Source organism: Nycticebus coucang, chromosome 7, assembly GCF_027406575.1.
Source record: "Nycticebus coucang isolate mNycCou1 chromosome 7, mNycCou1.pri, whole genome shotgun sequence".
NCBI lineage: Eukaryota > Metazoa > Chordata > Mammalia > Primates > Lorisidae > Nycticebus > Nycticebus coucang.
Genome location: NC_069786.1, coordinates 104,713,474 through 104,857,652, shown reverse-complemented (window position 1 = coordinate 104,857,652; position 144,179 = coordinate 104,713,474). Strand labels below are relative to the sequence as shown.

General features: G+C 41.2%; 1 protein-coding gene across 3 annotated transcripts; it reads left to right on the top strand.

The window, feature by feature from the left end:
- Nucleotides 1-32,539: 32,539 nt before the first annotated feature.
- KLF7 (KLF transcription factor 7) lies at nucleotides 32,540-122,353 on the top strand. Of its 3 annotated transcripts, XM_053597609.1 has the most exons (5): nucleotides 32,540-32,803; nucleotides 33,009-33,248; nucleotides 73,260-73,893; nucleotides 109,203-109,326; nucleotides 116,159-122,353. In XM_053597609.1, the coding sequence occupies exons 2-5, from the start codon at nucleotides 33,147-33,149 to the stop codon at nucleotides 116,208-116,210; spliced, it is 912 nt and encodes a 303-aa protein (XP_053453584.1). In that variant the 5' UTR covers nucleotides 32,540-32,803; nucleotides 33,009-33,146; the 3' UTR covers nucleotides 116,211-122,353. The 3 variants fall into 3 exon arrangements, with proteins under 3 accessions (XP_053453584.1, XP_053453583.1, XP_053453585.1); XM_053597608.1 differs by having other exon boundaries at nucleotides 32,689-33,248; XM_053597610.1 differs by having other exon boundaries at nucleotides 32,724-33,248; nucleotides 73,260-73,890.
- Nucleotides 122,354-144,179: the final 21,826 nt, after the last annotated feature.

Here is a 144,179-nt window from a genome sequence, read left to right as displayed (position 1 = left end):
CAGCTTCCAATCAGTGAACTGTGCCAAGTGAGCACATTATTAGGAAATGTAAATGAAATAATGTATTGAAAGGGCTTAGCCCAAATGGAATTATATGTAGTCAAAGGTTAGCTTAAGGATATGAACTTTTAACAGAATTCTACCTAAAAAAATTCAAAATTGTAGCCTGTTTGTACTCTCACTTTAATATGAAATTAAAAAAAAATACTAACTAGTGAATAAACTTAACTTTAAACCCTACATTCTAATCCTCAAATGACTACATGTAGGGTATTATGTGTTATATGTATTTGTGGGAGAAAACATAAACAAAACCAAAAAAGCTATGTTCTGCGAAAGCCTACACCAAAAATAATAGTGCTTTTGGGGAAAATAATATCGAGTGAGACTAATTAACACTAAGGCAACACGGTAAATAGGGTATCAATGAAAACAAAAATTTTAATTAAATTCTAGTAGTTTAGAAATCAATTTCTCATTAAATGTATGCTCATAGTAAACATAAGACAAAAAAAATGAAGGTAGCTTGATAAAAGGGATGTTAAAAGAATTAACAGTTTATATCTGCAGATTATAGAGACAAGCCAAAATGCACAAGGATTGGGGAAAACTGTAAATAATCCCTTGTAAGACAGAGCAGAACAAATAGGGCCGTACTGTATTCCTCTGTGATTTGCTGCATTGAGCTGGGCTGATGTCCTTTGGATCCAGAGCTGTTACTAGATGACACAAAACATTAATGTGCTGGCACAAAACTCTATATGAGCCAGGGTTTTGTTTATGTCTTACTAACACAATTGTCTTACTTACCAGTTATAGATGAGCTAGTTCACATTCGGGAATAAGAAAGTTTGAATAAGAAAGGTCTATAGAATTATCCTTCTTTTCTACTCACTTGTTTTATACTGAAGCAGACCCCTGATGGCTTACAGAAGTCTTTGATGTGGCCTCTGCAGTATTTTTAAAGTTTCAAGGTTGGTGCATCCAACATTTAAAGTTCAGAGATTTTAAAGACAAATATACTATAGATTCGGGGCTCCTTATTCCTATGTGGCAATAATTTAGTGGCCTGGTAGTTGTCCCCCACTCAGCTGGTGACACTATTCATTTTTGTTACTTTCATGGTTCTGGGTATATGGGTTGGCAAGACTTTATACGTTTCCATTTAATTCTCCAGGGTTCTGTTCACATGTACATATATTCATAAGTTGGGTGTTTGTAACTTAGGGAATGCCTGCATTTTATTTATATCCACAATCCATCTGTGGCCTTCTCATTACCCCAAAATGCATACTCTTTAATTTAAAAGTGACCCAGATCCATACTAAACAGGTCACAGGTAAGTGAGATAAATGAATCCCAGAAATAGAAAAAGAAATAATGAGTTTTATGGGCAAATCAAACATTACCTTCCTAATTATCACAGCTAGATGCTTAAGGAAGATCTGTTGATCACCTTTGGGTAGTATTTTAATGCATTCTTTTAAATTTAATTTCATTTGATTGCTGTCATTCTTAAGAAAGGACAAGTGTATATAATGTCAATGTAATTTTATTAACTGCCTCCTACATAATTGCTTTAAAATAAGTTAATTCTTTATTGCTATACCTTGAGGTTCTGTTATTATTAACATAACAGAACATAAAATCTTTGTTTTATGTATGTCACAGTTACCTAATTATTATTTTTTCTATTGATCTTGTTATTGAGATAAAATCAATACACATTTACATACTTGGGTTTTATTTTTCAAACCATATGATAGATGTCTCTCTATATTAATCTAGTAAATCAAACTGGTACTAGGCTACTCCCCCATGTAATCTTACTCCTAAAACATATGATTCCTTCGTATCTGATTTCCAAAGCATGTAACCACCTCATCCCATCCAAAATGAGTCAATAATTAAGAGCCCTGCTCTTGTGTTGGATTATGGAAGGGTTTGTACCATGTTTAAGCTCTATCTCAGAGAGTTTATATGCCTTAACCTGCATTTGATGGATGTGCATTCACTGCTTCAAATTCACCCTGTCTTATTCCCACAATGATTGACGGTCTTGATTTAACACTAATAAATTAAAGGCTGATTGTTCTAAGAATGCCTACAATTCTGTATCAGAAAGAGAATGTCCTATAGAAGACATAAAATTCACAGCCTTAGTTATGACTTTTTAAAACAAAGAGTGGAAATAAATTATAAAAGTATACATATATAAAATGTCAATGTTATAGGTTTTTTTCTCTTTATGGTTTTTCTTGGTTAAAAAATTATTGACAAAAATTATGAGTAATCACCTAGCACAAGGTAATTTAGTGAATTATAACTGAATTTTAAAAGTCATTTTTAATTTAATACCCTATCAGACTTGGAAGCTCAACTTACTGTTGGTTTTGGTGTTGTTGCTAATTAGTTGTGTTTTCAGGGTAGGATTCAGTGCATTTTCCCCCTGTCCTTTCTATCACTCAATTGCTATGTATATGCTTTATAAAAAATGGGCTCTAGCTGTTGATTCTGTGGTCAGTCAAAAATCTTACAATTTTTCACATCATTGACTTTCAGATATCACAGTGTATTTCCATGGAAAGTAAAGTGTAACAGAAGATCAAGTGTATTTCCCAGAAAAGAGCATCCCTCACCTTCTAAACTTCATCCCCCACTGTACCTACTGCTGTTGCTATCAGAAACCATTCTTTACTAATGTTTCCTTCTTTCTTCTTCTTTTTTTTTTTTTTAGCTTGTATATACGGGTCTTAAAGTCAATACAAAACTATTTCACATAAATTTCCCTTCCTCCAAATAGACATTTATTTTACATTTTTAAAGCTCCACATCATAATGATTGCTAACGAGGATTTCTATTTTCAGTTTTGATAATTTTATTTATGACCACTAAATACTGTATTGAATAGATACATGAATTTTCTCTATGACCAGCAAAAAAATATTTTTAGAAGTTATTTTGAGGAATTTCCATGTAGGAAGACAGCCTGTGAGTTTGCACACAGAGTGCTGCTTTCTACTGTTGGTCTTCGAGGCCCCATGGACACAGCAGGTACCACCAGGGACAGAGTCCACAGGGCTTCAGCCACCCTGTTTTGGAAAGAGCATTGGATGGGAGTTAGGAGGGCGGTCCTGACCTTAAATGTGAATATTTAGTCCCCCATGTCTTACCATAAATGGTTTGAGACTACTTAAAATCACTGCAACAATAATAAAACCATAAAAAGAAGTCACAAGCCAGGACAAATGAAATGAGAACCAGAAATATGCCAAGCCCAGGAGCAACATAGTTGCTGTTGTTGAACTTCAGGTCAAGGACAAAATAACCACCCAAGCTCTGTCCCTAACATGCTGGTGACCATGAGCAAGACACTTTGTTTCTCTGGGCTGGCGTTTCTTCAGCTGGAAAGTGCAAGGATTGAATCAGTAGATGATTTCTGAGCTATTACCCAGCTTTAAAATCCCAAGTTTTTGTGATTTGGGGCTTTTGTAAATCATTCAACTAAATATAAAGAAAAATTGGTTTTAGGACTAAGGCATTATCTTGCAAGTCTATCCCATTATCTTGCAGATGGGGGTGCTGTCAACTGTGATGTAGACAGTGCAAGAGCGTGTGGGGATGTGTCACCTATCTCCACTTGACGGAGGGGTCGGGGATGTCAACTGACCACACCTGCATTTCCATAGGGACAGTATATATAGTCAACCCCCAAAGAACAGTATCTTCTGCTTTGTTCTCATCTGCAGTCTCCTCTCAACATTGGAAATAATCAATATTTCAGATTTATTTATACATTCACATAGATGTAAATATGTGACTTCTTTTTAAATACCCAATTCTTTTTAAAACTATAAATTGCTCTATAGCTTTTAATACTGTATGTATGTATATATGTGTGTACATACATTTATATTAAAAAGATACTTGAGGCTATACAAAAGAGTAAAGGAGAAAGTAGAAAAAAAAAAGAAGCAAACAAAAGCCACACTAAATCCCACAACCCAGAAATCATAATTATTGATCACTCAGGTAAAGCGATTTTAAGAGACATTAGGTAAATAGAAACTTTTCTATTATACTGGGCAATACTACACTTAGTATTTTAAACAATAAGAATTGATTTTAATTTAACTAAAATTTAATACAAAGAAAAATAAACTGGAGTAAATGAGAAGAAATGTCCAGGTTTAAAATAAGTGCTTGCTTCCAAATATCTGTTGTAGGGAAGAGACCTTTGCCTTAACTTATCCCACCTATTTATGTTCATTTACAAGGAGGAACAGAGACTAAACAATTTAAGGTTGAATTTACTCTTATTACTCTGTTATCCTCTTCTACTGTGATGTTTAAGTGCAACATATGACCATGCCTTTCAGTATAATACCAGTTAAACTTGAGTATTTGGACCAATGGTTGGTTCTGTGAGCATATGGACTGCCTTGCCAGGGAAGGGAAGGAAAGGGAGAAGGAGAGGAGAGAGAAGGAAGAGGGAGGGGAGGGAGGAAGGAGAAAGAGAGAGAAAGAAAGAAAGAAAAAGAGAAAGGAAAGGAGGGAGGGAGGGAAGGAAGGAAGGAAGGAAGGAAGGAAGGAAGGAAGGAAGGAAGGAAGGAAGGAAGGAAGGAAGGAAGGGGAAAGAGAGAGAGAGAAAGAAAAAGAAAGAGAGAGAGAGAAAGGAAGGGAGGGAAGGAGGGAGCGAGAAAGATACAAGTTCCTATGTTTATTTTTGATGTGTGATTCACAGGGAGTTTGTAGAGAGATGACATTGTGGCACCGAGTATAAACAGTATACACACACACAAAATGACTTACTTTTTTTTTTTTTTATTAGAGACAGAGTCTCACTTCATTGCCCTAGGTAGAGTTCAGTGGCATCACAGCTCACAGCAACCTCCAATTCCTGGGCTTAGGTGCTTCTCTTGCCTCAGTCTCCCAAGTAGCTGGGACTCCCAATGCCTGCCACAATGCCTGGCTATTTTTTTGTTGCAGTTCTGCCGGGGCTGAGTTCGGACCCACCACCCTCAGTACATGGGGCCAGTGTCCTACCCACTGAGCCACAGGCGCAGCCCTAATTTACTTTTTATTTTATTTTTTTCTGTGTTACTTATTTCTTTGTGTTTTTTTTTTTAAGTTTCAGATTAATATGAGGGTACAAATGATTTGGTTATATCTTTTGCATTTGCTAGGTAAAGTCCAAGTTGAGGTTGAGCCCTTCGCCCAGGAGGTTGCATTATGCCCATTAGTTGAGAGCAAACCAATCCCCCCTCCCCCGCTCCTTCTTTCTCCCTCCCCACGACTTGAATTTAATTGTTTTTCTCTTGTGTGGGTGTGTAGTTGTTCATCTACTGGTTTCATGTTAGCATTGAATACATTGGATACTTGCTTTTCCATTCTTATGCTTTACTAAGGAGAATGTTCTTCAACTCCATCCAAGTTAATTCAAAAGATGTAAAGTCTCCATATTTTTATGGCTGCATAGTACCCCATGGCATACATAAACCACACTTTATTAATCCATTCATGGGTTGATGGATACTTGGGTTGATTCCACATCTTGGCAATTGTGACTTGAGCTGCAGTAAACATTCTAGTGCAAATGTCCTCATGGTAAAATGATTTTTTTTTTCTTCTGGGTAGATACCTAGTAATGGGATTGCAGGATAAACAGAAGGTCTACTTTTAGCTCTTTGAGGATTCTCCATACTTCTTTCCAAAAAGGCTGTATTAGTTTGTCATCCCACCAGCAGTATAAAAGTTTTCCTTTCTCTCTACAACCACCCCAGCATCTGTAGCTTTGGGACGTCATGGTGTGGGCTATTCTTACTGGTGAGATCTCAAGGTGGTTTTGACTTGCATTTCTCTGATGATTAGGGATGATGAGCATTTTTTCATGTCTTTGTTGTTCATTTATCTGTCTTCTTCAGAGAAGGTTCTGTTCATGATTCTTGCCCAATGATAAATGGGATTATTTGTTCTTTTTTTTGTTGATTAATTTGAGTTCTCTGTAGATTCTGGTTATCAGCCCTTCCTGACTTACTTTTTTTTTTTTTTTGTAGAGACAGAGTCTCACTTTATGGTCCTTGGTAGACTGACTTACTTTTTTAAATGTGGAGAGAGGCAGGATGATCAAATAGATGTGTTCAAGGGAGCCCAAGGATCACCCATCACTCCCACACCCTATTCAATAATTCAGTGGTTTGGAAAGTAGATTACGTACATGGAAGACACAAGATAATACATGGGAGGAAAAGGAATTTTCAACTCCTTCTTACAAAATCTCTACTTTTGGTGTATGCTTTATATCTATAGTAGTGCAGTGGTACAAGTATAATCATTGACAAAGAATGGATACAAAGATGGACTGTGAGAGTGCATGCTCAAAATTTTCTTAGAGGTGGGAGTGCCCAGCCAAGACTTAAAGCCCCTGCATGAAACGGTGATGCATGGCCATCTGGGGACTTTGTGACTTCGGTTCTCTATTTGTAAACTTACGCTCTTCTCCCCTCTCTTTTGATCCCTTCTCATTCAGAGAAATTTGGAGGCCCAGAGAGAACACAGTTGCCCTAAGGAGCAAAAATTCCATAAACATTATGCATTAACTGGGATAATGTAATTCAGATTAAAAAATCATTTTCCAGCATTTATTTTACTTTCTATGTTAATGGTCTCCATCTCTTGTGTTTAATTCATGTTTGTGGGCATACTCCCAAATACATATTCTGAATTAAATTAAGAAGCCAGAAAAAAATGTCTAGGAGAGGCTTTTTGCTATACCTGACAGATTCCTATTCAATTCTCATACCTTAATATACGACTGAAGGGGAATAACATAAGTGGACTCTGAATTTCTCCCCTGTAGCTCATTTACAAGAGTACCTTGGCTTGCTGAGAATTTGCCTCTTGTTGGCCGTGAGAATGTTTATTAGAATATTTCTTCGTTATTAACACAGAGAGTGTGTCAGCCAGTGTGTGCATGCACTGAAAGAGATGTAGGTCTCCTGCTCCTTATTGTTGGGGCTAGATCGTAATGTGTTATGCACGGATTGAAAAATAACTGCATCCAAGAGCAGATTTAGTGATTCAGAAAAATAACTAAATGCAAGAGACTGAAGAGTGGAGAGAGGGCTGAGCGGTGGCAAGGGGGAGAAGTGGAGAGAGCTGCACTGCAAGACGTATCTGGGTTCTGTGCTTCAGAGACCCCGTTCCCCAGTGAATCCAGGCAGCAGGGCTCTTTACTCCTAACACTGTGGCTGCCAGTCCATTAATTTGCTAGGACTGCCATAACAAAGTACTACAGTCTGGGTGGCCAAAACAATAGAAATTCATTTTTTCATTGTTCTAGAGGCTGAAAGTCTGAGTTTGAGGTGTTGGCAGGGGGAGTGTCTTCCTAGGACTCTCTCCTGGGCTTCTAGACGGCTACATTCTTCCTGTGTCTTCTTCACCTGGTCTTCCCTCTGTAGTGTCTGTGTCCTGATCTCTTCTTCTTATAAGGACACCAGTCACATTGGATTAGGGCCCACCCTAATGACCTCATTTCAATATAATTATCTCTTTAAAGACCCTATCTCCAAATATGGTCTTATTGTGGAGTTAGGACTTCAACATAATGAATTTGGGGCAGTATCCAATTCAACCCATTAACAGTGGCATTCCCTGGGGTGATGGCTGTATAGCCATTCCAACAGCATTTTAGCTAGGCTATTGATAAATTCATGCTAGGTAGTAGGTTTCTTTGGCCTAGACTATATATACACTATTGTAAAATGCTTTGTTGTATAACTGTTAAATAAAGTTTGTTGCTTTCAATGACAGAGGTGGCTATATTCCAGAAATGAATCAAATGTTTCCCGTCCCTTTTATAATGAAGGAAGAAGAAAGAAGAAAATCAGGGATGTTAATAATGTCAACTACTATTATAAGATATTTAGGAGTACATGTTTTAATCCTATTTGTAGGTCTCATTTACATGGAAAATTTTGATTTACATATTAACATAAACTTAGGTTATTTTCCTCCTGATTCAATCCACCTGAAGGTAATTGAACTCTTTAGAATATAGAGAAAGGGTCAAAATACAATTGGTTTGCTAAGCTGTCATACAAGATTCTCTTGCTAGCATTTGCAGTATTTTTCTTGGCTGACCCAGCACTTTTCTGCCTGGAAAGTAAACAGAAAACAGCTGTCTATGAAATGGGTCAGAGCAAATATATTTGGTCAAGTGCAGGATAAATAGATCATAGATTGAATAAAGTAGTCCTGAACAAAAAATCTCTAAACCACACACTCAACCTGAAAGCTTTCAGAGCAGAAAGAATAAACCAAACAAAAGATCTATTGTATTTACAACTCATTCATAGTTTTACTAAAGATGTGTTTTCTAAAGCATTATCTTCATAACTCTAGATGACCAAATCACCCACCAACCTACCCCAAATCCTGACCCTAAAGAATTTTTACAAGCTATGAGAGCTCATCATATCATAAGGGGTGGCCTAGAGATTCTGGATGGTCTATGATTTTGAACTTTCAAAGTCATGGAGGACATAATGGAATAATTGCTGCCTCAAGATAGGAGGATAATGCAGTAGGTTGGTAACCCAATTTGGTATTCCAAATAATAAGGAATATTATTTTAATTCACCAAGAAATAATTGGGAAAAGGAAATTTGTGGACATAATGAGAAAAAAATCATTCAACCTGAAAAGGAAAAAGTACAAAACAAAAACAAAAGAAAAACACCTTTATCAAAAATGAAACAAAATAAATTTTCTTTTGTGTTTGTAAAGACAATGAGGCATTTAACTAGCACAGTAAATACCAACTTCCAAGGACCTTTGGAAGGTGGACCAAGGACCTTTACCTTTTTCCTGCACTATTTTAATTGTATCAGTCCCTCAGCAAAACCTAGTATTATTACAGTTGTCAACTGGGATCATAGAATTCCAGAGCTCTGTGGGGACTTAGAAATTTTTCTACCTTTGATGACATTGCTATATCTTGGCTTTCCCTCCACCTTTCCATGTGTCTTAGTCTTCTGTGCAGCCTCTTCTTTCTCTGCCCACCCTCAGATACTGGTGATTCAGTCCCTCAGGTTCTTCTACTCTTCCAGGGTGAGTGGATTCACTCCCGTGCCTTCAGCTGCCATCCTTGTGCTTGTCATTCCCCATGCACATCTTTCTTCTGAACCACAGCCCATGCATCTAGCTCTCCACTGTCCATCTCTACCTTGATACTATTTAACTCCTTTATATTCAGAAATTAACATCCCAAACTTGTTCCCAACAACTGTATAGCCAGTCCCCAAGATGATGTTTCCTGACCCCCGCCTCTGATATTCATGCACATTTCCCCCCACTGCTGATCAGTGTAACCAAAAAACATTGTAGAAATGACAAAGTATGTCTTCCATGACTGGGTTATAAAAGACACTGTGGCCTCTTTCCCCTTCTCTGTTGCACCATTTGCTCTAGGGGAAGCCTGCTGTTACATCATAAGGTACCTCGACAACCCTGTGCAGAGGATCAGGGAGCCTAAAATATGCCTCCTCCCAACAACCAACACCAACTGGCCAGGTGTGTGAACAAGCTAAGCCAAAAGCAGATCACCAGCCCCAATCAAGCCTTCAGATGATTGCAGCCTCAGCCAACGTCTCAACTAGAATCTCATGAAAGATCTTGAACCAGAACCATCTTTGCTAAGCCACTCTCAAAACATATGGCACAGGAACTGTGAAATAATAAATGTTTATTGTTACTTTGGGTCACTAAGTTTGGGGATAATTTGGCATGCAACAAATATATAACCACTACTCCAAGAAAAGCCGAACTGTGCTTTCTCCCTCAGTGGCCACCACTCACCTTCAGCAATTCATGCAAGAAATAACCATGCCCTTGTTTAAGGTGGTGTCAGGAAACAAATGAACTAAATAGACATTTTAAAAGTATTTGATGGATCTTGGTGACAGGAGGTGGGAGTGGTTAGGTAGTAGCAGGAGTTTAGGATAAGAGTAGTTCATTGGTCTCATGTTTTACTGAGCTCAATTCCAAAAATGAAGGAAAGAGGCCAAGTGCAGTGGCTCATGCCAGTAATCCTAGCACTCTGGGAGGCCAAGACAAATGGATTGCTTGAGCTCAGGAGTTTGAGACCAGCCTGAGCAAGAGTGAGACCCCATCTCTACTAAAAATGGAAAATGTAGCCAGGCATGGTAGTTCATGCCTGTAGTCTCTGCTACTCAGGAAGCTGAGGAAAGAGGATTTTTGAGTCCAAGAGTTTGAGGTTACTGTAAGCTCTGATACCACAGCACTCTAGCCTTGGGCAAAAAATGAGACACTGTTTCAAAAAACCTAAACAGAATGTAAAGGAAGGAAAGAAAAATCCAGCCAAATAATCTTTGATGAGTTAAGTCTTCTTGGATAAGTGAGTTTGCAAAATTTCTTCATAGGAATTAGATTTTAAAAATCATGGCTAAGGAGAAAAAAAGTATCAAGAGGAGGTTACCTTTGTGGCAGGGTGACAATAATCTTCCAAGCTTTCATATTTCTGTTTGTACTCTGGAAATTCCCTTTGTATACATTATCTTATTCTCTGTTAACAACAGTACTGTGCATTATTAGCTCAGCTAGTTTTTATGCAGATGCAAGCAGTGAGAAAAAATGAGTGCATTTGCTAACAGAGTTTTCATTGACGTTGTGAAAGAGGACGCAAACTGGCTTAGGATTTTTTTAACTTAAAGTACAGGAGTGGGTATACCTTTAGGTCAGAGTAATTTGGCCCTTGGCAAGGTTACCAGAGTGCATCTCTTGCTCTGCTCCTCTAGGAATGCCGGCTCATCCCTAAGTTCTATGCGGTGTGGCTTGGAGGGTTTAGACTCTAAGCGTGATGGCACCCAACTCTCGGATCAATGGGGCAAAAACAAGCCTCTTCGGGTAGCTTCTAGGAAAGTCCTACGATTCACACTGATTGGCTGTCCTCCCTGAATCAGCCCCATAATCCAGGGAAATTTGATGGGTCAGTTGATGGGTCAAGCGTAGGCTTCATGCCTCAACCTGTGATGGCATCTACTCTGTCCTGGAGCTCACAAGCTGTGACTACGAGAGACGTGGTTCTCAGAGGAAAATCAGAGTAGGATCACGAGTGCAGGCAATTAGAGGGTCAAAATTCATAAAATACTGTATGTGAAATCTGGGAGCATGGGCCTGATTACAGTCATTACAGTCATTACCACATCAAAAGTTGTTAGATTTCATAGTAGAAACTGAAGCAAAGAAAGTGCCTGAGCATTAGATTGATTAGTGTGACTCCTACCTGGCCACTGCTGAGGAGGGAGGTTAGCAATCTCTCAGGCAGCAGATGGTGAGTGGTTTCCCTCCCCTCTCTAGCCCCGTGCACCTCTCATTTCCTGGTGAAGCAGAATCATCCTGGATTCTAAATGCTGATGGTGGAGGTCATGGCCACGCCCATGTACTGTTGTCTTGGAGCCCCCAGTGACTGCAGATCCCTGAGAATTATGGAACAGACCTAAGTGGGAGGCAGGGAAGGTTTGGCTCTCGTGAATGAAGCAGCGACCTAGAGAGGAGGGGCACCCCTACCCTAGCAGCAGGTCTGAATGAATGGCAGGGTGATGGACACACCGCGCATCTTGCGTTAGCACTGAGACCTACTTCTGGCTTGAAGTCCCATGGAAGGGAAACAGCCCTGACCCCACCACTGGAGCAAAGTGCCAAGCAGGGACATTGCAGCAGTGTGGCAGCAAAGACTCCAAAGTAATCTAGGAAAAGATGTTTCTAAGGAAGGACTAAAGGGGGGCTCTTTGAGAAGAGGGCAGGAGAAGATGAATAAGAGATGGAAGAGGCAGTGAAGGCATCCTTCCTTAGTCATAGCATCATCCGAATTCTACTCAGCGCCCTTAAAAGGTCATCCCCAAAATGCCCTGGCTCAGGTGGGTCAACTTCAAAACGATCCAAAATACCCAGTCTTCTGTATTATGTGTAAAAACAGTTCAAAAATGGCGGGCGGCGCCTGTGGCTCAAGGATTAGGGCACTGGCCCCATATACACAGGGTTCAAGCCCGGCCCCGGCCAAAAAACTGCCGAAAAAGAGAGAGAGAGAGAGAGAGAGAGAGAGAGAGACATTTCAAAAAGAAGAACTCTAATTTGGAAATGTTTTCTGATGCTGCATCACTCTTTCAACTGAAAATTCTTTCTTACACAGTGTTACGCTCCATTTTCTGTCTTTAAGGTGAGCTAATTAATTCCAGCATAGGGAGTAGGTTAAAGGACTAATCTTCTACAACTCTGCAGTGGTGTTTGACCTCACATTATCTTGCCTTTCAGTGTCCTGATTTTTGTTTAACATCTCTAAATCAAAAATGATGAGTAACCTGCTTTATAGAAACACAATGAAGGTGAGGAGAAACATTCTAAAAATAGATTTGGAGCTGAGCCAGAGAGACAGAAATCACTATTTAAACCAGTGTGTTATAATCCTCACTATTACTAATGGTGACAGTTATAGTTGTAGTAATAAGTTTACGCAGAGAGAAGAGAATAGAGTGATTTCTAGTGTGGGCAAAGATATGCACCTGAATTAAAAAAAAGATGAATGTAACACTTAGCTAGCACTTGACTTTGCAATTGCTCTGAGGGAGCAATTGAGAATTTCTATCTTTTGGAGTGTGGGTGTGCATGTACGTGTGTAGTGTACAAAGAACAAGCATTATTGTGTATTTGAGGTCAAAACTGGAAATCAGGATGCCTTCAAATTTTGTTCATCACCTTTCACTCCTTTCTAACAATACTCCCAGATACATTAAAACTAATCTTTTAGCATCTAATTTGGGGACATTTTCTGGCATGGATGGTCACAAATCTTCAGAAGAGTATCGCCATCTTTTTAAGGATTATTGGTGATTTCTAGGTGGGAGTATGGAGTCATGTGTCACCCCCTCTAGCAGTATGTTTTTCCCAGCATAGATGCCCGATAGAAGGCTGGTGGCTTTAGTGGTTGCCAGCAATTTCACAGTTACTGTCCAAAGCAGAAAGGGCACATCATCAAATTCTTCCTTCCTATGCAATCCTGTCTTCCTAGAATTTTGTAATATTTTTCTAATATGCATAGGGAATATTTTTTGAGCGTGCACAGTCATGTTCAAGTAAATACCCTGGAGAAATACTTTCAATTAAAATTCAGAAGGTTTAAAAATCCAGGCTAGAAAGGATTCCCCTGACCTACAAAACCTAATAAGATTTTTCCTTTCCATTTTCTCCCTTCTCACCTCCCCCCCAACTGTATGGAGCTGTCCTGCTTTCCTACCTGGTGGCCCCATTTAGCTCTGCCCTCCAGACATTTCAGTCAGAAAATGGCTTGAAAACATGTTTTGAGGAAACTTGACATACTGATCTACTCTCAAACACAAGTATTTCTCTCCTCTTTCTTTCTCTCATCTCTTTCTTTCTTTCTTTCTTTCTTTCTTTCTTTCTTTCTTTCTTTCTTTCTTTCTTTCTTTCTTTCTTTCTTTCTTTCTCTCTCTCTTTCTCTTTCTTTCTCTCCCTCCCTCTCATTCCCTCCCACCTTCCCTGCCTCCTTTCCTTTCCTTTCCTTTCCTTCCCTTCCTTTTAGTGGAAAAGAGAAAAAAAAAAAAAAAAAAAAAAACACACAGCAAGGCAATGATAAAACTTTTTAGTCAAGTAAGAAAAATTTGACCAGGACATAAAGAGGTAGAGTTTGCTGCAATTAAGAAAGTCAATACATGAAAAGCTTAGAACAGCCAGGATTTTGGAAGCGGGACCCAGGAGCAAGTGCAAACCTATAGTGAGAATAACTCCTGTGAGAGGGTGGCCCTCCTTGTAGGGCCCAGGGACTGGCATTTCACCTCTCTTGGTCTCCTCCATAAAGTGAGGTCTGAATGCCTACATTTCAGAATTTCTTCATGAGTTATACACATATGTAACACAACTATGCAATTTGAGTACAGTGCCTCAAATATAGGTGCTCCATTATTTAGAGTTATCAATGTAAAAAAATGAAATGCCTGTGTATGAGGGAAAGAAAATGCTCTTCTTCTGTGAGTGTGTTCTTATTAGGATTATGGCTAAAAGAAGAGCTATTCAACTAAAATTAACTTAACCTTCTAGATTAGAACCAAGAAGCAGACATGTAGCAACTGAACTGAATGCAAGGGGATAATAGCGTTGATCACAGGTTATTCTTGCTTGGAGGCAAGGCTAGGATGGGGGAAGAGGTGGCAAGATGTGTCCAGGGTGAGCTCTTCCATGCCCTCAGCCACAGGTCCTGAGAGTATGCAACCCTTCTGTGCCACCCTAGTGCCTGTGCTGTTCTGGGGACCTCCTCCATGGAGCACCTGGCCCTGATCTGAGTACTTTCTTTTTCACAGTACCTGTAGACACAACAGCCATTGTTATCAGACTTCTTTGGCTTCCAAAGAACTCTAGAAGGAGATCATTACAGGACCTGATATGAGATGGGGCACAGAGGTACATTTAAGGCTATAAAATTTAACTGCAGAGTTGATTTCATGTCCAGTTGTCAAAGTACACAGAAGGACTTGCTAAAATTTCCACAGTTGAGAGTGGTAAGTCATGACCTCATTCTTTCTCACACCAGCCTTGGTATAAACGCTAAGAATAGCAAGCAGAGTCTTTTATGTTGGCTCAAGATCAACACTGGGGGCTGGAAGACACCAGTCATTTTCAAGAGCTAGCAACAAACGGAGTCTGATGGTGGTTGGTGGGTAGCCTCCAACATACACGTTTTTCTTAGACATTGTTTTCAAAAATGTCTGGAAAGGTCCAGCACTTTCATTACTCAATTAACTCAACCCCATTCTTATTCTAAATCATTTATAAGCATAACCTGATAATAACTAACACTTTTACTCAGTGTTAATTGGAATGATTTGATAAAATTATCCAAAGCCAGGTTTGTGAAAATAGCAATTTCTACATCAGGAATGTATTTGTCTGTACGTAACAGAAAGCCCAACTACAGTGACTATTACCACAGAGGTGTATCACTCCTCATGTAACAAGATATCCAGAGTCCGGTAGTTTCTGATGTGGGTTCAACTCCTTGGTGCTCTTGGTCTTTCCCTCACAGTCACAATCAGCTGCGTAGCTTCAACTCCCGAGGCTGTATGGAAGGCGGAGTGGGAGACGGACTCCTTGCTGTCCCCTTTACTGTCCCCACACTGCTCCCTTGGTATGGATTCAATTGTATCCCCTTCCAAAAAAGTTATTTCAAGGTCCCAACCCCCACTAGCCCTGAATCTTAACTTAATTTGGAGTTGGGTCTATCCAGAGGTGATTACATTAAAATGGGATTGTTGTAGTGGACCTTAACCCCATAGGACTGTTGTTCTTATTAAAAAGTGGAATTTAGATGTAGAGACATGCATCTTGGGGGAATCCCATGTGGATGGGAAACATCCATCTATAAGCCAGAGACGAGGACTGGAACAGATCTTTTCCTCACAGGCCTCAGAAGGAACCAATCTTACAGACACCTTGGTTTCAGACTGCTAGCCTCCAGGACCATGTTTGAAACACCCAGGTTGTTGTTACAACAAACTAATACATCCCAGAAGACTTTCTTTTATGTCTTATTAGCCAGAACCCTAATCCTGGTACCCCTACCTGTAAGATAACCTGGGAAATTTTGTATTTAGCTGAACATATTCCAACTAAAGAATTAGGGAGTCTGATAGTGAAGGGGAAAAAAGGGATAGGGGAAAAAATCAATAGCATTTTCCACCAGGGAGAAAATACTTGTGCTTAATGCATGGCCATAGGGTGGGTAACTCTCCCTCCAATGCCAGCGACAGGTTTGAAGTTACACAGTAGAGATAAACTTGTGCACTCACTTGGCCACTGCTTGCTGTGTAGTTCCACAAAAGTTGCCTTAGCCTTTGAGCCTTGGCTGTTTTATCTGACAAATGGGAATAATAATCTATGTTCTTAGCATTTAAATGCTAGCGACTCTATGAAGGTTTTGTGAGGACCAAATAAAATAGCAGCTACAAAAGTAGTTTTGAACATATAGTAGCCTGTTCAGCTGTAAAGGATAATTAAGGAGGAGATATTTCAGTTTCTATGTCTTGGGAATGAAGGAAGGTTGGAACAAAGGGGACTTCTCTTAGAAGTTAGAGCAAGTGGGGCAGTGCCTGTGACTCAAAGGAGTAGGGCGTTGGCCCCATATACCAGAGGTGGAGGGTTTAAACCCGGCCCTGGCCAAAAACTGCAAAAAAAAAAGAAGAACTTAGAGCAAATGAATAGGGGAACAGCTATTCCTCAAAATCTAATTCTTACCAACAGGAAGTACCATCAGATGATGCGGAAGGAAAGACAACTCTGTCCCCTCAGAATAAATAGTAGTCGGGCGGCTGGATGTGGCCAGATGGACTTGGCTCTAAGGTTCCGAAGGCCATTTACAAATTTAGAAAAAGATGGCTCACAACCCATGGCCTATAACAATGTTTCTCAAAGTTTATGTATTTTATTTTGAGATAAGTTCTTGCTTATCTCAAAGCAAGACTAACCCAGGTTAGTCTTGAACTCCTGGGCTCAAAGGATCCTCTTGCCTCCGTCTCCCAAGTAGCTGGGGCTAGAGGCACATGCCCACCTTGCCGCTCTAAGTTTAATGCGCACACTTGGAATTGCAAGGCCTGTGTCAGTGAAGGGGAAGCTGACCTGAGAGGACAGGAAGTTTTCAAGACTGAAATTATGATAACACAGAGGGGAATAACCCTACCAAGGATGATGTTAGGAACCAAAAGTTTCTGACCTATCTTGGGAGGTATGCTCAACACACTCAGTTTCCAAAAAAAAGTGTGAAGTTGGACAGGGAGACATGTAACTGAGGACAATTATAAACAAATGGTGTAGATGTGTATAGAAGGCATTAGACAGAGCAGGCTATGTTATCCAAAAATTAAAGAACAATGTTAAGAGTACTCAAGAGAGAGGCCCACAGCCAAGATTCTACTTTTCTTAGCACTATGACAATCTATTTGGAAGTTCATAAAAATCCTTTCTTGGGTCAGACTATATTTTGGTTCTTAACATTATTTCTTAGCAAAATTCTAGAATTAATTATTGTGAACTGATAGCTTATATGGGCTTAGCCACAATTTCCAGGAAACCTATGCCCCCCAGTTGGAGTCTGGCCATACAGTGCAATGGCCTTAAGAGGTAACCCAGCCATAGGCTAAGGGATTGTGCATGTGGTATATATAAGCAAAGCCATTGAAAGGCTTCCTGGTATCCTCATGCACAAGATAATGAGAAGGGTATAACAGAAACGCACTGAGGTTATAGGTACCCCTGCCTAAATATACTTTGAAGAAGTTCAACATGGAGGGAACTCGAACTTTTCAAAAGGATTCATCATGCTAGTGTTGTCTCAGATATTGTCTTCTGAGATTTGATGCAGCAAAACACAGGGTAGTGGCTACACATCCAGGCTTTGGAGTCAGCTCACCTGGCCCTGTCACTTAGGAGCTGGGGCCCTGGGTCAGTTACTTAACCTCTCTGTGCCCAAGTCTTTTTGTATAATATATGTGTAATAGGTATATAATTAGTAACTAATTCAGAATGTTGTTGTGAGCATGAACAAATATATGTCTAGTATTCGGAATGGTGGCCGACAGGTAAAAAGCTTGATACATGTTAGCTATTATCATAAGGCCTATCCAATTTATAGGTGACATGGAATTAAGAAAGATAACAAATGTGTTAGATTAAAAACAAGACTCAAAAAACATTTTGACAGAAAAAAAAAAAACTTGAGCTGAATTTAAAAATAAGAAGTTTAATAAGTACACATGAAAGTCTTGTCTTGGGGCAAACTGACCAGAAAAGAACGAGAGAGGCCTGTTTTTACATTAGCACATGTGATGAATGACTTACAGGTTTCTAGTTGATTGTAAGTTTAATGTTAGTTAACCATGAGATACACTTATAAAAAAAAAATTATGTTTAGGTTCCCTAAAGAGAAATAAGTGTTGAGAACCAAGAAAAATATAATCCAACTTTACCCTTGTTCTGGTTGGTCCATACTTGGAATAATAGATCCCATTCTCATCACAGTATTCCTCAGAGTGGCCATTGAAAAACAAGCACACATGATCAAACCAAAACACTAGAGGGACTGAACCCATATTTCTTTTCACTCCATTTACATCTTTTATTATTTTATTTCAGATTAACATGAGGTATATATGACTGGGTTGCATAGCTTGCTTCTGTAAGGTTAAAGTCCGAGTTGTAATTGCGTCCTTCACCCAGGAAGTGTGTAATGTATACCAAGGCCAGGTACCCGCTGGGTGGGAACTCACTCAACCCCACCCTCCCCTTCTCTCTACTTGAGTTTAATGGAGTTTTTCTCTCATGTGAACATGTAGTCGTTAATCTACTTGTTTCAGTTTAGTACTAAGTACATGTGATGCTTGCTTTTTTATTCTTGCAATTCACTTAGTTCTCCAAATGTGTCCATGTTGTTACAAAAGATACAAAATCTCTATCTTTTTATGGCTGAATTGTATTCCATGGTATACATATACCACAATTTATTAATCCATTCATGGGTTGAAAGGCACTTTTTTGGAAAGGAAAGTTTTTCCATCTTTGTGATTGTGAATTGTGCAGCTAAAAACGTTTGTGTACAGAGTTCTTATGATAAAATGTCCCTTTTTCTATTGAGTAGATACCTAGTAATGGGATTGCAGGATCAAATGATACATCTACTTTTAGTTCTTTGAGGATTCTCCATACTTCTTTCCATAGAATCCATACGAGTTTGTAGTCCTAACCATTAGCAGTGCATAGTGTTCCCTTTTCTCCACACCCATTCTAGTATCTATTGCTTTGGGTGGGACCTTGTGATGTGGGTCCTTCTCACTGGGGTTAGATGATATCTAGAAGTAGTTTTGATTTACATTTCTCTGATGAATAGGGATGATGAGCATTTTTACATGTGTTTGTTGGCCATTTGTCCTCATGAGAAAAGTTTCTTTTTATGTCTCTCATCCAGTTTTTGATGGAGTTGTTTGCTCTTTTCTTGTTGATTTCTTTGAGTTCTTTGTAGCTTCTGGTAATTAGCCTTTTATTGGATTTGTAGCATGCAAATATCTTCTCCAATTCTGAAGATTATCTCTTTGCTTCATTGATTCTGTCCTTAGCTGTGCAGAAACTCTGCAACTTGATCAAGTTTCACTTATTTTTGCTGCTGCTGTGATTGCCAGTGTGGTCTTCTTCACAATTCTTTCTCTAGGCTGATTAGATTAAGAGTTTTCCCCACACCTTTTTCTAGGTTTTTCTTAGTTTCATGCCTTAAATTTGAACCTTTTATCCATCATGAGTTAATTTTTGTAGTTTTTGAGATGTGTAGATCTGGTTTCAATCCATTACATGTGGCTAACCAGTTCTCTGAGCAACATTTATTGAATGAGATTCTTTTGTTTATGGTATGATTTTGTTTGCTTTCTCAAAGGTCAGATGGCAATATGATGCTAGATTCTCTATTCTGTCCATGGAACTATGACTTGATTTTTATGACAATACCATACTGTTTTGATCACTATAGACTTGTAATATAACCTAAAGTCTAGAAAAGTGATGCCTCCCGATTTGTTCTTATTTCATAGAATTGAGTTGGTTATTTGAGGGTTGTTTTTTTTTTTTTTGGTTCAGTATGAAATGTAGGACTATTTTTTTAAAGATACTCAAAGTATGACATTGGAATTTTAATGGAGATTACATTAAATCTGTAGATTGCTTTAGGTAGTATAGATATTTTCACAAAGATGATTTTTCTAAGCCATGAGTTCTTCCATATGTTAACCTCTGCTATTTCTTTTTTCAGTGTTTCAAGGTCTCTCGTAGAGATCCTTCACAATCTCTGTTAAATATATTCCAAAGTATTTCATTTTCTTTGATACTACTGTGAAGGGTATTGTGTCTTTGAGCTGATTCTTAGCTTGACTATTGTTGGTGTATATGAAGACTACTAATTCATGTACATTGATTTTATATCTTGAGATCTGCCAAAGATGTGATCAGTTCCAGGAGTCCTGTGCTCGAGTCCTTGGGGTTTTCTAGGTATAAGATTGTATCATCAGCAAAGAGCAATAGTTTGACCTCCTCCGTCCCTATTTGGATAGCCTTGATAGCCCTCTCTTGGGTAATTGCTTTGGCCAGGACTTCCAGCACTGTGCTGAAGAGCAGCAGCAATAGTGGACATGGTTCTATCATTCTAGTTCTAAGCAGCAATGCTTTCAGTTTGTCTGCATTCAATATGATGTTGGCTGTGAATTTGTCATAACTGGCTTCTATCCATTTAAGGAACGTCTCCTCTAGGCCAGTTTTCATAAATATTCTCATCAGAAAAGGATGCTAAGTTTTGTCAAATGGTTTTTCTGCATCTATTGAGAGGATCATATATATGGTCTTTGATTTTACTTCATTTATGTGGTGAATTATGTTTATAGATCAGTGAGTTTTCAACCAGTGTGCCATGGCACCTTGGTGTGCTGAGAGGATCTTAGGGGTGCCCAAGCACAATGTTGTGCCACAAAAATTTTGTAGACATGCTCTTGAAGTGCTTGCTTTTGCTTTTATTGTTAGTTTTAGTTAAGAAGTTAGGACTTTGAAATTTAAAATCCAGTCTCATTTGGTTCAAATCCAGGCTCTATTACTTCTGTGCTCTGTAATCTTGAGCAATTTACTTAACCTCTTAACAAAATAGGGATGATGACAATAATATCCATTCCTTGGTGGTGTTTGGAGGATTTAAATGGGAAAATCCATGTAAGAGATTTAGTGTAGCACTTGATGCTTAGTGAGCATTCAACTAATTATTCTAAACTAGCTTCATTCACTTTTACTATGTAGAAGAAGTATAAAAATGAGGGGAAAAGGGCGCATACATATATGCATACACACACGGAGGCCCTCACTCAAAACTAGTGTTGCTTTCAGATGCTCCCCTTTCCCCACCCCTCCACCGTCCTCCATCTTCCCTTCCTCCTCCACCTTCTGGGCATCCTCCCCCTCTTCCTGTCTCTGAAATTTTATATTTACATTTTTTTCAATAATTTATTATGAATGTTTTTAAACACATAGCAAAATTGGAAGACTTTTCTAGTGAATAACCATAAACAAATGAGATTCTGTGCTCTAGGGACATTGATTCATGCTAAGCAAATTTATAAGGAACTACTATTTAAATAACAACATCACTTGATCAGTGTTTCATGGGAGAAACAGCTAGAATGATAATGATTATCCGTTATTCTATCTTTCTTCTTCCCTTATTCCTTAGTATTTGAACTCTGTCTTTTACTTAATACTAACAGTTTTTGGATTAGAGTTTCTGGGTTTTATTGTATTTATTCATACTTCTTCTCCAGAAGCAGAAGAAATAATGTATGTAAATAAATGAAAGTGAATGCTCCATATTTACAAAGGGTAATCTCCTATACGTTAGTTCATTCGGAAGATGAAATCACAGATCAGAAGGCTGCTATGGGAAAGACAAATCACAAAGGAGAAATTCAAGGTTGTCAAATGCTTACTTTAAAGCCACCAAAATAGATCTATTTCCATCCTAAGTGATCTTAGAGGTCATGTAGGATGATGTTTATCCAAGGACAATGTAGAAAAAAGCTTGTTTTTAACCGATTCTTATTCTCTAGTTTTCCTTTTGCTGATGCTATTACTAGTTAACAGAAAAGTCTACTATTATGTTACTATGAAAGGTTACAATATTCAAGATTATAGTCTCTCTCAAAATGTAACAAATGTAGCAATATTTCCCTATAAACTGGGAAGTACCCATTTTCTTTTTTATTTCCTTCCTTCTTTCTTTTTTATGGTTAAGCAGGCACCGGGGCTGGGTTCAAACATGGTACCCCCAATGCATGGGGCCAGCACTCTAACCACTGAGCTACAGGTGCCCAGCCTAAAGTGCCTATTTTCTAAAAAGACTATTATCTCTAAAGCACTTTGTAAGGAACCTTCTCTGAAGAAGACAGATAAAGGGTCAACAAACATATGAAAAGATGCTCATTGTCCCCAATCATTAGAGAGATGCAAATCAAAACCACCCTGAGATATCACTTAACCCCAGTGAGAATGGCCCATATCACAAAGTCTCAAAGCTGCAGATGCTGGCATGGATGTGGAGAGAAGGGAACACTTTTATACTGTTGATTACAAATGAATACAGCCTCTTTGGAAAGAAGTATGGAGAATCCTCAAAGAACTCAAAATAGAACTTCCATTTGATCCTGCAATCCCATTACAAGGTATCTATCCAGAAGAAAAAACAATCTTTTTATCATAAGAACACTTGAACTAGATTGTTTGTTGCAGGATGTGGAACTAACCCAAGTGCCCATCAACCCATTAATAGATTAATAAATTGTGGTATATGTATACCATGGACTACTATTCAGCCATAAAGAAAGATGGAGATTTTATATCTTTTGTATTTACCTAGATAGAATTGGAGAATATTCTCTTTAGTATAAAGTATCACAAGAATGGAAAAGCAAGTATCCAACATAGTCAATACTGAATGAATCCAGTAGATGAACTAATACATGTCCACACAAGAGAAAAGCTCAATTTAATTCAAGATGGGGGAGGGGGATGGAGGAGGAGAAAGGGGAATTGGTGTGTTCTCACCTAGTGGGCACAATGGAAGGGTATATGGCACACCTCTTGGGTGAGGGGCCCAACTTCAACAGGGACCTTACTTAACAAATGCAAATGTTATAACCTAATCATGTGTACCTTCATATTAATCTGAAATAAATACACACTCGCGTGCATACACACACACAACCAAACAAAAACAGTACTCTGCGAAGTGGGTTCTTTTATGTGTCTCATATACTTTGTGTAGATTCTGGTAATTTTATTACAGAGATTTTTGCTAGAAGCGTAGAACTTTTATTCTCTTTCAAGCACATTTGATGTCATTTGAGCGAATACCATTTCTCCTGGTTAGGCCAATTTGACAGAAGACAGTGCAAACAATATTAGAGAAAGAGTAATATTTTTAAATGTTATTGAAAACATGTTGTATGTTCTTTAATTCATTCAAAAAAATTAGTTTGGTGAACCATTGCAGATAATAGATTCTCTATATGGTCATCAGCCAAATGCTAGGAATTTGTAATCTCAAAAGGCAGTCATGCACATGAACATCTAGAAAGGACCAAACAAGGGGGACTGATTTATCACATTCCTCAAAGATTGAAAATCGATACTGCAGAAAACCAAAGAATAGTTTGATTTGTGGCAGAGAGGGAGGGAGCCGGGAGGAATTCCACATTTGGACAAACTGGGTAGAGGCCCTGAGCTACTCTGAGTTGTCCTGCTTCTTGGCTGTCATCAAATGGAATTGCTCGAGTTCCCCAAATAACAAAAGCAGGCAAAGAGCATGCCATCCGTGATGTCTGGCACTGGGAAAAGCCAAAATGGAATGACTCTGTATAAATAGGACCACATTTGGTTAGAAAAATCACTGAGCATTGCAGAGCAGTAGAAAGAGAAAAAGGTTGGGAGAGAATGGCGAAGCATTCTAAGGCAGGCACTAATGCATTATTTCTTCCATTTAGATCCCACAAATGAACTGGCCTTAAAGCCTTTGACTAGCTTATTCCTAAGAAACACAGTGACCAGTATTAAAAAACTACAACTCAGCTGTCTTTTCTAATGGTTTAAACAACCATTCTTCTGGTAAAGAAAATCCAGTAGAATTCAAATGAGTCAGTCAGCAAAAGCTGCTGCCGACATTATTAATCTTCCAAACTACCCAGATCTATCATATACACAAAAACTCATCATTAGGCACTTGTAGAATGTGTATCCCTCACTTAAAGGAATGGTCATTGTCAGCAAAGTTTGCAGGACAGAGACTTTCTATCAAATCAATCTTATTCTCCCATTGATTTCCATTACAAAATCTGAGATGCATTCTGCTGTTAAATCCCATTAACTGCACACCAAATCCATTGGAAATGGCACTGTTAAAAGAAAAATGATAATATTCTGATAAAACGTTGACAGTGATATTTAATATATTAATAGTAACACAGTGTTGTATTCAACATGTCATAACAAAAAAATGCTCAAGTTGAAATGTAACACAGAATTACAAATGGTGCCTCACATACCACAAAGGGTAACAATCCCTGCAACATTAGTAACTTAATGTATCACTAACATCACAACTATGTGGGCATTCATTTCTATCATTATACAGGAAAAGTAATTCTTTCTATTATTTAAAAAAACTTCTTTCTCATTTGCTACTGGCCTGTTTCTCAAAATCTTTGTCCAGAAAACGTTGAATATTCTTAGATGGAGAAAATGAGCCAATTAGGTTCAATCATGAGGCCTATCCCTGTGCTTGCTGGGGGTTCTTCATCCCTGGAAGAATTGAGCATCTTCTAAAAGGAACATTGCAAAGGGCAACAGTGTATCTGATGAAGGTTAGATAGACACTTCAGATGCCTTTTTTAACTTCCAAGACAAGTTACTACCATCTCAGACACTGATCTTGATAATGTGTCTGTGTTTACCATTTTATTTTCAACCTAAGTGCTTTGCATAATATATGTTAAAGAAGGAATGCTTTACCTAATATATGTTGAACAACTGATTGAATTTAAATAATTTTGTTCTTCTTTAGAGGATAATGACACTTTTAAGTGTGGTAGCTCAAGCTAGAAAAGTGACTGCTGGTACCAATCTCCATAGGAATCTCATGACACAAGTCACAATGGCATTAAATGGCTAAACATTCTAAGGTCTGGGCAGGACATTCTTGACAGTGAACTTTGGCTGAATTCTTGAATTCTTTACCTTTGTCATTATTGTCAGTGAATTTCTGTTAAGCAGTAGAACCCCTGAGTTAGAGGAAAGAAGCAAATTGCCTCCCCAACCACGTGTCCACCACCCACAATGTACCAGGCTCTCCCTTTCCACTGCAATGCAAGATATAACATTCAGAGTTGGTTTGGCATTATACTTAAAAATAAATGTTTTATTTAACTATAACATACCCACAGAATTCTGGAAAGTTAATGGGAAGATTGGGATGTTTTCTGAAGGACAGAAGGCTGCCGGCCAAGAGTTCTTGGTTAATTCACCAAGACCATTGTTTTTAACCCCATCATGTCTAAAACCCTCACATGTTAGTGTCTCAGAACTGACCACACCCAGGGAGTCATACCCATGCTAATTCAACTCTCAAGGAACACACAAATAACTAAAATGTCTTTGTAATGCTTGACAACAGCTAGCACTATCACAGTGACCAGGCTCCTGTGGTTGTAACCGGACATTTCCACCCTGTGGGCAGAACAAGCGGGAAGCCAAACTATCAGCAGAAAGAAAGGATAGAGATAGAATGCCATCAAAGAGACTGTATGTTCCCAGAACATTTTATCCAGGATACAAGAAGCCTGAGGTAGCCACCATTTTTTTTTTCCTCAATCATGAAATAGCTGTCAAGTGATCATGGACATGTTCTTCCAAATTCAAGCCATGTCTCTTAGGCAGTCTTGTTTACTGCTCTCTACGTCTCCGACACTCTTGTTCAGACTTTCCTCCATTATAGTTAAGACTGTGAAGTGAAGCAAGTCTTAGTACATGAAAATGTTTATTAATGATGGGAACGCTTACTTAATTAGTCCCCCTTCAAATATCACTTCTTAATCTCAGTCTTCTCTCCTGCTCCCATGGTGGCAAACACTTACAATCCAATGCAAATACATTCAATGGTATTGAAAACTGAAATAAAAGACCCTGGAATAGGTATAAGGTTTTATGATGTCAGTGAAGGTGAGGTTGGTAAAGGCACTGACAAGTGACCATCTGCAGAGTTAAACTCACAAATGAAGGTAAAATCAATAGGAAAGATGATTTTATTGTTGCTTTGGAAGAGAATACTTTGAATACAAAGAATTAATTGAGGACCTTGGGAAAACTGGTAAATCCCTTTAACGTTTTTCCAAAATGATCCTCTTTTTGATTATGCTGTAAAATTCAAATATGAAATAAATCATGTTGTAAGGTATGATCCCAAGATTCATGGTAACATACCCACAACAACAGACAGATTAACAAGAGACAAACATAACAAATTTATTTAAAGTTTTAGAAATGAGGACATCCCCCCCACCCCCAAATCCAAGGAAAACTATATTTTCATGCTTAAGTTTGATGAAGAATGGACAGTCATGTCAAAGTACAATTGGAAAAAAGGGGGTAAAATCTCAAACTAGGGGGAAACTTAGCAAGGTTTGTTTGCTCAGATTCTCTTTGGCCTTCATGTAAGGGGCAGAAGACTTGTAACAAAAGGTTCTTCAGGGCAGAAAACAGAGATTGACCTTTTTAGGTTTTATGCCTTGCTTTGAAAGAGGGGAATTTTAGTGTCTATGACCTGTTTTAAGGAAGAAAAGGGGATCAAAGGAAGGTCTCCCAATCTCCTTCAGCTCAAAATGCTCAGTGTGCCATGGTACTGTATTTTGAGGTATAGTGATCTGAGCCCTACTTTACATTTTGTAGAAAATGATTAAGCCAACAATGATTTTCTTGATTTACTTAATTATTCTACAATTAGCACATAGTTGGATTTACAATGTAAATTTTGTTCAAGATAGGCATCCCTTGGAGAGATCGCAGAACTTGGTTCCAGCCCACAGCTATAAAGGGAATATTATAATAAAGCAAGTCATGTGACTTTTCTGATTTCCAGTGCATATAAAAGCTATGTTTACATTGTACTATAGTCTATCAAGTGTGCATTAGCACTCTGTCTAAGATTACTGCTAAAAACGCTAATGATCCTCTGAGCCTTGCATAAGTCATAACGTTTTTGCTGGTGGAAGGCCTTCCCTCAATATTGATGGCTGCTGACTGGTCAGGGTGGTCATTGCTGCAGGTTGAGCAGCTGTGGAAATTTCTTAAAATAAGACAACGATGAAGTTTGGTGCATCAGTTGACTCTTCTTGTCATTAAAGCTTTCTTTGTAGCATGCAATGATGTTTGATAGCACGTTATCCAAAGTACAACTTCTTTCAAAATTAGAGTCCATGTTTTCAAATGCTGCCACTATTTTATTGATAACATTTATGTAATATTTTAAAAAATATTTTATCATCATTTTAACGATGTTTCCAGCATGGTCACCAAGAGTAAATTCAAGAAATCACTTTCTTTGTTTATATATAAGAAGCAAATCCTTACCCATTTTATCATGAGATTGCATCCATTTAGTCACATCTTCAGATTTTACTTCTAATTCTAGTTCTTTTGCTATCTCCTCACATCTGCAGTTATATACTTTCTCCAGTGAAGTTCTGAACCCCCAACTCACCCATGAGGGTCAAAATCAACTTCTAAAGTCTTGTTAATGTTGGTATTTTCACTTCCTCCCATGAATCACAAATGTTCTTAATGGTATCTAGAATGATTAATTGTTTCCAGGTTTTCAATTTACTTTGTCCATATCCATCAGAAAATTACTATGTATTGAACTTACAGTCTTAAAAAATGTATTTCTTCAGTGCTAAGGCATAAAAGATCAATTACTCCTTGATCTATAGGCTGCTGAATAGATGTTGTGTTAGCAGTCATGAAAACAACATCTCCACGAGGGCTCTTGGGTGACTAGGTGCATTATCAGTAGCAGTAATATTTTGAAAAGGATCTTTTTTTTTTCTTTTCCCGAGATGTAGGTTTTAACAGCAAGCTTAAAATATTCAGTAAATCTTGTTATAAACAGATGTACTGTCATTCAGACTTCGTTTTCCATTTATAGGACACAGGCAGAATAGATTTAGTATTATTCTAAGGGCCCTAGGACTTTCAAAATTGGCTTCCACCTAAAGTCACCAGCTGTAATAGCCCCTTATGAGAAAGTTGGCCTGTCCTTTGAAGTTTTGAAGCCAGGTATCAACTTCTCTCTACCTATGAAATCCTAGAGGGCATCTTCTTTTAATAGGAGGCAGTTTCACGTACACTGATAACATCTTGTTTGGTATAGCCACCTTCATCCATTATCTTAGCTAGATCTTCTGCGTACTTACTGCAGTATCTACATCAGCACTTGTTACTTTACCTTGCATTTTTATGTTATGGAGACAGCTCCTTTCTTAGACCTCATGCACCAGCCTCTGCTACCTGCAAACTTTTCTTCTGCAGCCTCCTCCCCTCTCTCTGCCTTTATAAAATTGAAGAGAGAGAGGGCATTGCTCTGGATCTGGTTTTGGCTTAAGGAAACATTTGGTCTTTTACCCAGACCACTAAAACTTTCTCCATTTCAGCAATAAGACTATTTTGCTTTCTCCCCCCTCTTTAATCATTGTGTGTTCACTGGAGTAGCATTTTTAATTTCTTTCAGGGACTTTTCCTTTACATTCACAATTTGCCTAACTGGTGCAAGAGTCCTAGATTTTGGCCTCTCTCAGTTTTGGGCATGCCTTCTTCAGTAAGTTTAGTCATTTTTAGATTTTGATTTGAAGTGAGAGATGAATCACTCTCCTTTCACTTGAAATCTTAGAGGCCATTGTAGGATTATTAATTGGCCTCATTTTTTTTTTTTTTAAGAGACAGAGTCTTACTTTGTTGCCCTTGGTAGAGTGCCATGGCGACACAGCTCACAGCAACCTCCAGCTCTTGGGCTTAGGCGATTCTTTTGCCTCAGCCTCCCAAGTAGTTGGGACAATAGGTGCCTGCCACAATGCCCAGCTATCTTTTTGTTGCAGTTTGGCCAGGGCTGGGTTCAAACCCACCACCCTAGGTATATGGGGCCAGCGCCCTACCCACTGAACCACAGGCGCCACCCAATTGGCTTAATTTTGATATTGTTGTGTCTCAAGGTATAGGGAGGCCTGAAGAGGAGGAGAGAGATGGAGGACTAACAAGTTGGTGGAGCAGCCAGATTTACAAGCAACATTTAGTAAGTTCTCATGTCTTATTTGGGCACAGTTTGTGGTGTTCCCAAATAATTACAATAGAAACACTAGCTGTCACAGATCACCATAACAGATATGATAATAATGAAAATGTTTGAAATATTGAGAGAACTACCAAAATGGGACATACAGACATGAAGTGAGTACATGCTATTGGGAAAGAGCTCTGTTAGGTTTGACAGGTTTGCCACAAACCTTCCATTTGTAAAAAATGTAATTTATCTACAAAGCACAATAAAATGAAGTATGCTTGCAGAGGATGGCATAAATGTGTTTTAGTAACATTGCAATCCTTTCTTCACTAATTGCTCTGAAATTTGGTCCCTGTTTTAAGTGGATTTACTTTGAGGAGCTGTTACCTGTACTAATCACGCTGGGACAATAAGAACTTCCTGTGCTAATGAAGCAGAACTTTTCTGGTGGTAACAGTCTGATGCCTTGATTATGTTGATTTACATATTAAATTTATACTATTTTATTCTGAAAATATCTTCATTTATAAGTTGAGAAGGGGGCATATTCTTTATTCTTGTTGTTTTCTATAGGATTACTTCCAAAGGGTGGTATTATTAGAAAAATCATTGTTCCAAAGGCAATGCTTGTAAAGAAGATACATTTTGGAGTCAACTTAAAGGCAGACCTATATTTGAATCTGCTTTTACCACTTCACAGACGTATGGTAATGAGCAAATTAGGGGCTTTCTCTGAACTGCAGTATCTTCACCTGTAAAAATGGAGCACGAATAGCTCCCTCATTGGACTGCAAAGAAGATCAGATGCCAGCATGTGTAAAATGCCAGGTATGAAGAAAACACTGAATAAATGGTAGTTACAACAATGCTGTTTGCTTTTGGTTTGCTGAACTGCCAAAATTCCATTGTAATATTAATTTATTATTTTGCATATTTGGATACTTTGAATGCGTTTTGCAATGTGACCCTAGGGTCTCTAGGCTATAAAAAGTAGTCAAATATGACTTTTATTAAAAATGTACCTTTTGGAACATCTGGCTGCATAAATCTCTCAGAATGAATCTACAATATTCTATAAAGCTTTGAAAAAAGGTCATGAGATTTGCAAGATTTACTTTGTAAAATTTTGGCGGAATTATTTGTGAGTTGGATGGCTGAAATGGTAAAATCTCAATGGAAGTACTTCTAGCCCTACCCAAGCGATTTTTATAAACACATCTTGACTAAAATGCGAGAAACTCAGTCTTTCCCCTTTCAGATCCCAGAGCACAGCAATTTTAAGAAATACTCTTGGATTTGAACTCCTGCTTGGCCACTTCCTGGCTGTGTGACCTTGATCAACTTCCCTAGTACTTCTAAACCTGGATACCCTCATCCATGAAGTTGGGGGTAATAAAAATACCTACCTTGGGGCTGTCCTTAGGATGAAATGATACATTGCATATAAAATGTTTATATGTACATAAGGCACATTGTAAATGCTTGATGGTACCTATTGTTCAAATCTTCAAACTCAAAAGCTAACAGAAAACGTCATTTTGTTCAAAAGTAGTTATAGTAACACACACAAAAAATAAGTTCACTTGAATTGAATTTCAAACATCAAAGTATATGGTATGGTCTTGCCTTTTCCCTCTATAATTTCCTATGTTTCAGTTCTTTTCCTTCTCCTCTTACTCACGAACATGTTTTCTGCCCTAGCGTTTCTCAATGGCTTCAGTGCATCAGCCCCAACCCCAAGTGAAACAGCGTGGGGGAGGGCAGGGGAGAACAAAAACAGATTGGTAAGGGATTTCTACCCCCACTCTACCTCCATGATTCCAGGATATTCCCCTCTGGGTCCCATTAATTGAGACATCAGTTTACTGCGCTAAAGTCAGGAGATAATGATAGCTAACATTTTGTATTCAGCTCATAGTGCCAGATACTGGACCAGGTGATTTATAACCATTATTTTGACTTTTAACAACTAGGTAAGCAGACATCACTATTACTGTTTCAGAGATGTGTATGTAGGTAGAGGCTGTGACCCACTATTTTGCTCAAGGTCATGCAGCCAGGTAAGCGGCTGAATCCTTGCACATTCCAGGCATTTAGGTTATAGGATACACACAGAATTCCAGACACTAACAAGTAAATAAACCAGACTTTTCTCAATCTCAGTAATTCTCGTTTAATTTCCCCTGGCAAATACTGAATTTCAAGCTGTTCTTGTTTTATAATACCGAATCTTTCACTGTGATATCAAATCCCACATAGTCAAGGAGTGGGAAAGCAAGTAGGGCGACTAAGATGGATGCGTTTCTTCCATTACTGGTAGAATCAAGTTTCTCATGTCTGCACAAGTACGGGATTCTGCAGTCATTCCAAAAGTAGCAGCTCAGCTCGCAGGGCATTTTGGAGAAACTTGAACCACACTAACCATTTAAGGTCAAGTAAACAATCCACCAACCCTTGTTGGGGGTGCGGGGTCCCTTCTCAGCCTAAACATGTACAAGGTGCGGGCTTTTCATCGCAGAGGTAACAGACCTCTACAAAACAGCTCCCGGGTTCCTCTCCCACCATCGCAGCCCTGCACAGACGCCTCGCTGGAAGCCACATGGTGAGGCCCACGTAACGGATCCCCATCAAGCTGCCGGCTCCAGCCCGCGCCCCTGGACTTCCTGGGTTCCCTGTATTCTCTGTAACACACACTGGAGCGCTAGGCCCGGAGCAAGCTAGCCCAGCCGGGCGCCTGACCCGGGGCGGGCCCGCGCTCGGGGCGGCGGGTACGCGCTCGGCGGGGGGGAGGGGCAGCGCCGGCGGGGCGGGGCCTGGCGCGGCGCGGGGGCGGGCACGGGGCGCTCTTCGCGTCGCTCCCCTTTGTTCTCTCCCATTGTGTGGCACTTCCTCATCGGCCGCTTCCTCTCTGCACCCCGCCAGCCTGCGGAGAATTCGTGAAGGGGCTTTCGGTGCCTTTTTGTGGCTGTTCTGTTTACTATTTGTACGTGAGGACCTGCGCCTGGCCTCGCGCGCGGCTCCTGCCCCTGCCGAGGCGGGAGGCGGGAGGCGGAGTGGAGAGTGGCATTCCTACCCTGCCCCCGCCCCGGCCGCGTCTTCGCGGCTTCCCCGCGCCGTCTCTCCTCCAGGAGGCATCCTAACCCAGCGCCCTGGACCGTCACCTCCTGCCAGGCCGCGTCCACGCCACCGCGGCGACACGGAACCGTTCCCCTCTTAGGGGCGCGGGTTCCGGACGCGCCCGGCTTCTCCAGGCACCAAAGCCAGGGTCGGAGGCCGGCGCGCAACCCGAGCCCTGCTGCCCCGGCGTCTCGCGAGCCGGCGTGAGTGTGGCCGCGGCCCTCCCCGTCCCTCGCGCTCCCCAGCCGCCGCACGGCCGCCTCGGCCCCCTTATATAGCCCTCTAAAAATAGCTCGCCTCGCACCGCCTTGTAAGGCAGCAGGGAGATCCGCCGCGCACCAATCCTAGCCCGCTGTCAGGGCCCAGCCCCGCCCCTGGCCCAGCTCCGCGCTCCTGATTGGTCCTCAGTGACTTCATGAGCCCCCTGTTTACCTTACATGGTCACACGCGGCCTAATGGAAGCCCTCCTCCGAGATCCCACGGCTGCGCGGAGAGCCGGGCGGAGGGGGGCAGTTTGGGGAGGGGAAAGAGTAGGAGGAGGAGAAAAGGGGGGGACTACAAACTAGCAAGGATGGGGTGGGGGTGGGGAGGGAAGAGAAGGGGGGGAGAAGCGATCGCGAGAAAAAAAATGCAACCTCCCAAAATAAAGAGCAAAGATTGCATTAGGAGCGAACAGCGCTGCAGAAATAGATGGCAGCTTCGTGTCAGTGAGTTTGCATCCCCCTTCCTGATCCACGAGCTGGAGTGATTAGAGCCCTGGAAGGGAATTGTTACTCCCGTGGAGAAGTCCCCTTTTCCTGGCAGTCGTCTGCACTGTACACGCTGGATGCCTCTCTCCCTCCACCCCACTCACTCTCTCCTCTCTCACCTCCTCTGTCCCTCGCCTGCATTGATTTTTTTTTTCCTTTTTAGTTGACTGAAACAAAACAAAACAAAAGGGCCACTGGATGTCTGCCTTCTTGGGGGGTGAGCCAGACAGACTGACAAACAAACATACCCAACTGTGTTCGGGGGAGGGTTTCGCCTCCCGTTTTGCCCGGCAGCAGCAGCATGGACGTGTTGGCTAGTTATAGTATATTCCAGGAGCTACAACTTGTCCACGACACCGGCTACTTCTCAGCTTTGCCATCCCTGGAGGAGACCTGGCAGCAGGTGAACGATTTAAATTACTTGTGTAAATCGTGTGGTGGCGGCGGAGACGCAGGGGCTGCGTTGGTGTTGGGCTTTGGGTTGAATTTTTGTTTGTTTATTTGTTTGATCTCCCTCCCCCATTTTGGGCTGTATGTTTTTAAAAATGTTTTCTGAAACAGTCATATGCGCTTACCTTCCCACCCGCCCCTAACCTCTTAATGTGCTGAGCTGAGCAGCGGGTCCAGGTCCAAGCTGCCTGCCTTCCAGTCACCAACACACATCCTTGCGCACATGTTGTTGGGCTCACTGTCCCCCATCAGAGACCTGCCCAACTTCTGGGGTTCGGTGGAGCCGGGTGGGGAGATGGGTTGGTGCTTCTTTTTAAGCCATCGCTGACAGGATACCACGTTCCTACATGCATGAGCTTACCTGCTTAGTACCTTAAATCAGGTTCATCTGTTTCAACTGGTGCTTCCGTCAGATTGGGGGGAGGGTTAGGAGCAAAGTGGAGTGTTTTCTCTGTAATTAGTGAATGTCAGTAGAGAATAGAAGCCTGATTTTCAGATTAGGAGGTAGGCAAAAGGGAGAAGAGCCCAGTGACAAAAGATACTCAAGTAGGGCAGGAAGATACATCTATCTTAGGCTGACAATGCATTGTAGCTTTCCCCAGTGTAATGCCTCCAGAAAGAAAACACCCTGGTGTGTGTCCTTGTTTCTCTTTTTTGTTTGCGGTCCCTCTCCAGTTAGACAGCACAGTCTCGGACAAAGGATGTTGTGGGCTTCCCTGCCTCTAATTTTGTCTTAGGGGACTAGTTAAGAAACTCCTAGGATGCTGAAGGGCATGGATGTCAAGTTGGCCAGGGATCCCAGGGAGGATGGAGCCTGGCTGGTGACAAGTTTGCTGGGCTTTGTGAAGTGGAATAAAGAAAGTCCTGGTCCGTGGAAAGTGCTGGGTCTGCTGCGGAAACACTGTTTTTTTTCAGCAGCGATTAGGAGCTGCTGAGGGGACATTCTGCAGGAAAGATGGTGGGTGGGGGTGGGTGGACACGGGTATTTAAGAATCCTACAGCGTGCACCATGGAAAGTCCAAGAAGACAGTTCGGATTCGCACATGGGAATGATCTTGTGCAGTTGGTCCTGGAGAAATCTGCTTGCCCTTGGAGAGGGCTGTGAGAGCCTCTGTGTGTGGCTGCCGGTGGAACTTCTCTGTTCAGTGACAGGAGCTTGTTAAGGCTAATGAAGGGCTAAATTTCCTCTGCCGGGATCCAACGCAGGATTCGCCAGCTTGAGGCTGAGATGTATGCTGCTCTAGCAAGAGGGGTTTAACTTTTAGAATTAGGAGCCCAGTGGCAAAGCTGATCCTCTGACTGGACCATTGTTACTAGTTGTCCTCCCCTGATCAGAGCCTGTGAGTTTTCCTCCAGGTGTCAGTCTGTGTGTCCCTGCATGCATTCCTGTCCAAAGATGCTGGCAGATACTTTGGACTCTGTAAACACAGAGTTCACACATTTTTAACACAAGGCATTTCTTCACTGTATCCTTACCGGCCGTTCACAATACTGTACCTCGTGAAGGGTCTCACTAGATCTTTCTGCCTCCTTTTATCTCACATGTTCACATGCTAATTAACCCAAAATGTGGCCAGAATTTTATTTTCTGAAATAGCTTTCGTTTCACACTGTCAGCCCACTGGTGTAGAATCGGTTGCATATTAACAACTGTCTAGACAGGTTAGGGACGGGAATCTGTTGATTTAGTCAGCCTGCCCAAGGCAGCCCTTGTTTGTGACTAACTGTTAGTGTTGGAGGGAAGAAAGTTGGCTTTATTTGTTACAACGTTCTCTCCTGATGAATCACACAACTTTGTTTTGGTTCAAGTTTTCACAGTAGTAAAGACTGATTGGGGGAAGGCCTCTCCAGGGGAAACCTGCTTTTCTAGATCTGGCTAGACCATCCAGGAGAAACTCTGGATCTGCAAAGGAACATCATTGGTTTGACAATTAGAGGATGTTTTGGATCTATTGTTTCCTAAGAAGCCATTTCTGCTTTTCCTTCTCCCCTCCCCCCCTCCCCCTTCAAGGAACCTCCAGCTTAGTTTCTATTTGCAGGCAAAGGAGTTTTCACCCTTCAGAATCTCTTCATTTCTTGCCTTACCCCTCTCTAACCGCCAGCCATTCTCATGTTAAAACCCCTCACCAAGTTATTTCAGAGGCTTGCTTTTACAGAGGCATGACACAACTTGGGGAGAAGCACTTATAAACAAGATATCTCTTGGAAGAGCTTTATTCTCTGGACTTTGTAGTCATAACTGCTTTTCATAAAGGTGACTGAGACCCTATGTTGACAAAGTCTCTATCCCTTTCTTTCTGTCTCTCCCCGAACCCCCTTGCTGCTTCTGAGTATCAGGGATGGTGATGGTTATATGCGACTGTTAGTTCCAAATTAAACATCAGGTGATGACATTTTGAGACTTCCTTGCTTAAAACAGCTCAACAAGGTTGCTACAAAGAACCCTAGGCAGAAGGAAGTTTCCTGATGCCCTGGGGTAATAGGATTTTAGAGGTCAAATGAGGAGTAATTATTAGATGTTCTCTTAAAGTGAACAGTGTACCTGGCCTCGGGGAGATGAGCAAAATATGGAAATTCTGATAATCTGATTTAGTTTCTTGAGAAAGCATGTCTTGGATGATAAAGCCCAAAACATCTGTACATTTGAAAATTGAGGATGTTTGGGAATTTTATTTTAGATTTATGATATGGGATAATTGTCCTGACTAATAGTGAGCCTATGGCAAAGTCACTGACTGTGACAGGGCCACCTTCTGACATGGAGATCATCATTTTGACATTGGATTTTCAGACATTGATGCCTTGGCCACATAGCTCCAACTCTGAAAAATCATTGCTGGTATAATTTTAAAATCTAAATGGACACCCCACATTAACAGCTTTCCATTCCTGAGCTCTGACTGCATACTTAAGCACTTGGCCCAAGTAACATCGTCTCTGCCTGTCATATAACTGTAAATTACACTGTGCTTCTGTGGTCTGTTATTTTATGGAATTCAGCTGATGCTCAACTCTTAAGGCTACCAGCCTTGAGCGCTTTGAAAACTTGCAGGAAATTTTCCAAGAGCTGTCTGAGCAAAAGTGGGAAAAAGTCAAGGGTTGGACAGAAGCTGGAGTAGTGTAGAGGGTACCACGTGATGATAGATAGAAGGAAATCCAGTCATGACTTTTGTTCCTGATAGAAATCATGATTTTGGGGGAGATTCTCTGATGACTTGGGAAGTAAAAAAGGATTTAATACATTATATACTCTTAGTTATTTTCCTCTAGAAAATTCAAAGACTGAGAATTTCTACATGTTCTTTATAATTTGTGATTTTATGAGTACAGGTCAAGTAATGATATTCTAAGTCTTACTTGGACTTAGCTTCATGTCATTAAGGAGCACGACATGTTTACTTGAAAACTCTTATAGAATTATGTTCGTTGTTAAAGCTGATTCATAATTGGCAGATTGGGTCAGTTTCAGGCCTCCTTTTTGCTCAGAGGAAATTTTCCACTGCTACTGGAAACAAATGAATAAATCATAGAACATTCCTCCTTCCTTCCCCATCCCCCCATTGTTTTATACTAATGGCATACTTGGCTACCCTATAAGGACTAAAGTGTCCCTATAACACGGCTATTTCATCTTGGTTTTAGGCACCCTGAAACCAGACCTTTTTACGAGGGCCTTTGATACAAAGCATCTCTAGGGGAAGACCTGCAGAAGTGGTTGCATTCTAAGAACAGTCTTATGGTACCAGGGATGGGATTTGGTCTGTGAGCCACGTTGCTTCTCTTTTTATGTGATGATCTTCCCTTTGCACTGCCTTCTTTAGGCCAGAACAGCCAGGTGCTGTCTCAGCCAGAAAAACAAAGCAAACTATAGGGTCCATCCAGCCACAGTTTTGCCTCTGTCCCCAATTTGCAGACAACCTTGTCATGAATTAGAATTTCTTGGCAAAAGCACCACCCAGGGAAATTGGTATACACAAAGGAGTCTTGCTAGCCACATTGAAAGGGTAAAATAGCTTTTTTTGTTTGTTTTTTTTTTTTTTGGCTTGTGATGTGTGTGTTCTTCAGCTACTGTAAATCTATTTTGTTTAAAATTTGAAACAGTGAGTTGGTAGATGGAAAAAAAATTAGAACTTTCCTGCTATCCAGATTTGTCTTTATAAGGTTGCCATCACTAAATAAATGTAGCTTTACAAATGAAAGCACATGGGAACGCAATCAATCACACACTTGCCTTTCTTTAATAGATTCATTTCCATGTTCCTTTAATAGACACATCTTTGTGTAGATTTAGGAGCTCTCAAACATTATCATACAAACATACCTGTTTGTAGTTTGGTAACTTAAAGTGGGTGAACATCATAAAGCAGTTATTTTTACTACATCTGTCCTTAGTAGGGGGATAAGGAAGTCATCATTCTTTGTTTACCATAAACCTCCTTACTCCTTACCTTGTGGAGGACGGCATGTTGGGGTCCCATCCGTTTAAAACGCAGAGCGGAAGATGCAGGGTGACAGCCTTGCCCTGAAATGATTTGTGTGGGTGTATATCAGAGACCTTCCATGTACAAAGGTAGGCTATTCCTCTCTCTCAGCTAGTGGGGGCTAATTTGCCTCTCCATTTAAATTAGGGTAATTTTAGAGAGGATCTCAATGGGGCATTTACTGGCCCATTCTCTTGTGAATCTTCAGATTCTTCTTCTTTCAGGGAATTCTTGTATTTTAACTTTTTGAGTACAACAAGGCTTTGAAATCTTTTCAAATAATTCTTTGTACCTATTGAAGAAAAAAGAACACAGTTTACTCTGGCCAGTCCCTAATTGGCTCATAGGGAAAGTTGTGATAGGACAGCTGCTTTGATACCAGACTGATGCCCCCTGTCTTTGCAGTTTGGAGTATTGAGCAAGGGGTTTTTAATCACTTTGCTAGACCCGGTGAAATGGAGAAAATGCCTTTATGATTCTGGTTCACTCATCAGTTAGCACGTATGTTGGGACTGGGATTTGCTGAAAGTTTAGGACAGCTCCCCAACTTAACATGAGTGGTCCCAGAAGGGTAAAGGGCAGAAATTTCGTCTCTTTACAGATTTCTTTGTTCTCTCAAATCAGCTGAGTGTTTTCTTAATATAAACAGGTGGAAATGTTTTAAACCCTCAAGTGCTAATTCTTACTAAGTACAGTGATTAGAAAAGTCTTCAACTACTAATGGTGTTACAGTTGGCGAAACAAGTTATAGTATCTAATCATTAATGTTGTATGTAACCTGGACAAGTTAAAAAGCACCCTTCTCTGTTATACTGTATGCTCATTGTAGAACGTCCACCGGAGAAACCATCCTTATTCGGCCTAGAGTTCCCCAAATAAAAGTATTGCTGGGATTTGGATAAGCGTTTACCTAAGATTGGCCGTGGTCTTGCTGCTCTCCTACCTTTGTCCTTATTTCCTGCTGTTAATTGGCAGAATTATTCCTATTGCCTTGAGTCCTTTTGGTTTTCCTCACTTGGTATTGGGTGCGACTCTCAGAACTTAGTCCTGTTAAATATATTATGTCTATCCCACTCTCCATTAGAGCAGCTTTCAGCTGCCGTACCCACCACGTGCTTGATAAATAGCTGCTACAGCCGGGGATATGAGTCTAGAATCAGCCTGCTGAAGCCGTGACTGCAGATTGAGCTGGTAGCTGAACCTAGTCATACCGTGTGGGATTTTCTCTGCTCATATTAAAACATAGAAAACATTTCACAGTAAACACTTTATTTGTTAAGCCCTTGTTATGTGCAGAATACTGTGTTGGGCAAAAGAAAGTTGAGTTGGATTGACATTCTGCACGCTAGGAGCTTGACTCCTGTAGGGGAGAGAAAGCATGTTTAAAATTAAGTAAGGGAATAGAACAAGTATGCCAACAAAGGAAATACTTGGTTCTGTGAGTGCGGAGCGCTGACTGGTGCCTATCTGTATTTACTCACATTGTTACAACTTTGTATATAAAACATGGTTCAGATTTAGTAAGTTCTATTATGGACATGCTTTTAGCTAACAGCCTGGTGGGGGTTGGACACTTTAGGGCAGATGAGGGTACAGTATGAAAGCACATGTCCATCGTGGCCAGGAAGCAGCATCCGTGTCTGTGCCGTTTGGAAATTAGAGGTAATTAAAATAATTAATGTAGAGCCATATGTGATATCTATTTCTAAATATGGGTGTAGTGACATTTCCTGAGGGTCTTATTGAAAGTCAGGTCCCCAGCCTCGTACCAAAGCAAGGAACACAGAATATCAGAATTTCAAACTCTGAAAGGGTCTTGGTTTCTTCGTCTCTAAAAGACTAGGGTTGGGCTAAGTGATTGTTAAAGCCAGATGAGGCGCTGAACTCTCCAAGGTCATACAGCTTCTTACTCTGATTGTTTCAGGGCCCAGGACACTTTCAGGTGGCCAGATCGGTTTGCTCTCTTTCTCTGAATATACTTTTACTCACTTCTCATTTCTCTCTCCCCCTAAAAAAGAGAAGGCAAGAAAATCATCCTTTTACATTGAGGAGTACTGACACGTGGAATTTTGGAATTGGAGAGATCCTAGACCAAGCTATTGCATATTTCAGAGAAGGCTTACTTGTGTGATTTAATTCCTTTTCCACTGTTTATAATGCGTGGCGAATTGGAAAATATGTACTGTACTGAAAAACACAACAAAACAAAAGCTCCCAACTATAACTCCAGTCTTATAAAAAGTACTGTCCTTTAAATAATAACAAATGGAACAGGAGTGTGAAGAGCTCAGTGAGGCATATGTGGTAGGGAGCTGAAGAGAGAACTGGGGCTTTACATAGAAAGCACCAAATGTGAAGTGGCTTGGTTTCTGAACCCTCACTGACAAAGGGACAACATGAAACCTTACCACCAATCCACACACCAATTTATGAAAATCCTTTTTTGAAGTTTTAAAATTATTGAAAGGGTTGGATGGGCAGTGAGGTCCTAATGTTTTATAGACTGAAACAAAAAGAACTGCACATTATAAGAAGCAATTGGGAAGAAACTCAGCCTTCATGGATTTTCTTTCTTTCAAGTCTTTTGGGGCCTGGAGGATGAATCAGGCCTCATTTTCACAATTGTTCCCTACTGAGGCAAGGAAACACAGGGGCCCTCTTCACTTTTTTTTTGTCCCAGTTGCTTTTTGCTCCTCCTACCCACTTGCCCTCTCTGCTGCTACAATAGTGAGGTTCTCCCTTGGAATTCATTTCACAGATCTCTTTTATTTCTAAGATCTTAGAAGTAGGCACCTCCTTTGCAAATGAGGACTTCTTTATTTCTTTAAAGCTATAATCTACACCTGCAATTCCACATGTTCTCCTGAGCTTCAGTCCTACGTGTTGGAGCTGGAAATATGTGACCGGCAAGAGTGGCTTTAAGGGTGGTTCCACCATCACCGCAGCTGAATATGTCCCAACCCCGAACTCCTCAGCTTCTTCCATGCCTCATTTCCTTTTCCTGGCTTGTCTCTTTCTTTTAATAATGTGACCATTCTTCTCATGGTCTAGGCTCTTCTCTCTCCTTTGAATGTAATAAAAAATTAGATTTAAAAAATTTAATTAGCTGACATCTAAACGAATTGAAAAATTGCATTGATTTGGCTTCTGTGGTATGTCAGCATTGGTGTTCAATCAATAACTCCCTCTGCCATTGCTCTGGTCAGCCCCCGTCACCTCCGTGGACTTCTCTTTCTACTGCTGTCACCTGGTGTGGCCTGCTTTCAAATGGCCAGTGGCTCCCTGGTACACATAGGATGAGGCCAAACTTTAAAGAGCCAAGGTGTTCCCACATGAGGCCTAGGTAATATTTGTAAGCATCCTCTCTTTTCATGTATAGTAAAAGCCCTCCAAATTGGGTGACTATGTTTCCTGCTTCTGTCTTTATTTATGTTGTTTCCTTCAGCCTTTTCCCCTTTTCCTTCCTCTCCCCTCCCAATTTTCTTTGTCCAAATTCCATTCATCCTTTATTTTCAAATGGTTGCCGTATCTTCTAGGAAACTCTCCCTTGTCCTCATCTAATAGTAATTGGTACCATCTTTGCACTCTTATGTAGAATTTTTTTGTTCCTCATGATGGCTTTTAGTTTTGTCTTACAGTACACTCTCTCCCTCCCTCCCTCCCTGCCTTCCCTTTCTCTCCCCTGTTTCTCTTTCATTCTTCTTCTTGTCTTATTTTTCCAGTTAGGTTGTATAATTTAAAGTACAGTTGATGCCCTGGGTATAGTTTTGGTAATCATCTTTTAATACATACCCTGCTTCTTAGACAGCCTTGCACCTTGTAGACATTCAGTAGTTATTTGAGGAGTATGTTATGACTATGAGTTAAGATTTGATGATGTCTTTAGCAATGGGTCTCAGTCATGGCTGCACCCCAGATCAAATTAATCGGTATCCCTTTGAGAGAGACCTAGGCATCCATGTTTATAAAGCTTCCAGGTGACAACCAAGATGCAGCTAAGGCTTTGAGCCATTAATTTTGAGGGTTGCAGGCGCCTAGTCCTTATATTGAAATATTTCATTTCTTGTATAACTTGGAATCTAAGGGTACCAGAGGTTTCTAATAAAGCAGGACAGAACTGATGTGTTTCATCGAGCTCATTGGTTAATAGCACCTGCCCAAGGGTCATTCCATCCTTCTTGTTTTGCTTTCCCTCACCCTGAAGTGTCTAAAGCCATCCTGTTTGGCTCACATTTCCTATGACCCACCAGAGGTTCGCTTAACCTGGTCAAATTCCATTTCTGGAAACGTTGTGGTGTTGGGCATTAAACTCCAGCCTTGCTGTGTTTCAAATAATTCATTCTCAGTAGGCTCTTGGCCATGATTTTCCACTTACCTCAGCCTGCTCTGTGGTTTGAAAAGGATGGATGCTTGCATGTACTTCTGTCGGGTGATGCCAGACAGGCGCTGGGTAGCAGCTCTCCACATTCTTAAATGGCCGACCACACTGTTTGGAAGTTGACTCTGTTTATAAAGAATTTCAAAGGAACCATCTTTCTAGTAAAAGGAGCAAAAATAAACTGTGGAAGAATTGCTGCTGAGAACATTCAGGCAAGGAGGCTGCCTCCACACCCATAGAAGGCATAGCTCCTGTGGTAATGACCGTGGGTGTGTAGTGATCTTCACAAAGAAGCCTTAGAAATGCCTCTTTTTCAAACTATGGTGTTTGCAAAATTGTATGTACTGTAGCTACATCCTTTCATCTATAAACTATCTTTGATGGGGGTATGGTTGGCAAGAGAACATCAGGAGAGGAGCTCAGAGCTCAGGGTGGAAGGAGGCCTTTTGGGAAGCTCAGATCGCCAGCTGTGAAAATGGCAATTAGCTGTGGAGCAATTGCCCTGCAAGGGAGTACCCGCCTGCTCTTGACCCCACTCTGACCTTCACCTGCCATTGCCAAGTTAGTAGAAATTCAACACAGTGGTCATAGCATTGGAGCTTTGCTTATTTTTAGAGAGGTGGCAAAATTTGCTCAACATACAAAGAAGTGGAAATAGATTCTACCTACCCGAGAACCCCCAGCTTTTGAGCTTCTCAGGGTTTGTTCTTTTGGTCACTAGAGACTCTGTTAATGGAGCACAATCCCTGCCTACGGTGCCGAAGGCTGTCTTCTGTGAGGAGGCTCCATGCAGAACTGATTCTCCTCCAGCTCCACTGGGGGTGCTGCTCAATGTCAGACTGAGTTGACTTTGCTTCTGCCTTCCCAGAGTGCTCAGCCCTAACCTGTACATTTTCCTTCTATCCCAGATTCTTGCTTTCCATAATATGGGCCAAGAGAGGATGTTTTCTGTGGTGGAGATTTCCAGGTTTGCTTGTGAGAGTCTAGTAAACATCTGTATTGAGCTTTTGTTCGGAAGGCTTTCTCATGGTCCCTTGTTATTGGCACATTCTTTCTGTAACTAGGGAGAGGCAGATATTACAGAATTTCCCATTCAGAGGTGAGAAAATTGGGGCAGAGGAAGATTAAGCAAGTTGTCTTACGGAGGGTGCAAGCCAAGGAGTTACAAAACCAGGGTAGAGTACTCTTTCCTCTTCTCTTTCTTAACTTGGCGATCCTTCTTATCATCAAAATAAGCATCCTAATAATATCTAGCCTGTATCAGAGACTTCCTAAAGGTGGTAGCATTTGAGCATCTCATAGTATGATTTCATTTAGTGCCCACAGCAACTCTGTGAAATACATACTCATCCCCATTTTACAGATGGAGACATTGGGGCTTGAGGTGTTGAATGGCTTGCTTTTTAGAGTCACACAACTTGGAAGTGTTTGAGCCAGCATCCCACGGAGGCAGGCTGCCCAACTATCTTAATTTTTGCATTTCTACTGACTCCTGGTTAAGTAGGAGACATTAGAGCAGAAGCCAAAAGTGATGGTCTCAGTAATTGGTCCTTTTGGTAGACGGTTCATCAGTCTGTCTTCTTTCCAGGTTTCGGTTTTCTCTTCTGCAAGAAAATCTAGATTGTGCTGGATACTCCCTAAGGTTATGGTGTTTTATAGTAGACACATTACCCAGAGGCTTGGACATAAGGCAGAGCTGAAACCCCGAGAAAGTCACTTAACATCCCCGAGTCTCATTTGTCTTCTGTGGAATGGAGTTAGCAATTCCTACACAAGAACTTACTCTCCAGCACAGTTTATGGCACATAACATCCACTCGGCGAGTGCGCTTTCCTTCCTCCACTCCCTGCTCAGTGGCACAAGTGGCACAGCGCTCTTTTTCTGAATAGTATCTTTGGTCTCTCGAAGACCCCAGTGAACCTGGACTGTCTAAGAGATGATGAATGAAGGGAGCCAGAGTGCTGAGCATTGGATGTGGTGTTCCTTGATCCATCCAGGGATTAACTCTCATTAGGCAACTTGTGCTTAGAACTGGGGAAAGGGTAGCAATGTCCATTGTCCCCAGAAACTGGGCCTAGTTTGACATCCTTGGAATTTACTTGGCTCGCTCATGCGAATGTTCAACCTGTTTTCCTTTCTTTCTCTCCAGTCTTACTTATGACTTACTTATCTTAAGTTTTCCCAGCATCCATTCATATTTTTAAGAGCCAGAATTAGGCACATATAACATAACACAGTGCACCTGCCATTTCTGCCTTACCTGACAATGGAGCCTACAGCAGCTTATGAGAGAGAATCAGGTTTTATGAGATCTATAAATATCTCAGATAGGATTTTTATTTCATTTTCTCCCTTCAAATAAAACATAATGGAAGCACTCACATACATAAGGAATATTCTTTCCGTGATAAAGTAGGGTGTTTTTGAATCGCTCTGAAAAGCAATAATTTGATGTGGTGGCTCATGTTTGGAGTTTTATGGGGGAGGGGAAGATTCATGCATATGCTGCTGTGAAACTCAGAGATTATGTCTTCATATTTAAGGTTTAGCCTGGCGTCTATGGAGAAGTTTATTTCAGAGATGCCAGCCCCGTGTAAAGGCTGCATCCCCTCCTTCTGTGGATTGTGTGTTTGCATTTTCTCAGATGCATAGAAACAAGGGAAAGAAAGTCCCATTGGCCTGCAAGAGGTGAGCTCTCTGAAGGAACTGTCAGTTTTTTGCTTAGTCTGTTTCCAGCTGCCCCAAGGGAAGATGTTCTCATCTTTCTCTCCATTTCATGGACTTTCCCGGGAAGATTCATACTACTTCATATATGTCAACAAGATCTTTCTCCCCCTGGAATTATACTTAAAAAAAAAAAAAAATTCTTAAGTGTATTTGTTTTCTTAATGTACATTAACCAATACCAGGAATGGAAATGATTTTCTTAAAATCATAGAAGGAAACTTGAACATATGCCTTTTTTTGAAAAAGGATTTTTTTTTTTTCTTTTGAGACAGAGTCTCACTCTGTCACCCTGGGTAGAGTGCCATCGCATCATAGCTCATAGCAACCTCAAACTCCTGGGTTCAAGTGATCCTCCTCCCAAGTAACAGGGAAAAAAAAAAAAGGATTTTTGTAAACAAATTGTAAGGCAATCCCTGTTAAGTGCCTCTCTTTTCCCGTGTGTAGAATGGAGGACACAAGCTCTATTTGCCACATTTTACTCAGGACCACTGTGGCAAATTTAACTAACAAGTTAACAGTTTTTAAAAAACTGTGTAGGAATTGCTAACTCCATTCCACTTAGTTATTGTCTGTTTTTTTTTTTTCATTTTCGGCACTAGTTCCCGCTCTGTTTTCCCCTAATTGTCAATAGCTTTATGTTTAACTAGATGAAAATTCAATTTGTTCTTAAAAGAATAAACCATATGAACTTGTATACCTGAACCAAGGACGTGCAGCTGACTTTTGTTTGAGTCTTACTTGATTTTTTTCAGTTTCACATCATGTCAGGATCTAACATGTTCCTAGTGCTTTGGCTTTGCTACATACACCCAGTTCTCTGTGCTTATCCTCAAATGAGCAAATTCTCTGGTCCTCAGTTTCCTCATGTGCAGTGTTGGGGTGGAGTTAAGAACAGTGGGATTATCAGACATACAAACAGGAAGCTCCTACACTAAACTGGCTTGAAGATGTGTTTTATTTGGCCAGCATTCGTATTTTAATTTTCTTTTAAATTTGAAGGCATTTAGACAGATCATACACTCTTCAGTTAACCTTGGCCTCACTGTTTCCACCTTGCATCGTTTCTGATCTTTGGCAGCGTGAACATGCATTTGGGTTTGTGACACCCCCACCCCCGACCCCAGAGACCAACAGCTCTCTGAGGCACTTACCCCTCCAACATGCTATGTTTGGGGGACAACTTTTATTTCTCTATCACAATCTCAAACTGGCTTCCTTTCTGCTTTCACCCAGACTCCATTTTCATTCCTTTTTTAGATTTCTCTGCCTTGTTGAATGTCTTTGTTTGGGATTCTATTTTATAAAGTGCTTTCCAAATTGCATCTCACTTTTTCCTAGTCATCCAGGTTCTGTTGTAGATCATGGAAATCTGTGATGGAAAAGACCATCTGGCTCACCCCTCCCCCCTGGGCTGAGCAGTTGCTCTAGAGTGTGTTGGTTCCTTATTGGTAAATGCAACATTTTCCAATTTGGAAACCGACTCTGATTTTCCTGCACATGCAGCCTCTTCTCGGTCTAAATGGGAGTAAAATGGGACACTACTGAACAACAAAATTTTTTTCATCTGACTTTCCTCATTAACAAAAAAACGACTGCTATTGTTGACTGCTATTGTCATGGTTTCTTTTGACACTCCTAGAGAACCAAGAGAACCAGCTGGTCAGTGGTGGGGAAAACTACTTTTCAGGGAAGAAAAACATGTAACAAGTTTTCTTAGTCTGACATAGAAGCATTCTATGTAGTTTCCATTAACTACTTCTTCCATTAACTGCTTATTTTTTGTGGGAGTGGATTTTGTATGATTTGTTTCACTGAGGAAGTGATGCTTTTTGTGTGGAGAAGTCCAGGGTATTATAAAGTGCTTTCCTGAGAATCAAGTGATTTACTCTCTTCCTACCCTTGGCACTCAAATACTGCAAGCAAGGCACTTGGCCTTCATTTTCCAATGCTTTCAGGATGTTATTCTACATTAGGGATATTTAAAAAAATTTATTCTTTTATATTGGCTTCCTTATATTACTAAGGATATCATTTAGGTTGACCAGATGGTGATTTTTAGGGTCATTCTTTTCCTGATTAAATTACTTGATGTTGGGTGTTCCTCCTCCTTTTTTTCTAATCTCTAATTACTTTCTTTTAAAAAATTTCTGAGAGCTAAGTAAAGGGCTAAGATCAGTATTGCGTGTATGTATATAATTTTTCAAAACAAATAACTTTATTTTACTATGTGAATTAGAACTATTAAAATATTTCTGAAAAATATTTCTGAAAAGGAAGGAAGAAAGAAAGAAGGAAGGAGGAAAGAAAGAGAAGGCAAGGCACACATTGTGTGGATGTAGAATGTCTTTGCATAAACAGTTTTCCCTGCAGAGAAGCAGAATGCAAACCAGTTGTTCTCGTACCCAGGATGCACCTGCCTCCTTGCCCAGCCATGAGCTCCTGTTTATGCTCCCTATTCATAGAGCCAAGGATTTTACAAATATCAGAACTCGAGGAGCACTGGATAGCTTATTCCAATCCCTCCTCCTACTCAGTTTGCAGATAACCTGTCTGAGCTTTACAGATCATTATTTAAGTCCAAACCAGTATTTGACTCTCAAAAATTGTGAGGCCCCTTTCCATACTTTCAGTATATTCATAGGTGAACACAATGTATGGTACAGCATGGCTGAGAGTAGTGCTAATTTTAAAGGGTGGGCTGCATTCCTTGAGGCTTCATGAGCATAGTGTTAAATAACACAGCATCACCTGGGGAGGCAGTTCTCTTCCCTTGTCAGTTTGCTTTCAAGCCTGACTCAGGGAGAGAGTCGTCTTTGTGATAAAATGTCTGTAGTAGTTTTCTAACATTTGATAATCTCTCCCTTCCTCCCTTCTTCCTTCTCTCCCTCCTTTCCCCGCTTCCATTCCTCCTTCCTTCCTTCCTTTCACAATCTAAGCTTTTGACAGGCAGCTATCCAGTTAAAAGTAACTAATATTGTTTCCATTTTGTTGTTTTTTATTTTTACGATTATTTTCTATTAATGAGCATTTGTAGGAAAGTACTTTTAAAACACATGCAGCCTTAATATATAATGCCTTTGGCAATTAAAACATGAAAATAATAGGGAAATGATTGTCAGATGAAACATTGATTTGGTAAAACTCCGTGAAGGTGAAATGAAGTTTGAGAAAAACTGATGTCATAGATAATTCAAGGAATTCAGCATCTGAAAACCTCAAATTTAATTCTTACGTTGTATGAATAAACCAGGGAAAATTATTAAACTGTGCTTTCCCATCTGAAATGGGTGGGGATTATAATAATAGGATTGTTGTAATCTAATGATACATGGATGTGAAAGTGTTTTGTAAACCACCACCGTCTATGCAATATTATTGTTTTCTCTTCTATGGTAGGGGAGGCTTTCATGTCAACCCTCAGGCTATTACTTGTTGACATTTTCCTCTTTATTACTACTCATTTACTAAGGAGGAATTTTAGTAGCTTCTTATTTGTTCAAATCGGACTGTTATTTGTGCCTTAATTATAACACTTTCAAAAATTTCCTACTGGGGGATATAGAACTTTCTCATTTCTTTTGTGTGCGTTCATATGTTCACATTAAATTTTGAGAAAGAAAACTTATTCTGTGGAATGTAGTATGTTAGAAATAGTGAATACATATGATACATTTATCTTAATTTATTATTATTATTATTATTTTTTGTGTGTGGTTTTTGGCCGAGGCTGGGTTTGAACCCACCACCTCCAGCATATGGGACTGGCGCCCTATCCCTTTGAGCCACAGGCGCCGCCCATCTTAATTTATTATTAAAGTACATTTTTAATAATTAAAATATTTTACCACACCCATGAAACAAGTGTGTGCATTTGTGTGTGTGTAGTGATACCAAGAGATGAAGGAAATCTGGATTTTGGGCAGAACTGAGAACTCTGGAGACCTTTTGCTTCTGGAAGTGGAGGTCTGTGTGGCTGAAATGACTCAGTAATAACGTACTGTCACATGTCGTTAGATGAAAAGAAGATGGACACTGACATGGACAGGAAGTCCTAGGCTCATCAGGATCTCTAAGCATGATTTCCAGGGTAACCTGCCAACGTATGGCACCCGGGGTTGGAGTGACACAGCAGCATGTTGCTCTCTGGAGCATGGGCTCTTTTCTCAGCCTTCGATAACCTTGGTAGAGGGTAACTGCAGATAGGAACTCTCCAACGTGAGGACCACATTGATACATGGCCAAACCCCATGAACTCTTCAACTGGATATGCTCAGATGCAAAGGTACGCTCTAATTCTCTCGCTCCCCTGGAGCACTGGTTGAAATGAAGGCACATCTGCAGCTCTATCTGAGGCTCTCTAGATGTCTTTCTGGCACCAGTAACTGTAGCACAAATGACTGCTGTACCCACAGTGGACAGCGCTGCCGCTAAGCTAAGTGTGAGCACAAGCCAGCCAGCATGAATCACCAGCAGTTTCTTAGACTACCAACAACATCCTCAGTAGAGCAGGTGGGGGCAAGCCTGGGGTGTGGGCCCATGAGGCCCTTTACTCTAGGTTAGTCTGGTACCCCTGCTGAATCTCAGCAGTGATAAGTGCTAGAAAAATGGATAACTAGTCCGGAAACCAAAGTCAGAGCAACAGCTTTCAGTAGGGGTGTTTCTTCCGATGTATTTTAAACTTCTCTCCAGAAAATTATTGAAGACTCATCTCTGGAAAGAAAACCCATGAGTTATTATTGACTGCAAAATCCACATGCTAGGTGGCACTGGAGAAAAGATACAGATCTGTCCCTAAGAACTGATGGAAACTGTATTCCCTGCGTAGAACAAAGAGTTAGGTGTAAGGAGACATTCCTTTGTTTTTATGGTCTTGAACAAAAGGAAGAACATTAGAGGGCACAGAAAAACAATAGGGCTTATCATATGTTAAGGGTACCAAGAATTTAGAGAATGAAAATTGGGTGGGGATAGCAGGGTGGTAGGAGATCCCTGCATTCACAGCAGATCTTGGCAAAGGGAAAGTTATAGAGCAGAAGTCATGAAGATGAGCCCTGGGAGCCAGGCTGGTAATGTCACTGAGTGAGGCAGGCTGAGTGTAAGGCAATAGAGAGAGGCAGGGACTGTGGTAACAGAGAAAGTACAGACCCCATTTAGAGGGGCAGCTGCCTCTCAGCTCTAGCCAAATGCTGCTCTAAAGCCATGCAGAACCTGTTGCCAGATCTCCTGTTTTTGTTTTTGTTTCTTTTTTTTTTTTTAAGAGAGGCCAGAATTCTGAATTTGTATTTCCTGTTTCTTGATCTTTTAAAAAACATGGGTGAGGGCAGTGCCTGTGGCTCAGTGGGTAGGGCACCGGCGGCGTCATATACTGAGGGTGGCAGGTTTGAACCCAGTCCCAGCCAGACTACAACAACAACAACAAAAATAGCTGGGCGTTGTGGTGGGTGCCTGTAGTCCCAGGTACTCAGGAGGCTGAGGCAAGAGAATCACCTAAGCCCAGGAGTTGGAGGTTGCTGTGAGCTGTGATGCCACGGCAGTCTACCCAGGGCAATAAAGTGAGACTCTGTCTGAAAAAAAAAAAATTTTTTTAAAAAAGGCAAAATTAAAAATATTAAATGTGTCAAAAAAACCATTGTGGGCTGGATCTGACCACTAGACTAGCAGGGTTTTAGTCCCATCTATTTTAGGGGGGTGGAGTTGCTCTGTTTTTTCACATGGGATCAAAGTGAAAGTTGGCATTCGGTCTGGCCCTGGGAAGCAGCACCCCAGTGGGTGCACAGGGCCCCTCTGGCTCTTCTGCCTGGATAGACTCTAGGCCAGGTTGGGTGGGGGTCCTCAAGTCTGAGAGTTTCTACTTGCCCTGGCTCCAGACTTTCATGGAGGAGGTAAAGAGGGGCTGGAATGTCAGCCTCTCACCTCACTTCTGTGGGGATTTGTTGGGACATACCTTTGGCTCAAACTCCCACATGAGAAATTTGATTCTAGGGTCAGGAATGTGACAAAACATTTGAGTATGCAGCTGGATTTTTGCCATCAATGTGATTTGCAGGAAAGCGTGGCCATAAAATTCTTGAGATCATGAATTGGACAGACTCTTCATTTGGAGAGCCATACCTTTCTCTGCAAAATGAAATATTTATGTACTTTTAAGGTTTAGTTTTGATTTTTTAAGAGGACAAAGCTCAACCTTTTTTTTTTTTTAAAGAAACATAAAATGCCTCAGAGAGAGCAGGAACATTCCAAGTTCACTACAGTTAGCTTTATTGGAAAACACGGTTTTGTTCTTTACAGAAAATCAAATGCGTCCTGAAACATTTCAGAAACCGGCTGTTATTACCACCATGGCTAGCAGACACTATGGAAGTGCCAAGGCCAGGGGCTGATGTTAGTAGTCAGCTTACTGTGTTATCCAAGATCTTTGCCATCATTAATTTATTACTCGTCCCCTCACTGTAGGGTTCCTCCATGTGGCTTTCACCATCAAGCACTAATTTATTTCATTTTAAAAACGATTTTTATTTTGAAGTGATACTGAGTCATAATACATTGCAAAAACAGTACAAACTACTTTTTATACCTTTTCTGTTCTGTGTAAATGTTTTTGATCACGTAGGACCATTACTTTTAATTTTTTTAAGAGCAATCCAGGTGGTGGAATGATGGATCACTTATGTTTTCCTACATTTGTATATTTTTTTGAAAGCTTATCTGTTAAGTTAAAAAAATGCAGATTTCTTTTTTTTTTTTTTTTGCAGTTTTTGGCCAGGGCTGGGTTTGAACCCACCACCTCCGGCATATGGGGCTGGCGTCCTACTCCTTTGAGTCACAGGCGCCACCCAAAATACAGATTTCTTGAGAGGATCAGTAATTAGGGCCACTAGCAACTATGATCATTGTACAATTGCTGTATTTTCAGTGGGAAAACTACATGAATCCCACTTCTCCCTTCTCTTCACCTGAGAAAATAGATACAGGAACCAGATGGGTAGAAGTCAAATATCAGCTTTGTTATTGCTAACGCTGGACTTAGACCCAGTTAGTAAGAGGAGTTTCAGTCCAGCTTCCCCACATTTGCCCTGTCCCCAGCTGCTTCTAGTCTGCTGGCTGACCACCTGAGGGAAAATATGTGTTGTATAGAACAGCAGGTTGCCAGGAATCTCCACACCCTACTTGTCCTATCTGGCCTTCAGCTGGGACACTGAGTCCTGGCCCAGGGTGCTTCCATCATGGAAATGGGCTGAGCCAAGCCCTCCATGGGGAGCTCAGGGGTTGAGAGATGAGTGAACCATGCACTATTATTTATTTTTTCTTTCTGTTTTTTTCTTCCAATATTACCAATCCCCCTTTTTGGGCCTGAGTAAGTGAAGGGAGAAAAAGGAAGTCTGGAAGCCTTACTTCCAGGGTATCCTGGAAGATATTTATTTACTTGTGAGAGTGGAGGCCCTGTAGAGAAACACAGGACAAGGAAAGGCTTCCCCTGAGGAGAATGAAGACCAAGAGATGGGCAACATTTCAGTGAGTCTTGAATTCCCCCACCCTGCCTTGCTAGTGAAAAGGGAGAGGTTTTGAGGAATATAGGCCAGTAGCCTCAATGGAAGGGTGGTATAAGTGGGGAGATGAGAACAGAAGAATCTCTAGAACACCCTGGCTGTGGAGATAAAGCCTCGTCCTTTAGGAATGCACCTCTCTCTATTTGCCTCTTCTTAGTCACTTTACATCCGAAAAGCCCCTTGTCTACCCTTGCTGGCCATTTCTAGATGAGAGTCCATCATTCATCGACCCAAGAGATGAAGACAGATGATCACATTCATTCATAATAAACCCGTGGGATTCTTGGAAAGGAGGTAGAGAATGCTTAATTTTGTAACTGTAATTTATTTTCTTTGATTTTTTGTTTCTCCTTACTTTCTTTTCTTAATTCTTCCCTCCCTTCCTCTCTTCCTTTCTTGAGGGCTTTTCGTATGCCAAGTATGGTGGTAGGTGCAGTAATAGTGAACCTGACCTTCCTTCCCCTGTGCCATGATGCCTAGTGTTTAGAGGTGGACCCAGAAGAGAGACAAATAAATAGAGAAGTGTGGATTGTGATTGGGATATAAAAACAGGAATAGGATGCCCAGAGAGAATGTTCTTTAGTAACTTTCACAGTCACATCTGATATTGTCAAGGAATTTTCCTATTCATCTTTCCAAAAATATTCTTCTCAGAACTTTTTCCTGGAAGTTTGCAGTTACTACTAAAAAAGAATCTAAAATTGAACAGACATTTAAGAACACTTATGACTTTTAAACACCTGTATTTCATTTATTACGAGTCTCCTTTTGGGTTTTATAACTTCCCTTCTTTGTACCTAGCTAAAGTTTTCATTTTGCTTAAGCAAAAAATGTTGTCATACTTCATATTCTAGGTTTATTGTTAGTGTTGAAGAAATGAATTGTTGTTTCAAGGGTTTTTCTAAAACCGTAATTTCTTTCTTAGTATATTTATATCACTGCTTCCATTGGGAAAAAAATAGGAGAAGTGAACACTAAGAAAAGTTAATGGGTCTTTCCATGTTGCATATTAAATCGTGCCAGGCAGGATATTTTGGCTGAGCCTGTTAGGTAAGGCCTTATTGATAAGTTATTGTCCAGTATTCCTAACAAAGTCTCTGTGTATAAAAGGGAGGGGCAGGTTAGAGTAATCAGTGGTGGCAATTGTTTTTTTTTTGTTTTTTTTTTTCAGATGTAGATTTGATGAGTGGACCATTTCTTAAATTCTGGCCCAGACTGATTGGCGAGTTATCTTTTGTTGACAGATGTGAATAATATCAATAAATAGATCAGGCTAGTTATGTGGCTAAAGGAGAACAAACACAAAAAGACCTTTCTGGGAAGAGCTGTGCTTCTTTAACAGCAAATGGATTGAATTGATGCAAGTCTGATTTGCAACTGGGGATGTTTAACCTTCTATCTAGAATCAAATGTCAGAATGGGAGAAGCCACGGCCAACCATGGATTCACAAAGATAAGGCATTTACTTGATCTGTATGATTGGAGGGAGGATTTGAGGATTAAGATGTGTCTGCAAACTTACTTTGTTGCCTTTATTGTCAGCAGATTTATAGCCGTGCAATGGCAGATAGTGCTGCTGCCTGGGGATAGGGGCAAGGCAACAGAGAGACCAGTGCTTGTCTTCAAAGGAAGGGAAAGACTCAGCAAATCCCTGGTCACTGAATGTCCGTGAGTGTTGCTGGTGATGTGGACTCAGTGAGAGAGGTTTAGGTCATGTGACTTACAGGAGGGGAACAGTATCCTGGCTTGTCTTAGGCAAATTAGAAGGAACACAAGGATGGGGCCCGTGGTTTCATTTCCATGTAGGTATAGCCATAGCTCTGTATTTTGTTCCAGTGAGAAAATTTGAAATGTTCATTTTGGTACTCATGGGTAACTCGAGAACTCAGGGTACAAAATGAACAACAGTGAGTGCTTTAAAATGTATGACTGCAGATGGAGTGTCATGTTGCTTGATGCATTGTAAACTTTTGCTTTGGGTCAGCCCCTGGCGTGATGTTTTTACTCACTGGGACTCTGGAAGTCTACATCGAACACACTTCTTTGCCATCCAGCTTTTGCTGAGTCTAGCTGTAGTTTTTCCCTCCTTGATGACTGCTAGACCAGGGCCAGGATTTTTAAGGGAGCCCTTGAGCACTGGGGTTCATCTGTTGTGCTTACACAGCAGTTGCCTCCCTGGAGTCGAGACTTTAATGAAGCATCCTTTCCCCTGGAGCCAGCCTTCCCTCCCCCAGTCTTCTGTCTCCACCAAGGCAGAGAGCAGAGGCTTCTCTTATGATATTGCAGAGTTAATAATGCTGCTCTATTGATTTTGTGAGCCGCTCAGTCATGGGGGATGGTATGGGGGGCAAAGAGGGGATGGGCCCAAATCTCACAGTGTGCTTCCTCCAATCCTCATTCCAGCCCTGGAGCTTTTATTTTGAATTTGGAAGCTTCAGACCAGGGCTAGATTTCCAGAGGTCAAATGTGCCTGCTTGCTGAGGGAGCCTGGCCCTGGAGCCCTCACTAAACTTGCCAGCGTTGAACCTGAGCAGTAGCCACGGAGCAGTAGCAGCTGCATCACCAGATCCATTTGCTCAAGGAGCCACTCAGGGTTATTGGCGTGGCCATGAATGCTTGACTACAGGAATGGGTGAGGTTTCCTTTTTGCTTAGAAAGTCAGAAAAACATCAACAGAGAGAGGCTACAAAGGAGAAAAACATACCCAACCCCTGAACCTTCTGTCCCCCCATCCCAGTGGACGTTAGAGGTTTTATAAATAATGAAGAAATTTCAACTTTTTGTTTTTTTGTTGTTGGGAGGGGGAGAGATTCTTTTTCCTCCTCTCATTTCTTCCTTTTTTTCTTTTTCTCTTCCACATTTTCTTTTCCTCTTCCTTCTCCTTTTACTTTAAACCTTAAGTGGCAGATCAGCTGATCTCTGCGGAACTGATGTTTCTTTTATCTGATGATGATAATTCCTTAACTCATTACTTTCAGCTATCAGGCAAGTTGGGCCGAAGTTAATTCAATGCTTGACTCAGAAGCATTTTACTTTTCTTAAGCTAATTTTTTTTTGTAATATTCATTTCTATCTTTTTGTTTACTGTTGTCTTTTGTGATTTGTTATGTGTGTATAAATCTGAAAAAGAAAATGCTTTAAATGATTCCCCTCCCCCCAGCATTTAGTTTCGGGAATATTATTTGGCAAGTTTAGTATGAATAGTGGGTATTTTCATTTTTTATTTTATTTTATTTTATTTTTTGAGACAGTGTCATGCCGTGACATCTTAGCTCACAGCAACCTCAAACTCTTGGGCTTAAATCTCTGGCCTTCAGCCTCCCAGGTAGCTGGGAGTACAGGTGCCTACTACAGCACCCAGCTGTTTTTTTGACATGGGGGTCTCACTTTTGCTCAGGTTGGTCTCTAACTTGTGAGCTCAGCCTCACAAGTGCTGGGATTATAGGCATGAGCCACCTTGCCTGGCTGTGGGCCTTTTTAGATGTCTTTTGAGCTCTTTAATCTTTTCTAGTGTTATCACTGAGGATCTAGAGAAATTGGCCACCCACTGCCAGTAAAAAGCTCATTCATTGGTCAAGGTCTAACTCAAATGTGACTTCTTCATGCAGCCTTCACTGATTTCCTTCTCTGTCTTGCTGTAACACTTTCACCTTCCCAGTTAGTGATGGCATATGGCATTTCTATCCCTCTGTCCCTATAGACTCTGAACGCCCCATAGATAGGTACTGAGCCCTGGGATCCACTGAAGTCTCTAGCACACTGTCTAATACAAAGTGAATGGCTAGTAAATAATTGTTGAATTAATTTAAAAGAAGTACAAGCAAACAGTCCCTGAAAGGGCAACAGAGCTCCACACGTGTAACTTGTTTGTCCTCATAGAGTTATTTCTTCCCAGTCATTATACTATTGGGCAAATGTACCAATCTCTCAGTCACTTCAGAGAAGAGCATGTAAGTAGTAGTGGTCCCTAATCAAGATTTGTAAACAACTTGTGGAAGAAGTGTTTACTGAGCAGCTGCTGAGTATGCCAAACATGGTGCTTAGCCAAAAAGAAGTTTAAAATTTGGTGCCGGAACGCAGGGCTCTTACGGGTTTGGCACGGCTCTTGTCTCTTCTTGCTCGACTTTTCATGGTGCCATCTCTGTCCATCTCTTCCCTTGGGACAAGATTCTTCTTGGTAAGAGGAGCTCCACAGAGATCTGATGGAAGTGCCACTCATCATCATTTCCGCCAGCTGGGTCTTTGCTCAAAGAAGGGGTTTCTTAGGGAGACTTGACAAGGAAGTGAAGCTTAAGGTTTCCCAGCTGGTATCAACCCCGAGAGACAGCTATGTCAGACCTGTAATTGGGGTCCACAAGGAGGAAAGAAATGCCCAAATATGCCACTCTTCTTTTTTTTCTTTTTGCGTCTCCTTTCATTTAGAACAGAAGTCTCAAATTGGCAGCTGTGTGCTCTTTGCTTATCTTACACACTGTGAACTTTTAATGTTAGTTACCAACATTTTAAAAAGTTGGGAAATTTCACATAAACTCTCTGGATTTTTGACTTCTTTTAACAACATTTGTACCTCCGTTTTCCACCTGATATCAATGAGCTGGAGCTATGCGGCACCTTCCTCCTTTTAGAAGGTGTATGGCTGTACTATGCAGTTTACCGCAGTCCCCACCCCTCCCTACTGTGCATTCCTTGACTGTTTCACTAATGTACATGATGTTTTTGAGTTTGAATCCTCGCCTAGATTTATCATAACGGGTTTTACCTTCTAGAGGAAGGCACCTTCAGAAATAACACCTGTCTATGCCAGCACCCCAAGGACAACCATGTGTCTTTGTCTCATGGGCCTTGTCTAGGAGACTGAGCAGGAACTGCAGCCCAGTCTGAAAGTGGCACTCTTATAAACAGAAGGATCAGCATAGTAAATTCCCCCTTCCTCATACCTGCTTTCCATAGACAAGCAAGATTTGATCATGAGAAATTTATTATATTCATAGACAGAGGACTTTCTATAACACTGGAAAGAATTTTAGGTAGCTAGTCCACTTAATAATGCCTCTGGACCCTAGAGGAGGTTGAGGAAAGACACACAGCTAATTACATAGAAAGAGCTGGTGTGAGTCCTCCTGCTTTCTGTGCATATTATCTCCATGACCCCACGTTGCCTTTGATTTAATTTACTTACAAAAAGTCCCAAAGTGGAAGGATTTTAGCCTTTAAGACTGATTAGGCACCCCTTCCTGATGAGATGCTAAATTACCTAATTTTTAACAAAGATGGCTTTCCACCACCATGCATTTCTAAATCACAGTAATCTTCTTCTCTCACTGGCCACCCTGCTTTTTAGTCTGTTATTACCAGGTGATTATAGACAAAACCACTTTAAAATTAACATTTAGGTTCTATGTAGGGAACACGGCTAAGTATAAATTTTCCCCTTGAGCCGATCTGCTTCCCAAAGTTTGATGGGTCCTCTGGGTTAGAAGTACATTACTGATAAGCAATAGCTATTGGCAACCAGGATTTTTCTTTCGGAATGAGATGCTTGCTGGACATCTGTTTTTCATTGTCCTATTTTTATTTCTCTTCTTGTTGCTGCTATTTTTTATAGTCTTTTTCTAGATGCATTTTCTGTGTGAATTTTGAACAAAAGGGAGGGTGATTGATAATAACTGGTGCTGAAAATGAGCCAAGAACCATTATTCTGAAGGGCACACTATGAAGAAAAAATATTGAATCTTATTTGGTCAAATTTGTATTTTTATGTTTATTAAAATTAAGAATGTAAAAAAAATGTCGGTTAGCAAATTCAAATCCTCCCTTTAAAAAAATTAAAAGTATTAAAATTTGAGTTTCTATGTATTTAGCATTAATCAAATAAACAAAGAAAATAAGATTTTCAATAAACTGTGTTTATAAGTTTTCCCAGTTCAAATCTTAAAAAAAAAAAAAAAGATTCTAGTTTATTTCTCTTTATCCCAGCAGCCACGCTTAATGGCTGAAATCTCCTTGACTTTTAACAATCCAACCAAAGTTACGATGACCAGAGAAAACTCAGAAATTTTTTATAATGAAGGATAGTGTCAAAACCAAGCCCACTTGGCCCCAGTCTCACTGGGAGAGATTACCTAGAGAAATGTGGTTGGAAAGCTTATGAAAGGATGTTTGGGATCTGGTGTTGTTTCCAAATCTTTATCGGGTATTGGTTTGTTGGAGTTTTAGAATGTTTTGAGATCTTTGATGGATGGTTTATGGTTGAATAAAAAAAGGCCTAATTATTAGTAGCTAAGAAACTTTTGGTTCTTACTGGTCGTATGACCATAGAACAAGGAAAAACTCCATTTTCTTTACTAACTTAGGTTCCCTGCGAATAGTGTGGGGATTTTAATTCTTGCTGCCTGTATGGTCTCACGGGGCTCTCTGAGGTTATGAGGTTACATGATAAATATTGATAAGCACTTTCTGATGCTTTTCACAAAATAATTTTCTATGAAAGAAAAAACATGTATGTTATTTCATATGGAATGGATTAGAAAAGTCCCTTTTTTTTGAGACACAGTCTCACTATGTCACCCTCGGTAGAGTGCCCTGGCATCACAGCTCACAGCAACCTCAAACTGTTGGGCTTAAGTGAGTCTCTTGCCTCAGACTCCCAAGTAGGTGGGACTACAGGCACCTGCCACAATACCCGGGTATATTTTTGTTGCAGTTGTTTAGCTGGCCCGGGCTGGGTTTGAACCCGTCACCCTCGGTGTATGTGGCTGGCTCCGCAACCACTGTGCTATGGGCACTGCATTGAAAAGTCCCATTTTTATCTGGGTGTTACAGTTTTGACTTTGTTCCTGTTTCTATCAGCCTGTTTTCTAGAGAAAATGGAAGGTTTCTATAGATCTGCAATTGAATAAATCGTGGGTTGAAAGCTCAGAGTGTGCTTTTAAGAAGAGTGCAGAAAACTCCTTACCAAAAGTGATCCTACCAAAAGTGATCCTTTTGCTCACATGGTCATTAGGAAAAACTGAGAGAGAGGATGCCATTTCCCTTTTCTTTTTCCAAAAACGCACATGCAAGAAAGAACTCAAGTTGTTGAAGATAAAGTCAAAAATGACCAAATTTTGTGACAATCGCAGGCATAGATACAAACATCAAAATATCTCCTTAATTAAAGCAGTGGCTCTGCTGGGGCCCACATTCCAGGATACTCAGTAGAGAAAACATGTGTTCTTTATAGGGGAGTTTTATTAGCAGCAATGTTCCGGTATGTGATTCAGGTTAATTAATCATGTAGTCGTACTGGTGTCTTGCCATAAGTTTTATTCTAGTAAGTGGGGCACTAGGAAATCGCATTGGTATATCTTGTCATGCCAAAAAGGAATACTTAATTTGAACCATTAAAACATTTCCATGGGGTTTGTCAACAAGGTAGCTTAAGAATTCTTAATGTGTATACTGCCTTAGACTAAGAACTAATTCACCATAAACTATCCCTAGCAGATGCAGTGGTTTCAATGGATATATGGTGTTCTTAAATATTTTGTTGGATGAGAAGATAGAGACCTCAAAGACCAGGACCACCCACGAGCTCTGGTAGAGTCGACCTTCATTGTATGAGGAGATTTGTAGCAAGAACCACCTTTTCCCCATGAGAGTTTTTATTAATTTTACATCACGATGTTGTTTTAAAACTTAATTTGTGTTGTGCATATGTAGCAACCTTCCTTGGAGGTTGAAACAACAAAGCAACTGGATTGGAAATTAGATTTCCCCCCTCATGCTGGTAATGTAGTTCCTGTTCCATAGGGATTTCCCCTTTGCATGGGCTGATGATTTCTTTGAAACTGTATGGAAATTGGTTCAGACAGGAACAAAGGGGAGAGGGGATGGCAGTGATGATTCAAATTAGTGTCTCTTCTTCAATGAGTCTGCTGTGCTTGAAAGTGCATGTCATCCGGTAGCAGTCAAGCCACCTAAGGTTAAGTGAGGGGCCCAGCTACTGCAAGCCAGACTTCAGGGTCTCAGCGCTTGATTCTTCCCTGTCAAGTTGGATTGAATTATTAATTTGAAATCTGCAGTAGTGTAATGTGATTCAGAAACAGGCTAAGCACAATTTCACTTTTCTTTCTGTAATGGGAGCCCATCTCTTCTTCTCCCCCTCATCTCATGTGAAAGATTCCTATTGCCTAACATAATGAATAAGAAAGGGAACAGTTTTGTGACTCTGGGGACAATGACAGGTTTAGAGAAAGGCATCTAAGATACATTAAAGAGCATCTGCATTTCATTAACAGTGGCGCATATGCATGTGTGCGTGTCACACACGTGTGCACGCACGCGTAGGAACCCTGTACCACTTATATTCAATATTTTCACCCTCAGCTCTTGCCTAGTTCAAACACCATACCCTCTTAATTGGATTTTGGCTCACTTCCAGGCTCAGTGTTTGAGGGTTCTGCATCTGTGAAATAACGATCCTGAAATAAATAGCACCTCTCAGAAATATCTTTTTATGTAAAATTCTTAAAGGGAATGGTGGGGAAGGAAATGCTTCTGTATTTAGGAATTTATGGGAAAGACATGAGGATGAGCCAAAATCGGAGTTTCAAAGGACCTTATGTGTGTAAAAGGCCTGCTTGGGTTGACAGAAAGCATCCTTGATGCTTTGAGTGTGTGATGACTGCTATGTCTCCGTGGACCTTTCCTTATGAGGACCTTTTGTGGAAGGACTGATGGAGGTGGGACTGCTGATGTTGGGAAGCAAATTGCTGTGACACTCAAGTGCTTCGGAGACCAGAGGCCAGTTACCTTTCTCAGGGAGATCCTGTTGGTAATAGAAATGGGAATAAACGGTATAAAGTGGGTTGAGCCTCAGTCTTGAATTTATTCCCTCAGGACAGCAGTTAATAAGCACCTATCATGGAGGTGAGGAGAGGGGTGGGTTTTGCTCATCACAGAGCACATGATGCAACATGGGCTGCTGAGAAGAAATTCCCTCTCGACGTCTGTCTGAAAAGCTGACCTCTTTGTCTTGAGAAGAGGCTCCACTTCACTCCTCTCTGATGAGTGTGAATCAGTGAGTGCCTTCTCAGCACTAGAACTTAAACTGGGGAGAAATGATGATGGAGCCTTTTGACCTAAGAAGGTGGAGGTTTTAGGGTAGATTTCCTGGCCAGAGAGAAACGTTCAAATTTTCCCTGGAATTTCAGGATTGATTGGCTTCATTGATATATTTATTCCTTCAATTTACAAGTCTTGGATGGCTTTTCCATGTGTTGTGCTGGATGCTGGGGGTTCATTGGTACATCTTGGAATTTTCATTCTGATAGGAAAAGACAAACAATAAACATGCAAATACATAATTTAGATCATTCCAGGATTTGGTAGGTCCTAAAAATCAAGTAAAGCACGATGGTATGATGGAAAGTGAATGGGATGTTTGGACCACTTTCTCTGGGCAGGTCCAAGAGGACTGTCTAAGTAGTTGACAGTGGAGTGCCACGTAATAGGCACAGATTCAAAGGACGCAGGCTGCAGTGACTGGGGATTCTGGCTTCTGAGAAGCAGACGCAGGCACCAGGGCTCTGAGAGGTACAATGGGCTGTGTTTGTTTGAAGAGTGTAGTGGCCGAAGGAGAGAGGGGGACAAGTAGAGACAAATATGACCATGTCACTTAGGGCCTGGTTCTCCAGGGTGAGGAAGTGGGATAATGGAGGCCACCGAAGGATTAGCAGTAAGAAATCTGAGCCAAAAGGGGTCTTTGCAAGCATGGTTCCTCCATTTTTCAGAAAAGGAAGTGAACTCTCTGCTCAGGTCTGGTGTTTACTGGGAGGGGGAGGGCCTGAGGTGGGGGAGAAGGCACCAACCCTGATTCCCAGGCCTGAGAGTTCTTCTCAGCAGTAACCAATGAGGGTCAAAGATAGCATTTTATCTGCTGGTCTTTATTGCTTTTCTTCCTGGTAGGTTCTGGAGGCCAGTGGAGCAAAGAGGAGGTGGCAGAGAGAGGAGAGAGGGGGGCAGGGGTCTTCTGCAGAGCAAAGAAATGGCTTTTATTCCTCATGCGGTGCCCCAGGAGCACAAATTTGCCTCTCAGTTTAGAAATCTGGACCTGTCCCAGACAGCAAGACATTTATTTATTTTTCAAATGAAAAACATTGAAGAGACAAATACATAAGACCTAGAGTTAAATCTTTAAACATCGATATGTTCTAGTAACGGTGGTAATAAACACGTGGGCATTGTTTCTCGTGTTCTTTTGCTGAAGAAGGAAGAATTTTTGACTTTCATCATACTCGCACAACCCTGCCCACCAGGATTGTGACCACGACTGGCTTTTCAATTGGATTCATTAATTCATTCATTCACTTACTTGACCACAGACCTGAGGCCAAAACAGGTCAGGCACGGGGCCTGGTGTGAGGAGCCCACATTCTAGTGAAGATGACATTCTGGATGCTGGTGAGGCTGGCATCCACAGTGAAGCACAAAATTATAGTTTTGTAGCATCCTGTACATTTGAATCATTGTATCTTTGGCCTTGTGTAGCAGCGATAAGCTTGATAAGCTTCTAGGGGCTACCTTCTCGGTTCTCCAAACTCTCTTTTTTTACCACCCAATCAATGGCAGAACCAGAGGAACTGGCCTGTTCTGAATGAGCCATTCTCACTGTTTCATCTTCGCCCTTCTGTTTCTATTTCATAGCATCACACAGGTCAGACTAGTGGTTCCCTTAGGAGTCCAGGGAGGTTAAGTTACTCAGGTACTTAGTGCTGATCTTCTCGACTCAGCGTTCCCTGCTTCCTGAGGCTTTTGTGTCCAAAGATTTACTGTGATACTTACTTGGTATTTTTGATTTTCCATTTTCACATCCTTGATACATTTCTTTATTGTCTGCAAGAGTATATAGTGAAAAGAACATAAGTTCTGTGATAGCTACAACAGACCTCATTTCTGGGCCAGGCCCTGTTCTAAGTACTTGCCATGGGTCAGTTGATTGAACTCACACAGCCCTCCTGAGTGTTTGGTACTACTGTTACCCAGTTTTACAGATGAGGAAACTGAGGCACAGAGGGGTTAAGTAACTTCCCCCAGGGTGTTTGAGCTAGTAAATAGTGCAACCTCATTTTGGACTCAGGCAGTCCAGCTCCAGGGCCAATGCCCTTAGTTCCCCATTGTTCCGCCTCACTGTCCACAGGGCCCATCTTTCTCCTTCACTTGGAGTACCTATGTGGCCACCCACAACTGCCGTGGGGAGTCAAGTCCAAGTATCTGAGGCTAAAAGGACAACCATCCATGTCAGGAAATACACCTTGGGGCTTGGTTTCATTATGGTTTTGGCTGCCATCTTCCGAGGTCTGAGGAGTAAAACAAACATTCTCCTTAGCGCCCCCACATTGTCTGAAACATTCCATCGTGGTTTTTCCTAAAAGCCCTCAGTTTTGAAAACATTCCTGAGATTACCAGCCACTAAATTGCATCTGCCACTGAGGGCTCCAGTAGGCTTTGAACCTGTTTTTCTTGGGAAATTCAAGCTGTGAGTGGGAGAGAGAGAGAGAAACATTATACACGTGTACAGCCGTGCTTCCTGCTTCGGAGTATGAGAAGTAATCATATGTGGGCAGGAGGGTAGGGGAAGGGTATATTTCATTAACCCAATGGAAATGGATAGAACAGTGTTCCAGGAAAGAGTCAATGAAATGAGTTTGCTTTAAAAAAAAAAAAAAAAAAAAAATCCCAGTAGCCTGAGTCAGCCTGTGCAAGTGATTTGGGAGAGGAAGGGGCAGTGATGTAATTGGTTCGGCATGTTCCCAGCTTGGCCACTGAGTGTAAAGGGGCCCAGGGAGTTGGAGGAGGGTGTGTGAGTGTGTGCAGAGTTCACAAGAGCGGCTGAAGGGGGTGTGCAAGTGCGGACTGTAAACAGGATTAATAACCCCTTGTCAGACCTTTCTCTGTTACTGTGTTTTTCAGTAATTTTGGGTTGAATGAAGGCTCTCTAGCCAATTAATGTTTATTTGTTTCCTTTGGCAAGACCCACTGTAGGGAGGGATGAGATTGGTAAGTTTAAAATTTTTGTTTTGTTCTTGCATTTTGGAAGAAGAGGCCAGTAATGTGAGTTTGGGTTTTGAATGGCGGCTCACCCCCCTCCCCTGAAGAGGCAGGAGGCAGGACGTGGACAGCTGGTGCCTTGAACCTGACACAGGTGCAGAGCTGTGGGGGGTGGGGAGCCAAGAATAATTACAGGTTTCTGAAGCATCAGGCTCTGCCTGACACCAGTGCTCGTCAAGGAAACTGCTCTTTATGGAAAATTAATGGCGGAGCTGGAAAACCAGCAGAGCTATTGTTGTTCTTGGGAAACCATCGCTCCTCCAAAAAACATCCCCTCCCACCGTCCTTGGGCTTTCGTGAGGAACTGGGTAGAGTCCTCTCCTTCCCAGGCAGGAGTTGCCTGCCATCGTCACGGGCCATCATGAGTTTTCCTTTCAGGAGTGTCTCTCCTGCATTTGTTCATTCTTAAATCTCACTTTCAGTCCAGATCTGCCCCTTTGCCCTAACCAGTAGTTTGTGTAGGATTATTTTTCTTAAGGCACAAATTTCATTTTTTTACATGCAAGTGTAATGACCAAAGCAAGGACGTCTAATAAAATGTGCTTTTAAGCTACAAAGTAACAAATGGGTTTTCCACTACTTTGTTTTTGAGCAATTCTCAACCTGTGGGTCGCAACCCCTTTTTGACAATGAAAATACATTGAGGCATTAGGAAGGTTGAGAACCACTGTTTTAACCTAAATAGAGGCTTGGCTGGGAAACAAGGAGATAGCAGCCCAGAGCATCTTACGGGATCCAGCTGTGCTTAGGCAAGGGTGTCTGTTGACTACTCAGTAGTGGGAATTGAGTTACAATCCAGAGGCGAAGTAATAGTGAGCAACTCTTCTTAAGGGCCAGCTACAATTATCCAGACAGGACAGACCAATAGATTTCCAGTTGTTACGTTCCAAAAAGTAACATCTGGAAAAAACAACACTGAACCAAGATAAGAAGGCCTGTCTTGTCCCTAGTGGACACTGTTAATTTTGAGGCATTATGAACGAAGAAAATGGATTTCCAAGTTGTTGGAGGTGCTGGGAACCCCAATGCCTTCCTTCATGGAGTTTAAGGCCTGGGCCACCACCTCCCAGCCCTGCCCAGTTATGTGACTTGAAAGCCTGCTTTGACATTTAATTTGGATTTGAGTTGTTTGGGGAATTTCTTTTATGCCCTGCAACTAAGGAATCTTTGGAAGATGAAAGGGGTATTTGAGGCTGCTTTGCATCACGTGCCTGGGGAAAGTAATTTCAAAGACATCACCCTCTTCCCAGGCCTTTAATCTCATCTCCTTCCTTTCTGAGCCCCCACCTCCCTAAGGAAAAATATACAAACAAATATTTTCTTTGTATGTTGAAAACCCTTTGAAAAGGAGAAACATTGAAGAGATTTTGAGAGAGATTCCACAAATTTTATGTTTGTTTAGAATTAAATTAATCTTCATAGCATTGGCACTCACAATGTACAAATTACTGGAGGGAAATGTTTAATTTGGTTTCAGCTCCAGCAACCAGTTGATGTGAGAAACAGTCGAATGGAATGCAATCTGATGGTGGTTGTAGGGCTGCGGTTATTTCGTGGAGTTCAGCAATTCTGACAGTAATATGTAATGCTGTTGTTCCTCTGGGGTGTATTATTGATGTAGGTTTTTTTCTTTTTTAACCTAAAAGCTAAAAAATGCAGTAAGAGATTTTCATTGATACTGTTTACTTGTTAACCACGTTTTCTAGACAAAATTCATTCTTCCTTAACTCTCTCACCCTAATAGTTTCTGATAATGAAAGTCAAGAAAAAGTGAATTTTTGCATCAGATCTTCTTAGGAATCTCTTTTTAGATCTTTCAAAGTTGGTTTTTGTCACTGGTTCTTGCAGCCTTTCTGCCAGGAGGTAGGATCAATTTTATCATCCTTGTTCTCAAACCAGCTTTAAAATGTTGAAACCCAGGAATGTGTGCAGTAAGTTCGAGGCTGGGCGTCTGAGGGCCAGCCTCGTGTGTTTTCTGAGTTTCTTAATCATGCTGTTTCTTTTCCCTTCTCCATCTCCTGAGAAAAATGCTACCAGATCTTCCTCCAAAGTCATGCTTCCTCTATCTTTTCCTGTCTTTCAACTCTGACTTAATTTTTAAAGACTACAAGTGTGTCAGAATCATTACATCACAGCATTCTTTGAAGGGGGAAAGTCACAAAGTTCCCACCAATATCAATCTTTGTAATCTTACATTGTTTTCAAGTTGATTTCTGGAATCAGAGAAATCAGGCTTTTTTGTGTGGTAAAAAAGTGTGAAGAATAAGTACATTAAATGAGTTAGAAAAGCGTGAGTATTTTAGAATCTGTCTTGAAAAAAAGAGTGCCCACATTTCTCTCTTGTTAGTTGCTTGTTTTATGATACTCTGAATTTTCATTCTTGGATGTATGTAAAGATTTCAAAGTACAAAAAGTAATTGAGTTTTGGGACCCTCCCTGGAGAAGGGTGAGGGGTTCCTTTCCCTCTTTCTTCACTTTATACTCTCTGGGAACTGTGGCATCATGGTTAATAGCACATGACAAAAAAGCTATACTGAATAATTGTCAGGAAGGGGCTCCCATGGGCAGCCAAGAACAGTTCACCTGTGTGTGCAATTACCCGGGGGAATCTTCTTTCAGGGAACCAAAGTTTACCTCTTCCCATCCAGAAGCATCCTCCTCCTCCTCTTCATGTTCATCTTCATCATCGTCATCATCACATCCAGGTCTGATCTCAGAGGAAGCATGACTTTGCAAGTTTCCATGAATTTGAAGGTTGCCTGTTCCCATATTTTGGCATCTATATTCTTTTCCCAAATTTGTTTTCTTTATTTGTACTTTTAACTCTTGGACGTTGAGGTGAGGTAGGTGGAATGATTATGGGAATCTAGCTAAAGGATCACAGATGACCATTAAGTGACTAGAAACATTAGTGGTGGTAGGTGACCTTTTATTTCATTGACTCCGTATTATTCCAGAAAATAAAATCATTAGGCTATGTCTTAAGTTCAAATTCAAGGGCACAGAAATAAAAAGTAGAACTTTTTGTATCCTGAATACTTCACTTGAAAAGGGATGGCATTAATGAGCCTGGACTAGAGTCTTCCCCAGCTAAACATGGTTGTAGTTATAGAAGTGGCAATGAATGCGGTTGTGAGGTGATTCTTGCTCTTTTTTTTTTTTTTCAGAAAGTTCTAGCTCATATTCTCCATCACTTTCCACACTTAGATATCTCTGCCATTTTTAGTAATAGAGGTTGAAGTTTAACTCTGAATGATTAACTTTGCTGTTTGCAAACCCACATGATTTATGGAATAGATCATTGCTTTTAAGATCATAATCTTAATAAACTAAATATCTCACCCATCTGTGGACTCTTGGATACATTTTGGAGATACATTTTAATTGTCTGAGTTGAAAAGGGGTGTCTTTCCCACACTAGGCAGTCAGCATATTTTCTTCACTCCAGTTCTTTCAGGGGAAGGGGGGAGGGAAACTGGGCTTCCTGAAAGGGATAAACTTTATGTTGAACTTCAAATGAAAGAATGATGAGTGGGAAGAAAGATGAAAGATTTTGTCTCATATGGACAAGAGGTAAAGAGAAGAAAAATAGGTGAAGGAAACCCTTTAGGAAAGTATCATAGAGGAGATGGTCGAAGAGACAGGAGGTGTTTACAATCTCAACTGGCAAGTTTCATGTAATTTATGATGAGATAAGAGCAGACAGGTTGAAGAAAAGCCTTTTGGTAGCTTTGACATCATGCCTATCTATGACCATATGTCTTACATTTTTCTCTAGCCTGTGAAAGTAACTGCCTCTTATCAGCAGCAGGGAGATTTGGTAAACTTAATATGTGTTGCAGAACTTGAATTATCCTGTTTTCTTTCAACTGCTGCCTTTGGAACATTGAGCAACAAAAGTGAATGATGATAATGGATTGTCATCCATTAGACTAAAATATCATTACATCCATAATGATATAAATAAATGATTGAATAAATAAACAAATAGAGGGGAAGAATCATCTCCTTATAGTAAAATTATCGTAGAAGTAGTAGGTGTGGCAGGAATAGGTTTGAAGTCTTCTTTTTTTTTTTAACTAGGTCTTGGATTATTACTTTTAATATGTGTGTTTTAACAAGTGAGAAGGCTATGGGAAGCATGAAGAGAGTATATTAAAAAAGGTTTCAGGGTGATCATTCAAAACCAATGTTGAGTGATATTTATTAGGAAACTAGGAAAAGAAGTTGCCAGGGATTTTAAAGCTGAGATATCAAGAGAGTCCTCACAAACCTCATTTGTGACTTATAAATAGAGAAGAAAATGACTTTGTATTTGGGACTTCTTCCTTACCCTTGGTGACTGCAATGAATTTTTTAAAGTGTGGGGGTTAAGGCTTAAGCCTCACGTTGTATTTTCAGGTCAGGCTGAGGGAAGCCTCGTGTCTCCAAGGTTCCTCTATCATTCAGCTGACATCTGACTCAGATTTGGAGTTTTATGACTAGAGTGACATTGAAACCAAATCTTTGGCTCTGGTGGGCAAACATTTGAGCTCTATATCCAGACTTACAAACTAGAGACACTTTTAGTTTGCTGATGGGTCTATCTTTCTTTCTGAAATTACTTTAGACTTACAGAGAAGTTGTAAGAATAGTATGCAGAGTTACCATATGTGCTCTTCCCAGCTTCCCCTGGTATTACCTAATCAGAATCTAGTTATCAGAATGAGGAAATTATCACTGATACAGTACCATTAGCTAATCTATACACTCCATTTCAATTATGTTATTTTTTCCACCAATAAATATCTTTTTACTGGTCCAGTATCCAGACCAGGATTTAGTTGTCATCTTTTGTCTTCTCCAATCTATGACACTTCTCCCTCATCCTTCATTCCTCATGACCTTGACACTTCTCCCTTATCCTTCGTTCCTCATGACCTTGACACTTCTCACTCATCCTTTGTTCCTCATGACCTTGACACTCCTAAAGAATAACTGGCCAGTTCTATCATAGAATAGGCCTTAATTTGGATGTGTCTGATGTTGTCCCATGAGTATGTCCAATTTGGGGAGAAATATCACAGAGTTGTATTGTAGTCTTGTCAGCATTTCACATTGAGGCTGTTATCCATGTGATTTGTTACTACCATGGCTGACTTTGATCATATGGTTAAAGTGGTATCCAGCAGGCTTCTCCACCATAAAGTTATTATTTTTGTCTTTGTAATTAACAAATATCTTGTGAGGAGGGGATACTTTGCAACTAGGCAGGTATCTGTTTCTCATCACTGCTATGAGCATCTAAGTGATTCTTACTTATGATCTTTATTGCTTTGTTGTTTGCCTAATGGAGATTTTCTATTTCCATCATTCCTTTTATGTTTAATAATTGGAATTTTACTATAAGAAGGACCTGAACCTTCCCACCCAGTTATCTGTTTATTAATCATTTATTTAAATCCATATGGATTCGTAGATTTGGCCACAGTGAGCTCCTTTAAGTTGGCTCCTGAATCATTTTGACATATTCATCACTTCATGAGCACTTCTTTACCTTTTCATACCATAAGATATTCTAGGGATTACCTTTTATTTTCTTTGCCCCAGCCCGTCAAAGAACTGTTTCTCCGAGGAGCCCTGGTTCCCTTTATTGAATGATAATAGTTAGAAAGCAACTAAGTGTGTTCCTTGCTACTAGGGTATCTTTGCTTGTAGGCTCTTTGGAGTTAGGAAATATATGTATGGGTAGTCACACACATTTATTTCTATATATACCTGTGTGTGTATGTTATGAAATATATGCAGAAATACTGATATCTCAAATACTAATTAAACATCAGGGGCATTTCTTAAATGAGTTCTCATAATCATTTGCAAATAAGATTGGAGGTAAATGTTTTCATTAGCTTGGAAATAATCTAATCTTAAACTCTTCCTAATCTTTAACATTTTAATCTTCACACTCTTGATGAGAAAATTTTTAAATTTTCTCATCTCTAGCAAATATGAAGTAGGTTTCACAAGACAAAAATGTTTCCATTATGAGTTCACAGGGCTGTTCAACACATCCTGATGGGTACATGTGCTTGTCTGATTCTCAAATGGAATAAGAAAGTCCAGTATCAAGACAGTGAGTTGCAACCTCCCCAGAGTGGCTCGGATTTTACCACATTGCGTTTAATGATCAGAGGGATCTCCATCTTTAGATCATAAGTATGACTCATGAGCTCCTGGAATTCAAACCAGGCCATACTGGGTAGGTTATTTTTTAATCTTCCCAGAAGAGTGGGCAAATGTATTTAGAACATTTCAGTCCTTCAGGATTCTGAATATGAAAAAGATATGAGCCTTTCAAAAATAATAATTTCTTAGACTTTCAAATATTTGAATTAGAAGGTATGTAGAGGAACAGGGCATACAAAAGCTCTAGCCATCCATCATGGTGACTGAGCGTGTGAAAATAGTCATCATGTGTGAGGCAGGGAACTGCCTCAGGGACATCTTATAACCCATGATCCAGCTGACTTTACCTGGAACGTATGTGTCACTTAAATATCTGGTTCTGCTCTTTGAGCAAAGGTTAAGAAGCATTTATGGTTGTGTTCCAGAAGATATTTATCAGTGGTGATATCTCAACATGGTTCAAGGGAGGATGTCAGAAGATGGCTTTCAAAGAGTGGAAGAGGTAGAATGAGCAAACTAATAGTATAATGTGGGTTTCATCATTGACAGACATTACATACTATTGGGTGCCAGGCACTATGCTGGGTGGGTAATGGCTCAAGAAGGTAAGGGGATATTTAATGGAGGTTTCAGGAACAGAATCTTATAATTTGGAAGTGAATTGACTCCTGGAGCTAAGAATGAGGGTTTCAGCATTGGAAAGAAGTAAATTATGATTTCTAGCAATGAGATGGAAAAAGGGAAGGGGGAATTTCTGAGATATGGATCTCAGAAAAGGATCAAGTAAGAATATTGCATATTATTAGACCCAAGAAAGTAGTTGTGTCGGTTTCTAATATAAATTGGTGGGCCATTATTATTATTTAATAGAGCTATTATTGAACCAGTAAGTAAAACAAAATAAAAACTTACTTTCCCAATAATCTTTCCTTGATTAATACCTTCATAGTATGCAGTATAGAATTAATTGTCCACTTAGCCCTTAAGAACTTATGAACACACTTTATATTATGGTATTTATGTGGCATTATTTTGCTTTGCAAATTCATGTCATTTTTAGCTTATGATTGTTTCTTCTGCACCTACATTACATGGACCTATTGCTGTGTTTTCTCCTTCTAGTACATACAAAGCCTTGTATTTTGCTGTGAGCACAGTAGTTGAAGGAACATTATGACTTACATTTTGAATGAAGATTGGGATCATTCATTAGTTTATACCATAGATCATCAACAGTGAGGCCAAAAGCTGATTCAGCAATGCAGAGTTTTATCAGAAGTCTGATTAAAAATCAATCTTTTGATATGTCACCAAAATAAAATCTTTGACAGATACAACATGACTAGGTAATCATTAAAATGTATTCTTAACAAAATATAAGCCTTGAGTCAGAACACTGGTTGAAAACATAGAAGCTTTACAGAGACGGTAAATTTGGAGCTAGTCACATTTAGTATTTGCCATCAGTGGTTCTTTGTTGAATCCAGAAGATAGGGCAAATTGAGCTGGTGGTGAAAGTTAGGAAGGTAGCTTTATTCAAGATTCTGGAATAAATCTTGAATAAAGCTACCTTTATTCTATTAATACTATTAATAGAATTAATAGAATTTCCAGGTGAGGAGATCTTTAGAATATAAGCTTCTCAAGTATCTCTTTTGCCATAAAATCACTTCTACCATCTTACAAAGACTTTATGAGCACCGCAGATGAAGATTTGTTAAAACTAAACTTTTTGATCCTTCTCCTCTATTTCTGTACTTGGTGAAAATTTTATGTTGAAATACAACTGGTCTTGTTTTACATTGTCTAATTAGCTGTGTTTAAACTTATTTTTGTTATGTAGTTAGAGATGCTAAGCCATTGAAATTGCATTCATGTTCCTTGCCATTAAGTATGCAGCAATTGTATTTTTAATAACTTACTGTGAATCATGAGGGTTTTGTCTTAAGCCTCTAGGGTTATATGGTAGGCACTCCTTAGAGAAGTATCCATTTCTGCTGGTTAGGGAATCCATGCCCAAGGCAGAGCTTGCTGATGGCTGATTGCTGCTGAGGTCACCTCTTAGTTTGAGTGTACATGGTCTACTCTTCAGAGCAAGTTGGAAAACTGACTTATTTGTGTGACTTTCTCAAGTCCATTTTGAAAAATGAAGGTGGACTCTAGGAAATCTTGTCTTAGTATGAAAACTTTGTCTATTTCTATTTGCTTCTTGTTGACATGGTAGCAAGAAAACTCCCTAACGATGCTGGGAACATCTTATCTGCTGAACTATATTGACGGCAGAAGAACATTGTTTTGTCATTTGATGTTTTCTGGGCTCTTGAAGACATGAGGTAGTTCTTCTGGGGCTGTAGTTCTCCTTCAGCTAGGATCGTTGAAATCATGTGATGTGACCCTTACAAACCCTCACCCAGGGGTATTCAGAGAGTAATAACAAGGTCAGACCTTTCTACCAAGCACTGCAGGCACCAATCTTGAAAGCATTCTCTCTGGACCTTCCCCTCTGCCTGTCAACATGTGGTCTCATGGTGTTCTTTGCCTCTGATGGCTGTTTCTCTCCCGCTTCCTCTCTGCAGACATGCCTTGAATTGGAACGCTACCTACAGACAGAGCCCAGGAGGATCTCGGAGACTTTTGGTGAGGACTTGGACTGCTTCCTGCATGCGTCTCCGCCCCCGTGCATTGAGGAGAGCTTCCGGCGCTTGGACCCCCTGCTGCTCCCTGTGGAAGCTACCATCTGTGAGAAGAGCTCAGCAGTGGACATTCTGCTCTCTCGGGACAAGTTGCTCTCTGAGACCTGCCTCAGCCTCCAGCCAACCAGCTCTTCTCTGGACAGCTACACAGCCGTCAACCAGGCCCAGCTCAACGCAGTGACCTCATTAACGCCCCCTTCATCCCCTGAGCTCAGCCGCCATCTGGTCAAAACCTCACAGACTCTCTCTGCTGTGGATGGCACGGTGACGTTGAAACTGGTGGCCAAGAAGGCTGCACTCAGCTCTGTGAAGGTGGGAGGGGTCGCAACAGCAGCAGCGGCCGTGGCGGCAGCTGGGACTGTTAAGACTGCACAGAGCGACAGTGACCAAGGAGGTCTAGGGACAGAAACATGCCCGGAAAACAAGAAGAGGGTTCACCGCTGTCAGTTTAACGGGTGCCGGAAAGTTTATACAAAAAGCTCCCACTTAAAGGCCCACCAGAGGACTCACACAGGTAGTGGTACAAGTCGGCCGCACGTGGTTTCTTCTCCTTTCCCTCCGGTAGCCCTGTGGTGGGAAGGGCTGCTCGTTGTCGCGAGGAGTAGCATCTGTGCTGACCAAGAAGTGACAGGGAGGCAGGAGGGCCTGGGGGGCGGGGGAGCAGAGTAAGCAGAAGGACTCAAAATTTCCCAAGCAAGGACACGGGCTTGTCCCTTGCTGGCTATGAGCTGCTTTCAGAGATGATGCCAACCGCAGCGTAGACTCCAGCAGTTCTGAGGATAACTGAAGGGGCTCTGGCAGTGGGCCTCTGAGCTGTTTGTGATGCAGACACTTGTGGCTTTACTGATGCCTTGTGTTGTTTTGTGAGTGTGGCTCTGCAATTCTGATCAGCACTGGGATCTGACACTGGGATCTGAGGAGGTACATGTGAAAGCACTCACAGTTAAACAAGGTAGCTGGGCTGGCCCTGTTCACTCTTCTCCCAGCAGCCCTGATTTTTCATCAAAGTCACCAACAGCAGGAGGGTTTCAGAGTTCATTAGATGTGATCATTCTATAATTAATTGGCATCCTTTCTTTTGCATTGTTCTCTGGCGCGTGCTTTATGGAGAGATGGCAGAATTGCTTTTTAATGAGCTTGTTACTGAGAAGTTGCTAAAGTGATTACATTGCTATGTGTGTGGCAAGGGTGGGTGGGGTAGGGATGGGGACTGTGTATTTTACTCAGGACTTCCGTGGTGACTCCAAAGAATCGCATTGACCTTTTGAGCAATGGGATACTTTGGAAGAGTAGGGTTCAGACAGAAAAGAGTAAGATCAACATTTTTCTTGGAACTGGTCTTTGTTCTCTGCTTTGAGATTGGAGCTGAAGAGTGTTGTCTCTTCTGGGTCTACTAGGATGCTAGTAGCAGTTATGGTGATTGTGGTTTTTAAGTGAGTCTCTAATAGTTTGTTATCTGTATGGTTTTATAGACTTCTTGTACACGATAAGCTGAGCAGGGAAAACCCCAAAGGTATGAATTGAGAGCCACCAAAGAAGTGTGCAGTGGAAAGATCACTGGTTGGAAAATGAGAACAACCCGGGTTTTGGTTCTATACCTTGCCCTGACCTTGAGCCTATTCCTTTCTTACCAGGCCTTATTTTCCATGTCTGTCAAACAGTCTGGCTCCTAAGGTCCCTTCTATCTCTAATGTTCTGAGATCCATCAGCTATCTCTGTACAGAAGAACTTTCCTGAAGTATGAAGACATAATATGTCACTAGAAGAAATCATCATTTTGAACCTCAAACTTGTTCCCAAGAGGAGATGAAACTGACTACTTCCTTGCACACAGAACCTGAAGCATATATTCCTCTAATTCTGAATTTAATTTTTCATGTGGCTTTAGCTTACTTCATGGGATGGTCTCCTAACACGTTTGAATCCTGGTGCTTCAGGGCTAAAAACCCATCCGAATTTGGGTTCAGGTTCTCTATTCTACATGCCCCAAGGCTAATGCCTCCTGCTATGGTCAGTTTTTTCTTCTCTGATACTGTATATGGTCTTGGAATTAGTTTTTGTTTGTGTTCTCCTCTTTCTAAAGTCAGTGAGTGAAGTAAGGGCAAGAAGTTGCTGTGCTCCTTGTCTTCAGGGCATGACTCATCTCCTGCACCCGCCCCCACCGGGAAGCCAAAGGGAGCAGGATGAGACAGGAATGTTGAACTGGTTTGGGGCTGTGGAATTCATGGTTCTGGATACCTTCTTGAATCATTGGCAGGCTGTATCCTGCCTGGTATGGAGACTGGACAGGTCCTAGAAACCAGAGATTCTTTTGGGGGGAGTCCAGAGCTCCCCGTTTGCAAACAGAGATGTCAGAAGGCTGTTATGCTTGATGCATTATTTGGCCCTTTGTTTTTTTAGCATTGTCTACTCAAAGTGACTATGAAGGTGGAGCTCATTATGTTACCTAGCACCTGCAACCGCTTGCCTTATGCTGGTCTGAGGTGGAAAGACTCGTGCCCATGAGGAATTTACTCAGGGAAGGCACCTGCATTGTTAGAAAAGCAGAAGTGCACGGTAGTTAAGAGCTGGGCTTTGTAGTCAGGTGGACTTGGGTTTGTGTCCTAGCTCTACCGCTTCCTAGGTTTATGACCTGGATAAGTTATTTGAGGCCTTGAGCCTTCATTTCCTCATTTTTAAAACAGGGATAGTTGTGTCAGCCTCCTAGATTGCCTTGATTGCTTTGAAGATTAAATGAACAAATGCATGTAAACTGCTTGGTAGCTAGTAAAACTCTTTACAGATAGCAGCAGGGTTGAATATAGTTTGACTGTTCTTGTTGATATTGATCAATGATGATGGAGCCAAAAAACATCTTATGCAAATGAGAAACAAGACAGTTAGCCAGCATTAAATACCCAAAAAAGCAAGAAGCTTCACTGCCCTCACTCCCAATGGTTGATCAATGGGGCTGGGGGTGGTGACACTCATAGACATAGTTGTGGAGGGCAAAAGTGGACACGCAGGCATCATCCACTGACTTTGGCAGTAACGTAAGGAGCATGCAGCTCCCCTCAGACGACACAGGAAGCAGTGGCCTTACATCCTCCCAAAGTATTTGCGTATAAGATCTTCCTCAGAGACTAAGTTGGAAGGAAAAGTAGGTGTCATAAGAAAGAGAAATGGGTAACAGGGAGGTAAAGATAGGGATGGAGGTTGGGGAGAGGGAATATGAATTAATTTGGATTAAATGGATGAGAATCAGAGGTATTTATTTGGAATTGGTGTGAATAGGACACATGGGGAACTGACAACAAAGGTGATAATTTATGTGGTGTGGATGAACTAAGAATAATGGAAAAGGCATGAGAAATGGAATCAAATTAAGTGCAAACATATAAAGGAAATGGACTGGCCTCGCAGGCAGAGGTATATGGTGATGGGAATTTGCACTGGCAAGAGGCTGCTGATACAAGGAATGGAGTGGGCTGAGCTGCTGACCAAATGTGGAAAAGAAGTTTTTGAAAAATGGGCTGTGGTGGGATTCAGGCAAGCTGTTTCAACACAGTACTCTCTGTAACTCAGTGGAAATATTTTTTATCTTTCAGTTGGGGAGGTGTTTGGGGACAGAAGAGAAAAAAGAGATAAGAAAACCATCTCAGAAAAAGAGGAGAAATATAGGCATTTTGTTCTCTAGAGTTAAAGATATATGCTATATCTCTTTTATATGATAATGTGTTGCAAAGGAGACACAGTGCAAAAAGGAAATAAAATGTGTGGGTCTCCGTCTTCTGTGGACAGAGGAAGGCAATTCATTGTTGATGACATGGATTTGCTTGTACTGAGGAATTTTTAAAGTGTTATTCCTTTGCTGTTTACATAGATAGAATTTACTAAGCTAGGAAAGATCATGCTTTCCCCACCCCAGACCTCCTTCTGTGGCTGTTTTTTGAGGATGCTGAATCTTCCAAACTTTTTGCCCTAGAGGATGCTAGGCAAAGAGGTGATTTTGATTCTTTTTTTTTAAGTAGCAGGTGTTTCAGTTGGTACACAGGGCACAAATACTGGCTTCTCAAGGACGTAAAGTTAGGGATAGGAGAACCAGGCTGGAGGTGGAGGAAGATGGAGCCAGGAAGGGATAAAAGGAATGATGTGAAGTAGCAGGATCTTAGCAAGAGGAAGCTTATGATAATGGATGTATGGGTTATTTATTGGGAAGAGCACTTAATGTTGGCATGAGTGTGAAATTGTCCTCAGCAGCCAAGCCATCATGGACCTTTCTTTCCCACTCTGTTTTCTAGCCTTTGTGTTATATATTATTTTCAATAATTCAACCATTATGATTGTAGTTTTATCCATCTGCTTTGGGTAGCTAAATAATCCTTGTATTTAGATGCAAGGGGAACCTTCACTTTCCATGTTTAAAAAAAAAACCTATTTATTCTCATTTTTAGTGAAAATCAATTTGTTAAAATGTTAGTGGTTTCTATGCAGAAAAAGAAAGAATTATTTCTTATGTTTCTTCTTGATCACTTCTGAGACAAGAGGAAAAACCTGAACTTGAAATGGTGCTTTGTGCTAAGTAGACAGAATTTTCAAATTTGAAAATTCATATGAAAGAATGTCTACAAATATATTATTAAGAGTGAGTCATGCTGGTAAAGTCGGGATGAAGCCAGCAATTAAATCTTGGCTTCTTGGTCACAGTGGAGGGAGGGAGATGTGAAGAAGTCATGTCCTCTGTATGCTACTGGGAGGGTTCCCTCTGCCGCCTGGAGTTGCTGTCACCTCATACATAGGTGGTAGTAAGGATCATCTAGCGCAGTGATTTTCAACCAGTGTGTTACAGCGCGTCAGGGTGCATGAAAGGATGTTAGGTGTGCCGCAAAAATTTTTAAAGATCTGGCTTGGCACCTGTAGCACAGCGATTACGGCTCCAGCCACATGTACTAAGGCTGGCTGGTTCGAATCCAGCCCAGGCCAGCTAAACAGTGACAAATGCAACAAAAAATAGCTGGGGGTTGTGGTGGGCACTTGTAGTTCCAGTTACTCAGGATGTTGAGGCAAGAGGATCACTTAAGCCCAGGAGTTTGAGGTTGCTGTGAGCTGCGATGCTACAGCACTCTACCGAGGGCAACATAGTGAGACTCTGTCTCCCAAAAACAATTTTTTAAATTTTTTTAAAGATCATTGATTATTTTTGAAAGAAATTCAAAGCATTGTAAGTATATTCTTTTATTTACTTTTTTTTCCATCAACATAATTTAAAACGTTCTGTGGAAATTTAATTGTAGGTTCAAATGTGCCGTGAGATGAAAGAGGTTGAAAAACACTGTTCTAGAGTTTGCACTGAAGGATGTGAGGAGATGCTTTTCAGGTAGAAAGGTAATATAAGTATGCAGTCAGCTTACATCTGCTTTGGGGCAGGTCTCACTGAACCCAGAGGTGGCACAATGTCTAAATGTAATTAGGATTTAGGGAAATAGTTTGTTTTCAAATGAAAAGTTGGCTAAAAACTTTACAAACAAAAAGATGAGTGAAGCATTTATGAAGCAAACAAAAGTTCCTCTGTCATACACATAATGAAAGTTCTTTAACATCTGAAATACTATTTCATTTATTCAACAAATACCTACAAAGTGCTTGCTGTGTTCCAAGCTTTGTTCTAAGTCTTTTACAAATATTAACCCTTTTAATCTTCATATTAACCCAACAGCATATGAAATCCAGAGAGGTTGAGTAATTTGTCCAGCATCACACAGCTTACACATGGTTGGGTGAGGATTTGAACCAAAGAGTGTTGCTGCAGTCTGAGCTCTTAATTTCTATGCTAAATAATGAGAAGGGAAAAAAAGTCAAATGGGTTTTTTCATAATAGCCCGTTATTAAGAGGAAATGAAAAATGTGCAGTTCAAATACAAATGGACAATGAAAGCTACTTTAAATGTCTTCCTTATAGATAAGAATGAGGAAGGGCCTTAAACATATTATCAGGTGACTAAAAACCAGTGCAAGTGCAAAGGAATTACAAAGGAATGGTCTTCCTGTTCTAGGCCTTTTATTGTTCCTGCTACAGCTTCTATTATTATGGTCATCACTATTACCATTTTTTTTTAAACCTTAGGATTAAAGAAAGACTTTCTTGTTATTGTCCTCATTAAAATGACAAATGTTAATACTCTATTTCTGTGAAATAAGACAGGCAGGCATTCTCACATATAGCAGAAACTGGGGACCCAAAGTGTAAAAATAACTTAGCCCAGGCTATGTAACCTCCCTTTGGTAAACTTAAAATTTGACCCACGTCTTCTGTCCCATTGATTTTCATTCTGTTTCATGGATTATCTGCTTTCTTACTCTATTTGGTCTTCAGTTGTTCCACAGACAGGTATTAAGTGCCCATAGATGCCAGGCACTGTGCCATGGAGTGACCAGAAAAAGAGGACGGGATGGGTCACCCTGAGAAGCCGCTAAAGGGAGATTGGACATTAAATGACAGTAGTCAAGGGCAGCATGGAAGACTCAGAGATTAAAAAGTAGCTTTTCTCTTTCTGGATGGGATGTTTATTGATGGTGTTCATCTTTTTAAATGATGCCAATGTGATAAAACACAAATTTATATAAATAGAAGCCCTAATTCAAGGTCAGGCATATCAGCAGGATAAAATTAAACACTTCAGTATGGAACCATAGGGGGCCCATTGACCACTTCCAATCTCCTCAGTGTCGTAGATAAGAATTCTTTGAATTTATACAATAGCAACTGAAATGGGGCAATTTTAAGACATTAAAGGGCCTTTAATATGCTGAGACACATGGCTGCTAATGAAGTTTATCCATGTGCTGAGGCAGAAACTCATTAGACCCTGATTATGGGATGGAAACTAGCATAAGGGTTAAATGTTCAGTTCACAAGGTGGAGAGAGTTTAATAGGAGGGTTTGATGGTTTGGATTTAACATATTCAAGAGCTTAAGAGGAGTATGAAAAAAAAGGGTTCAGAATGAGGTGGAGGAAAACAGTTGATGGGAGAATTTTATAATTCAGGAAAATCTTAGAACTTCACCCCATAGTAATTTAGCAATATGATAGCTCTTAGCGCTTAATGTTTATGAATGTAAATTAATGTAAGCATATATTGAATAGCATGGCTTAAACTCAGCATATATACAGCAAGCACACTTATTTTATCATTAGGATATGGTAATAAATGTAGGCCTTGTGAATGCCTATTCCAGATGTCCTTTTAATGGATAATCGGTAGTCACAAAGTAAATAAGCACGTTCAAGTAAGAATGGAGGAGAAAGAAAAAACATGAAATTAATAAGTATTTAATTATAAACAATTAATATTTTTTGAACACCCACTGTATTATATGCTGTGCCTTCCCCCTTCTCTGGGAACTTTGATTTTTTGATGCAAAAGGCTGAAATATGGTTTATATTTGGAACCCAATTTCACACACAAAAAAACAAAACATAGCACAGATGAAGTACAGGTGTGGGGTACTCAGTAGGAAGAAGAAAAAAAAGGAATCTCATTTCAGAAAAGGCAGTGGAAGCAAAAGAGTCTTAGAAATTCTAGAGTTTCACAGGTAGGTCAGGAGGTTTGATAGAGAAGAGAGAAAGGGGGTCATGAGAGTCTGTGCAGAGGAAAGAGTGACATTGAGAAGGACAAGTGTGACCTTTTAAAAAAACTATTCTCTTTAATAAATAGATAATATATGGAAGCTGTCTCCATTATAATAGGCATGTTAATGATCAGGATGATTATGGTTATCCTATACCTATTTTATTGGGAGATCTGAAGAAAGTTAAATGGAGCTTTATAAAGAGTGAAGGCTAAGATGATGTTATAAGAGATAATTGGTAGTAGGCAATTATTTTCTTATGTGTCCTGAAGTTAAGACAACAATGGAGTGATTCTGTTTGAATTGGGTGGGAAATGGAGCTTCAGAAAGTCATATGTAATTTAAAAACAACAAAAAAACACTTTTTAAAAAAACTTAGGTATGATCTTCTTTTTCAAAAAGTCAGAAGTATGAGGACAAATGGACCAATATTTTTTAAATGGTATGTCTTCTTTGAAGATTATCCAGTTTGAATTTAGTAGAAATTACAGTTGATAATGGACCATCATGAAACCAATTTTTCACATAGGTAAGTTTTTTCTGGTAAGCAAAGGGAAATGTTTAGGAATCTGGTTGACCATGGATGTTCGGTATGTGTCACGCGATGCTAAGCTCTGCAAGGGTACTCAGGTGCCAAATGGAGAAAGCCTGATCCTTCCTGACTGGGCAGTTTCCATCTGTGCCCACCCGAATGAAGGCAGACTGGTTGGCTTTGGGCAAACCTGTTTCCCCAAATCATTCACCACCTACGAACCTAATACCTGATACTTTCACTTCCTGCCTTTGCACCAGGAAAGATCTGGTAGCAATTCATACACTGTGGATTGTTGTGGTTGGTGGATTATACATCCATTGACCAGTGTACAACACTTTAATCTTGTATTATTAGTTTGTTAATCTACAATTACGGGAGATTGCTGAATAGGTAGGGAGTCATGCTGCGGGACCTTGGAAGCTGAGGTAGTTTGCCCCAGTCCACCCCATCCCCTTGCTGTCACCCCTCCTCTGCTACTGGATTTTCTACATTTTCTAAGAATGATTTCTATTCAACAATCTGTTAAAGTAATATGTTGGCACAGCAGTTATTAAGCTAAATGTTGGTAGAGACAAGACCATTTAAAGTTATCAAAAGGTACTGACTAATGTGCTGGTTATTCAGCCAGCCAGCGTCATGTGTCTCCTAATTCTTGCAGTCTCCCCTGTTCAGTCTCTAATAGTAGCTCATCTAATACAGGTTAAGTCACTTAGATTACTTAAGGATGTCTGCAGTGAGAATAAGCGTATCACAGTCTGTCCTATATTTCTGTTCAACTTACCTTCGCCTGCATCATCTATGCTGATGGAGGTGCGTAAGGTAGGGGCTGACCCAGGACTGGAGCCCATAATTTAGGGTGGGAAGAACAGGGTGCCCCACTTCTAATTCATTATGAAGCATGGGCCCAGCTTTGTCCTAAACGAGACCTCCTTCTTTTTGGACCTTGCATCTTTTCCTTTCTTCCCTTCAAAAGTTATCTGCATTCAGTTAAGACCCCTTTTATTTTGTTTGCAAAATAAAATGCATTTATAATTTAAAACTCTGTTCACATTATAAAGTATTCCTCAGGTATCATGAAACATAGGCTTCTTTTGTTGTTTCTGCCCTCAGAATGTATTCTCTTTACATTACCTTAATAAAACATTTAACCTATAGAATTCAGTAAAGTGGTGCATATTGTTTTCAGGCAGACAATGTAAACATTTTTTTATGATCTCAACTTCATTGGGATTGAATAGTTTTAACTGTCTCATTAGGTGAGCTAAAGATAATAAATGCTATCAATCCTTTTGTTGCAAGCAGAAAGCCAAAAGCCATCCTCAGTTGAGAAAGTCATTTTCCTCCATGGCAGAGTATTGTCCAATTAGGTGCATTGTGGGTTTAACATCTTCCTGTGGAGCCCTTGCTGTTCTCATAGCAAACGTGTTTTGTAAGAAGGACTATAAATTATACCAATCTTGAAGACAACAGAGAGAGGTTTAGAATTCCCTAAAAATGTAGAATTATGGTATCTGTATCCTAATGAGTAAAACCCAAGAAAGAGATTGACTCTAGTTCATATTCTGGTATGTAAGAGCAGCAAGCTATAGTAGGAGATATTTCAGAATATGTGCACAGTAGTCTTGTTTAAAAGTTTTTCTGTCTTCGTTTTGTGTGTTTGTGTATTTTAATGCCACCTCAATGGAGTCCCTTGCTTGGTTATAAACTTACAACATTGTGTTTTAAATTCTCTTACTCTGGGACACGCAACATCCTTCACATGTACTCGGCTTCTCTTATAGAAAGGAAATAATAATTCTGCATATTGGATTCTCAGTTGGTCATGAGCCTGTTGAAACAAGTATTGGTATTTTAAAAAGAGCAACAAAAGATACATCTCCCTTCCCTGATATGGGTAATAAGACGTTTTATGTTCCTAGTGCTCAGGAAAGAGTGTCAGAAAATCAATACGAATAAATTCAAGTACACAGAGGATTCAACTTATTTGAAAATGTAGTGTATAGCAAAATGACAGTGTGTGTTATGAAATTTTTTTTTGTTTCACTTACACAGAAATAGTAACATGAAGAAAAGGTATCATAGGCTACTTTTAAATTTAGGCAGAGGATGATTTGCTGGCTTTTTGTTTATTCATTCTTTGTTGTTGTTTAGTGTCTGAAGGCTTACATCTAAACTGAATTTGAAACTAAATACTGTCATTACAGAAGATTTTTTTCTGAGTTCTTCCAATTTCTCTGGGGACAAAATAATGGTCGCTTGAAGCAGTGGAGAAACAGTAATTAGGGCAAATAGTAATAGTGTGCATGATTGAGGAAAATGTGAGAAAGGGAGGGAAAAATGCAACAGACAGACTTGTACAGCTTGTTACTAGGAAACCACATCAGCATTAAACACAGTGTGCTAATTGGCTATCCTGTTTCTTCCTGGGTACCAGCCTGGGCCTGCTACACAGCTGTTTCTGCTCTTTCTGGTTGCTAGGTAACTGCATCATTTTTTTTTTTCCCCCCTCTTTGTATTCTGCAGGGTAATTGGCTACTTCTGCTCCTGGTGTTGCTGCTGGGTACCAGTCTGGGCCTGCTGCTCTGCTGTTTTCCAGAGGGATTCAGTGTTGGGGTGGGGGAGGGGAGGAAAAGAGAGAGGAAGATATGCCGTCAATTAATGGAACATAAGTGCAAATTCTACACAATGTCTGGCACCTGCGGCCCCTCTTCCTGCTTTCTCAACTAAGTCCTTTAGCTATGGAAACACATGAGACTCTTGAAGTCTTTCTCTGCGTGCCTAACAAATATAGTTTTAAAGAAGTGAAACATTTGAAGATTTATCACTCGAATGATAGATTTTGTCTTGTTTTTAAAAAACTGGTGATACATTACACACGTGAGTACTAATAGAATCTGTACAGATATTAAAATTACTAACTTAATAATAAGGCAGCAACTTTAAATCTTAAGGAAAGTGCCACTTTATCTCTTAAACAGATCTAATTCTTTTGTAACCATTCTTCTTAATAACAAAGAAATTAGGAGTAAGAAATAAAATAGGCTAAAAGTGTTGTGGAATTTTCCTGTTTATTATCAAGAAGGAGTAAAGAGAGGATTCTAGACCCTCCTCTTGACTTTTCTTTTTCTTTTTTTTTTTTTTGAGACAAAGTGTTACTCTGTTGCCCTGGGTAGAGTGCCATGGCGTCACAGCTCACAGCAACCTCAAACTCTTGGGCTTAAGTGATCCTCTTGCCTCAGCCTTCTAAGTAGCTGGAACTACAGGCACCTACCACAGTGCTGCGCTAATTTTTTTCTATTTTTAGTAGAAATGGGATCTTGGTCTTGCTCAGGCTGGTCTTGAACTCCTGATCTCAAAACAGTCCACCGGCCTTGGCCTCCCAGAGTGCTAGGATTATAGGCGTGAGCCACCACGCTGGGCCTCTTTTGACTTTTCATTATGGGTTCAATTCCTGTGACACATACAGCTTTTAGTTGGTACCTTGCATTTACGTGGAAATAACACGTTTATTTACAGGAAATAACACTTTCCTGTAGCAAATGAACAAATGTGGTGCAAAATAAATCTGAAATCAATTTTATGACTTAAGGAGCACTGAAGAAGTAAAGAGTGTAATTACTTTCCATACAGTTGTTGTTATCTCCCATTTAAGTAGACGTTTCCATTTCATCATTATTGAAGTTGTCACTGGAAGTGTGAGGAAGGAGATTCTTCAGAACTGAAGTGATGCTCCAAGGTTTCACTTTAAAGGGTTGAGAAAGTGTATGTAAATTAGGACCCCTTGAAGAGGCAGTTTCATCCTCCTGGGAAAGACCTGTTTTATTGAGAAAACTCAGAGCATGTTTTGTGACTGTGCACAGAAATAGTTAGCAAAGGCAACTCTTTTTGACACTAATGGCTGATACTGGTTTTCCATACTAATGAGATCTACCGTCCCCTACCAAAGGCAAAGCAGGAGGAGCCCTGTTCTGAGATACAAGCCCTTTCACAGTAAGCTAAAACCAGGCTCTATGAAATCATTTCTGCTTAAAATATCCTTAACATAAGTGGAAGGACTCAAACTAGGATAGGAAGTTTGAGCATATCCTGCCCTGTTCCATAGACCAAAAAGCCATTAATAGCCTTCAAACTGTGAAAGAGTGCTCTTGTCAGAGGACAGCCCCAGAGCAGGTATGCTATTTCTACTGTCTCTAGGAATTATAGACTTGTTCATCATTCAGAAGAATTTGTCCATTAAAGGATTTAGCTATTTGATTATGAGGAACTACCCAAAGTTAGAATATTCTTTCGTCACTTAACAAGCTTTAGATGGTGACGATGAAAGGAGGGGGTGGTTTTGAGTTTTGAGTCTTTGTTGACAGCACATCGTCAGAATAACAACTTTTCAAGTATATTATGGATCATCCCTGTCTGACTTGAGGAGGCTATGGATTGAAGAACTGGAGAAGTGCTGGGTGTCTGCCTTGCCCAGCTCTCTTCTCTCTCTGTTGATTGGATGAAGTGCTGAATGTCTGCCTTGCTGAGCTCTATTCTCTCCCTGTTGATTGGATGAAGTGCTGAGTGTCTGCCTTGCCCAGGTCTCTTCTCTCTCTGTTGATTGGATGAAGTGCTGGTGTCTGCCTTGCCCAGCTCTATTCTCTCCCTGTTGAGTGGATGAAGTGCTGGGTGTCTGCCTTGCCCAGCTCTCTTCTCTCTCTGTTGATTGGATGAAGTGCTGAGTGTCTGCCTTGCTGAGCTCTGTTCTCTCCCTGTTGATTGGATGAAGTGCTGGGTGTCTGCCTTGCCCAGCTCTATTCTCTCCCTGTTGATTGGATGAAGTGCTGGGTGTCTGCCTTGCTGAGCTCTGTTCTCTCTCTGTTGATTGGATGAAGTGCTGGGTGTCTGCCTTGCCCAACTCTATTCTCTCCCTGTTGATTGGATGAAGTGCTAGGTGTCTGCCTTGCCCAGCTCTCTTCTCTTGCTGTTGATTGGATGAAGTGTTGGGTGTCTGTCTTGCCCAGCTCTATTATCTCTCTGTTGATTGGATGAAGTGCTGGGTGTCTTCCTTGCCCAGCTCTATTCTCTCCCTGTTGATTGGATGAAGTGCTGGGTGTCTGCCTTGCCCAGCTCTCTTCTCTGGCTGTTGATTGCATGTAGTTTCAGTGCCTCATTATGGCTCTGGTGAGGCTCAGGGAACCCAAGCCAGGGGTCTGTGGAGGCTGCAGTGTGATGTTCACGGTTATTCCCAGTGACAAATGAACAGCAGGATACACTTCTGAGCCTCATCTCTTCATTCTCTTCAGGGAGAGTATGTCTGTTTTCTTTGTGTGTCTCACATTCAAGGCCAGAGTGGAATGCACAGACAGGCACGCATACTCTAGGAGGTGAGGAAAGGAGGCACTCTATGGCTCTGCTTCCACCTCTGGGTTCTCCTCAGTCCTGAAAACCTGCTCTGCAAATTCTCATGGCCACACAAAGTTACTACCTTCTCTATCAGGTAAATCAGTTGACAGGGCTGGAAAAGAGGAATCTGCTAGCTGCCAGTTCCCCAGCAGGGCTACTACCAACCCAGAGTTTGCTTTCGTTCAAATCAGGAAAAGGTGCTCTCTCCATGGGGCAGGTGCAGCCCTGCACCTGAGGACAGAGTGGGACTCATGCCCTCAGCCTGTAACTGGATAACCTGTGTTCACAACCTCCCATGTCCACCCGCTCGCCTGGGGGTGGGGGGTGATACACTCCACTGGGCCTCTGCTGACCCTTTAAGAACTCCTGGGGCTAATGAGGATACAACAGGAACATGAAAGTCACACAGCAGTTCCAGAGGGCTATTGGATCCTCCTCTCAATGGCGGAAGAGGCCCTGACATGTGAGAGCAAACCATTTAGTCTAGCCCCTGTCCCGAAATATGAGATCATTAGTTGCCTAATGTAGTGGTTCTCAACTGGGGCGGGGGAGGGGAGGATTTTGCCCCTCAGGGGACATTTGGGGATGTCTGGAGACCATTTTTCATTGTCACAACTTGGAGGAGGGGCTGTACTACGGGCATCTGGTAAGTGGAGGGCAGGGATACTGCTGAATATCCTAGAATGCACAGGACAGCCCCCACAACAAAGAATCATCTGGCCCCAGGGTCAGCAGTGCCAAGTTGAGAAACCAAGGCCTAAAGCAATGCTAGCTGTCCTTTTCAGGCTGCTCTGAGGCACTTGCAAAATATTTCCTTATTCTTTTAATACTACCCACCAGGTCTTGCCTTCCCTTTTATGATCTTTAATAAAATCGGCTAAATAGAAATATTGTATGATTTATTATTCCTGTGAGGACTAAGAAAATGTGTCACTTTTCCCTAATGATGTGAAGGCTCTCTCCCACCTCTGCCAAATGCACAGCTCTTTCGCAGCTCTTCATGGGCACCGCCCCCTCGCTCCTCTTTAGCTGAAGGCTCCTGACCTGTAATAATTTGAGATTTTGCTGAGACAGGGGTTTAAATCCCATGAGCTGCCAGGCTGGTTTGTGGCGGGGGAGGCATTTCGCCAGGAAACGGGCCTTGCTGATGGGGCGCTGAGGATCCGCATCAGCACGTGGAGCTGTCATTGTCCACCTGTCGTCTCGTGTGCTACAGCCTCACTGAATTAGAACAGTTGTTTCCTTGTTATCAAAAAGAAGATTAGCTGGTAGTACAAAAAAACAGCATGGTGTGTTTTCAGTCAGAAAATAGAACTTATCTTGGGGAGACTCTATATTGCACTGAGGCTACTTGAATGCATTTCCTGTTATTCACTGTTCTGGTTCGCGCCGGCACCACTAGGAAAGTACTGGAAGCTTTTTGATTTCTTAGGCAGAAAGTTGCTATTTCAGGTAAAAGGATTTAAGTGGCATTGTCTAATGGATATGTACCTTATGCCTGCATTTTGTCAGGAGTTGTGAATTATGCATTGGCCTTTGAGCTACATTCGCATGCATAGAAAATAACGTTGTCAGACGCATCATCCCCAGATACAATGGACAATATGCTATTATAATTGTATGCCATTGTCCTTGCTGTTTGGAGATAATACTGCTGACTTTATTCCTCAATACGTGACATCTGTGGCTTTCACACAGATTAGCTTATCCCTGGCCTCTTGGAGAGATTGCCATTAGTGAGCTGGCCTCGCGGGGTCAGGGGAAGTGCTATGTTTTGGATCACAGTTGTTATTGGACCTTAGTTTTAGACCCAGTAGGGAATTAGTAATCTTTATCTTGATGACCTGAAGATGCAATGGTTATTTAGTCAGCTCCCCATAGCAGATGTGCTGGAGAAAGGGTAGGCCGAAGCATTCCTACTCAGCGTGCAGTGAGGAGGCAGTTGGGTACCAAGCCTGCAAGTGGCTCTCTGCACATTAGTGCTCAAGTAAACAATAATAATGTCACTTATATTGCTCCTTATAGCTTATCAGGTGCTTTTACATACATCATTTAATTGTCACTGACCCGTGGGTGAGTATTCTCATTATACCCATTTTGTAAATCAGGGATCTGAGGGTCAGATGATGATTTTTCAAAGGTTTCACTGCTGAGCTATAGCAGAGCCTTCCCTGCTCTGTTTTTGCTTTACAGATCAGTAATTTCTATGGAGGGGAGGCCTAGCCTAAAATAGGATATAACTAAATTTAGCTTTATGATTAAGAAAAATAAATAGCTTAATATTTGTCACCGTGCTAACTTCACACACATGCCAAATAACATGTGAGTTATTATTTTACTTGTCCAAATATGACTACAGATTCTGAGTAGCTAAGAAAACTGACTGGTTGTCTTACATATTCTGATATTCTGTCTATTTTGGTTGAGCTTAAGAATCTTTGATCTTAGTTGCTTTTTCCTTCTTGCAAGAAAGAAAACTAATTTTGAAGATGCAAACAAATGTGAGGCATTGATTCTGGAAATGATACTTCTATGCTAGTGTAATTGCATATTTTTGCAAATTTACGATGAGAAAAAGTGAGTAGAAACCTTTGCCCTGACCCCTTAAAACAGTACACCTTACCATTCTTCTTTTATTAATTACTAAATTGGAAAATCCAAGTGGAAGTGCCTTAAAGAAGTTGAAGGGAGCGATAGATGGATGGATCTTAGTATAGACATTGTGTGTTCTTGTCTAGGCTACATCTGAGCTTTGCTAAGTGAGTCTGAACAAGTGACTTCTGTGCCTGTTTTCCTTTGCGTGATAAATGTGGAATTGAGGATAATTTAGTTTTATCCTTTTTTTTTTTTTTGCCACTGTTTTGAAGATATTTATGGATTGGTTAAATGTTCTAAAAAGAAAACCCTCTGGGAAACACAGGAATTGTAGGACCACAATAGGCAAAGATCCCAAATTCAGGTTATAATTTTGCTGATCTGTGCAGCAGCGAACTCTCCTCTATGTTCAGAAAAGCACACAGGAAAGAATAGCTGCTTCTTAACATTCTGCCAGGAGGGTCTGCAGGAACTGCCGAGCAATGGGCACTTGCACTGTCTTCCAGAGATCTAAAGGAAGAAAAGGTATTAACACCAAATGACAAATTCCTGGAAAGTGGAAAGAATAACACGTATTGCCCCTTAAGGCACAACTCTTTTGAGGATTGTATGGCTATAGATTTTTTGTACATGATCCTATATTCCCGTGCATCTTTGTATTTTCAAACTCCCCCTTTTTCTTCTAGTCTATCTGCCAAGGAAATAACCTTAATAATCCTTATAAGTGGCAGGGGCTCCATCCCCATTTGATAATTGGGTTTTACTCACTTAGAATTGGCTGCTAAGCGTGTAGGCTGCTTTGTAACCCACCTATGTATCTTTTTCCCTCCTCCCATGGTCTTATCTGGAAGTTTTTCTGTGGTTTTCCTTGGTGTATCTCTTCTATAAAAAGAATGTTTAATGAGCAAACCCAGAAACTGGAAAGAATCCTTTTCAGCCGAGGAAGACTTTTCATACATCCTCCCCACTGCTGGCATGGTAAGAGGTAAGGTACAAAGCTTGTGGGATCAATTACCACAAGCTCACTGTGCAACATTCTTTCTTAAAATCTGTTGTGAGAAGAATAAAGCAATAATTAAAATTAACTGAACAGCTTTTGCTCTATTGAGGCATTAAATCTTTGTGTAAACACAATCACATTGGGCAAACATAGGTCTTTTCAGTTGGGCAATTTAGATGGCGGAACCACTGAAGTTTTGAGGTCTCTGGGTCAAGGGCCCATTTTGACACGGTTTGAAAGGTCACCTGTCATTTGTGTCTGTGTTCTGCTGCAGGGAGAACCAGGAGCCAGTCTGGTTCCTCCCAGGCAGCAGCACAAAGAGCCGGCTGGCATTTGGCAGATAGCAGCCTGCAACGAGGGGAAGGAAACCGCACACAAAGCAGAGGCCGCTGCACACTGGAGCCAGCAGGGAGTGCTTAGGAACCTCTGGGGCTCAGGCAATGAGGCCGCTTGAATGTGGAGGAAACAGCAGTTATAAAATATAAATGTGTTTATTATTACACTGGGCCTATGCTATGTAATTTTACACACACTCATATTTGTGATTTATGGCCTCGGCTCCATATGGAGGAGAAGCTTGCTAATTTAGCCCAATTGATAGGGAGGCCTCTGAAGATGATCAAATTGGTAGGAGCGATAGCTGAGAAAGAAATAGTCTCCTAAAAGAACGAAAAAAGAAAAGGGAGTGGGAGGCGGGCATTGCTGTGGCAGAGACATCCTTTGTTCATTTATTTTGATAAGCAGAGCTTTGCTTTAATTATTCATGATAATGCTTGCCCTGGAAGGAGCAGGCCTCCAATGTTGGAGCAGCCGCGGGTTGGTGGTGGCGGTTGGGGTTTGGTCCTCTGTGCAGGTAGACTGAGACAGCCTGCCTGGCCTTGCTGGAGATTTGTCCTGCTTGCACCTGGGAGAGGTGAGAGCAGAGGGCTGTTTCCACCTGCTGCTCCTCTCTGGAGTCCGGGTATTGACTGAGCTGGAGTGGAGGAGGAACCTGAGTGATAGCAGCTCCCATTTCTGGCATGTGCTGCTTTCCCTGAAATTTCACTGGATCCTTACCAGACAGGTGGTGATTTTCCCATCTTAAGGAGGAAAATGCGAAAGTGTGGAAAAGCCCAGGGATACCACCTACTAAGTGGCTGGAGTGACTTACAAATCTGTTCATGATGCTGGAAATTCCTAGGGAAGAAGCCAGGATAAGGCACTGGAGCAAAACCTCACCCTTCTTCCCACACCCAGCCAATCCCTCCCATTTGCTGTGCTTTCAGCCCATTTCCTGGTCTTAGTGTCAATTACCATCACTTCCGATAACTTTCCAAAGTGTTTCTTAACTTGGCAGAATCTTGAAGTACTTGTTATGGGAGCTCTTGGTAAGGAAAGCACTTTGGAACAGCATGCACTAGTTCCAAAGTCCCCAGAGTACCCATGGTTCATGCACTTTTCATGCAACATTATACACTCGGGCTACTCTGCCCTCAGGATATTTGATGGACCATTTTTTCCATTTATATATATGTATATAATTACCAGAGGTTGAATGCAGAATGGCCCCTCCACCTGACTGATAGCACAACCCTGGGTGGCACCCCTGATGCATACCCTTCACGCCGATTTCCATACCTCACAGGCACTTCTGTCTAAATGTCTTGCATTTGTCCACTTCTCTGCTGCTATGAGCAGTATTGTCGGTGTTCCAGCCACTATCTTCTCCCTCCTGGGTGCTTGTAGAACCTCCTAGAAGCTCTCCCCATTCTCCATTTTGTAGAATGTTTTAAAAAGCTCACAGCGACTGCCATTGTTCTTAGGGGGAAGTCTACATTCTTAAATGTGTTCCAGAAAGAGCACTTTCCAAAAGCAACATAATGTCAGCCATGTATAATTTAAATTTTCTAGCAGCTGCATTTAAAAAGTAATTCATTGTACTAATGAGTTAATTCTAATACTATATTTTATTTAGCTCAATATATTTAAACAATTATCACTTCAACCTGTAATCCATATAAATAATTATTAAGGAACTATTTTACATCCTTTTTCCAAACTTTTTTTTTTTTTCCATTCCAAGATCTTCCAAATCCAGGGTATATTTTTCACTTAGAGTATATCTCAATCCAGATTATCCACATTTCAAGTGCTCAGAAGCCACCTGTGCCAGTGGCCACCAGACTGGACTATGAGTCCTTGCACGGGCTGGTCCCTGCTTGTTCTCTAACGACATCATGTTGTTTTCTCCCCGTAGGGCACATTCTCCAATCCTTCTCTCTGCCCAGCTTCTGGGCTGGGTACAGGAGAAAAAATGTAGCAGAGGGATGAGAGAGCCTTACCCCTGCTGAGTTGCAGGATGTGACTCGACACCAAAACCAGCCTGTTGTACCCTTCTATGGGGCTTTCTGGCGCATGGGATGCCCTGGAGTAGAGGAGTGGAAGGAGGGTGCCTTGCTTTGCAACTGGCCTTGGGGGTTTTCTGTTTTTTGGTTTATCTAGAGTTGTCTCAGGTTGACAAAGATGTTTCTATAGAAGGTGAAGGGAATGAAATTTAAAAAAAAAAAACAAAAAAAACAGAAGAAAAGTTGACACGGGGTATTTTCCACTGGGAAGAATTGACTGCCCACACTTAGGTCCTTTGGGGTGCAGTACCATTCTTTTTGCTAAAGAGGAGATTGTGGGCCTGGGGGAGGGTGACCAAGTGGGAGCTTCTTGCTTCTTGTCTCAGTAGACTGTATTCCTTTGTTTATTAATTTTTTAAGTTAGGAAAGCTATTATATAGGTGCCTCTAAATAGTTCTGACATTCTTTCCAGTTGAAACATTTATTTTATCAGGAAATATTTCCAAAGGGAATGTGAGCATTGATTCTATTTTAATTGTTGGCAGAGTGAGGTAGTGGTTTCGCTTGTGTACTCTGAAGGTGAGACTGCCTAGGTTTAAATAATTATAAGTTGGGTGAACTTGAAGAACAACTTAATTTCTTTGCCCCTCAATTTCCTCATCTAGAAAATGAGGGAGGATGGTGCTTATAGAGCTATTTAGAGGATTAAAGGACAGAATATATGTGAATCCCTTAGGTTCTATAGTGGCCAGGATAGAGTGAGGGTTTGATAAATATTAGCTACCAGTCCGTTTTACCAGGATTTATAAAACAAACAAACAAATAAACAAAAAACACTATCATCTGTTGCAGATGGGTAGAATTGGGCCACAAGTTTTGGCTCAGGGTGACCATGCAAGGTGTTTTTTCTGCAGAGATATGTCTATTGTCTACTTTGTTTATGTGGAACATTTTGGACCTTTCTTCCCATACATCATTTTTATACTATATGTGTATCTCTGTGAAGAAGGAAAATATAGACCTCTCATGAGGGATTGATTCTGCCATTCAAATATCCATATATCCAATAGAAAAAGCCAAACATATTTCAGTGGGTGAGATGTGCTAAGACACGTACCATATTTTAGTGGGGCTGTTTGGTCAAAACCCTTTGGCTTTCTAATCAATGACACATCACAAGTTGAGGAGCTTGGGCTTAGGGTCTTATCTCTGATGGCAAAATGATACACCATCAGCCTCAGGATGTGGTGGGTTCCTCGTGCCTCAACACTGATCTCTAACCATCTTACTTAGAAGCAGGTGAATGTGGGCCTGATATTCCCCAAGAAGGTGTATTTGGGTACTGTGTGCTGTTATGAGGCATGTTGCACAAAGAATTTTTGCATGGAATATTTGAATGATTGCTCTGCCTATAATAGTGGGTTATAGTATATGAAACATTTGCACAAGAATCATCTCTCTTCATACTTCACAATAGCCCGGTGTGGCCTACCTCAATGAAGGGGTTAGCTCCATTTTGCAGAGAAAGAAAGTGAGACTCAAAGAGCACGTAACTTTCCAAAGGGTACCTGGTAAGTAACAAGAGCTAGGACTGGAACACAGGTTTCCTGGTGGCAAGTCATACAAGTGTGTTTGTTTTCCATTGGGCTGTATTTGTACGTATGAGATACTATTTCTAGAACCTTCCTGAAGAAAATAAGTGATCGTGATGTGAAATAATGTTTATATTATAGATATTAGCCATTGGAGCAGGTAGCATTTTTATTTATTTTGGTTATCCTTTGAATTAATTAGATCATAAATGACAGAGACCCAAGCTAACAGAAGCTTGAAGATTTTTTTTCTCTTTAATATGAAGGCCGAGCTCTTAGACAGCTCTGCTCTGAGAAGCCCAGGCTGCTGTCTCTTGGTCCCAGCGTTTCGATTCCTAAGGAACTGCCCAAGTCCTTGCCATTCAAGATGGCTGCCACCATGCCCAGTTTTCATGCTAGTGTGAAAGTGGGAAGAGGAGGAAATGTCCCAACCTTTAAAAATGCAACTTGAAATTGTCCTTGTTTCTTCTACTCACATCTCATCAGCCAGAACTTAGTCATATGTCAACGAGCAGCTGCAAAGGAGCTGGGAAATACATATAGCCTTTATTCTGGTGGCCATGAGCTCAACTAAAATCTAGGGGTGCTTCCACTGTCGATAGGGGAGACTAAATATGGGGAGAAGACTGGCACAGAGGCTTTTAACTGTAACAATAGGTGCTGTTTACCTGTAATGCAGACATTTTAACATAAAACATTTGAGTTCTGAAATTCTGAATGTATGCCACGGTGAGCAGAACATCCTAGTACATTCTAGTTTGTGGTGCATTGCAAAATCAGAGTAACTTGTGTGAGAACTTGGTTCCTGTGGAATGGCTTAAGTTCTGAATGGAAACTTAATTTATATTTTGTATTTCACAATAATATTCCATTACTGGTATAATATGAAGTTGCTGGGAAATTAATAACTTCAGATGGCAAGCACATAGGGTCACATAACCCACATCTTAATATGTTTTGCACCTTTCCCCCCGCCAAAGTGTAAAGTCATATCGCATTGACATTTTCTTCCTGGGATGTTGTCATTCTTCAAAAGAAGAAGGAAGAGAAAGTATTTTTTAGGTTTAGCACAGACAAAATTGAGGCTGTTTGAGGTTAGAAGTATATAGGCTGACAGCTTGTGTGGGGGTGTTTCTGCATATGTGGGTGTCAATATGTTTGTGCCGAATTGTTTGCAGATTTTGGGGGAAGGGCAGCTTGTGCGTGCGTGTGTGTGTGTGTGTGTGTGTGTGTGTGTGTGTGAGAGAGAGAGAGAGAGAGAAAGAGAGAATGTAGATTCCAGGGGTGGCTTCAATCATAGTGTTTTATTCCTGATGATTTCTATTAGGGAGCAGTAGAGACAGGATGTAGGAAGGTCCAGGGAACAGTACTTAAAGGCAGGTTTGAAGATGGACCCATATGTTTGTTCAGCAAGATTAATCAAGGCTCTTGGGGCATCCTAAATCGTGGGCATACTAAGGTGAGTAAGCCTGGCCTCTGCCCTTGAAGGGAACATTTGGTTTTGTGGGCTATAGCATGTCGACAATTACTCAAGCAGTATGATAAGTCTCTTCTGGAGGAAGTTATACAGCAGAAGGAAGGAACACTGAGCCCCATCGGAGATGGTCAAGAGTCACTTACCAGAAGATATGCTTACTGAAGGATGAGGGCCACATGTTGTGCCAGGCTCTGAGGATACAAATGAGCATAGGTGGGCTCTGAACACAAGACAAGCAGTCCCTAGAGGCCAGAGTTTGTCATCAGGGACTCTCAGAGTCTGGCTATGCCTACCTCTCCAGTCCATTAAAATTCCTCTTCATATACGCCATTTTCACATTAGTGGTGAGAAATGGCTCTCTCACCTCTGGGCCTTTGCATAAGCTGTTCCATCTCCCTGAATGCCCACTGCTCTTGTCCCTGGCATCCTTCAAGTTTCAGACCAGCTGTTCTCCTCTGGGACACCATAACTGTTCTGCTGAGTCTTAGGGATTCTCCCCTTCACATGTCTACATGTCTACATTTATCCAACACCTTGGGCCTGCGTTGCTTGTGTGATGAGTGGTGCTTTCCCACCTGGGAACCCTGCTAATGCGGAGAGCCTTTCCTTTTAGCTGTAATCTCTAGCAATGTCATAGTAGAATCAATAATTAATGCTGGGTGGATCCAACTTGTCACACTGACAAGACTGTATCTTTTCATGAATGGTGAATTAAACCAGAAGTCTAAGAACTTGACTTTGCCTGCTCACCTCATGGACAGAGATGAAACATTTCAGAGATAATGTATGTTAGAGTTTATGAATCCAGAAAGCAAGGTGGTAACAAAGCCTTTTGTATCACTGGCTTTTGATGGAACATTGATATCTCAATTAGCGGTCATCATATTAAGTGGCTGGCCCTGTGCTAGACTTTGTGGGTGATTACAAAGAGGCAACTGAGAGTCTTGGACATACATTAGATCCTTTAACATTTATTCAATTGGAGCTATAAGATATTCCTGTTTCAAAAGCACTTTTCATCTAATGTGACTGGGATCAAGGCATAAAAACATAAATATCTGGGCGGCGCCTGTGGCTCGGTCGGTAAGGCGCCGGCCCCATATACCAAGGGTGGCGGGTTCAAACCTGGCCCCGGCCAAACTGCAACCAAAAAAAAATAGCCGGGCACTGTGGCGGGTGCCTGTAGTCCCAGCTACTTGGGAGGCTGAGGCAAGAGAATCGCTTAAGCCCAGGAGTTGGAGGTTGCTGTGAGCTGTGTGAGGCCACAGCACTCTACCAAGGGCCATAAAGTGAGACTCTGTCTCTACAAAACAAAAAAAAAAAACATAAATATCTGCAGTAAATAGTAAATAAGTGGCCAGAGTGAAAACTTCGACAAGGGTATAGTTTTCTGGGGAGGAGGAATATTAGGGGATGGGGTGACATGTGGAGAAAAGACAAATTCTGAGTAGAGGACATCCCAGCAAGTGGGAAAAGCTGGGGAGGGCTGTTGAGGGATGTTGGAGAGTAGAAGGTTTGTATAAAGAGCGATGAATGAGAAGGTAGAAAACTAGAGGACATGGCATTATGGAAATCCTTTCCTAAGTACATAGATAGTATGTGGGAAGAGGATCTATCCTAGGTGATCATTTGTCAAAATAAAAAACTAAAATTTTCTTAGCCGGGCGTTGTGGCAGGCGCCTGTAGTCCCAGCTGCTCGGGAGGCTGAGGCAAGAGAATCGCTTAAGCCCAGGAGTTGGAGGTTGCTGTGAGCTGTGTGAGGCCACGGCACTCTACCGAGGGCCATAAAGTGAGACTCTGTCTCTACAAAAAAAAAAAAAAAACTAAAATTTTCTTTTGGAGTTAATCTTCTCTTAGACTTTATATTTGGGTAAGGTACATATTTGGGTTGTTTTACCTAATGAGAAAATTCAATCTCTGGAAAAAAAAAATGTTTGATCATCTCAGAAGAGAATTGTGTGGACATATTGATGTTGCAAATCTTCATTGATTTGATATTTGCCTCTAGAAATCTCTAGAGAACTCGATTCATTATCTATTCAGTTTGAATGATAGCTGGTCCTGGGGAGGGCCCTTGTCTGCATTATCTGTAGATCAATCATCCCATTTGGACTTCTTGAAATTGAGTAAAGTTTTCTTTTTTGTTTTTGAATTTTAGGGCAAGTGACTTTGTGAACTATTGATATGCTCAGGCCACTAGTCCTGCATCTGCATTTGTATAATCAGGGAATGTCAATTAATGTTACCATTAGCTTAATGAAAACAAATTCAGGATGCTGGAGCCAATTATTTTATAGCTTCCAAAAGCAGATCTTGGGTGGTTTTTGGACTATCTTCTTCTATGGGTTTTGTATACCATTGGTCCATCTCTTTTCATATACACGTAATCACATATGTAGCAGAAAGTTAACTTTCCTTCTATGTAATAAATGATTGAGGCTTGTATTTTCCAATTTTTAGTTAGCAAAACAGAACAATTCAGTGTGTCCAGGACAGTAAAGGCATCCTTAACTAATGTGGTACATACCAATGGGTGACTGCCATGGACTCTGAGCTGGTAAGGCCTGTTTTAGTGTCCCTTCCCCTGCACCTGTACTGACCCCACATACATTTGCATGTTCCATGAATCCCAGGCACCCAGTCCTCTCCTTCCACTCTCAGGCTCCCCACAAACCTGCCCAATAGGGTGTCATGTAGACCTACCCTTCCTCAAAGCTGTATGCTCCACAATTATTCTTTTTCTTACTACCAGGCTCCACACAAGAATAATAAATTCCTTGCTCCACTCACACGGAGTTGAGCACCCGAGATGCCAACCACTGAAATTGATTGGATCTTGAGGGAAAGAAGGTTCCTGCTGTGTGTCAGGTTACTTTAAAGGGAGTCCTTTTGCTTCAGTGATATCTTCACTTTCCGAGTGCTTGGTGATGCCTGTGCTATTAACCATGCTTGGAACATGTTCTGTGGAAATAAAGTAAAAGTTTTTGTTTTTTTTTCTCTTCATTCTTAAAATTGTTTAAAGTGATTCAAAATCTGGTAGTTTGGTCATTGCTGTAGTCGAGAGTCTGTCCGGCATATGTTCTCTGCAATATGGCCTGTCTTTACGTTTGAATGCAAACACCAAAGATTGGCCAGAGGTGACTTTAAAATTCATAGTTTTTAACAATCCAATTTCTGTCTAAATATATGAAATTGAATTGTGAGAACTGGGCTTTCAGAGTAATACCTTTGCTACTAAATGGAAAAAAAAAAAGCCCTACAGATCGGTTTCAAATAAAGTCACACAGTGTAATTGGCATCCTGAAAGGAAAAAAGATGAATGTTTCAGTAACATTTTTCTTCAGATTTAGTATATACCTAGATTTTAATTTTGTTGTAACTGGTATTCATCAAAATATATATACATTTTCAAGCTGACATTAAATTTTCTTTAGATTTTATCTCTTAAAAAAAGCTGATAATAATTTTTTAAATTAACTTTACCTCTTTCATGTTTACATGGATGGAGCTGGAACATATTCTTAGCATATTCTTCTTCTCAAGAATGGAAGAAAAAGTATCCAATGTATTCAGCCCTACTATGAAACTAATTTATAGCTTTCATATGAAAGCTATAACCTAATTATAGCCCAAGAAGAAGGGAAAAGGGAAGAGGGAGGGGAGGAGGAAGGATGGGTGAAGGGAGGGTAATTGGTGGGACCACACCTACGGTGCATTTTACAAGGGTACATGTTAAATTTACTGAGTGTAGAATATAAATGTCTTAACACAGTAACTAAGAAAATGCCGTGAATGATATAGTAACCAGTTTGATGAAAATATTTCAAATTGTATATAAAACCAGCACATTGTACCCCCTGATTGCATTAATGTACACGGCTATGATTTAACAATAAAAAAAATTAACTCTGGAAAACAACAACAGAAAGAATAAAAACAAACTAAAACAAGGAGAAAAATCCCAAAATAAAGTAGCCTTGATGCTACAAAAACATGTAGTTTCCCCCAGTGATTGTGCTTATCTATTTCAAAACTTGACAATACACAGCTTCAGGTATGAGCATTATTGAGACTTAAGTTATTGGGTTTACAATCTTTTAAAAATTACAGTAATATATACACTAAGAGTTGTAGGCTTTTGTTTTTTGGGTGGAGGGCACTGGTGTCTTATCAGTTGGTTATATGTCAGCCGGCCCACTGGAAACTATTAGAATACTCCATCTATTTTTAATTAAAAAAAGAGAAACAGCTGTAAGAATTTTATGGCATTCTTTGCTTTATCATGATGTAGTATCTAAAAACACTTGTATGGAATCATAGGCTGTACATTGGAAAAGCTCTTTAACTTTCAGTAGCTAAACTTATTTCAGCATCTGCATTGGTTACTAAATTTCATGACTAGCCAGTCTTCCTCCAGCATTTCAGACAAATTCAGCAAGAATCTAAGACTTTGCCTCCAAAGGAACATTTTGAAAAAGTTAACAGTTGTTAAAATTGGAACGTGGCCCTAACGGGTTTGTCGAACCTTGTGTGTCTCCTGGCTGTGCTTCACGAGGCACCATGGGCCGGACAGGGAACTCAGGGCACTGCTTGGGCTCCGGTTAAGTCTCACAGAGAAGCCCTGGTGCTTCTCACTGGCCTCCGGTATGTCTGCAAACTGCCTTTTGTTATCAACATCATCATCATAACGCCTTTCATTTATCTCGGACTTTGCAATGGATCATTTTCACATACTAGGTTCCATAGAATCTTCTTAACTACAAGGAAAATGGGACACTTTTTTTTTAATTCCATTCCCACATAGGTAAGAACCCAGAGAAGGTAAATGCCTTTACAAGGCTACAATGCTATTATGTGGCATAGTCAGAACTAAAATAATCTAGTTTTTTTTTTTTTTTTTTTTTTGAGACAGAGTCTCACTGTGTCACCCTTGGTAGAGTGCTGTGGCATCACAGCAACCTCAAACTCTTGGGCTTAAGCGATTCTCTTGCCTCAGCCTCCCAGGTAGCTGAGACTACAGGTGCCCGCCACAACACCTGGCTATTTTGTTGTTGTTGTCATTGTTGTTCAGTAGGCCTGGGCTGGGTTTGAACCCACCAGCCCTGGTGTATGTGGCCGGCACCCTAGCTGGTGAGCCATGGGTGCCGAGCCAAATAATCTATTTTTTAATAACTAGTTCATTTTTCCCCCACTAGAGCAAAATTTCTTAAATTGCAGTCTCTGGATCAGCAGCAGCGTCATTTGGGAATTCATGAGAAATGCAGGTTCTTGGGCCATCCCTGAGTAATTGGACCTACTGAATCAGAAACTCTCTGGGTGGGGTTCTAGGAGGTAAAGTTTGAGAATAAGCATGTGGAGGGCAGCTTATGGTAAGAGAGGATGGCTACAGAGGATGAGAACTATTTAAAGGTAGAAATTACTTTGGCTTTCTTATGGTACTTTTATGGGTAATATATGTAAGAATGCCATCTGAGCTTCCACTTCTATAAAGTTTGTGCTACCTTCCGTGGATAAAGTGGAGAACAATTCAAATGTGGCTTCTGCCCTCATCACGTTGTTTACTTCACCAAAATATACCCGTCGGTTACAGGGTGGTGAAGTGTGGCAATCAGAGAAGATGTCTTTGAGCCTTTTGGTGTAATGACGGTTTCTTAAAATGTCCAAGCTTCTGCTCCCAGGCCATGCGCTGCTGTGTAAGTCTGCCAGCAAGGTTCCTTCTCCTTCATACTTCTCTTTCTCACGTTCCTGAATCCAGGCACAGAAATTCTACACATGGATTCTGATGTAGACGGTCTGAGATGGGGATTGGGAATCTGCATTTTTAACAGGTGCCTCAGGTAACCCTCAAAGTAGGGAAAGGCTGCTGTTGCCTCAGGGGACAATCAGGGCCTGCCCCACCCCAAGGCTGATGATGCTGAGAGTAGAAAAGGAAGGGGTGGGGGAGGTCCACAAAGGGGAGTCACTGAGCTTGGTACTGAGGCTTTCTTCCTTAGCTTTCTCACAGTTAAGAAAATAGTGAGACTATCTCAAAAAAACAAAGCAAAACAAAAAGAGAGAAAAAGAAAAATGAAAGAAAATCGCGCAAAGATTTTGAGTATGGAAGAGTGCTTCTACCAGGGGCAGGGATGTGGAAATGGGAACACGGGATTCCAGGCTATTGGCTGCATGTGGGGAAAAATCCAGGAATGATGAGCCCTCAAGCTTGAGTTGATGGGTTTCTGTATAGAAAGTACATTTTCACCCAGTGCTGTCTAAAACAAAAAATAATATGCAAGCCACATAAGTAATTTTAAATTTTCGAGTAACCCCATTTAAAAAATAAAGTAACAAGAAACAGGTAAAATTATTACAATAATGTATTTTACCTAAACCAATATATCTAAAATATGACCATTTCAACATGAAGTCAATATTTTAAAAAGTATTAGTGCGATGTGTTTTACATTTTTTTTCTAATACTGTCTTCACAATACGGTGCATACCATATGCATCCAGCAGATCTCAGTCCACACGCTCAGTTTTCAGTGGTGAAAGTTAACTATAGTCCTATCAAAGCAGCAGTGTAAAATATTTCACACTGCTTCATTTTTTTAACTCTTAATTTTAATAAATTGAAGATAAATTAAACGTTTAAATTTTTTTACTAACGTTGGCAACATTTAAAGTACTCATCACCATACGTAGCTAGTGGCCGCTGTCTTGGACAGCACAATTGTCAACAATTGTGGGGTTAAACCTTTTCTCTCCTTTCTCCATATTCTCAGGTAGGAGCTATACCTTGCTGAGGATTGGTTTAAAAATTTGGATTATGGGTTTTTGAACAATCATTTATAATAATGACCCAGCTCTGAGGAGTTAATCTCTCCTAGGTCGGTTATTGTGTTACTAGTTATTTTAAGAACGATAAGAAATAAGGACAATGTGCCTATGCCCTGTAGAGTGGTGCTTTGTGAAATTCAGTAACTCCAGGTCTTGTACCTCGTAGGCCTTCCAGTGAGCAAGTAGTGGGTGAATGGAAAATCCACACAGACCAGAATGAGTGCACATTTTATTTTGTGTAGTACCCAATGCTTTTGAAATTCTACAAAATAAAGCCCTTGTCTTACTTTTCCATCGATCAGCTAAGCCAAAAATGTTGAAGAAAGAAAATATTTAAGATTCAGTTGGAATCTAAGAGGAACTCTGAAGACAGTTTTCCAAAGTAGAGTCAATAACTTGGTGGGGTGTTTTTGTATTTGCGGCACCTGCACCGTAAGAAGACATTGACAAGCTCTGGAGTGATTTTTACCAGTTATTCTATTTTTAGTGTTGAGAAAGCTTCGTGACATCGTCTCTCTATGATGTCTTTCGTCCCCTAGGTTGCTTAAATTCCCTAGTGCTGCTGAGTGTGATGTGAAAGCAATTGATAGGTCTTTGCTGATTTCCTACAGATGTGCTCCGTGGCAATAGAAAGCCATTACAAAGTATTCTTCCTCTTTTCCAGTTTGCTTTTCCATTTCCTGATCTGAAAATTTTCCAAGTTCTCAATCCAAGTCTCAAAGAGACTAGGACCTTGACATGCCCCGATGTCTAGATCACATTAGAAAATTAAATAAAAGGAGACAGGTACTATTTGTTTTAACAGAAATTTGGGCATGTCAGAGTCCTAGTCCTTTTAGGACTTGGATTAGGAACTTGAAATTTTGCAGATCAGGAAAGGGAGGCAGAAAATTTTTATTAGCAATGTTTATTTGCAAGAGGCCTTTAAACCTTGAATGCAAAAGTCTGCCACGTGTTCATATTTCATGCCACGGTCTACATCTTAAAGGCAAATTTATAGCACAGTACATTTGACATATCACTTATGCTTTCTCAAATACATCTTCAGAGAGAAACTTTACCAATGAGTTTTGTAAGATAATGCACTTTGCTTCCCAGAGGAATGTTGCCCAGGAGGCTGAGATCCTACTCGTGAGACAAAGGTTCGAGGAAGGGTTTCAGGATCCTCCTTTTTTAGGCTTTAGGAGACCGGGAAGAAGTAGAAGTGATCTTTGATAGTGAAGGAATGTTTAATTGATTGTTAAGTACTGCATTTAAATCCCTGTCAAAGACAGTGTCATGTTTAAACAACCAAGCAAACATTTCTGCTGTTAAAGCAGGTCAGTACATAGAAAGTGAGGGATGGGAAATCACACAGGCCTTCCTGCCCCTCTTTGGTGCAAATCAGGGTGTTTGCTTTATTTATTTGATATATTCAGCAGGATTAAACCAGACATGCCTTTTAGTGCTGTTGGTATCAAAGTGTACAAAATGGATGTCTGCATGAAGCTTATGTGGGAAAAACAGACCATAACACACACACAAACAAAATGCAGTCTCCCTTCAAAGCCAATGAGTGTTATGGAAAATGTGACATAATCTGCTATTTCACAGAGGATACTGAATGCAGATACTGTCTTAGGCAGAGCCTATGTGAAGTGAGGGAACAAGAGTGTTCTAGGCCAAGAGAGTGGCAAGTGCAAAGGCCCTGAGGTAGGAGCCTGCGGGTAGGACAGCAATATGTGAAGAGTGAGGGGGGTAAGGTGGGGAAGGTAGCCAGGAGCCGGATCACACAGACTCCATACTGTAGGTCCTGACAGGATTTTGACTTTTATCCTGAGAATGATGGAATGGCATTGAAACATTTACACTTTAATTTCATCTTAACCTTTCTTGGGTCCCAAATGTCTTTGACAGTCTGGTAAAACTTGTGGAGCCCTTTTGCAGAATAATGTTTTTAAATGCATGAAGTCCAGTGGATGTCAAAGAAACCATTTATATGGAAATATGCAGATTAAGTTCCCCTGTAAAGGACACACATGCTATGATTTACATTTTCAAAGGATTGCTCTGATTGTGCAACGGGGGATGGACTATGGCAGACCAGTAAGATGGTACTGGCAGCAAAGCTGTCTGATTTATTCTACAGGGTAGTGAGTGGCCTTGGAAGTAGGGTTGCCCAACACAGTCTATTTGAGGGCAAGAAGGAAATGGTACAACTTCTATTTACATTTAATTTACTCTCATTCTTTTTAATGGCTCTACTGAGTATGTGTTTTATAATATCCTAATATGTTAGGATATTAGTACATTTATATAATTCATGAATAAATTAACATATATTGCAGATGCATGCTTGAAAAGTATTTATGATGGTGATAGTTGTTTACAGGGAGAGTGACCCTGTAAACAACTAACAAAATACCACACTGGTTTGGACTACATTCCATTTCAGATCCATGCTGTGGGAGAACTGAATTCTTGGCATGATTCAACCTCACTGAATGTCAGACTCAAGCACCCTTATCTCGCCTTAAGAGCCCTCATCTGCCTGTAAGACTGCTTACATCTGAGTAGACCCACTTACTGTCACCTCCAAGGTGGCATGTCCTCCCCCAGGGAAAACAAGTTTCCTGGGGCTGTTGTCAGACATCTGCCCTGAAATTCAGGAGCTCCTGAGGGGGAGGGGATATCCTCTGCTCCTGGCATCTGAGCTGAGCTACGAGCATGCCTCACCCGCCTTCTGTGAGGTGCTCACCTTCATTCTGTTGGAAGTCTCTCTTCCATCTACCTGTCTCAAATAGACCTCTCTCGAGCATTTCTGTGCTCTCCGGCTGTGCAGCAAGCTGAAGGATGCACGTTATTCCAAGTGTGATACAGCATAATATTGTGTAGGGTGAGGACATTTTATTTTATACCCAGGAGGTGGAGGAAGGAGAGACAGAAAGACAAAAGAGAAGAGAAAGGGAGAGGGCAGAACAACTGATTTTACATGAAACTTGCACTAGTTATCCCTGAACTGCCATTTTTTTCTTTCTTTCCACCCCAAAGAGAGCTTTTCTTCTTTTTTATATAAAGAAAGAAATTCTTTCATAAAGAAAACCAAGATGTTTATAAAATGAGTAGGGATTTCAGGTAAGCTATTAAAATGAAAACTAATGCATGGCTAGAGGTAGGTCCACCCCACCCCCAACCCCAGATCAGGTCATGGCTGTTGGTGTCTGGGGAGATACAATCTTTGCTATGTAAAAATACTAACAGAAGAATTTCACTCACCTGTCTTTCAAGTAGAAATTGTTTGAGGGAAGTGATATAGAACTTGAAAATGAGGCCAGCCTAACCCCACAATTCCTGTGCTCTAAATATGAAGTCATACTCCCAATTCTTTTTATTTTTTTTTCTGCTCCTCTGATTTTTCTGAACTCTTTCTGTTTCGGGCACTGCTCCTTCATTGGGTATTTTTGATTATTTTAAGTGGCTTATTAGTGAGTTGGTATTTTGATTATTTCAAATGTCTTTCTTGTTAGTGATTATCTGCAGAAATGTCAATTTGTAGGTAGACTAGCCAGACATTAGAAAATAGTTTGTTAAATCACTCTCATATAAGATAACTAAAATATCAGTGCACAAAGGGGCTTGTCCTCGGTATTATTCCACATAGTGTTTACCACAAGCAGGAAGCGAGGCTGGGTGTTAAGATTCAGAGCCAACTCAAGCATTCTGCTCTTTCTCTCTAGTGGACACAGCCACGAGACCTGAAATAGCTCCTGGATGGGATATTTGATTTGTGCTGGGAATTAACTAAACCTCTATGTCACTGTCCAAGAAACAAGTAAATCCTTGCTGTTGCTCACCAAAATATAACTAGTTAAAAGAATTCAGCAAGGGGAAAAGCAAAAAATTTGAAATGGGAAAAAAAAAATGCCCAGAGACATCCACTTCAGTCTTCTTCACTTTCCCTGTCTTTCCTGTGTCCTTCGGAATGTGGCTGCCTACGACAGACAGGCCATTTTGATTCGGGGTTAATTTGGGGGGACTGGCTGTCACTGCTTGTTGCTGTAGAGTTTCATGGGGTTTCCTAGGGGTCTTGCCGCATTTGGGGATGTGTTTGGTCCCTAAGGTTCCCGGAACCTCCACGTTTGGATGCCTTTGGGAGTGGAGAGCATTTCAAAGTGATGAAGAGTCAGGTGCTTCGTTCTTCTCTTTTTGTTCATGCCCGATTCTCCGGTGAAATAACAGAATGTGGTAGGTGATCAATAGCGTTAAGTAAATGATACCAACATGTCTCCCCAGGACGGCACCAACTTACCTTCCCCGCACCTTCCATACCCCACTCATTCAGAGAATTACTAAAAAACACCGATATTTCGAATCCCTTCTCCATCAACATAGTGAGAAAATATTTAAAACTTAAGAAGATACTCTGTTTTCCCATATTTCGGCTGTCCAGAGTGACTCCAGACTTGGCTGTGTCAGATCGTGAGCTCTGAAGGTGTTTACTGCACCTGGTTAGACCTGTCTTCTTAGCAGGCTCCGCAAACACAGGAGGAGGAAAGGGAGTTGAGATGTATTGAATTCTTAGACTGTACAAGGCTCAAGAAATGTGTTTTATATACCACTCGTGTAAGCCTCAGAATAAATGTGGTTTTATTGATAAGCTCATCCCTCCCCCATTTAACAGATAAAAACACTGAGGCCTAGTTTGTAATGAACTCAGCAAGATCCCAGGGGTGCTGACTCCAAAGTTTACGGGACACCCCCACTCGGCTACGTTCTGTTCAGCCAGCACATCTTTTCTAAACTTTTTGCAGAAGCCAGAAGGTGAACTTTTAACATTGCTCATTGATTCATTTTTCCCCCCTGGTTTCTGAAACTGAATGGGTTTCCTCCTGTGCTTCCAGCCCTCCTTCATGTCCTCTTGGTTCTCTTTAAAAGAAATGCCTGTGTTTCTCATTTCTCTTCTCTGTGGGTTTTACAGAGCAGTGGCTCACTAGGGCACCGATTTAATGAAATAAAAATTTGAAGCATGTTTGGTTTGATTCTAGGTGATACAAATAAAGAATTGTGAATGCTTTGTAGTCAGGTTTAAAGAGAAGGGGAAAGGTGAAAGGAAAAAATAGGTCAAGTATAGTAGCTGGGTAATGTCTCCTTAAGAGCTGCCTAGTAAAGATGTAGCATTAAATATGGAGACATAATGGGACAGCCAAAGTATTTTGGCATCTGTATGTCCTCAAATTTTGAGTTTAGCAGATTATAATATCTGCCAGTTACGTGAATCTCCTATGTGCTAGGCACTGTCCCAATTACTATATTATATACATACACATTGATCTATCCTCTCCAAACCCTTTTAAAGTACATGCTATGATCATCTGTAAGAAAACAGAAGCATAGAGAGGTGTATTAGTCTGCCTCAGGTCAGACAATTAAGGATAGAACTGGAGGCTGAGCCCAGGAAAGTTGGCATCAAAGCTCCTATGCATGTGCTAACCTACCCCTCACTGGCAGGGCTTAGTTCAGTCTCATGATTCCACGGGGTTCCAAAGAGTATTTTCTTCTTAATTAGGACTAGCTCACCATACAGTTGAAAGGGTAAATATTTGTCATGTTTGGTGACAGACGTGATGGGCTAAGAAAAAAAAAAAAGGTCTAAGGCAAAGCCATGTACTTTCTCTTACATTTTCTTCCATCTGTATTTACTGTCTGGAAAGGTCGCTTGAGCACAAGTGTTCGAATTTCATGCTTATAAGCAGCTTTCCTGTGGCTAAGACCTTGCTCTACAAATTGATTTGAAAAACATTTTATGATCAGATGCATTGCTCTCGAATATGGGCACTGTGGAGTCATCAGGTTATGAGCTTTCTAACTCAGATTTTGGTGACGGCGTTTTCCATAAGTGCCAAGAATCGTGGGGAGACTTTTGTTTTACTCTCAGCTGGTAGCCCTTTCTCCTGCCTGTGCGTCCATCACGTTTACAGGAAGGAACAGTGGTTCTGGGAGGCCCATGCTGTTCGCCTTGTCAGTCGGTTACCTGGCTGCAGTTTGTGGTAGGAGGGAAGGGAGGGAGAAGACTAAAAAGCCTGAAATGGCAAATTACTGTAGGTTCTGGAGAAAAATAGAATTAGAAGCATTTGTGGTTCAGATGAAAATAGCACATTTCCTTTCTGCCTGGACTGTGGGGGTCAGAGTGCTCTGGGGGATAGCAAATAAATAAAAATTGATCCCTCACCATTCGAAGGAAATGCTCTGACTCTGGGAACTGAAATGACAGCTCCAGATTTGAGTATCTTGTGAAACCACTTTTGAAGGTTAACAACAACAAAAAAACCCAAAAAACACCAGGAGACTGGGGGGGCTGGGGAGGGGAGTGGTGTACTATGTTAGGAAATGTAGTCTTTCAAGAATGATTTAAACAGCCCTTTTCTAAGACTAGCCACCAAGCAGTAGAGCCTGATCAGGTGTGAGGCTTTTCTGTTCCTTTCACTGACCGTGGCCATTCCATCTCTTTTTGCAGGTGAGAAGCCTTACAAGTGCTCATGGGAGGGATGTGAGTGGCGTTTCGCACGAAGCGATGAGCTCACGAGGCACTACAGGAAACACACAGGGGCAAAGCCCTTTAAATGCAACCACTGCGACAGGTAAAGAGCCTTGGAAGCCATGGGCTGCCGACAGGAGGGGGTGGTGGAAGGGTGACCTGTCCGTGTGCTCTTATCACAAGCCTGTCTCACAGTGGCTGGGCCTGGGGACCAATGGGGTGTCCTCTTGCATGTAACCAAGAGGTGGCATGAATTCTTGCTTCAATTGCACAAGTATTCATTGAACAGTGGGTATCAATAAGACATAGTTGCTACCCTTAGGGAGATGATGTGACAGACAATTTTACTTTAATATGACAAGTAATAGGATAGAAAATAGTCAACTGTAGCTACTTATTCTGATGTTTTTAACCACATCAGTACCACTTTCCCTCATCCTTAATAATAGGAGAGAACAGAAAGCCTGCCCAATAGAAGCAAGGCTCATTCTAAGGCTTTTTCTCATAATCATTGCTAGAAATGAATTATACCAAGAGAGTTTCCATTCGTTGGGCACCTGGATCATTCCTTCTTCCTTGAAAATAGGCACAAGGGTGCAAAAGATGGCAAGGCTTTGAGGACTTACCCAGTAATTCAATTTCAAGCCTTCACCATTTGATGGTGGAAGAAAGAGCATATAGCAGCAGATACCACCCAAGTAATAGTGTCTGACAGCCCTGGCATTATCAACCAATAAACCCCAAAATGGAGACTCTGCAGGCCAAGGTGAAGGCAGGATTAGGTTTAGACATAATCAAATAATGGGCTTGCATCTGAGCGTGTTATCCTTCTAATCCTATTTCTGTGTTTAAAAGGAAGCTTAAGAAAATTAACCATCTTTTTAATGCAATACTAAAGGTCTCGGATATGATGAGAAAAATGCTTCTAATACGATAAAAGCCCCTGAAAGCCTGAGGCTTCCCCGGCTGGGCCAGCAGCTCACAGGATGGCAGCAGAGGCCTGGCTTTCCTTGGGAGGAAATTCGATCATGTTTGCATCCTGCCTTCCCCAGTCCCTGTGCCCCGCACCTCCCTCTCCCCAGGCCTTCCTGCACTGTAGAGTTTGTTTGGAGAATGGGACAGGAGTGTCCAGGTCTCATGGGTGGCCAGGTTGGCTTGGTGTTCCCTTAAGATGCTTATAAAGAAGCCATAGTGTCTTTCCTCCTTTTTTTTTTTCCTGCTTCCTGAAAAGGCTATTTTCTTCTTATCTTCATTCTCTAAGAACTAAATAAAGACGCTGTGTCTCCTGGAACACAAAGATAACCTCCCACCCAGGGCTGAGGAAGTGCAGTTCACACAGCTATTGTCTCCCAGTCCCCTAGGAACTCCATTCTGCTTCCTAAGGGTAAAAGTCAGTGTTTAACTTCCATGCCACTACCTGGAAGTCCTCCTGAATTGACGTGAACCAGCAGCTGCCTTCCTCAGAGGATGCTCCAGTAAAGTCTCCCCTTATTTGACATGTTCCTTCAACCCCCACTTCAAGTTTCCCTGGTCCCCTATTCTTTCCCTGGCTAATAAGAAGCTCTGCAGATGGCAACTCTCCACCCACAGCTCTTGGAGGGAGTGTGTCCCATTATATCAATTGGGACAAAGAAGAATTCATTGTGAGCTGTCAAAGTATATAATGGTGGTGCACACATAAGCTATCTGGCTCTGAAGGGTGTTGAGGCTGTGAACTTGGCAATTGTGAACATTATGAGTTGCTATAATCCTTGGAAGCAGAGTTTTTATGGGGAAATTGCCAGAGTTAATATTCCTCTCTTGCTGACTTACTGAGGAATTTACAGTCTTTCAGCGCCTGATGTATTAGGATTAAATCTGGCCATTTATTCATGGGGATTAATATTCCACATCTAGAGGGCATTTTCAATGATGGAGAAGGCAGAGATGGGTAATTTGACTAGTCTTTTGCTTTGTTTTCTTCATCAATGTATACTGTGATTTCTGGAGCTAGAAATTTACTGAGCAAAGGGTAAAAAGTCTGACGTGGCATTTGGGGGAGATTGAGTAGATCAAAGTCCTATGATATAGGCCGATTGTGCCTTTTCAACAATGTCAGAAATGAGAGGTTAGTCACTCATTAACATCTCAAGCAGTAAGATGCATTTCAATTGCAGCGATTGTGCTAAGAATAGACAGGTCTGGGAGGCGTGGTGGGGAATTGGAGTAGTCCCAAAGCAGATGAAAGGAAAGCGTGGAGTGACCAGGGACTTGGCATTCCTTAGAAGACTTTTACCTTCAGAAACAGAGGGCGTCTGCAGCCTTTGGCAGGACGCAGCATCCTACTGGTACCACAGTATAGATGAGTGCACTACTTTTCGCTTGCTAAAATTCGAACAATCAGACTACTTTATTTAGAAACGAAATAGGCTTTGGATTTCCTTTCCTTAAGCATGTACCAAGTCTAACTTAGGCTTTTATTTTGCCTAGAGGGTAGTTTAAAAAATTCGGGAGGTTTTTTGGGGTTTTTGGCCAACATTTAAAATCGTTAAATGTCACACCAAAAAAGTCTGTATTTCTGGCTTTGTCTGGAAAAAATCAGATCTGGCCACAGTGGGCTCACATTCCCATGTGGCTGTAATTGGCTGGAACTGAATAGCAATCACTACCTATTTGCAATGGCCATGTGATGACTATTTTTCCACTTTTCCCATCACTCCCTATGGCCTTCGTAATAAGATGGCAAGCCATCGGCTGCCAAGTATCACACTTGGCTCTGTCATTTCTTCCTACAAGAAGAGCACTATCTCTTCATATCCGTACCTTATCAGAAGTGCAAAGAGATCGTCCAAGAGTGCTGTGTATTCCTCACACTTGGTCTGCTGCACACGCTGACTTTATCTGCCTGGCCCCTGCAGACACTGGGTTTCATGACCTCTGGCTTCAGGTTTGGGTTGGGGGGAAAAGCAAGGAGGTGGCTGTACCGTTTCCTCCTTATCAGACTGGACAATACAGCCCACTTAGTGACTGGCTGCTAGAAGAATGAGTCGTTTTTCAGCCCACAGAGCAGAAGGCTGCCTCTGGTGGTAACTAGGGCTCCATTAGGGATAACACACAGGCCACTGTTGTGGGGATTCAGCACAGTTATAGTCTAGAAGACTGCTCCAATGTGGAACCTCCAAGCTCTTGGGCAGTTTACAAGGGAGCATTTTGATCTTTGTCAGCCCACTTATAGGTAGTAAGAGATACCAGCCAATACCTTACTCCTTTGGTCCCCTGGAGGATTGCTGTTGGCTTAATAGCTGTGTGACTTTACTGTGCCTTTTTCCTAAGGAAGAGAAATAACTATGGGGTTTGACTAGGTCTCCATTATGTACAAATTTTAATCATTAAGGACCTTCTTACTTAAAAGTCATCTGGCTGCTGTATAGTTATGAATTCCCCTTGGGGGGTATGTTATCCTTAAAATCATTTGATTCTGCATTTCTAGATGCCAAGTTCATCTATTACCTTTCATTATTCCTGTGTGGAATTCAGTTAAATATAAATTAATAAATATAAATTAATCATGGCTAACTATCTTGCTGACATATTGAATTTAAATAAAAACCCCAGTGATGGGACCTGGCCTAATTCTAAACATCATATATTTTCTAGAATTTGAACAAATAATGATGCTCATTTGCTTCAGTAGGGATGCATTCACATTTGATACCATGTTAAAGACTGGGTTAATTCTCCCCCCCGCCCCCAAGTGTTTTTCCTGAAATAACTTGAAGCATAAAGGCAGATGCTTGTACAAATATTGCTAGATACCTAGAAATTGGTAGAGGCAGAATTTAAGTTGAACACATACATTCCTGAATGGTATTTTTCAAATAGAGCTCTTAATCAAAAATACTATTCTCCTGAAAGTTCCCAGGATATAGAAAGGAAAGGAATGGGCTTTTGTTCACTGCCAGAACCGCTCTTCATTCTCACCAGACTCCTGCCCGCCTCCTTTGGACAGGCAGATTCTTGGTGCCTGCTCTGTTGTTTCTCAGAGGTTCCTACTGCTCAGGCCTGACCAGTTCAACCTCCACATTAATTCTCTAGTTGCTGCCGTGACCCATTGCCACAAATTTAGTATCATACTTATTTACTTTGTAAGTTTATTTTCTTGCACTGCTGTAGGTTCCAAGTCTAATGTAAGTCTCTGTGGGCTCAAATCAGGGGGTTGGCAGGGCTGCCTTCTTTTCTGGAGGCTCTAGGGGAAAATCTATTTCTCTGCCTTCATGACCTCATTCCTCCATCACCAAAGCTGCTGAGTCTTTCTCACGCTATCGTCTCTCTGGTTCTCTCTTTCAATTCCCACTTCATTTTTAAGGGCCTTTGTGATAGCATTGGGCCCACCCAGATAATCCAGGTTAATCTCACTATTTTATGGTCAGCCGATTAGTAAATTGATTCCATCTGTAACCTTAATTCCCCTTTTCCCTGTAAAGGAATGTGGTGTCTGGGGATCAGGTTTAGACACTTGGACGGAGGGTGTTCATCTTTCTACGACCTCCTTACATTGATATCTCAACTCTTCTTTATTGTTAGCCTATTGTTAGCCTTTATTGTTAGCTGATGTGCCCAAAAGCATGGGCCCTGGAGTCAGGCTACGTGAGTCAGAATCCTGGCTTGGCCTCTTTCTGATGAATGTCTCATCTGGTAGTGGAGATAAGAATGGTACCTTCTTTATAGAGTTCTTGTAAGGATGTTAAGTTTAAAAAAGAAATACCTACAAAGAGAATTTCTCAACTTGGATCTTCTTTCTCTGGGTTGAAGACATTAAAAAAAAAAAAAAGAAAAAAGGAGGAGGAGGAAAGGCAAGGAGGGGTGGAAGGAAAGAGAACAGGCAGTGGGCAATTCTGAGCTGGACCTCCAGCCCGCACAGTTGTGCCAGTTCGGTGCAGAATTCCCTGAAGGCTGTATTGCTTTTTCTGTGTACCTTTGACATTAAGTCCTTGCTTTTAAAAAATACTTATCACTGTTTTGTAGCAAATCAAATCCCCGCATAGAGGTTTCTCAAATGGATTATCCAAATACCTTGCTCATACCAAATCAGGGCCTGAAATAGGCGGGGATGATTGAAATTGCTATTGTTCATCACGTTACTGGATTAGATTGTTTCCACTGTGCCTTTCCCATTCTTACCTGGTTTTTATTTTACCTTTGTTCCAGTTCACTTCGTTTCCTTGAGGTTCTGTCCTGCGTGTGCACGTATTTAAGGAATGGACACAAACAGAGGGTGTGGAGAATGTTGAGGTCAGGGGAAAGGATGGATTTTTTGTTTGTTTGTTTGTTTGTTTTAAGAATGAGCAAACATAGGAAGTCCTGCACTGCACAGGAAACCCTGCGAGGCTGAACGGGCAGTTTGTTGCCATCCTCACAAGAGTTTTGAACTGTGGGTGTGTCCCAGGCTTCAGGGGAGGCTGGGAACTTTCTCCTTGGTAAGAAAGTGGCTAGTTTCGGGAGAAGCATCCGCAGGTAGAGTGTATACTAGCGCTGACGGTGGTTCTGCCTTACATGCTGACTTCCCTGGGATTCTATCCAAGACCTCAGACTGCAGGCTGCAGCAATGCGGAAACACCCACTGTCGGTTATAAGATACAGAAACCTGACTCAGGCCGGTGTTAACTTCAGAAGGATTCATTCATTAGCTCAGGTGACGAAGAAGAACTGAGTTAGATTTGTCTTAGGCTGGGCAGATCCCTGCCATTGTCATGCCAGAACTCTTTCTTTCTCCTTTTTCTCTGTGGCCTTTGCCCTCAAGGAGGCCCCTTCCCACAAATGGCAACAGCTCCTGGTTTGCTTCTAGCAGCTTACCAGCCCCAGTGGAAGGACAGTCTCTCTTCCGGTAATTTCACATGTCTCAGGACTGCCTCTCATTGGCCTCTAAAGGTCACATGACTGTTGTTTAGCAGATTACTGTGGCCAGGACATCAGCATTAAGGAGGACTGTCAGCCCCATGCAGGTGAGGGTTGCTACTCAGGAGAACATCATGTCGCTGGTGTTAGAGGAGACAGACGGGAAGATGACTCCTGGATCCCCTCTAACAGAGGATGACGCTCAGTTATGGACCATAAGTCCCAGGGAGCAGTCCAAAACAGTAGGCTCAAAGATCTGCCAGGGTTCTGATTCCAAGTCTGCTAACTTACTAGCTATGCAACCTTAGCCTCAGTTTACCCCTCCTCACCCACACACAAGGGTAAGAATGCTTACTATGGGGGGGTTGCTGAGGATGTTATGGGGTAATATTCAGGAAACCCCCAGCAAGTGCCTATAAATAGTGATATAACTGTGAGCCCCCTTCTCTGTTCTTCTTGCTGTGGGTATGTAGTGTGCCTGCACAGGCCTGTAGGTGTTACAGGTGGCATTTCTGGGCTTTTATTGTAAAACCTGGGATTGAAATCTGGGTGCTGAAACATCAGACTTCCACTGTTTGGTGGTATGGGGTAATTGTTCTTTACCGTATTTACAGTACATGGGCATGGCACAGGTTTCAAAAGCACTTTCCTATTTATTTTTTTTTAATAATTACCATTATGATCATAAGAGTTAACATGCATTGAGATCTTACTGTATGTCTGGCAGTATTCTAAGGACTTCACCCAGAACGTCTTGTGTAATTTTCACAGCCAGCCTGTGAGGCACATCATTCCCACTAGATGTAATATCCCCACTTTACTGAGGAAGAAATTAAGGCATAGAGAAGTTAAGGTGCTCAGAATTACACAACTATTGGAAGAGCTGGGATTTGAACCCAAGCCTTCTGACCCCAGAGCTTACCTTCCCAGCACAGCACCCTATTTCTCAACACATGTGACTGTTCTTTAGAGCAAAGGTAATCATTTCCTGAGGAGTGATGGAAGTCAAGTTCTTTCATCGAACCCCTCTAATAGCCGTCTTGTTGTTTATATTTTTCTAGGTGTTTTTCCAGGTCTGACCATCTTGCCCTCCATATGAAGAGACATATCTAAAAAAGTCAAGTCCGGAGTTGCCATGGCGTCAGCCAGTGTCGGAAGGAAATGCCGTGAGCAGGGGGCTGGACTTCAGGCGGGCACCCATTGCCTCGCAGAAGAAAGTTCTCACTTACAAACCTCTGTGTACACACACAACATACATCCACTCTCACATGCAGACCCCCCATACACACACACTGTCATGCACTCAACTATATTTAAAATATATACGTCTATTCTTTATGCCTTGCCGTAGCCAGATGGTAGAAGATGAAGAAGGAAACCAGGTGAACTCAGCAAGGCAGACTGGCTGCTTACTTCAGCACTATTGGAATTACTTCCCACTGTTGCCAATGGAAAGCAAAGGAAGTGGATGTGACGTCTCTGCAGGTGGACGGCAGTCCGAGGGGCTTATTTAACTTGCTTCTCGGTGCAACTTGATAGGAGAATCCAGCGTCTTACAGTTGCATATGTGTAGCACTAATGTTTCTTTTTAAATAGTTGGGGGAAAATGACCTAGAAAACCAAATTGCAGTTTGGTAGCCAAAATTAACTCTTGGTTTATTTGTCCTTTGTGTGTGAAAAGTTCTACTATTCATGCGTCAGACTTCCTCGCAGAACTGTTGAGTGGTTTCAGTTCTTCTTAGATTGAGATCTTTCGCGTCGATCCCAACGGCCTTAGCGGCAGCAGACTCTGGAATAACACCTTATACCTTTCCGGCCTGCATTTCTCTAGACTTCACTCTCACAGGAGGAGTTTTTCTTTTCTTACTTTTTGACTCTTGCACACCATATGCACTAGGGATTCTGGAAACTTCTAGCATGACTGCAAAGTGGCCAAGAGAATAAAGTCCTTGATGATAAATCACAGTATATCCCTTGAGCCTCACCTTATTGCCAGTGCTAGATTTTTTCTTTTTAATCTCTCTGTTTTTGCTAACGAAAACTTGAAAAGCTTATTTGGAAGCTTAGATGTTTTATCTTTTCTCCATGGACTAAACCTCTCCAGGACTCTCCCGTCACCTGGATGTCCAGCTCTCAAAGCAGCCAATCAGATGGGACATCACAGTTCTCTCGTCGTCCTTGAGGCATGATGACCTCAGCTCGTGGTGATCAGCCACCATGCTGTGTGTCATCGCCACCCTGTAACCAGTTACGGCGTAGATGTCGCTAATGTCAGAGGGCAGCTGCGTATTTAATCTAACTCTGGGTTATGACCTGACAAAAAGCCAAAAATATCACTCTTTCCAGGAGTGGGGAATACTGAGGATGCCTCCAAGTCTAGTGGCTTCACAAAACATCACCCAATCTTCCTCTTTCATACCCACTGAGCTCACATTACCCCACTTGTTACAGTACACAATTCAGAAATGCATTTGTGGGATCGAAAGGTTGACATTTAAGGAAAGGGTTGAGGTGTTTCTCTCATGGGCTGTGTAAAAGGAGAGACATGTTTCTGATTTTTTTTTTTTTAAGTTTTTTGGCTAGGCTCACTATGACTCGTGACCTAGAACACCCAGGATCAAGAGAGGCCTCATATGCACTCTGCAAGCTGACTCCACGGGGGTCTACAGTCCTTGTCATACCACACTCACACCCAGTACTGCTCTCTACCCCCATTCCTAGCTAGCTGGCACTGGCCTCAACTCCAAAGACTGCCTTTAGGACCATCAAATGGCCTATGCAAGCAAGCGGGGTGGTTATTAGGACAGATTGTATATTTTGTATATTTTCTGGGACCATCCCTTCAAGACACGTCTAAAAAACAAAAATGGCATTTGGTCCGCACATGGTTGCTGCTGCTCCCACCAGCTGGCTCCCCTCCTGTCCTCCTTTGACTGTTTGACTCATCGACTGTTAAAATGCCACCCTATACATATTTGGGATGCAAAACTGAAGTCTTTAAAAGGAAATAATCATATAAGAAACATAAATACATATATGACAGCAACCTTCAAGATCTTTGGCCTTTGGGTTTTCAGCTTTGTGCAACCTTTGCTTTTCACTGAAATGTTGAAACTACTCGTCTGAGGGTAAAGGAACCTCCTTATCACTAATGCTGTAGCTGCCAATTGGATACTTGGGGCATTTTGAGGTCTGGCCCTAAGAATTTTCTTTCCCTTTGTTCCTTTTTCCAATTTAGACCAAAAAAAAAAAACAAAAAACAAAAAAAACAAACAAACAAAACAAAAACAAAAACAAAAAAATTTAAAAACAAAAAAACAACAAAAAAAGGAAAAATAAAAAACACCCCAAACACACACACATACAAAATCAGTCCATTTGTCAGAGGCAATTATGTATATGTTAGTTGGAGGTTATTAAAAAAAATCCGTTTTATTCCAAAGATTTAAAACTAGACATGACTTAGAAACAATTTCTGGAGCACTGCTCACTGACAATCTCGTAGTTCTCTACTGCATTTGAGTGCATTTTGTGGCCAGTCCATCAGGGCATACCATGGGATTCTATTTGAATGTGTGGTGCATCCTTCCTGGAAGAAGGATGTGTGAGGAACTTGAACCTCAGCTGTATTAAACTGTAGCGCCTCCAGTCAGTGCACTAGATGAAACTTTAGATACCCCACGTTTTGTTGGTTCATTTCTTTTCCTTTCTATAGCAGCTTCCAGCATGAATGCACGCACACACCAGTGATGGCATTAAGCCGTGGCTGCAGGATTTGCAAATGTTCTCTCCCAAGCTGGAGCTGCTCTTGCCTCTCGAAATGCTATTATTAAGGGTTTATAATACTTAATTTAATTTTTGAACTGACCAATGCAAGGCTCTATTAAAAAGAACGTTAAAAAATGCAAAAGAGTAATCATTGCTTGTTTGCTCCCTATTGTCATCTGTGGTCTCATTTGAATGTGGCAGAACAAAGACCCTTTGGTCCTCATCTGTGTCCGAAATGTTTGGTAATTTCTCTACCTTTTATGTCAGTGAAGTCCTTTGTAATCTGCTCCTGACTTTCCTCAGAGCAGGGTGCACTGAAGCTCCGTGGTGGTGCTTGCTGGCTTCGGAGTCATTCATTGACTGCGAATTGGCCTAAGAATTTGGTGGGTGCTAAGTGGATGGCTTTGAAACTGTTCTTCTTTAGCCCAGCTGACACCTGTGAATGATGACCAGTCCTATCCTTGGGGTGGGCGTAGCCTCAATCATTTTGGAAATAGATTTGTGATAACATGTCCATCACCTCTGAAATGGAAGAGATGGTTGGTAAGAGCCTCTAGAGGGAACAGGTTTTCCAAGAAATAACTTGAAGGCATTTTGCTCCCAAGAGGCCTGGTTCTTTTAAAAAGTGCTTTAATGGACATTTGGCTCACATGAAACCCCTTTCTCATCTAAGTTGTTACCTCCTAACATTCCTGGGATCTCAAATTTGAAAGAACAATCTGGTCTGGTGTTTCCTGTGGTTGTGCTCACAAGTACGCCTTGTCCAGGGTTCACAGTTAGGTGTGTAGAAAAAGAGTTTCTAAGCCAGGGACCATTTTCTTTAATTCAAGTTATGCTTCTTTCTCCTACCACATGGCTGTACATCAGAGACCTGGAAACCTGAAGTCATAATGCTGCTCCTAGTCACTGGCCTCCTGCCCACTAACGGATACTTGGCCCAGCTTATTGCCTGGTGGTGATGAGTATTATGTCCAGAAAAAAGAGATGTTCTGATTCCATGACAAAGCTGCATTTTGTAAAAATACCGACAACCCCCAAATGAGATTCATGCTGACCGGTTCCTCCTCTCTGTGCTTTCCCTGGCCAAGTCCTACGAATACTCCCTTCTCTCAAGGCCATCTCCTCCCCACCTGCACCTCTTGTGCCCTTTTTGCATCTTCGATTGCCTGATTATAACAGGGTAAAAAGACAGCCAACCTCATGTGTGATTAGCAGAACTGATTCCTAGCATTAAAAAATCTTCTCTGAAGCCTTCAGAGAAGATTTTAAGGACTTTAGTTTGGGATAAACTTTCCAGATTATTATGTCTGTTTGCATCAAAGGAGAAATAAATGGCGCTTTTGGGTGGCTCTCCTAGTTCACTCAGAAACATTCTGCCTCCACTCCTGCATTTTAGGGCAAAGCCAAAAGGAAAAAAACAAACAAACAAAAAAAACTCAAATTGTAGGAAAAAAACCTGATGTTTAGTTCAGAGTGATTTCCTCGATGGAAGTCACTTTGTAAAATGCATAGTGGGAAGTGCTTTTGTCTTCTCTTGCATGAGTTGTCTTTAAGAGAAGAAAAAAAAATAGGGAAGAGTCAAAGAGCTCCAACACATCTAACTGCAGAAACCAGGTCTGTTGTTCCTTCTTAAAAAAAAAAAGAGAGAGAGAAATCTTACCAGGAGCAATTTTGCACCCAGAACATTGCCAAAGTGAACATTCAGTAAGTAGAACCTGGTTGAAATTCACTCATGGAAGCTTTTCCTTGCATTTTCTGGAAGTGGCCACCTGCCAAGTGCAGGAGTGGGGGAGAGATAAGGGAGGACTCAATTCTGGGTGTCTGGATTGATCAGTAAACATGGTGATATCTCCGTTTGAAAACTAGAGGGCCTATTCTGAGTATACATCAATGCCTCTTCGATGGCCTACTTTCCTCAATGAGGGTCTTTGGGGATACTTGAGATGGAACAACAGAAATGTGTCAAAGGAAGAAAAAGTGCTTGTAAATGACGTGACAGCCTGTGACTGACTTCCCTAGGTGTCAGGGTTTTCTCTTGCTTTTAACACTCTTAAATCTCCTCTGGTGGCTCCTAATAGATCCCAGAAAGGGGACAGCTGAAGCTGCAATTTAACTCTCTTACGTGCACCTTCCCATATAGTACTGTACTCTTCAGGTGTTTTGCGTTTCTGTGAAAGTCCTCGGGGGAAACAGGTATCAAAGATGGAGAGAGAAATCCTGGGCCATCACTTCACAAATATCCCAAACAAGATGCTCTTTTCACACAGGGCTCCCTCTCAGTGGTCAGGAGGGAAGGTTGATAAGTTCTTTCTTGGGGACTGTTTATACAATTTTTTTTTCAACTGTGAGCTTTGGAATCATAAATTGCTTTGACTCCAGCTTCTGTCTACTGCCATACAATGGACCCCGCGTCAGAATAATGAGGGTGGTTTGTATGCACACACCTTAGACAGGTGTGCACACGCACCTGTTGGACCTTCGCAGAAGGAAAACAGGCTACTGACGTTTCAGAGGAGTAGCCACCAGTGCCTAATACCTTTTTGGGGGGATGGATGCTTATAATCGCCAGTATATCGAAACCACACTGGGGAGTTCCACAATGAGGGGAGGGGCTTTGGGTGGGGAGAGGGGACATTTTAATCCTAGGCCTTTGGACGGGAGGCAGAATGATTTCTGCACACCTAGGTCCTAAGGGCTTCTGGGCTCATTGGCTGGTTCTCAACCTTTTTTTTTTTTCTTCCCAGCATGCATTTCCTATCTACACACAGATTTAATTTAATTTTCTTATCTTTCACTTCTCCTTCATTCCAGGGAGGAAAAATACACCTGTTATGGCCAAGATCTCCTTGCTAACACACAGAGGCAAAAATAAATGTTTAATGCTTTTGAAGCCTCCCCTTTCCTTTCTACAACCCCTCCCCACACTCCTTCTCCCACTTCCTCCGTCCATCGTACAACTTCCCGACCACCGTGACTTTTCTTTCAAATCTTTATTATCCTCTTCACAGTTGCTTGAAGAAATTTATTTTTGCACTATACATTTTCTTTTTGCCAGATGTGTCTAACAAGTGTGTTTGGAGAGACCTACTCCCAGCCCCTTCCCTCCCCCACCTCCCCCCCGTCACATTCTCTCAGGCCTTCTCTGGTATTTATAATATATCACAGAAGTACCCAGTCTTATAGCCCTCGGTTATGCCTTTTTTTGACATTTTATTTTTTTTAAGCTTTTTATATATATATATAAATATATTACTTTGTCAAGTTTTTTTGCTGTACAAAAGTCTTAAGATTTAAAACTATTATTTGTATTATATGATGGTGGTATGTTAATGTTACAAAATTATTAATGAAGAAAAAATTTATTTTTGTTACTGGTCTGTTTCATAATTCTTTTTTAAATTGGTATATTGTAAGATATCTATGCAAAAAATGTTATGTGACGCATTTTTATTTAAGAATGTAATATGTGTAATAAACAGTAGAATGTGTTTGGCCTTGGAATGACTTACTGCATTTCTCCTTAGCTGATTTCACTGGGGGAAAAAAGTCCTCTGAGACAGAAATGTGTACTTACAGGCCTCATGAAAAGTTTCCTTTCTCAGAGAAAGGGAAAGTAAAAGGATGTATTGAGTGCTTTTTCTTTGTTTGGGAAGGCGTGTGTGTGTGTGTGTGTGTGTGTGTTTTATGATGCCAGTGAGGTAGCTCAGTGTCCAAATAAGATGAGACGCTGAAGGCAGTTTATTTCTTTATTTCTTCAAGGGGAGAAAGGGAGCCAGTGGTTGGAGGTTATGAAAAGCAATATTTTAGAATGAGGTAGATTATGGGATGTTATTTGTTTAGGGGGTTGGGAGAGGCTTATTGAAAGCAGTTTATTTAGTGAGAGAAGCAGCTTGTGTTCTGGCCTGGTGTTAAATACAAGCGCATTTAAGGGGATAGGTTGCAGAGAACGATCTAGGTGAAGGTAGAAGGGAGTAAAATTACAGGAGATCGTTGGTGGCAGGGTGGCGAGGAAAGAGCTAACCAGAGACTGAGAAATTCTGCTGGCTGCACACAGTACAGAAAGGGACATGCAAATTCAGGCACAGAAAAGAGGGAGCTGAAAGGCCAAGGGAAAAATCCTCAGAACTGAAAAGAACAAAACTAAAATGTCCTCTGCCACACACGCCTTCCAAGAAAGATTGTCACAATAACAAGGAAGGTACACAGTCTAACACAGTCCAGCTGGTGTGGTGCCATCGCAGCACTCCTTGCTGGGCAACTCCCCAAGAGAAGTAGTGTCATTAACGGGAAGCAACAGTAAAACACACTTGTCACAGGGGACACAGCTCTTCTCAAGCTTTCTTTACATTCTTTGGACGGCTTACAGAAGCAGAGACAATGGAAAATAACTTCTAATTAAATTGGTCTGACAAACTTTTCAGTGAACGTTCACAGTAGAAACTTCACTGTGACAGAACTTGCTGTAGAGGATCCGACGATTCTGGGTCTCGGAAGAGGGAAACAGGTGGAAGGAGTGTGGCGGTGAGTTTGAAAGGAAGCTGAGTGATCGTGTCCTTGCCCTGGTGAAACTCAAGGTAAAAAGCACAGTGGGTGCTGCAGGGGCCTGGAAAATGATTTTGAATTATAGAAATATCAGCTGCTGCATCTCTCAGGCAGGCGAGGGAGCTAAGCTATATAAGCAGCCCAAGGCTGAGTGCAAAAATCTGCACAGTCCAGTGTGGAAAACACAGCAGGCCCACCTCCTAGGCCTGGGTACTTTGGTAGCTCCAGAAGTAGCTAAGTAATTTAATTCCTTTTTTTTTTTTTTGCAGTTTTGTTTGTTTTTTTGGCGGGGGCTGGGTTTGAACCCGCCACCTCCAGTATATGGGGCCGGCGCCCTACTTCTTTGAGCCACAGGCGCCACCCAGTAATTTAATTCTTATAACAAAAAATCTTTTACCTAGAAATCTCTGAGTGAGAAAGAAAAAGATAACTTGGTGATGTTACCTAGAACAAGGGGTATTATTCCACTTTCATGACTTGTGAAAAGATGTCACATTGGACATTTTAGGTGGGGGACAAACGGTGCTGTGCTAAAATGTTCAGACGAGAGGGTGGTAAGTCTAGTCTGTTTGGCATAAGGAAATGAGATGGTTTACATAAGTGAATATTCTAGAATACTTAAGCTTACACATTTAGAAACATAATTTTTGCTTAACATAGGTCTAAATATACGTTGCCCACTTCACCACCTTTTTAAGCATCCGTTCTTGTGATATGATATAAATTCAAGGATGACTCCAGACTGCGGGGTTGCTTGCCCAGCATTAAATGACTTTACACTTTCTATTGGATGATTTTCCTTTGTCTGCTGGGTTCTCCCTATTCAGAACTGGCAAGTTCCAGCAATATTTATCTCCTTGTCATCTAGCAAATCAAATAAGCAAGTATGGTAATTCCTTAAGTGCAAAAATAATTATAATTTGAATCCAGTAGGAAACAGTCTGGAAGTGTCCATTGGATGTCCCAGTAAGGAGTACAGATCTCAAAACACCTGTAATCTGAAGTTGTGTGTGCAGCTGGGAACACTGGGCTAGTAGAAAAGAACCTTATAAAAAGCAGAGTTCAGTGGAATTGTTAAATAATTTAGTATTTTGAGCTTATCTTCCACTTATGGGTTTAGAAGAGGAGATGGTAAAACTTTTAACTGAAAAAAGATTTTGAGATTACTGGTAGGTGATGGTTCTCTGGTTTATCTATGATGAGCCGATTCACAATTCCTTTCCCAACATTAAATACTTTATCTGAGATTTTGTTAGACTATCACTATGGATCAGTTTGAACATAACCTATTACTTTTTTTAACATTCTGCCTGATCGTAAGATAGCTATACAAACCATAACACCATATTTTAAAAGAATGAAATGATGACAAAGAGAACAAGATTTATGTTTGGTCTATTATATTTATAGAATTTTTCATTTCACACACACGGTATTTGAGCTGTTCAGCAAGACTGCATCAACTGCGTAAGTTTTATTCATCACCAGGACCATTTGCCACCATGACCGATGGAGACACCAACTAGGGACCAGAAAGGTAAGCACTAGGTGCTCTCATTGATATAGGTATGGAGAATATTAAAAAGTTGCACTCGTGGAAGCCAACAGTGGAACAGTGGTTGCCAGTGGCTGCAGAGAACAGGGGGAAATGTTGGTCAAAAGATACCCAATTTCCTTAGGAGGAATACAAATGACCAACTAAGCAGCATGCCGAGTATAGTTAATATTACAACGATGTATTGTAATCTTGAGAATTGTGACGAAAATACATTTTAAGTGTTTGTACCCCCCAGAATGATATGTTAAATTAGCTTGATTGAGCCATTCCATAATGTCTACATCTTTCAAAACATCTTGTTGTACATAAGTATACACAATATTTAATTGCCAATCAAAATATAATTTAAAAAACAAATAGAGGTACTGGGTTCTAAGAGAGTCAGTGACTTGGTCAAGGCCCAGGGGTCACAATAAGTTGCAGAGCTGACCCCCATCCAGCAGACTTTCCTCGATACCCTCCTGCTTCATGTACATTTCTGACCATGGGGTCAAAATTGGCAACACAGATTTAATCTTCCCCATTTCTTCCCCACTAGTCAAGAACATAACCTATAACATACCCTGTTTTCCCGAAAATAAGACATCCTCCGAAAATAAGACCTACTTACAGGAAAGATAAGACGTCCCCTGAAAATAAGACCTAGCGCATCTTTGGGAGCACACCTTAAAATAAGACACCGTCTTATTTTCGAGGAAACAGGGTAGATAGAGTCAGCCCATGCTATCACTGGAGGGGATCTTGGAGATCTCAATGCTGCCTTTCTACTTGAGTCAACTGAGGCTCAGAGAAGTTCCAACTTGCCCAAGGTCACAGTCACACAGCATGTCCTTTGCAGAACAGGAGTCAACCCTGGGGTGTTGATGTGCAGTGATGCTCCGCTGGTCTTGGTCTTTTTCTTCTTCTTTTTTTTCTTTCTTTCTTTCTTTTTTTTTGTCTTGGTCTTCTTAAACTTCAGTCACCTGACTGCAGCCTTCAAGATTCTTACAATATCCTCATACTATTAATTACTTCCTTAGTATTTTTCTTTAAATGGAGACACCTTTTAAAACCCTAAATACTTGTTTTGGCTTTGTCTTAAGCAAAAATATTTCCAAAACTACTGGTTTGATAAACTACTTTCCCTTTGAATACAAATGAAAAAAATAAAAACTCAAAATAAAAACACACATCTTCGTGTTACATTAAAATGCTCAGTCACCATTGTGGGCATGTGAGAGGCACTGTTCTGTGCCATTCTCTAAAATCTATACTTTACCATTTCTCTTTAGCTAATTATTTAGTCCATATGATGCTCTTTAGAGTACATTTCCAGTTGAATCTAAAACTAAGTGCATGTGAAAATTTAATAAAGACTGATTTGATGACTGGGAAGTTACTTAAGGATGCAGAGATCCCTTAGGAGGAAGACAATGTGGCCTGTGAATGAAGTACATTCTCCTCTTTTCCCCCTCCTTTCCTCAGGCAAAGGTTCTCTGTGGGTGGGCTCCTGGCCACGGCCACGTCTTGCCACTGTTCTGGGAATGAACATTAGGCCTTGACTACCCTAAGGAAGTATTTTTTTTTTCCTGGTATAATAGACACTATAGTAGAACCTCTATAGGTGAACACCTCCCTACATTGACCAAATCTTTAAATTGACCTAATTTTCTTAAGGCTGGACATGCACCATATGTATCATAAGGCCTAGTTCCTTATGTTGACCACCTCCCTGAGTTGACCAGTTTGTTACAGTCCTTGGGTGGTCAATTTACATAGGTTCTACTGTATTTCTTATTTCTCATTTTACAGGGGAGAAATCTGAGGCTTGGAGCTCAAAAAACAACTTGCTTAATTTCCAAGGAAGTCTTACCCTTTCCTGGAGTCCCTCAATCAACAGCCTAGAAACTAACGCCTGCTCTGAGGCACAGCTTCGAAATGTGCTCACATTTGTGGCATGCTCCTGGGACATCACTGCTTATACATGCACACACACCGACAACTCAGCCCCCCAAATGTTTTTCCAACTAGCTTCTAAACACCTGATAGTCTACTATTAATTTTTTTTTTTTTTTTTTTACCTAAAGACTTCCCTATTTTTAAGTACAAATAGCCAGGAAAAGGTAACCGTTGATGCCTCATTTGTCATACATGAATGAGTTTATTCACATGACAGGTTTTAAGGGCAAGGAGGAGAGACACAGAGATTATGGATAGGAAAAGAATATAGAAGTGAGTGTGGCTCAAGGAGTAGGGCGCTGGTCCCATATGCCGGAGGTGGCGGGTTCAAACCCAGCCCCGGCCAAAAAACCACAAAAAAAAAAAAAAAAAAAAGAAGTGAGTGGTCAACTTGGGGACTCAGGTGGTGGGAGGGACAAGCAGTCAGGCAGACAGTTCTTTGCTTGTGACATGACTTCTGAAAAAGGCCAAAGCAGTATTTATTGCTGGCAAAATCTCCTAAATGATCAAAACAAGAGTCTACTGAAACCTGGCTTATCATAGGAAAGAGCTCCCAGAAAATGAGTGGCCTCTCATTAGATAATAATGGTAATTATAGATCCCTAGTTTCTGGCCATGATTTTGTTCTTTGAAGCAACAACTTCTAGTGCCTGGTTGTGGTGTGAGCGGAAAGTCAATAGTCTCTTTATAAAGATGAGGATGTGTTTGAGTAACTGTGGGCATGTTTTAAGGACCATCCTCTGTGGACTCTAAAGAACATCAGAACTTAAGCGATGATGATAATTTTCTGCAGGTAAACCACACATGTTCTTAGGGTTAAGTCTGCAGACTGTTCTGAGAAGTGCATGAGCTAGGACTGTAAAATTGCTAGTCAAAGAACCCAGACTATTGGAAACAAAAAATCTCTATCATATTTATATGGTCTGGTGAACTCGTGGAAACAAAAACCAAAAGATTTGCTACTGGAGACCCTAAATGAACTGATTCAGTGTCAAACTTGTGAAAAACTTGTTTTCCATCTCTTCTTAGGAACATCCAACAACACTCAAATGCACATGGTGTTTGATGACAATATTAATGAATGGTCATAATTTAAATCTGTCTTTGGTTTTAAAACTTTCTGTTGCCAATCATGGTTTCTTTGTTTTCATTTTTCCTCCCATTTATTCTCCTTGTCCGTCTTTCCTTTCTCCCTCCTCTCTACCTTCTGTTTTCTGGGGTGGGGGTGGGGGCGGGGATGCCGTGAAGAAACGGCTCCAAATCTCCCGTTGGGTTTCTTTCTCCAGTGTTGCCTTAATAACGGGCCGCATCTGTCCCAGGTTCTCCTTCCCTCTTCCACCGAACCTTTACAGTGTCACCATCTCCCAGATGGAGGATGTTCATTCTCCAGCCTAATTTAGAATGATTTTGGTTGTTTTCTTGGTTACCTTAGGCACAGTTAGAGACTGAAATATTTCTAGATGACACAAAGGATTCCAGCACATCTTCATTTGTTAAACACCGTGATATTTGAAGCAGTGGATCAGCCTCTTGAGAGGCATGTTTAAGATGTGCTCACATATGTAGAGATGCCAGTGTTTTTAAACAAGGTACATGAACAAAGTATCATACTAATGAAATAGCTATTTTATGACTCTCAGAGAGTCAGAATTATAAAATTCTGAATATAAACCTTTCTCTTATTCCTAATCCTTTCTGTTACAATATAGATGGGCTTTGATTTACCCAACAAAATTATTTTGATCTACCCAACACAAGTGGACACTGACTTCTGCTTAAACGCATGCAGAAGCTTACTATGTGCAACATTTCTCAAGATGCAGCCCAAAGAGTTAGAATCGTAGAGAATTTTTTTAAAAATGCAATTTCTGAGTTTCATCTCAGATCTAAATCAGACCCTCTATGGGGTCAGGCTTGGACATCTGCATTTTAACAGGTTCTCTCGGCTCGGCGCCCATAGCTCAGTGAGTAGGGCGCCAGCCACATACACCCAGGCTGGCGGGTTCAAGCCCAGCCCAGGCCTACTAAACAGCGATGACAGTTGCAACCAAAAAAATAGCTGGGCATCATGGCAGGCACCTGTAGTCCCAGCTACTCAGGAGGCTGAGGCAAGAGAATCACTTAAGCCCAAGAGTTTGAGGTTGCCATGAGCTGTGATGTCAGGGGGTAACATATTGAGACTCTGTCTCAAAAAAAACAAACAAACAGGTTCTCTCAAGCTTTTTCTAGAGCAGCTCAGAGACTGGGAAACATATATAGAGAAAGATCATGTAAAGTAAAGCAAGGCAACATTTTAATAAAAGAAATGTATTCTCTAGTTTTGATTCTACAAAATGTGAATTTTCAAACATCTGAACTTATGATTTTTCCATGAGTACGGTGATTGGACTGCCTTTATCTGGGGCCTGCCACAGTGAAAATTGACCTACCACTAGTCACTACTGGGTGACTTCAAAGAAGGCAGCTGTTCCTCCTGAGAGGAACTCACTCCTGAGATTTCACGGAAATGGATTTTCCTTGGGTCTTCTCTTCCAAAAGATCTCCATGGCAGTCTCTCTTTGGGGACAGGGATTTTTTTTTTTTTTTTTTTTTTTTTTTGCTGTTGTCATTTTATTTTAGGCTTGATGAATATTCTCATTTCCTTAATTGAACACAATACATATTTGAAATATTTATTGATTCTGCCACGATTTTTTTTTATTTATTAAATCATAAGCTGTGTACATTAATAAAATCATGGACAGGGATTTTTTATTTTGTTGACTTTGACCAAGTCTTCTTCTCTGGGCCCAGCAGTTCACACTCTGTGCTGAGATGATTTCTGGAACAGGTCTTAACCTGAGTGTAGAAACACCTGCCTCTGAGACTGAAGGACTTACCCTTTGCAGCATCAGACTATAATCTGGGCCTTGCTCTTAGCCTTTGAGAAGCTAACGTTACCATCTATCCATACGTCTAATCCTATTTGTTTTTTAATGTCCCTTCCTCACTACCATCTTTATGCTATTGGAATGCACCATGTACTTCTTGGGACGTTTTTTAATTTTAGAGACAGAATATCACTATCTTGTCCCAGGATGATCTTGAACTTCCGGGCTTAATGATTCTCCCACCTCAGCGTCCCCAGTAGCTGGGTTTACCGTGGCATGCCACCATGCCCAGCTAAGCTCATCTTTTAAGCAGAAGTTCCCAGGGACTGAGAGATTGAGAGCCCCCTGTGAGTCTGCTGTCCATCAACAAAGCACTTGGAGTTAAGCCCAGTTTTATGTCCAGATTTTTTTTTTTTTATCAATTTAATGCAAGGAAGGAATACATGTCACAGTTGGGGAATATGGGCTTTTCTATATTCTGAGAAAGTTATTCTAAAAATAGGCCCATGGAAGACCTAGTGGAGAAAAATATGAGCAAAAGAGGAGTTCTCCAAATGATTGTGAAAGCTCTTCCTGCAGATGTTCAGAAACAGATTTCTGCTTATCTCCTTCCTCTGACCTGCAGCACCCCAGAGATGACGTGGTTGGCTCAGGGAACAGGAAGGGAATCGCCATAAATCTGAGCTAATTTGGAAAGGGAAGGATGAAGCAGACACGCAGCAATCAATAGCGCACCGTCTTGTTTTGTGGTAAATGTTTACTGGCTCTGTTGCTGGAATGTAATCCTGCCGCATCAGAACATGGGCCATTAGAGGGGAAATGAGTTCACGTAGCCTCATCCTTGTGTAATTGGTACGCATCGCTCCTCAAGGCAGCACAGTCCAGAGTCCCCGGCTCCCAACTAAAGAGAAGGTTTTAGATGATTCTCTACATCATCTTTGCCTTTTATGACTATATGATTCCCAGGAAAGAGAGAAAAATGACCACCTTCTCTTTCCTTAGCTCATGTTCGCAGGACAGGCTGTACGATGCCACTTCAGTTTCCTTCCACTCCTGGTAGTGCAGACAAGGAGAGTAAGCTGCAAGGAGCAGGGCCTGAACTCTTCCTTCCCCGCCTGAGTGGGAGAGGGAGGCGCTGCTCAGCTGCTGTGTGGGGACGGGGCAGCATGTGTTTCCTTGTCATGGAAAAGACAGGGTATAAAAAATGCTTTGACTAAAAAGCGAGTGCACTAATTGATTGTTAATGACTGCGCAGCCCTAAATGTCTGGAATTTGGTTTAGTTTCAATGTAATTTGACATTTGCCAACCATTATTAAATCCCTTCCATGCTCTCCCTGTGCAGCGCTGATGAACAGCTGATTGGCTCTTGGGGACAGAAAATGCGACAGGCTGGGCATCAAGTCAACAGGGCCTGGAAGGCAGCCACTTCACCCACCCGCCTCGGCCTCGGCAGGCTCGCTGCAGCACTCCCGGTGCCTTGGGCTTCTCAGGTGCCCTCTCCTTTCTCTGGGGCTCTCTTCTGTTCCCTCCTTCTCAAGGCTGCATTCCCTCACAGCAACCCCTCACCTGCCGCCTCAGAAGCAAAATGCATCCTCTGCTCTGCTGGATTCTCTAACTCAGAAGTCAACATCTCCTTGCAAAGAACCAAAATGTATGACTATTTATTATATCAAGAAACAAAGATGAATAAAAGAGGCAGAGGAATTTCATGAAACCTTAATGTGGGAAAAATTGTCCTGAGGGAATTTGAGAGCTATCAGGATCTCTGTCTTCTCTCTCTCTCTTTTCATTTGTTTTTCTTTGCATATTCGCACTGCCCTTCCTTCCACAAACAAACATATTTGCTTTTCCACCCATTGTGTATGGGCCAGTGTCACTCCCACCACAGCTGTCCCCAAATAGCTCTTTTAGTTCCAGCCTCTAGAAGACCTGTCACCTGGCTCCCCATAGGAGTTGAAGCAGTGTCTGAGACCCATAAGAAAAAATTCCACTGGCCAGTCCCTGGTCTGTGGAGCTTTGAGGGCTGACTTAGCTGTTGTGGGGCACTGGTGAGGCACCGTGCTCACCCCTCCAGAGCCACGGGTGAGCCCAAGGCAAGAAGGAAAGGCGGGCAGCTCAGGTGCTCTTTCTCCAGGCCCAGCTCTTCACCTGGGGGTCAGCCCATGGAGCATTCAACATGGCCTTGTGAAGAGTTGTGTATTTTGTGTTTATAGTTTATAATCCACTCCTGCACGGGCACTGAGCCACTCACTTTGCCAGAACCACCAATGCCTACTCTTCCATGCTGTGCAGCATCCCCTTACAGAAGATTTAAGAAGAAAAAAAATCAGAGCACTCTTGAAGAAAGTTCCATGAGAGCCCAGAGGAAAGCCGCACAATGTGGGGAAAACCCTCTTAATTCCATTACAGTGAGGACAAAGATGAGCTTCCTTATTGTGTGTGAGGCAGCTGGTGCACAGGCAGAAGTGGTGTGAGGAAACTTTACCACACCCAGGGTGGGCCTCTGGGGAGCGCGTGACTCGAGGCAGATTGCTCAGCCTTTCTGGGCCTCCTTGGTTCTTTCCTGAAAAATAAAGAGAATGAATTAAGTGCATTTTAAAGTTCTTTTCTATTCTTAAATTCTGTGGTAATATAATTTCAAGAAACACTTGATACAAAAGTTATAGAGAAGCAAAAGAATTGCAGTGGTCCAGAGAATGGTCACCCTTCCGGTCACTCTTCATTCATTCAAGTGTTTATGAAGAATGCTTTTTATGTGCCATCTGGGCTCTGTGCTAGGCTCGGAGTACACAAACAGTGACGAGCAGATATGACTCCTCTCAGAATGAATAGCTGAGTTCAGTAAGGAAATCTTTATCACCTACATTGCAATACCTCTGAGGTAAACCTTCCTTTTTGGTTTAATGCTGTTTTTTTTTTTTTTCCTACGAAACTGATGACAGATGACTTCTTTCTCCTCTCCCTAACCGAATTGCTCTCTTGAAACCCTAACACTTAACTGCAGAGAAATGGGGACAAGGCTGGATGGAGACACTGGCCCATTTTTCCATGTCCTCCTGGGTTAGATCTTTCTCACAGATTTCCTTTTGTGGTTTGGAATAACATCCCCAAACAGTATAAGCCTTATACTCTGAGAGAAATGTAAAAATGTTGTGAAAGGCAGCTAGAGTTGAATACGAATTATCCACCACGTTTTCTATCTGAGATTCTATCAGCTCCACAAAAATCATTTTAAGAATTACCTGAGTCAATACATGGAAAACTTGCACACAGTAAGCGCTGGTTCCAGTATTGTTACTAACAGAAGATTTTAATCATTTGTGGGGAGTGTTCTGTAGATCTGAAGCTGATCATAGTCTGGGAGAATGGCCCTGTTCACCCTCATCCTGAGTCTCGGCCCGGCAGCCTTTGCTCTGGGCTGCGGGCAGGACAGACAATGGTGGGGAGCTCCATGTGTGGGACCTGGCCACTCTCTTTCACCACTTCCCTGGTGCCCCCTAAGTGCTGTGATGCCTCCTCCTCACTGAGCCAAGTCACACCTGATGGGACCACCAGCGAGCCTGGAGCACGTGTGCTTTCCGGGTTCCATTCCGACCTTTCGCCAGAGACTGCGTCCCTGAAAAGCTAATCAAAGCTTTCTCAGCAACAGAACCCCAGTGGGAATGTTTGCCATTTTCTTCACTAAGTGTTGTTTTTTCCATGTTAGAGGGCCAATTTCCTGCAATTCTTGGAGAGCACTGGGAGGAAGGAGGGCGAGGAACCTGGACACAGAGGGCAGGGGTGATTCAGGGCCCACTCATTTCCATCCCTTTCCTGCCCAACTGCAGCAAAGAAAGACATGTGTCTGTTATTTTTGTGTAGAGAGAACAGTGTCTTTCTTAATGCATTCTGGATGAACCGAGCAGGAGATTTGGCCCTGTCCCTTCGCTTCTGTCGCTCACCAGCAGTGTGGCTTTCTGGGAGCACCGTCTTACTGGGCCAGTTTCTTCAGCCGTTAAAAGGAGACAATGCTTGATTGTTCGGTAATTTGGATTTCCTTCAAAATAAAATGTCAGGCAAGTCTAACATACTATTATTATTATAAAAGGTTCCTGTCCTGGGAAGTAGCTGTCAGTGAGAGCTAAAGAAAAGAGAAGAGAGCAGAGAGAAAAGGGTAGGACTCGGAAAACTGTTTCAGAAGAACATTTTGAGACATTCTTCACCCCTTCCCCCAACTCTCTCTAAAAGGAATTTTATACTGGTCGTCATAAACCTATCACAGGTGGTGGGACTCGTAGCACTGTATTACTAAAGCTGATGTGATTGATTTGATTTGATGATTTAGATTTTTTTTTTTTTTTTTTAGAGACAGTGTCTCACTTTATTACCCCCTGTAGAGTGCCGTAGCATCCCAGCCCACAGCAACCTCCAACTCCTAGGCTTAAGCGATTCTCTTGCCTCAGCCTCCCGAGTAGCTGTAACTACAGGCATCCGCCACAACGCCCAGCTATTTTTTTGTTGCAGTTTGGCCAGGGCTGGGTTTGAACCAACCACCCTCGGTATATGGGGCCAGCGGCCTGCCCACTGAGCCATAGACGCCACCCTGATGATTTAGATTTTTAATAACAGCTCTCACAAATAGAAAATGAAGAGAAAACGATTTGTCCAAGTAGTCACTGGTGATACTGGGATAATAATAGTGGATTATTTTTTATTTTTTTTTTTAGAGACAGAGTCTCACTTTATGACCCTCAGTAGAGTGCCGCGGCCTCACACAGCTCACAGCAACCTCCAACTCCTGGGCTTAAGCGATTCTCTTGCCTCAGCCTCCCAAGCAGCTGGGACTACAGGCGCCCGCCACAATGCCTGGCTATTTTTTGGTTGCAGTTTGGCCGGGGCCGGGTTTGAACCCACCACTCTCAGTATATGGGGCAGGCGCCTTACTGACTGAGCAACAGGTGCCACCCATAATAGTGGATTTTTAATGGTGAAAGTTATACCCCATTTCGCTTGTTACAGCTCTCTAAGAATTTAATATGTCATCCACATAACAGTCACAACAAACCTCTGAGGTCAGGAGGATGGATGTCCTCTGAGACCAACTCTCCACCCATCTCTGCTTTGGGAATGAGGACAACGAAGCCCAGGGCAGCTTAGTCACAAGGACCCTAAGCAAGTTGGGCTGAGGTGAAAATGTCACTCTAAATGTCACTACCAGTTCTCTTTCTCATCTGCCCCATGCTAACCAGCACTTCATTAATTCAAAAATTTTACCCTACTCTGACGGGATGCCCAAATATGGTAGATATTTATGTTTATAATTGAGTTATAATTATTGTGGAAATATGTTGAAAAGGTGAGTTGAAATATGCACTGCATGCCCCCCAAATGTGTGCACACATTAAGAAAGGAAAAAACTGTATTAAAACTGTAATATTCGACATACACTAATGATGTTTGTTATCTTCTATGCTGTATCTTGTATCTCTTGTAATTGCAGAAGTTAAATGTGACTTGAGTATTACAATTTTAATTGTTTTATCCTTGCTCAAATTGTGTGTACTTTTTTCCGGTACCCTTCATATTTTTATTTAAGTAACTCTTTATGCCTTAAATTGGCATTAAAAGAAATCCTGAGTCAGGGGGGGTATAGGAGAAAGAACATGAGTTGGAATTAAAAAACCTGCATTCTAGTTCCCCTTCGAACCCTAAAGTAACCATTCCCAAGTCACGATACTTAGAAAATTTCTTTCCTCATCAATAAAATGGAAAAAAATGTCTATGCATCCTATCTACATCATGGCAAAATTGTGTGAATCCAGTGATTTCATGTAAAAGTGCTCTGAAAAGCAATTCTATGTAACATGTTTCCACCCTTTCAGAGCCTCATTTGCTCTTTAGAGGATGGGGAACGTGGATGGGGCATAGGTACAAAGTGATCTGAAGTGCTATGCCCTTTCCCAGCCTCCTGGATTCACTCCTGCATGCCATGGCTCCAGGCCTCTGAGCATACAGACATGCTGTTCCCTCTGCCTGGAATACACTTTCCTCACTAATGATTTTCCTGTCATATTTCAAGACTCAGCTTTCTTTACTTTCTCTAGGCAACCTCTCTCATTCCTCTCTCCAGGTAGAGTAATTGCTCCTCCTTCTGTGTTTTTTGAGCAATATGACTGACTTCTGTAATAAAGCACGTGTTAAAAATAGGGTCATTTACAGGACAGTTTATAGGTCACTAGACTGGGAACTTCATGAGAGTAGGGACCACCCAGCATCCATGGGATGGTCTTCCCCACATACTCTTCCAGTTGACAGCTCCTTGTTCCTACACCCAGGTGGTTGTCATAGGACTCACCACACTAGTCCAGTGCAACCCCACACCTGATGACAGGTTAGAGTGTGCTCCAGACTGAAGAAGCAGAGGATCCTCCCACAGCCAGAGTCAGTTGGTGTAACGTAAACTCCTGGTCCAAACAAGTTGGGCTGCCAAACAGGGCCAATCAATGGCTTTCTTTGGGGATTTTGGAATTGAAAGTACTAAAAGAAACTCAGTCCCTCTGGTTTTGAAGTGATAGACTTCAGAGATGCTGGCGGCCATGATTTCTGACAGTGAGGGGAAAGGAGGGAAAATCTTTTGACAGAGAAGGAAATAAGTGAGCTGAGGAAAGGAGAGCTAAAATGGAGGGTCCCAAGGGCTTCTAGTTGTTCTGGAAGTCATGTGTCACTCCCAGGGTTCCACAAAGGAAGCCTAGTATTCCTATAACCTTTATAGCAAATTCCCCTTTATGCACAGACCATTTCAAGTTGAGTTTTTGTCACTACTGAGAAGAAATAAGTAAATACAAATATTCACTTCTAACTAATATAAATTGCTTTGTGCATCTTTGAATCCCCAATGTTTAACACAGTCTTTAGCTCATTGTATACTCATTAGCTAAACTGGTAAATTAATTAATCCTTACCCCAATTTCTGTGATAGGGTTTTTAACAATCCTAAAATGGAAATGCTTGATCTTGTAAATGACCAAATAGGACAAAGGAGTTGTGCTTCTAAATTTTTGGTACCCTTTATATTTTTATTAAAGTAACTAGTCCATTCCAGCTTATTCTTGTGATTCTTTTGTGATAAAAAGCATGTACATGTTCAAGCAAATCTCATGTAATATGTAAAATGTATGAGTGTTCATTTTTCATCTTACAAAAAGATTACTTGCTTCATTTTAAGCTACATAAAGATAAGGCATGTATCACACCTTTGAAAAGCTGGAATTAGCCCAGCATAGCTTTCTGTGCCTAGTACTGTATAAGTGCTCATTAAATGTTTGATGAATGAATGAACAAACAAACACAGGGAGTTCATTAAAAATATGGTTACAATATAGATCTGTGATTAAGAATAGGCCCTGGTGGCTTTTATATTTGGGATCTTTTGGCTGTACGACCTACTAAATGTGAAACATTTGGCAAATTATCATCTAAACCTCTGCCCCCTAAGCTGTAAGATGAAAATAATGGTGGTACTTATTCCCAAAGTTTATCAGATAAATATTTATTATCTACTATGCTAATATGCACTGCTCAAGGTTCAGGGGGATCTCTCAGAAGAGGAAAAAAATGAGTGAACAAGTGAATTTGTTGCTACAGAGGCAGTGCTGCGAAGGAAATAAACAAGGTAATGAGGACTTGACAGTGATCATGGGGGCACTTGAGATAGAGTTGTCAGAAAAGGCTTCTCTAAGGAAGTGACATTTGAACTGGGTAGCAGAGAACGTGCAACCCTGGGTACAGTTTTCTGAGCAGAGGAAGTGAGAGTAGAGCCCCAGAGGGGACAGGATTGCACAGCTAGCAAAGCAAAAAGGAGGCCCCTGGGCCAGAGCTCAGGGAGCAAAAGGATACTTGGTGGAAGAGAGGCTGGAGGGCAGCCAGGTCACAGTGCCTTGTAGGGCAAGGTGAGAGGTTGCTCTAAGAGCAATAGGGAGCTTCTGAGGGATTTAAACAGAGGAAACCCTTTCCTGATTTACACTTGTAAGCAGGCATTCTGTCTCAGTAGAGAGCATCAGTATCCGTCTCATTGCTCATGTGAAAACATGACTCACTGTTGGTTCCTCGCTTTTCCTCTCCCTCCCCATAAGGAAATCCAGTGAACTTGAACCCACTTTCTAAAATATACCCCCAGCATTTTAATTTTTCTTCACTTCCACTAAAATCACCTTCATCTAAGTCTCCATCTCTTGCCTAGGCTATGGCAATTAAGGTTGAGAACTTGTTAGACTTTTAAAGGAGAGGTCAAGTAGGCAGTTGGGTGTTGAAGACTACAGTTTGGGTGGGGGTTATATAAGATAATACACAGAAAACCCTTGGCACAGCACCTGGCTTATGCAATGTTCTTAATACACATGATTTAAAAAAAAAAACACGCATTCTTTCTATGTGTTTTAGCATGATGACAAGGTCAATGGATTTAGATCAGGATACTTGGGTTTAGTTTTTAGTTTAAAAGATGTGTAGCTTTGAACAAGACCTAAGTTCTCTGAGCAGCTGTTTCCTCCTCTGTGAAATGAAGATGCTGAACACTTGTCCTTCCTATCATACAGGGCTATTGTGCGCTTCAAATATGATGATGGATGTGAAAATGCTTTGTAAGCCGAAAAGCATCTTTTCATGAGCAATCAACTATATGAAATTATATTTAATTCAGTTTCCCTTTGTACGTGACCTCTCTGGTTCCTATACGGTAAGATGACATTACAAAATAAATTTAATTATAGGGCACTGGGGTCTTTCTCTTGCAGGAGTCCCAGACTCTTGAACCTCTGCTTTGTATGGCCCAATCCAAGCCTGCCCAATAGACCCTTCTGCTAAAATTAAGAAGTTGTGTATCTGACCTGTCCAGTGTGGTAACCACTAGCCATTATTGGCAACTGAGCACTTGAAATGTAGTTAGTATGCTTAAAGAAGACTAAATTTTATGTTCATATTTTAATTAATTTAAATCAAAATTTCCACATGTGGCTAGTGGCTACTGTGTTGAACAGTACAAGTTCAAATGCAAAACACAGATTCACTAAGGCTTTTTTTCCTGGTTCTACCTACATTCTTATATATGCAATTTAGAACTAGATAAACCACACTGGATAATGTAAGTGGATCCTGAGTCACTTTTTTTATTCTCAAATTGAATATAATCCTAGATATGCTCTGAAAAGTTCATAGCTGGCGTGCTTATCAGCAAGAGGAAAGGCTTCGAAACAATAACACAGTCTCAAGTAAAAGGCAGTCCTGACCGATGAACTACTTAAGAAACACATTCTCCTGGGAGCTAAATTTGGGTATCAAATAGACTACTGGTTCCAAAGTTAACATTCTCCATTTTTCATTAAGGAAAATTGCTAGGGGAAAAATATTTGAAATTGAATCAATAAATGAATGGCTGCAGTGGAGATTGTTGGTGTGATGCTGACAGTTGCAAAGTCACAAGGGGCTTCCATGGTGAAGCTGGCACTAATTTTGTCTCTTTGTGTATGGATTGTGTGCCAATGACTGGATATTTAGACTGTAAGGTGAAGTGCACAGAAAAAATAGACAGAAAGGAAAGGTAACATGATTGAATGATTTAGGGGGAAAATGAGAGCTCAGCAGAAAAAAAACCCCAAAACAATTGAAAGAGACAAGACATGCAAGAAATAGGAAAATCTTTTGAAAGGGAGAAATGAATATGAAACTGAAATCAAGAAGACAGAGAGAGAACAGATTGGGGTAGGCGGGGTGAGGATGAGAGAACAAATTCCAGATCCATTTGTGAAAGACACCAGGAGCTAAGCTTGTCTGTGGGGGAAAGAAATAAGGAACAAAAGTGAGGAAGGCCAGAAAATAAAATTACTTTGGAAAGAAAGACAGTGACAAGGTAGTGAGGATAAGGAGAGACAGCTGTCATCTCATTTAATTAAGAAATTATTAATGGAACAGACGGGATGGCCACAATGAGCCTTTATGGATGAGATGCTACTAACATTCCAGATAATAGCAGTGGAAGGCTGAAAAGTTATTGAGAACAAAAGTGGTAAGAACGCTAATTTAACTGATAATACTTAGTATAATGCTTAGGTTTTTAAAAATCACACATTAAATAAATTTAAATGACTCTGGTTATCACCTAATTGCGGTTGTTTAAATAATGTAATATAATTAAATGCTACAAAGAAAAAAGCCCTAATACTTTTACACTTACTTTTTCCATGTACTGAATTCTCCTTCTAAGAATTTGATGTTCAATGCTGCAGTCCTGGTAGAGGCAATATCACCCTGAAAGCCACACTTTTACCAAAGCCCTATGGAAGTTCAATGGCAAACTTAGCTTCTAATTGCCTTATTTGTTTCTTTAATCCCTATCCTTCCATTATCAGACTAGCGGGCTTCTATTCTAGTCTGGTCCATTATCAGAATAGAAGTTAGCTATTCCTGGACCACACCTCGCCTCCATCCTAAAACAGCAAAGCATCAGTCCTGTTAGGCTAACCTTAAAATAGGTCATAACAGGAGCTCAGCCATGAAAGTGCACTTCACAAAAGGCTGTCTGGGTTGAGGAATAGGAAGCTGAGAACCACCGACCGGTGGGCGTGCCCATGTTGCTGACCGAGGTTGGAGCCGAGAAAGGCAACATTTAGCCTCCTCCTCGGGCAACCCCCCACCTCGCCTCCTTTATGTGCAGTCAGTCCTAAAATTCTTTTCATGCTGAGTAATAGCCTCATAGTGGATGGAAAGAAAATGACAAAGAAACTGACTTATTTAAAAATATCTTTATTTTTCCTAATAATACATGTTATAAATTATTTAGAAAAAAATAGAGAGAAAGTTAAAGCTCTTATAACTCTACCCAGAGACAATCACAATAAAGTATTTGCTGTATCTGTTTCCAAAATGAACATATACATTATAATAACACAAATGGACTATTCTGTAGGGACTGTTCTACAGAATTTTTTAAAACTTAATGTGTGGTGGCCATATTTCCAAATCAATATGCCATACTTCACTGAATCAAAGACCCTCATACTTTTAAGATTATGTACCCTTAAGAAGGGAAAATTGCTACTTATTATAATCAGCGGATTCTTTTTTTTTTTTCAATGATATGATTATGGGGCATCATACACTCACTTCATATACCATTTGACACATTTTTATCACAGTGGTTAACATAGCCTTTCCGGCGTTATCTCAGTTACTGTGCCAAAACATTTACATTCTACATTTACCAAGTTTCGCAAATACCCCTGTAATATGCACCACAGGTGTGATCCCACCGGGGAAAGCGGATTCTTTTAATTACAAGACACATTGTAATTTCAGAGATACTAAAATAATAAAAAAGCATCTCAATAAATAATGAAAGACACTATTTAAAACCTACTTTCGGCTGATGCCTGTGGCTCAAATGAGTAGGGCGCCGGCCCCATATGCTGGAGGTGGCGGGTTCAAACCCAGCCCCGACCAAAAACTGCAAACCCCCCGCCCCCCCCAAAAAACCTACTTTAACCTTTTTGATAGTTGCATAATATTGCATTGTTTGGCTATATCATAAATTACATAACAACCACTCCTATGAACAGACATTGGTGTTGTTTTCAACATTTTCATAAACTTCTTTAATGTATATCTTTGCATACTAGTCTTATTACATCCTCAGGCTGAATTCCTGCAGGTAACTTGATGGATTGCACATGTTCATTAGCTCAATTTACTCATTCTGCAGTGTATACAAACTTCAAAACAACATGTTGCACACAACAAACATGGACAATTTTTATTTGTCAATTTTTAGTTAATTAATTAAAATAATTAACAAATTAAATAAGTATGTAAATCTTGTTTACACCTGGAGATACTGATTTGCATTCCTATCAGTTATGTTTCAAAGTGTATAGTTCCTGAGCCCCTAGCCATTCTTATAGTACCTATTTAAGCCTAAGAAATGAGAAAGTAATAAAAATCCATAGCTATTATTATGTACCTCATTTGCTATGCCTTCTCATTCTTGACTTCCATCTTGGCATTTTCTACATTCATGACCTGTCCGGAATTTAAAATGGTGGTGTCCATAGATGACTTCCTGATAATGGACGAAGCGCAGTCTGTTTATTCGTAGAGCTTCCCTTAACAACAGGGGTGCAAGCAATGGTCTTTATTGCTCTTTCACTTTTTGCCAATTAGGGACAAGGCCTGAAGATCATTAGCCTTTGGGCGTGACCTAATATTAATAGCACCAGTGACCAGGAATTGGAACTGGACAACTTTCCTGAACTCTTTTTGTTCATTTGATCTGAAACCACTGAATCTACACTGTGTACCTGGCTGTAGGAATGCAAAGATGGGCAGGTTAACAATTCTGCTGAGAAAACTATAACCTGGTGGGGGAGATGGGATATATTCAGATGTAAAGTTTAGAACAACGGAAGATAAGATCATCGATTTCGTGAGACAGTATATAGTTTAGTGTCACATGTGCAGACATTAAGTCCAGAATTTGAATGAAATCTGGACACAGAATGTGCTATCCCTCTAAGAGGCACCAAGCCCACTACTAATGTGCCGTGACCCTCTGGAAGCACAAAGATGACACATGGTCAGTCCCTTTATGGGCAACATCTGTGTCCTGGACCGTCCCTCAGGAGTCTACAGCACATCAACAAATGCTCCGTCTTTTCCTGGAGCAGAGGCACAGCTGTCCCAGTGTCCTCTGTGTCCTGGAGGGGAAGAGGAGGACCATTGACTCCAGCTGCTCTTCAGGAGGGGCCACCCCCAGGGCGAGACCCGCAGTTCTGGTATCCGGGGAGGGGTTACTATGCTCAGAGAGTGAGAACTTACTGATTGTATTTTTATGCCCAGTGGCAGAGGAACCAAAAAGCACATTTTCCAGCTAATCAGCAATTCAAGTTTTTGGATGTGTGCTTTCCACACCAAATTATGAGGAAAAAGAAGAGAATGAGAGAGAGAGAGCCAAGGAAGAAGAGGTGGCTCTCTTTTTAAAAGAAAAATTGTTTCTGAAGCCAGATGCACATGGCTTTTAGGAGGCACAACATTGTGGCCTTACTTCAGGACTCTGATTTAATCAAGATGGCAAGAAACAAACAACTCACTTGCTGATATTGAAAGAGAGAAATGCATCTGCCCCGAGCCCTCCAAGTCAAGGCAAATGTTGGCAAATGGCACGCAGGCTGTCAACTCAGCCCTGGACGGAAAGGCAGGCGAGACCAGCCCACATCAGTCAAATCTGTGGATCAGAATACCCAAGGGTGTTTCCGAGTAAATGCAGACACACCCCACATCTCTTGAAACAAACCTTGGGCTGGGCAGGGCATTGTTTTTCCAGAAATTTCACCAATGACTCAGATGCGCTCCCTCCCTGCTTAAGAATCACTAAACTGGTTAATCTCTAGCCTAGAACACTCATCAGTCAAGAAAGGGCCAGGCAGCCTCATTCATTTCTTGTGTATTAAGCTTCCATGTAATTAAAAAATGAAGAAAAGTCAAAATGGAGCTTAAAAATCATTTCCATAGGTAAGCACATTTTGAATTCCATTACCTTTGTTTACATTTAACCTAATAACATACCATAAGATCACAATGCAATTGAATCTCACAAGATAATTAAAAGAGTCATAAAAATATTAATACTTAGGGAACCATACGCAGTGTGATCCAAAAATGGAACACAAGTTTAAGGTTGTGTGATGAATGGCTTCTTTCAGTCCTGTCAGGGTATCTCTGAGACTGAAGATACCACCTCATTTGGTGAAATAATTAAAGTATAAATTTGACTCCCTCCATTAATGGAAAGCCCAGGCCCTCTGGTTGTTCTGCCTCCTCCTCTCTGCCATGGAAATCCCGGGTTTCAGCCATAATGATCAAAGACCCCATTTCTCTAATGTTGGTAATAGCCTTTCTGGGCTGACTACTTTACCCCCTGGCGGAGAGTTGTTAATATTAATAAGGGCCCCTAACGTTTGCTGAGCTCTCACTGTGTTTCAGGCTCTGTGCTAAGGGGCAGACCAGAGATTTTCTTTTCTATTCCGGGTGGTGACCAGGCTCCTGAGAGTTTACCAGGTAAGAGATGTTGTCTGTTTTCCAGAATAGGCTCCACGTGAATCATGTTACAAGTGTGAAGAAACATGGGTTTTTTGTACTCTGTCAGCCACTGTATTGGCTTTCACACAATTATCACTTCTCATAGGGCATTCAGGCACCATTCAGGACCAAAGTTGATGACTTTGGGCACCATCGTAAGATTTGGTGACCAGAAGTACACAGATCTGGGGAGGCAAGGCCTTAAATTAAAGTGAACAGGGGTTTTGAAGTGACTCGAGAACAAAAGAGTGACGGTGATCTTGCCAGTGTGCAGCCTGAAGGGACAGACTGGTCTTCGGGGG

Coding starts and splice junctions, on each gene's coding strand:
- KLF7 (XM_053597609.1), top strand. CDS start 33,147: ATGGACGTGTTGGCTAGTTATAGTATATTCCAGGAGCTACAACTTGTC. Junction 33,249..73,259: donor TGGAGGAGACCTGGCAGCAG/GTGAACGATTTA, acceptor TCCTCTCTGCAG/ACATGCCTTGAATTGGAACG. Junction 73,894..109,202: donor CCAGAGGACTCACACAGGTA/GTGGTACAAGTC, acceptor CTCTTTTTGCAG/GTGAGAAGCCTTACAAGTGC.